General features: G+C 44.1%; 4 protein-coding genes across 9 annotated transcripts in view; 1 reads left to right on the plus strand and 3 right to left on the minus strand.

Moving 5' to 3' along the window:
* Positions 1-212: 212 nt before the first annotated feature.
* On the minus strand, positions 213-25,095 carry SPICE1 (spindle and centriole associated protein 1). Of its 2 annotated transcripts, none has more exons than XM_038147651.1 (17): positions 24,925-25,018; positions 24,428-24,475; positions 23,190-23,284; positions 19,178-19,280; positions 18,294-18,415; positions 16,646-16,731; positions 16,204-16,346; positions 15,814-15,954; positions 14,785-15,050; positions 11,425-11,556; positions 10,675-10,822; positions 8,998-9,222; positions 6,601-6,986; positions 5,069-5,240; positions 3,597-3,699; positions 3,187-3,265; positions 213-2,387 (listed from the first exon to the last, which is right to left on the minus strand). In XM_038147651.1, exons 3-17 carry the CDS (start codon positions 23,202-23,204, stop codon positions 2,334-2,336), a joined length of 2,175 nt encoding a protein of 724 aa, XP_038003579.1. In that variant the 5' UTR covers positions 23,205-23,284; positions 24,428-24,475; positions 24,925-25,018; the 3' UTR covers positions 213-2,333. The 2 variants fall into 2 exon arrangements, with proteins under 2 accessions (XP_038003579.1, XP_038003588.1); XM_038147660.1 differs by having other exon boundaries at positions 215-2,387; positions 23,138-23,284; positions 24,925-25,095.
* Positions 25,096-29,883: 4,788 nt separating this feature from the next.
* SIDT1 (SID1 transmembrane family member 1) lies at positions 29,884-80,488 on the plus strand. 3 transcript variants are annotated; one of them, XM_038133735.1, is made up of 27 exons: positions 30,333-30,518; positions 44,090-44,211; positions 45,169-45,339; positions 45,545-45,590; positions 48,109-48,210; positions 48,961-49,044; positions 49,171-49,264; positions 50,477-50,548; positions 50,914-51,007; positions 52,158-52,201; positions 56,025-56,096; positions 57,323-57,471; positions 58,082-58,155; positions 58,679-58,745; positions 59,386-59,459; positions 60,034-60,157; positions 61,178-61,295; positions 61,682-61,818; positions 63,444-63,552; positions 63,914-63,928; positions 64,696-64,772; positions 65,887-65,933; positions 66,731-66,836; positions 67,140-67,250; positions 68,000-68,113; positions 68,522-68,601; positions 80,454-80,488. In XM_038133735.1, the coding sequence occupies exons 1-26, from the start codon at positions 30,333-30,335 to the stop codon at positions 68,582-68,584; spliced, it is 2,472 nt and encodes an 823-aa protein (XP_037989663.1). In that variant the 3' UTR covers positions 68,585-68,601; positions 80,454-80,488. The 3 variants fall into 3 exon arrangements, with proteins under 3 accessions (XP_037989671.1, XP_037989681.1, XP_037989663.1); XM_038133743.1 differs by lacking the exon at positions 80,454-80,488 and having other exon boundaries at positions 29,884-30,518; positions 68,522-69,796; XM_038133753.1 differs by lacking the exons at positions 63,914-63,928; positions 80,454-80,488 and having other exon boundaries at positions 29,884-30,518; positions 68,522-69,796.
* Positions 79,568-104,861, minus strand: USF3 (upstream transcription factor family member 3). 2 transcript variants are annotated; one of them, XM_038133712.1, is made up of 6 exons: positions 104,730-104,861; positions 92,753-92,817; positions 90,760-90,788; positions 88,340-88,422; positions 87,204-87,300; positions 79,568-86,122 (listed from the first exon to the last, which is right to left on the minus strand). In XM_038133712.1, the coding sequence occupies exons 1-6, from the start codon at positions 104,772-104,774 to the stop codon at positions 79,653-79,655; spliced, it is 6,789 nt and encodes a 2,262-aa protein (XP_037989640.1). In that variant the 5' UTR covers positions 104,775-104,861; the 3' UTR covers positions 79,568-79,652. The 2 variants fall into 2 exon arrangements, with proteins under 2 accessions (XP_037989640.1, XP_037989650.1); XM_038133722.1 differs by lacking the exon at positions 104,730-104,861 and adding an exon at positions 103,004-104,707.
* A 3,665-nt stretch (positions 104,862-108,526) lies between these two features.
* Positions 108,527-109,118, minus strand: part of NAA50 (N-alpha-acetyltransferase 50, NatE catalytic subunit) — a 20,908-nt gene continuing 20,316 nt past the window's right edge. For both annotated transcript variants that reach the window (XM_038142431.1, XM_038142422.1), the window contains exon 5: positions 108,527-109,118. This exon is cut by the window's right edge and continues 3,392 nt beyond it. The gene's annotated coding sequence lies outside the window, so the exon portion shown is untranslated.

Below are 109,118 nucleotides of genomic sequence, written 5' to 3' on the forward strand. Positions count from 1 at the left end.
GCCATATTTGAGAGAGGGAAGTGATCTGAAAGGCTGTAAGTTTCTACAAGCAAAAGATCACAGAATCATTGAATACTTAGAGTTGGAAGTGACCCACAATGATCACCAAATTCCAACTCCTGGCCCTGCACAGGACAGCCCTAAGAACCACACCATGTACCCAACAATATTGTCCAATCACTTCTTGGACTCTGCCAGGCTTGGTGCTGTGCCCACTTAATACTGATGCTGAGAAGACAAATGGAGTTGCTTTTTTTTTCCTTTTCCTTCACTGCTGGGACCACGAGACAGAAGGATATTACAGCAGGGTATTTCACTGAGATAGAGCTAGGAACAAAAACCTTGCCTTGCTGCGGGGCAGTGAGAGCAGGGAAGTCACTTAGATGAGACTTGAGGTCAGTATGAGGCCTGACCAAGCATACTTTTATGTATATATGTACACACAAAGAAATATAAAATCTGATTGCCTGCAACAGGTGTGCAGGAACACTAGTTCCCTGCAGGAGCAGATGTCAATCTCATGAGAGTCAGCATTTCCTTTCACACAGGTACAGGCCAGCCTGCTTATTAAGCAGCAAATCTTGAGTTGGTGAGTTGAATTCTAGCAACAGCTGCAGTTTGTTTCTTAGTCTAGAACAGACAAAAAAACAACCCCCGCATTAAACTCCCTGAACTAGCAGTTTCTCAGACACTGCCTCGAGCTTTACTAGCCTTCAGCATTCCAGAAAACACACTTCCATGACATCCCAGGGGCAGCTCATTTCTAACCACAGAACACTGTGTGACCCCAGCCTGAACCTCAGCAAGGCACAGGCTGTGGAGGAGATGGTGGGAGGTGACTGGAGACATCTGGAGTGGAAGTGTCCCTCCCACCTAGAGACTTCCAAGTTAAAGAAAATAGATGACTCAAACGATTAATTCCAATCCTGCATTCTAAAAGGAATTCTCATTGATTCCAGAGTATTTGTAGCAAACATGAGTAAAGGCAACAGCATTAACTTGTGGCACTATGGTTATGTAGTCCCATCCCAACTGTGGCATTGCTGTCTCTTGATGAGTTGAGGGATTTCTTCCAAGCAATTTTAACTGTTATTTCACAAAATACAGAAATATAAACTTTCTTCACTTCCCATTGGAAAAATAAATCATTGAAGTGTCAGTGAGTATTTGAACAGATCCTCTTTTGAATCCCACTTTTTTTTTTTATTTTCTAGATCTGTTTAGAAGAACCCTTCCTTTACAAAAAACAAAACAGAACAGAAAAAAAAAGCAGCATGTTTTCTTCATTCTCCTATAACTGAACTGACTGAAAGGACAGAGGCTGGCTCCACCCTATCATTACCTTTAGGAGGAAATTTCACAGTTAAAAAAAAAAAATCTAGTTTTGAAACTTGCAGCTATTTTCTTTCCCAGACTTGCAAATTATTTTCATTTTATAGATCTCCATCATAAATGTTTTTGGCAATGTTTACTACAAGGTAAGGAACAGATAATGAAGCATTTCCTCATAGTCTTAAATTTTATAGGTAATCATTGCTAATAAAATAATTACTACTTTAAAAAGTCAAATAAAACCAATATAAGAACCATGGCCAAAAACACACAGCAAACCAGCTTAATACAATTATATGTATCAGTTTTCTGTTATATCAAAGACCACATACTTTAGTACATAGCAAATAAAGATTCTGATTTTAACTTCAAATAGTCACTTTATATTTACTATAAAAATATTAAATGATATTTTTGAAAAGCAATCCTCCAGTCCAGATGCAATCTTTAACATGTTAACTGCACAGAAAACACAATTTTTGGGAGCAACTGTAAACCACAGAAGGAATAAATTCTTTCTGATGCAAATCCTTATCCACCAGAAACAGACTGGCTTCCTAATCTCCTGGTTCCTTTTCAATGCAGGTACCTTCCCTCATCTCAGTTCTTCCTGACATTTTATTCCCACATCTTGTGCAAATAAACACTCCAGAAAAGTTTCACAGGTGATTTCTAAAACCTCCTGCCTTCAGCGTACCTAACAGAGGTACCAAGGTGGCTCACTTGTAAAGCTCCAGCAGCCTGAGTTTACAACCTCCAGAAAGATTTTTTTGGTGAAAAGGTGTAAGGTTACAGCAGTGTCCAGCTCAGAAATTCATTCCCAGGGCTTCCCAGAGTACTCTGTAGGGCACAAATATAGTAAGCACACAGACCTTTCCACACTAATGGCACTGACATGAAAACACTTCAGAGTTAAACTGCATATCTGTAGAGAGAGACTGTGATTTATTTGTAGTTCATTAAAAAATAATTTAAAAATACAAGACTTGAGCTCAGCTCCTTTACATAACATGCATTGACAATGCAAACCATCCTTCTTCTTTTTGCTTTTCTACCTGTAAAAGAAGAAACCAGTTGAGATTCATATATAGTAAATTTCCCATAGTGTGTTAGGACTTTTGTCTGCCATTAGCACCATGGAGGGAGTCACACCACCTACTTCAAGCCACACCTACCTTAATAATTTCACATTTCCCTTCTAGGGATGTACAGTTTCCTGTCAGGATAGCAAATCCTGGACCCTAACTCTGTTCTCCTTATCATGCCTAATTTAGGTTATTTTGGACACCAGGAAATAGGTTATTGATGAGTCGTCATGGTTGCTTTCAAGCCTATAAACAGCTCTTATGACTGGTTTATCAGTCTGTACCACTGCAGATCTCCCTGTGAAAGCATCTCACCACAGGCTATCCTTTTCTTTGCACATTAGGAGTCAAAAATATAGATTGTGGCTCTCTTTACATTTGGATTTACTCATCCTTCAGCAACTGACTTGTGCAACAGCTAGGTAAGAGCTTGCTTGCCTCTTGACTGTGGCTTTACCAGTACATCAGAATCATGGCTTGAGATTCTCTGGAGCCTCGAGGGAAAGACTTCCAGAGGTTTCCAGTTCCAACACACAAAGATGCCACAGCAGAAAAGGGTTACTTATAAACAACTATGTGGCAGAAAGGAATGCATGTCACTAGTTCTCTTCTTACCAATTGTTTGTAATCCAACCTGCCACTAACTGATTAATAATAGCCTTGAGATATTTAAAACAGGACAGACCTCTCCTTCATTCATCTTACGATTATCTTTCCCATTTTATGACAACATATTAAAATTTTCTGGCTGAAGATTTTTCAGTCTCACCTTTGGTCTTTGGCTGACTGAAGTTAATTTGGCACTTTCTGACGCTGCACTTAAAGGTCTGCTGGAGTCTCCTACAGTCCTGGAAATATTCAAAATAAGATGTAAAAAGTTAAAAATTGAAGCAACTACTAGAATATTACCTCTGATCCTGAGTTAGGACCCCTCATCAGCAGTCTTCAACAACCCATGTCATCTGTCTTGTGTCAGATTGCACATATTTTAAATACAAACATAGGAAGTTGTGAAAAAGCTATTAGACCTTTGTCCCACTTGCAGAATTTAATGTGAAAAAGTATGGGAAAATCCACAAAGCCAAAAAACCAAATGGCAGTTTCTCCATTGTGCTCAATTTCTGCCGCACAGGTAATAAGGATACTAAAAACATGAAATAGTAAAGGGTGAAGTTTTACCTTCTTATACTGGTCATACTGGCATGGGGAAGACTGTCATCCTTGGAGCTGTCCGCAGCCACTGCCATGGGAACGGGCACTTCAACTGGCCTCCTTGCATTTTCTAGGTGATAAATAATTGCTTGATTCTGATGAGAACACAGCAACATTGCACAACATTCATTTTGTTTTACTGTTTTTTCCAGAGGCATCACAACCTCTTCCCAATTGCAGAGATATGCAGACCAGAAATAAAACATCAGGTTAAACATCAACCTGACACTCACTTTCTGAAAATGACTGACAATGAAAGCAGAGACTCAGAACAACTACAGACAATGCTCACATATATGGTTAAATTTTCTGTGGTTTTTGGCAATTACATGCTTACAGACTTCTGATCTCTTATCTTTGTTGCTTTAAGATTTTACTTACCATGCTGAATTTACAACAGCCAAACAAGCATTGAAAGTGTTATGAACCGACCCAAGAGTCACTGCGTAGGCACCTGCATGCAAATGCCCACACCCTGCTCCACCCTCCCCCTTCTTCCTCTCTCTAAGTCCTTCCCCCTGTATACATCCTCTGTGGTTTCACAAGGGGAAAGGACAGGTGTCTCACACAGAGCATGTGTACATTGTCACATGCAGTTCTGCTTGTAATGACAGTAACTTCATGAAAAGATAAACAGCCCTGACCTCCTGCAAAGTAATCTTTTTTTATAGTTACATATGGCAGCTAATCTATGAATCTTGAACCAGCAAGTATATTCCCTAAGCTAATCTACCTCTTTATATGACTGGAAGCTCCAGTTATTCCTTTCTATTAGCACAGGCAGTAACTCAGCAAGACAGTCTGATAGAAAGAGTACCAAGAAGACAGAAACTAAAATGGGGTTGAGAATAGGACGACCACTCTGCCGTAAGTTTTAGAAGCCTGATGTAAATGGTTTAGTCTTTTTCACCCAAGATTCTGCACAACAGAAGACTGATTAAAAAACCCAGTGCTGACCACCAGAGATTATCCCAGAATCAATTAAGTTGAAAAATACATCACAGATCATCAACTCCAACCTTTGAACACCACCTTGTCAAACAGACCAAGGCACAGTGTGTCACATCCAGTCTTTCCTTAAGCACTTCCAGGGATGGTGACTCTACCACCTCCCTGTGCAGTCCATTCCAATGCCTGACAACCCTTTCTGTGAAGAAGTTCCTACTAATGTCCAAATGTAGCACTTGCTCTTCAGACACAGCAAAGATCAGGTTTAACATGAAGCACAGTCCTTGCAGCACACTAATTACTAAGATAACTCTAGCAGAGGTTTAGCTGATACGTTTTTAGCTCTCTGAAGTAAGAGGTGTTTGTACCATACAGGCATTAACAGCAAGTGTAGTTCTGACCACAACCACTGATCCACTAAGATAAGGACTCGCCAAAGGAGAAACACACTCTCTGACTAGTCTTTGTTTCTCCTGAAGCTGGGTACTTACCAGTGTAATTCAGGGATGGGGTTGAAACACCAGACAGCATTGGAGGGACCATGTCAGCTGCAGCTGATTTCTGCTGGTCTATCAACTGCAACAGTTTATCCCGTGCTTCTGTACTCTGGCGATTCAGCTCTGCTATTCTTTCCTCCAAGCTCCTTGATAACATGAGATGACTCTACTTGGATAATGGGATAATTACTTCCAATGAAATATTTACAATTTTCACCCTAACAGAGGGCATACAATATTTCAAGTACTTCTATGCATTTCGTTTTCAAACTGAAAGTGAATATAATTATGTAGCACTTCTGTGAAAAATCTGATTTTGGCCCTTTACTGTCCTGTATCTAAGTCTTCAACTGATTAAACATTACAATAATTTATACTGGTCTTCCCTCAAGTAGGAAAAATACAGCTGTTGTCCATATAATTTGAGAAAGAAAAAAAACCCAAGCCCCCACCCCAAAAAACCGCCCCTAAGCCAAAAAAATCCCAAAAAAAACCAACAACTGCTTCCCCCCGAAAAAAAAAACAAAACCAAACAAATCCAAACAAACCACCAAACCAAACCAAATAAACACCCAGCAATTAACTACAATTAAGAATATACATAATCAGAGAGACCCATTCAGGAAGGTGTGGAGAAGCAAAAGCAGGTGTCTAGCAGAAGTGTCCTGGAACTCATCTTTAAGCCAGGTTTTGATTTCTTTGACCTCTTCCCCTCCCTGTAACTAATTGCTTCCACAAAACAACACTTACTAAGAGTTTGCAGCACCTTGTACAACCAAATGACTAAATACTACACAGCATAACCCAAAGTAGAAAGTGACAACACTCTCAGCCTACATTTAAAATGAAGAAATTAAAAATCTTCAGGATCCTTAATTTAACAGTCAACCAGCTACTGTGATCGAAAAAAAGACAATAGCAAGGGCAGGGATGTTTTTGTGATGTGAACTTCACTCACTGGGATCCTACTGAGTGACTCCTTAGTTGCAGGGTAATTTTTTTTCAATTAAACTGAAGCCTTCAAGGTCTCTCCCAAAATCTCTGATATTCTCACAGAAGAGGACTGACAAGACAGACCCAACAGCCACATACACTATGATCAAACATTTGCAAAAGATGTACTTGCACTAACTTCAATCTCATCTGCTTTTGGATCAGAGTAGCAGAGGAGATGTATGACATGGCTTTAAATATGCGTTTTACAAGCTTGTCAAGAAGCTGTGGGTTGGTGCAGTGCTTTCACTGCTAATAGTATCCAAACTGCAGCAGCTTGGATCACATTGCAACACCACCTCTTTCACCTCTTTTTGCAGCATAACCTTATAACCTTCTTCAGAACCCATGTACAACGTAGGCCCAATATGAGAAACTACTGCTGATTTGCTTATGGAATAATAATAAAAATAACAAGTCTCCAAGCAAACAAATAGTAAGTGACAACATGAAAGACCAAAAAGCACCAGTAAACTATGGGAAAGCAGAGCAGCAGAAAGGAGATCAGCCTTCCTTTTCTGTTAAATTCTAACCTGTCCTTGTGAAGAGTCTGGACTAGGATCTGCATTTTGTGTCAGGTCTGGCTGATGCAGACAATCACTTCTGTCTCCAGGGACACCTCTGAATTTGCTCAGTTGAGCTTTAATGAGAGCATTCTGCCGTGTGAGCTCAGCTATCTGTCCCAGCAGATCACCATTTTGAAGGAACTCTTCAGCTGTACTGTTTTTTCCAGTGTCACCTGGGCAGGACAGATTGGTTTTCTCACGGGAACTCTCCAAGTCTTTGTCTGCAGGAGGAACTGGTTGCCTTCGAGAGGTGGGGCAGTTCTCCTCAGCTGTGCTCTGTGTCCTCAGGGAGGAAGGTAAACTCCTTTCCTTGCACGGCTCTCTTTCAGTAGACTGGGAAACGGCTGCAAACACTACAAACACGAAATAAAGGAACAGTAAGGACAGTGACACGAGATCCGCATTGAGGAGACTAAGAGTGACTTTATTGTATCAGGTTACGAATAATCAAGCAGGAATTTGAATTGTAACATCTGGCCTGAATGGTGTTACGGTACTGATCAAAACCACTCTATGAAATATCCTGCTGTAAGAACTCACTAGGTGAGTATTTCCTATTGCAAACAGTCTTACATTTAAATGATTTAATTTGAGATTGACAGAGAAGTCACTAAGAAGATACATTGTTTTGAATTTCTTAGCTGACAGATCAAATACTATTTCTTAGTTAGTCCTCCATTTTTGAAAATTCAGTTACATTACCTGATAAACTAAGTTTTTGTTTCAGTTATCATATTTATATTGGGTTATTAACAAAACTTTCATGATACTGAAACAAAAAAATACAAGACTTTTGGCATGATAATAAACTAACTACTTAGCCCCTAAAGAGGAAGCACTGTGGCCAACAAAAGCAGTCACATATTTTTTTGTGGTCATCATCAGCAAAGAGATAACACACCACAGAGACACAACTACAGTTACAGCACTGTCTGCTGCTACATGCTAAGTTCAACTTGACTTTTGTGACCAAAACCAGATTTTCTATGCTTCATACACCACATTGCTCAAGAAGCAAAAGCTAAAGCTTGTGAAGGAATGGGCTGAGATGAACACTTAAAAATTTACACTCAAGTGTGTTTTATGAAGCTATGAGCATAAAAAAACCCATTAATTAAGTTTAACATTTGTTGGGCCATTTAGCATCAGTCTTAAGAGAGGAACAATATATTTTAGAGAAATCTTGGAATACAATTCTGCATTGCTGTTTCAAATGACAGAAGACATCTGACAGTTCGCAATGGGACTGAAACCAGACATTGCTCTTTGTAGAACAAGACCTTTCGTTCATTTCCTCCAGATTGTTTATGTACCTCCTCACAACACAGCAGCCTACCAAGTGGCTGAATTAGATATAAACTTTTAATTGCCCAGACAACTCCTTAAAAATCAAAAGGACTTTTGGTTATTTTTCTGACTTGGAAAAGGCCTACAAAACACAGCTGAAAATGAGGAAAAAGGAGGAAAACCCCAAAACCCACTCCCATACCCCCCTTCTTGTCAGCCACCATCAATCTGGCCATGGATGTAATTATCTGCCTCTCTACAAGGGTGTTATCCAGGGCCCTGGCATGGCCAGTGGGACGCATGTACTTCCAGTGACAACTGCAGCAGGAAACAGCTCAGTTTTAGAACCACAGAGTACTTCCTTCTGCTCACTTCAGTAAGGAAAAATGAGAAAAACCTTTCCTAATCACCTTGATGAACTTTCTTCCTCCCATGAACAAGAACTGAGCTATGGATACTGAGACAAGACTGAGCTACCTGGTTGTCTGGAAACACAATTTCACTCAAAATTTCCTCAACCATTCCCTGTGTATTGAATGAAACCCTGTGGGAACCTGGCTCCCACAGCGTCCAAAAACCCCTCTGCTGGGAAGACTGGCTCAAAGCAGGAGCACACAGCCTACAGACATCCTGTTGTGTCTGCAACATTGCAGAAACAGAAGTTCCAGGCTTCAGTGGTCTCACCACTAAAGGTGATGGAGGCTGGATTACACCATAAGCAGATGGAAATCTGAAATTATGTGCTGTAGGTCATAGACAAAGAGTTTTAGCAATCACACAGATCTGATAATCAAAATGAGTACAGAATAAAAATGTCAATCTGGATTGCCACTGGCAGGACTGCTGCCAGCAGATGGAAAACAGGAAGTGTAAAGGCTGTCTAACAACAGACACAGCAACAAAGGAAATGCATATCTGGGTGCAGCAGTAGGATATTCCAGCTATAGGGCAAATATGTCTAGGCTTACAGATAAAAAATTTTCCATGGAAAATGCATCTTCAGAGGTAGTGTGAAATTGAAACAGTAACACACAACGTAGACTCCTAAGTCTACTGCAGTCCACAGAGAGATCTCACCATTCTGGAGGGACGACAATTCCTGACTGCTTTTCTGCTGTGGTGGGGACAACAGCACAGCTGGCTGGAAGATGTGAGCTGGGAAGCTTCTACCAGGTCTCATATCACTTGAGGCACCTGGCCCTGGGTGAAACGTGAAAGGAAGTTCTTCCTGTGGAAATTTCAGCATATTTTCCCTATTGCCTGCTTCAGTCCTGGGCTCAGAATAGGTCAAATTAGGTTTTTCTAAAGAAAAAGACAAAACAGGGATAAAAGTTAAGCAAATGAACAAAACAAACCAACCAAACAAAAAAAGGAACAAAAACTACTTATAGTGAAATAGTAGTGTAGGAAAAATATCAGTAACAACTCCTATGTCCAGACTCCTGAAAAGACAGACAATGGTAGAGTATGTTCTACACCTTTCTTCTGATGTGCAGGTACAGAAGTCTTTCACTCAAGCAAATTATAAATCTTTACTGGCCATAAGAGCAAGAAGAACTCTTACACGTAGCCTCACAATTTCAGAACAGTAGCATGAGATCTGTTTGTAACTCATGCACAAGACTTACCGATACATGACTTGAACTATCTGAGCTGCATTTGGCAACATTCTCTTGAGAAAATCAACTTATGCACTAGTCCTAATCCCCCATATTATAAATTTGATGACAACAATGCTATTAGAAAACAATTCAAGGCTTTTTGAGCTCTGCTGATCTTACTATCATTTAATTCAAATGAGATGTCTCTTCAGTTTCAAAAAAATATTCTTCCTTTAACTAAGGAAAATAAGGAAAAGATTTGAAAATTCTAGTGCTGCAGAATAAATGAATGTGAAGTTTGGGTGTTAGGTTGGGGGTTTTTTGAGGGGTACTTTACTTTTCTGACTGTCTGGATTTTATATTTTGGGGGTGGTTTCCTTTGGTTTGCTTTTACAAGGCATGGGTCAATCACATATAAAAGGATCTGGTATGTGGCTTCTTCTGAAGAAGAAAATCGTTCCAGGAAGAAAGCTTTTAGCTACAGAAAGATTCATAAAACCAACATTTAACTATGGAATACAAGTAACTCTGAGAAATATTGGGATTCACAAGAAGTTACTGACCTTGGGAGCAAAAGCAATGCATTTAAACAACTGACCAGGAAAGACAGCTGGGAGGAAACTCAGTGGTGAAAGGTGGTTAACAGTCCAAGGTGAATCCTGTTTGGTTAGTTTGGCCACCCATCTACTGGCTCAGCTTCGCCTGTCTCCATGTCACACATCACTCAGCTGGTCACTGCCCTCTCACACAATCACAAACACAAGTGACACCTCTCTGACTGGCTGGTTCCCGGCCTCAGCTGCTGCTGTGCTGGCCAGCAGCGACCTCCAGTGTCTTATGGAAGAACCAATCTCAGACTGTCAGGCTGCTCAGCAACAGGAAGCTGAGATCCTGATTCTGTTGGGTTTGACTTCTTTGGCTTTCTGGGGTTCTTTTAGGAGCCTCAGAAAGAAACTGATTCTGGAAGCCACCTTAATGGGGGAAAGCTACTCTCCTTGGCTCGTGAACCTATGGCCTGTGAATTTACAGAAGTGACATTCACGCTCTTGCAAGAGGTACTTGTACAAGCAGACATCTAATAAGTACCAGATTTTCCACTACAGGGGTAAACTAACAACTCCTCTTTCATCCTTCACACATTCATTGTACACACCTTGGCTGTCTGCTGGGCCTCTGCTTGCAATTCCAAAATGTTTTGGACTTTGTTCTTTTTCAGGTTTTACCAAAGGGAGGTCTTTAAATGCTTGTGTGAGACACATCAGCTTTTGATCTGTTACTGTCATGTATTGCTGAAGTTTCTTCTAAAGGAGGAAAAAAAAACGTATACAGAATTACAGGAATTTGTATTCTACCAAAATAAATTAGAAAACTATATACTACAAGAAGTCCTGAGAAGAAATTTGGCCTCTTAATATTACTGCATGATTCTGTAGGATTCCAGTGAGGATTAAATATTATTTCTCCATGTTTCTCATTTATAAATAATTTGTTTTGCCTTTTCTTACTCAGGACATTACTTCCTCTCTAAGGTTCCTTAATTGCATCATTCCCAAATGTAGCCACTGATCAAAGCTACCTCCACTGGAAACTAAAAAAAGGAAAATGCAGTATTAGATCTACTCATTGTGCCAGTAGTGTTAACAGTATAGAAGTGTGAAAGAAGATACCTAAATTTTTAGATGGATAAAGGTCAGTTTCACAGAACCAGCACTTTCTCAGGGTTTGAAGTTAAATAAAGATAAACAAACAACTTTCCAAACATTTCATACTCATACCTGCTACTGTAAATCTCAGGCTCCTCACTCACTTTTATCCCTTTCTGTTTATGGTTAAAATCTCCAGAACAGAGCTCAGAATTCTAACACGTAATCCTGATGGGTAAGAAGCAAGGGCGGCTCAGTACCTGCATAGTAATGTTTTCTTCCCTTACTTGAAGAACCTCAGCAGTCAAAGCATCAATCAGTTCTCTGTGTTCTTTCAACATCTCCTTCTGCTGCTGCCTAATCATATCTTTCTCATGCAGCTGCATTTCAGCCTAAAGATGGAGAAAAAAAAGGAAAACTTACTATAAACCAATACAGACTCATCTGAAAATAGGTATGAGTCATGATAACATCATAATGTAATAGCTCTTCCCACTATTGCTAAACTTCATTACTTTTTATGACAGAATCAAATTGTCCGGCCTTGAGAACTGTCAGAGAGCTTACTGTTTGTCTTTGATCCCCCAGGACACTGTAGGGAATCCTAGACATCCTTGTTCTTCTGCCTTTACAGCTTTTACAGGATGTAACTAAAAGCATTTTCTCTCTGCACAGATACAGCTTCTTAAGTCACTGAATCTTCATGCAGAAATCAAATAATTCCAGGTGTGCTGATGCCTGTCAGTTTCCCAGGTTACTTGTGCCTAATCTTTAGTTTCCCTAATTCATGAATGAAGACAAATTTGACTAAAGGAGAACATACTTGCTTTCTAATGTTTTCCATCAGAGAGAAAAAGTTCTAGAGGGTTTCAAAAATATGATAACTAAACAGCTCTGCATACACATGATGAGAATGAATAAATATTTTTGAGAATAACTCACAGATACTGCCACTAGACAGGCAGATACACCTCCCTTAAGTATATGAAAGGCAAACCAGCAATTTTCTGTTTCCCTTCCACCTGGAGAGAACAGGTTTTTTTGTATTGATCCAAGTGAAGGATGCTGGCTCACAAAATGGATAAAAAATCCTGTACCTGCTGCTCTCTTTTCAGAAATCAGACAGCACAAAAGAAGCACTTCTACCCTGATAGCAGTGATGAAGCTTCTGATGCCTTAGATCATTTGGCATCAGAAGCTTCATCACTGCTTAGGTGTATCTACTAATACAACACAGCACTAACCTAGTCCTGGAGGAAAAGCTTCCAAGCAGCTCTGTCTTACATTTATGCATAGGGAAACCATCAGGGTAACATATATTCCTATCCCCAGATAGGATTTAAGTCTGGTATACCCTGAAAAAAGTGTTTTCATCCCAGCCCACTGCCAGGTGTGGCTCTAATCATGGGAGCTTTAACACTGCACCAGAACATGCAGCAGACAAGGAGAACAGAGCAGCACAGATACAGGGAATATTCCCATACTCTTTTTGTCTTATGGGTTTGGCAAACAAACAGCTTCCTTAGCAGAATGAGGTTGAGGAGGGAATGATTAACATTTGGAAGGTGATCTAAAAATTAGTTTAGAAACCAATTAGGATTTATCCATTTCCCTTTAAGAATTTCATATGGTTTTGCAAACACTTCAGAAGTTTCTTTTTCTCTAGCCTCTTCCATAGTCACTATTTTCTTCTTATAGGTGTTGGTTTGTTAATCACTTAATAAAAACACTTTCATGGAAGATTCCTGAATTCAAGTTTCTCTTCCTACTTTTTCAATACAATTTTGAGAATAAATTAGGCAACATCCTTTACTGCAATCCTTCTGATTTTCTGCAGCAGAACTGGAAGGAGAGGAAGGGAATCTCTAAAAGCTTTGAAACCTCATGAAGACTGACTGTCTAACTGACTGTTTAACTAAAATCAGGGGCTTTCTAAATATCCCCTGCAAAGTCATGTTCTTAAAAAGCACTGCCAGTTACAATTCAGGCATTGGAATTCTGCTAACTCTGTTGGCTAGGCAAGACAGATGGTGCACACAAGTGCTTGATCAATGTCTGGCATCACAGGGACCAGGTTTTATGAAACACTCAAGACAAGCTGGGCTTCTTCCCAGCAAATTCTCAAATTATAACTGTGATTAAACCTTCCTGAAAAGAAGAAAAGTCACTTTAAAATATGAATGCAGTATCTATCTCAAGCAAGCCTCAATACAATTAACCACATTCTGCAGCTTGAGTGACTTTGTAATATTGCTTATTTAAGAATTTAGATAGTAAATTTGTGTGTGTGGAAGACAATTATGCAAGCAATCAACTTCAGGAAGGATGGAATGGTAACAAGAAAAATTATGAGAGTAGCTGTGAAAGGCATCTGAGGCTCAGAAATAACTTATTTCTGTAGAAAAATTAAAGACAATCTAAATAGGATTATAACTACAATTACATTTATAACACAAACTTGATGCTATTAAATTGATGTATTCCTAATAAACAGAAGACATTCTACTGAAATTCTAAGATCCTTCCTTGTAACTGCAAAAGAACCAAATTTAATTCCCTGCTTTGGTATTACAATTTTTAAAAAATGAAGCGTTATTAACTGGTTTTAAAACACAAGACTTTCTCAGCTGAAGTCTGTCTTCTGATGGCAGCTGATTTTCACTCTTGGATTGATTATTTACTATTTGCTTCCAGGACTTAATCAAAGTAAATTCTTCCATAGAGATTAAATAGAGAGTAATACAAGGATTAAGTTATTATACATCTGGTAAGAAAAAAAATAGAATTTTAAAATAACATGGATTTCCCCCTTTCAATTATTATACCCTCTGAAAAGGAACAAAAATTAGAGAGTTCCACATTCATTAGAGATCTATTACCTTTGCTATGAAATAGAGCATTAGCATTTAGATAATATACTCTGCTGCCCCTATTATGAGTGCAGGAACTGTCACAAACTGGTTTAAAATGCCATATAGACCAAATGAATCTGTGAGGCACTGCTGCCTCTGGGATACAAATGAATTGGAACACTTTTTGTTTTTCCTTTTCTTTAAAATAAAACCAAACAAAAACCTTCCACATGGCACACAGGTGATCTTCTTTATGGAATTCCATTAATTCCCAGCTATGCATTGTTACAGTGAGCACTTCAGGTCATTCTTGCTTAAGGTAAAGTTTCTGCTCTGGATAGTAAAAGAGGACTAAGGAATCCCTAAGGGAAAATAGGGGATTTGGGTCCACTGCTGTGGTGACAACAGCATCACCTTTGGGAGCCAAAGGAAGAAAATGAATTTGCAAACAATGCTGTAATTATCACCCTGCTACAACTCTGAGTATATGTAAATAAGAATTTAAAATTATTTCCATTCGTATTTTCTGCCCTTAGGCACAGAGACTTTCACTGCAGTCAACTCCTCCATTTTCACTAGGGATACCAATTCCTAACCAACCAGTTCCTGACAAACCAAAAGTCTTAACTCCTAATTGCATGCATAAGCAATGATAATCAGAGTTCTATGTAAAATGCTTGGAAGCCAGAAAAGACCAAAGTTCACATCTGTAAAATAACTTCACACCCTTCTTCATTCAGTCTCCAGGAGCAGTTCTAAGTCTCTCACCTCTTTGAGGTAGCGCATCAAGCGACAGAGAGCATTCACCAGTGACAGAGTAAACCCTGACAAGCCTTCACTTCTCTCTTTTTTTGGGACCTCACGACCTGTACATCGCTCATATTCCTCCAGCTCATGCTCTACTTCCTGGATCATGTGGTTGAGAACATCTAGGCTGGATTTGTTGTCCCTCTGAAGGTCAGTCTGGATTAAATCAGCTGGAGAATCACCTCTCTTCTGTCTTGCAGAGCTCTGTGCAGCTTGCTTTCTTTTCACTGAAGGAGAAGAAAAAGGGGTCGTTGGAATTTCAGCTTGTATAGAGATCTTCACAGTACCAATGAAATTGCATTGTTTACTGAAGTAAATCAAAGGAAATGCCCTCTCTTGCCATAAGATGAAACAGACCATCAAAGAATGTCTCCCAGTTATTCCAGCTATTTTCAGATCCTAAAAACCACATTTTTTTGCTGCCACAGTAGTATCTCTCAAGCACAACTGTTTGGTGCTTTTATCTTGGATATACTTGTTTGTACTTTTCTCCTTTCCAGCTAAATGCATGGAAATAGTTTGCTAATGAAAAACATCAGCTGCTTTCTCATACTCAGTAAGCAACTCTCCTTTCATGTTACAGCTTGCAACTGATGCCAGTCCCCTCATAGAAACACATAGAATATGGGGACTGAAATGCATCCTTAATCTGTGCAGCGCAGAACACAAATTGTATCAGAACCAGAGAAATCCTGTACAGGAGAGGACTCCATGGGCAGCAAGGTAATGGGCAGCCTCAAAGGGCCGTTTTTATGGTTCCCAAATTCCCATGGACTCAGCTTTGCCAATGAACGTGCAAAACACAGGGGAAATACACTAGACAAGGAGCTGTGGAACACCCAGCCTGAAATATGCTCAAGACTCAAGGACCCCCTCACCAAACTTTGGTATTAGCCCTGCAGTGACTTCCAAAAATCCCTTCCAACCCACATTTTCTTACGACATTAAGGACCTTGGACAAAGGGTATTTTATTTTTAAAAGTACTTAACTCTTTGCTGCAATTTGCTTTTGTTTCCTTGAGTTTGGGTTCAGCACTTGTCTCACAGTGTCAATGGAGTCTACAGACTCTTCTTCATCTTCATTCTGAAGTCTTGAATGGGTTCTCTTGATTATACTGGTAGCATTGAGGGCTGATGTAAACACAAAACAAAGAAAAAAAAGTACATGTGAAATATTTCAGGCATGTCCTTAATGTATTTCAGGCATGTCCTTAGTAGTATGTTCTAGAGTAATTTTATTATAAGAGATGGCTTTTTAGTCTGAAAATACATCTGAGCCAAATTAGCATACATTTCTGTCTGACGCCCACCCAGGAAAGGAACTCCAGATAGGATCCTATGAACAACTCAACAACCTTGCTGTGATTTGGCAAACCCAACCTGACTGGTCCAATGAAGGGGAAACAGTTGTTGGAGTCCGAGGCACATTTGATTCCTCTGGTAAGGTGGTTTTTCTCACATCCTTTTCAGCCCACAATGGAGAATTCACCAAGGAATTTTCTTTTCTCAACAACCGAAGTAGCCTACATTCAAAACAAGAATAACAGTGAATTGTAACAGGACAATGGCATGATTCCAGATTATCTGTCTTGACAGAGCTCCTAAAATTATCTGCAATTGCTCAGGTGAGTTCCCTGCTCACTTTTATTCCCAGTAACGTTCAATGTTACAACAAGGCCCTCCCCTGGAATTCTGAGATCAGGAAAGGAGGGCAAAGGAAAACAGAAGAACTAACTCAACTATACCCATTCAGCACCCTTTTGACTCCACCTGTTTCCAGCATCAAACAGGTGGAAACCTGAATGGATGTATTTGTCCTGACCTGTCAGAATTGATCCTGGATTTGAAACCCAAAACATCATGGTGTCCATCTTCTGATGATGCTTCCTCTTCCTCTTCATTAAGAGGCTTCTCAAGAGACAACAAAGAAAACAGAATTCAGAAGTTAGAGACCAATTTTATGGAATTGTTTCAAGGAAAAAAACAAAAAAAAAAATGTTTTCCTCTTCCTCCTGTAAACATGCTTAAAATAAAAATACCACACAGAAAAAAATAAAATCAAATCCACACCCCTTTGTAGGAAGTTCTGGGGGATTTTAGTACCTAAGAAACACCGATACCAACAATTGCCTCTGAAAATAACACAGCAAGTGACTAATTCAATAACCAATTATAAATATATATAGAAATATATAGAAATCTGTATGATTTATATTAAATATGAAAACCCATGCCAACTAGAAGATAAAACAGAAGCTGGTAAGGCTGTACCAAAACAGAAATATAGCAGGCAAAATATGGAAAAGCAACTCGAATCCATACCATTTGCAACATTTCAGTCATTTGACATTACAAGCTAAACAATTTCATAATGAGACCTGCAAAACTACGTTTATAGTCTGTGTGTAAAATGCAACCAAAACAAAATACAATCCTATGTACTACCATTTATAGCTAAATGCAAATAACCAGATTTGGAATTAGGGTTCCTCAAACTACCAGGTTTCTGAGCTGCTGGGTAGGTTTCACCAGATAGCCTATACCTGTGATTTTCGTAGGCACATAAGAACTCACAGAAGCTTGGCACACAATCAGTACATGTTTCTTTTAAAAATTTCAGCTTATCCAGTGACAGCTTGCATCCAGTGACACGGCTTACAAAGGTGCTGCAGTTCACTCCTCATATTAAAAAAAAATTGAGAAACAAATGCCACACTAAAAAACCTAACACAGAAGTACCACAACTCAGATTACAAATATTTTTGCAAGATAGTAGGAAATGGAAGTAGAGAACTGTGGGAATATGACACCATCACTTTTGCTCCCAACAGCCTGTTTGGTCTTCTTCAGAGGGAAGTCTTCTGGGAGCATCATTTGCCTGTTCTCAAATCCCAGTGAGCATTCCTGGTACAATATGTTATTAAAAGAAAACAGAGCACAAAGGCAAACTAAATTCAATTTTAAACAATTTAAAAATTGCTTACAACAAATCTGAATAAATGTAAAATAATGAGAAATATTAAAAGTTAAATTTGTAGGAGTCATCAAGGCTGTGAACTGGGATACAAATGGCTGTGTCCCCATATATGCAGACATAATTGGTAAATCAGAGACATATTCTGAAGTCTGGCAATTAGTTAAGTGACACAGAAGTTCTTCTCTTAAACTGTAATCACATTGTACTCTTTCTGAGAATTCCAGAATTTAAAAGGAGGGCATGCTAATATGAGAGAGCTTCTACGAGACAGAATGATATTTGTTTCTCATATCTGAGAGTTAAATTAAAAAAAAAAATCACAATTTCCAGAGTCTCACAAAATAAACTCACCTCTGTTTAATCTGGTCTTCTATTAATGTTATCAACAAAAAACAATTTCGTTCTGCTTGGAAATTCTTATCTTTGAATAGTCTTATTTTGTGCAAACAAAAAAGCCACGGGATGTGTATGCATGGAACAAAATATACATTACCTGGGAATCCATGACAGATTCATTAAGGATGGAAGGCTGACTGGGAGGATGATTTTTTTGTACAATGGGTCCTTGAGATGATTCTAGGTCACAGTTAGGAGCCATTGTTACATTAGGAAAACCTAGGGGAATTAAACAACACAGGGAAGAACACAGAGGGCTTGGTCTGTACTTCTGTTGCAGGACTTTGTACTGAAAATCAAGCTCCCCTACTTCACAAGAAAAGGGTCACAGGGATGTCACTTTAAACAACAACCAAAGACTGACCATAGGGTTAATTTAATACACTGGGCCACAAACCCAGCTTTTCTCCTTCCCCCCTGCATAAATTCACTCATGCAGAAGCAGCTTGCAGGATCAAAGTCACCAGAAACAAAAGAAAATGGCAGCCTACAGAGAAAAACCCCTAGGTTTAAGATTTCATACACAGACAGCCAATCCTGCCTTCCAGCAGCACAAGGATCCTCAAGCCAAATCAAGAAAAGGAAAAGCTGATATTGCTGATAAATCTTCCACCACATCCAAGAGCAAAGAGTCACCTCATGCAGCAATGAGAATCAGAACTATTGCAGCAGCTCAAACAAGTGCTCTGCACAGGCCAGTAGCCTGGCTATGAAATTGTGAGCATGGAGGTGTTTCAGAGCACATGATGTGAAATTCCACAGTGGACCCATACAGTGGAATAACCAGCCATCAGTCACTCTCCCCTGCCGTGGGAGGTGATAGCCTCACCTGTGTTTCATCCAACAGGAACAGGATCAATCACACCGTGTTAGACAAAGAGATGAAAGCAGTTAAAAAGAACGCTTTGCAAAGCAAGACTATTCATGGAAAGCAAGGAGATCATCTTAAATGTGCTACCACATACAGATGAGATGTGCTACCTGTTCGTGTGCGAGGAGCATCCTCAAGCAAGTCTTTTGCCACGGCCATAACCTGACCAGATCGTTCAAATACATCTTGCAAATGGTACTGATCAGACAGAATCTGAAAGTACAGTGCATAAGGAAACTTTACAGTGAGCAGACCGATCCTTTCCTTTTTTTTTCCCTCTGGTATTGTTCCTCTAAACAGTTACCAAGAGAACAGCCAACAAGAGAATGTTTGCAAAGTTGGTATTGTGCAATTAGATCCTAAATAAGGTAGATCAGAACACCATACTTCATTCAGAGTAACTAGAATTTATACTGTTTTTCTGAAAAATTTAACAATTATTACTTCTGAGGCCCCCATCAGCACTGACTCTCCTTAGAACAAATCCTTTCTCTCTCTTCTCCTCCCAGCCTGACAGAAGAAGCTGTGTATTTATGACATGCTCATCAAAAAAAAAGACATATATATAGCAATTTATAAAAAAAGAAAGCATTCCTCAAATAATTTGATCTCAATGTTAAGTCATAGAACACTTACCCACATCTGACACCCAAAACATGTACTATTTGATATTTAAACCAATTCAAGCAGACTTGTTTCACTCAGTCTTGCCTCCTGAAAATCCTACCTCAAACTTAAGCCACATACCACCAAAAGTTCCAACACAGGTAAACACAGCTGACTACATATGGCATCAGAAGATATTTTGGGAATCTCCAGAAAATACAGCTTCTGTATTCAAATTCTCTCTCCCAGAGTCTCTCCCTAGTATTTGAAGTCCATCAAAACAGGTGCCTCCTAAGGAAGGATGTCTTGGGAGTGCAAAGCAAGAGGCATCCAGTTATCTGGAGCCAAATGGAGCTGACTGGGGATGGGGCTTTGTGAGCAGAACACAACTTAGAGCTCCTCACTGATGCCTGGTTTTATTCAAAAGCTGGAAATTGAAAACTAGTAAAATTATATCCCACAACCTGGGGAGAAGGTAGATATTCTTAAACACCTGAGAGGAGATATGTAAGTGACCTCCTTCATCATAGTTCATCAAATTGATCCAGAGACTGTGAGTACTTCCAAAGACCTCACAGAAAAGGCTCATGTATGCACTCCTACTCAAAATTTGAAAACTGACTGGCAGTTTTTGCTCCTCCAGGAATCATAAGAAACTGTTCTGAAATGGTTTCACAGTACTCTATGCTGTTATCTCCACAGAGCTCTTTTCAATGTCTATCGGTAAGTTTGCTGGCTTACATTTAGCCTCATACAAAAAATTCTAGGCAATGACATTCCACTTGTTTCTCCTCAATCCCCTATTTTACTACATGCTTTGTTATGTCAAAGTATTCCTACATATCTGAGTGTCACGTTTTTCTAGTCTTTTGAGCTTGCACTGCAGTAAATTAGACTTCTCATAATAATTCTCATAGAAAGTCAGTGAATATTCATCTTTCAAGCACTTGACAGATCTCATTTTTCAGACCACTGTTCCATTTTCACATCTGATACAAACTAAATCTAGTCTTTCCATCTGACATCAAAACAATGCAGGTTTTTAGATAAAGTTATTATACCAGATGGGCAGAAGAAAAAAAAAATGTAGAAAGAAAAAAAGGAAAAAGTTAATATGAGTAATTTCCTGAAGATAATTAAAATTAGAGTGATATATGTAATCAGACAAAAATTATCCTAAGTAGTTTGTTTTTACCCTCTTCACTAGATCTTTTTTGGCATCAGCAGGTTCCTAAGCTCTACCCTTTTGCTGAATACGTCATGAACATTTTTAGAGCATTGCTCCCAAGGTAGATTAGCTCACATTTGCTTGTGATGAAAAGAAAAAGTGGTATCGTCTTGTAACCCATTTAGGCCCATTTACATGCCCTGAACAAAATCACTGAGCAGTGTGCTGTGTATCAGTTTAGTATCACCTACAAATGTCATTAAAAATCACCTTCCCTCCTGTTTTAGACTGTTATCAAAGCAAATAAAGTGGACTCATCCTAAAATCTCTCCATTACAGTAATCCATTTACCTCTACTCTTTGGTGCAATGCACTAACATTTTTTCAAAAATAAGTTGCTACAGGACCAATCTGCGTGGCTTCTTCAAATTCACAGTCCTAAGTTTCAGAGTAAACTCGTTATCTTTTCATTCAGATTTTTATGCAGACGAATCCCCAAAATATTAAAATTTTGCTTATCTATTTTGTAACTCTTTTGTAATATCTGTCTGTTCAACACATATCTACATGAGAAACAACACTAATAGCAGCACCTTCTTAGCTTCTGTCTCTGAGTCTTTTGCAGTTCAGCAGGATTCAAGAGGCTTAGAAAGTTACACTCACAGCACTAAAATAAAAAGATCACCAAGGTAACAGAGACAAGGAAACCATTCTCAGTAGTTGTGCTCTACTGGGAGACACAGAGTCTCCACAGTTACTCTGAACAGGACCTGGCAATTAACAAGATTTAAGTTAGGGAGAGGTGAAAATGGTAACTCTTTCTATTTTGTTATTCTGTTTTGGTTTTGTCTCTGTGTTTCTATCTCTTTCAACTTGCTTGGCATCATTTCCTTTTGTCTTCTTTTCACTGATTCAGAAGTAAACACAGAGTAAACTGAATAAAGTAATCTCGTAACTATAAAGGGGAAAACCACCCAGGAGGATGTGATATTTGCACATTTGCATTAGAAACAGCAACAAATATAGAAGACCATTTCCTAAACAAGAGTTTCACATCTGCAAAAGAACGAAGTCACATAATAGGCAGCCCAGACAAATATTAGAAAATATGGTCTAATCTACCTTTTGTGACATAACTTATTTCTACATGGAAGCATTATTGAAACTAGGCTGCATTAGGGAAAGTCATGTAGAGGTTCACAGTGTTTCTGAATACGCTGCGGAAATAAGCTTGGCAGAAAAGTACCAAAGTAAAAAAAGTTCAAGTCTGAGGCTTAATTAGCAAAATATCCATAATACAAAAATTCTACTGTGATTGCAGAGAAACAGGGGTCAAATAGAAAACTAGGTGGTGATCTTCAGTTCTAAGTACTTCCATTTGTCTACGCTTGAATGTTCTCAAGAGATCAGAAAGCGACTTCCAAAAAATTACAAAAGACAAAACAATGAAGATTGTGATGGTTAGTACACTGCACTTTTACAGAACTAGCAGATCATGTTTATTTTGACTGCTAAGTGAACACTGTTCATCATCACTCTTTACCAGCATGAACAATTCTCAGTGAGTACAGAGGTGTGAAAGCCAATTTTCAGATTAGTTTTTGTAACACATGGCAAGGAGCGACCTGCCATGTCAAAAAGGAGATCTACCACCACTTTTCAGTGACAACTGTTCTCTCTGTTAACTAGGCTTAGGTTTACTGCTACAGTTCAATATTCAAAAGCAAATTCAATAATATATTTACAGTCAGAGTGCTTTAGACTGCAGAGAACAAGCTTTTCAATCCTCAGATGATAAGCTTGTCAGCCATAGCTCATCAATCTTTGTTGTGTCAATTTTCCTCCCTTAACAACTTCTTGCCCCACCCTTTCAGCCCCCTTTCTCTGTTTAAATAAACAATGTCCCTCCCTGACAGAAAAATGTTCGTGTTTGCATCAAAGAAAAATGCCAGACACGAGGAAGAAAAGGCAAGCTGGCAACAAGAACCCAAAGAATACACATACTTTTTACAACAGCTGAACTCTGCTAACAGTTCCTGTTCAGATGAAAAGAGGCCTGCAGAATTACAGAGGGCACAGCCAGGCAACCCGGGTCAAATGTGCAATTCTGTGTAACAGCTGGATTGTCAGACAGTCCACTCCAGCCACTGCAGGCATGCAGTACACACAGCATGTGCACGTATGAAATCAAGTTATCCAACAAGAGGAGCAACTGTGGCTTCCATGTGCACAAGCAGATTTCCAGGAGTGCTGCAGATCACCTGCAGCAGGCTGCAAGCGCAAATTTAGCTCTCACCTCACGCATCAGAGCCAATTTCCTTTTCTCCAAGGAATCCACATCCAGTTGCCTTTGCTTCTTCCATTTTCTGTTCAGTGCTTTCTCCTGGAGCTCCAGATGTGCCAATGCTTTGTTTTTTGATTTGTGTATTTCACGACGACGGAGCTACAGAAACATAAAAGAAATCATTTCAAAAATCAATCTTAAGCAAAATTTGCAGAGCAAAGCTAACAAGCTCTTCTTGATATTTTCATTCATGCACTGAACATTATTTATGTTAACTTCACAGTAGTGCCAATGACAACCTCATAAACATCCCCAAGTGTAAAATGCCATCGGTATTGCCATCTCAATCCCATCCAAATTTAAAGCAGTTCCAAAGGTGAATGGGAAAATTCTCAATTTCTGTCTGCCTTACACCACTAACTTGGCAAGAGTTTTCTCAGCTGTAAAGGGAGGCAAAGCCCAAATACTAGCACCTGTAAGGTGCATAAAAAGACATAATGCGTTTTCCTGATTTAACACTTTCAGTCACTAGACATAGTGTCTCCCTTCTTATAACAACTGGATTATATACAAATTATATTGTTTAAATACAAATTAAAGAAATTAAATGTGTGAGGTGCTTACTAGAGTCTCTAGAAGCTATCAAGGCAAACACTTACAGAATCAGGTCTTTCTCTGCTACTGTGACCATCTGTCCTGACAAACCTGTCAAAACTTTATTATAATAGCTCATACTGCCTCTTCCATCCTGGTAATTAGTAAAGAAAATGTAAATACACATCTAAATACATGTAAATCCAATGCAATTAAATAAATATAAATACAAATGATCTGTTTATTGCAAAGAATTCATGTACTTTGCAATCAACAGATCACTCAGTAGATAAAGAAATTGTGTCAAACTGTTTAAATGAAAATTGAGGATTTTCAGAATTAGAGAGGCTCTTCAGACAAAGCACATCTTTCAGTCCTTCCCAGCAAGACCTTCAAGTAATCCACTGACCTTTCATGTATTTATGTTTTTATGCTTTTATAATGGCACGCAAATTGTTGAAATAAAAACCACAGCTAGTGCTTCCCAGTGGGAATACGAAACTGAAGAACACCAACTGCTGGACCTAGGAATGCTCAGTATCATAAACAAAAAGCTAGCACTAAAGAGACACCATGTTCAGAAGCTTGAAAAAGAGATTAAACATTGGCAGAAAACATCCCCGTAGGCATGGTGAGCACTTTTTATGTTAGAAAACCAGCTAAATGTCCTTGCCACAGGGACAGAGCAGTGACTGCCATGAAACTTACAATATCCTCAGGAGTTGCACGGTGCACTGTCAAATCATGGACGGTACTCTGCAAACAGGAACCAGGGAACACGTCAGGGGTTGTAACTAAGGGCAAACTTTTTTTTTTAAGTTTTATTAAAAAAAAACAAAAAACCAAACCACAAACAACTTTTAAATCGCAGTATAATTAGCCTGACACTATCATGCTGTGCACTTTCATGGCGCTGCAGAGCGTTCCACCCTCGGCGAGGCAGCCGCCAGAAACGAGACCTCCACCAAACCTGAGCTTGTTCTTTCCCCAGAAGAAGCAGGAGGCTTGGCCTCTACCAGGGCCAAGGAAACCAGAGGGGCCGTGTGCCCCTCGCACACGCCGCATCTGCCCGCCCGAACCCACACGCAACCCGGGCGTCTCCAGGGCGCAGCCCCTGCGGAGGGCGGTGGCTCCCCCAGCCGCGGGCACTGAGGCTCCCGAGCCTTTTTCCCAGCGGAAGCCGCCCGGCAGCGGGGAGCACTTACATCCCAGTCCCGCTTGGCCGCCACCGCCCTTCTGGGGCCCTTCCTGCCGGCGGTGCGGGGCCGCGGCCCGCGGAGCAGCGACATCGCGGCCGCGGGAAGGGGCGGGAGCGGCGCCCCGACGGTACCGGCTTTGCTCGGCCCGCCCTGAGGGGAGGGGCGGAGCGCGGCCTCCTCCGCCCGCCTCTTCCTCCTCTCTCTCCACCCTTTCCCCCTCCCGGGCCGCGGTGCCGCCGTAGGAATGGCAACGCGGCTCCTGCTCCCCTCAGGCTTTCTGTGAGGGAGCAGCCTCTGCCCCCGCCTCCCTCAGGGCTGCAGGGGACACCCCCTATTACCGCCTCCCTTAAGCAGAGCAGTGCCCTGGCCGCTCCGGCCCACTCCACGGGAGCTGCTCCTGGCGTTGTCACTCGTCTTCCGTCTCGCCTCGCCTTTATTTTTCAACTCGTTCACTTCGCTGTTATCTCTCCTCCGTGCAAACACCCTCCAAAGATATCTCTCAGTGTCCTTTTGAGGAAGCCTTGGAATTTTCCCCGTGTGAAAATGTATCTCAGATGCTGTTACAGGTGGTTCAGAGCAGACTGTCACACAAGCCATGCAATTAAGGTGATACGAATTTAAAGAGGGGCCCTTCTTTAAATTTAACAAACAGATCTCACTAGCTGTGCCACCGAGGAAAGGTGTACCTCGGTAGCCACAAGGAATTCCTGGTTTCCGTAAAGCAACGGAAACCTGGTGGTTCTGAAATGAGTCATTGAGCTTACAGATGGGTGCAACTTGCTCCCTACAGATTTACCCCATTACATGCAACAGACCCTCCACTTCCCTCCACACAGGTGAAGACATGATGTAATTACTCCAAAATGCTACAGTTAACATTTTTTATTACAGTGTGAACATAATATTTTGTCTGTGGAAGCTGGAAAGTGAAGGCATAAGGTTTATCAGCTTTTCATTCAAAACTTTTTCCACTTCACCAAGATTTCCTGGTGCTTAGGGTTCCCATCAATGCAATTCTGGCTTTACCAGCATCAATGTAAAAAGATTAATGCGAAGGTGGAGATGGTAGTGGTTAGTGTGTTGAGGGAAGGACTTGTTTTGCATGTGATACAAGGAGAAGATGGAAATCACAAGGGGAGTAAAAAGCATTTGAGAAATACTTTCAGCAATTGCCTCTAATGAAGAGCTGCAAATGTGGAGGTTGCACCTTGAAACCTTCAGTTTCCATCTAGACACTCAACATAGGTACCATATGCACCTGAATGTGATCATCATAGTTCACCCTGTGGGAAGAGAGATCCATGCGAGGCAGTTCATTAATATGTGTTGGTCTGAAAATTTGGAAGCCAATAGCATAAATCAAGGGCACATCTGGATTTCTCTCTTAACATGGCTTTAAATTGTCTTGAAGAACAAGACCTACTGAAGAAAAAAAACAATAAAAGCATAATTGCGTCATTACATCATCTGTTTTGAAACCTCTTTAACCTCTCTGCTATTATTAATTACAATCAAATACAAATGTTAAATTCCTAATACAAACAAATATGATACAAGCCAGAGACAATTCTCATTCAAGTAGCGCATTCTCAGACACTTTGCCCACGTATAAGAAAGGTTGGAGCATGTTCTATCAGACATCTTTAAAGCCTGTCTACATTTCACTTCTCGTTATTCTTCACGCTGCATTTTCAGCAGAGTCTGAAAATGTAGCATTATCTCTGCAGAAGCCAGCTGAGCATCTACAGCATCTATTAACTTGCAGAGGAGCTTACATAAGACAGAGACTAGATATGCAAACAGTAATTTTAAATCTTCAGGTTTCCAAACAATTTGGTTTGTTATACATTTATGCTATTTCCCTTTCTTGGTTAGTATGATTTAGGGAATTCCTGTGTAATATATCCTCTATCACGGATATTTTTGCAGCCATGGTTACCAGGGGGAATGTAGTTTCTTTACTGGTTTGGGATTTTTTTGTTATTTTGTTCCCAACAGCAATGAGATTTTCTGCTTTTGTGCTATAGAGAAAAAAAAATCAACAAAAAACTCAAAACCACACTCTTGTGAGCCTCATCCAGCACAGTTCCTCCTTCTCTTGAGACACCCTCAACCCTGGGCTTTATTTATACTGGAAAAATGAGTCCTTTTACTAAATACACACCCTCCTCACAGCCAGAGACAAGGGCCCCAAGATCATCATCCCCTTTTTTTGAGGTTTGGCACCCTGGGCTCATAGGCAGCCTAGAAACAGCCCAGCTGAGGGCTACCCCTCTTCCCTCCAGTGACTTTGGCATCAGAGCTGTGGGGAGGCTCCAGCGAGGGCTCTCTTCGCCCTCACAAGGCAGCTGCCTTTCAGGTGAGGCTCTGGTCCTTGGCTCTGCTTGAGCTGGAGCTACAGCCATGTGACAGCCCTGTCTGTATCCCTTTGGCCCGGACCTGCTGACCAGCTTCCAGTCCTCAGGTCTGCCTCACTGTTGGGGACTTGCCTGCTGTTGATGGGACTGTGTCTGTCCCTGACTGCCATCACCAGACCTGAGTCACTAACTATGTTGACCTTAGACCTGTCCCATCGCTATTGACTTGTCCACCAATCTGGACTCTGCTGATTCCATATCCAGGCCCGTCCTGCTTGTTTTGCTCAGATCCTGTGAGATGGAGCCCTGGCTGGTGAGGTCCCTCCTCTGCCCCTCTCTCCCCACTCTGTGTTGTGGCACTCAGATCCCCGTCCCTTACGGAGCATCTGGCCCTTGCTGGCTCCTGATGCCAGACAACTGTGGCATACAAAAGAAAAGATCACTTCCACTGACTCTGACCCATGGTGTATCTGGATGAGAATACTGTCTCTTAGAGGGATTGGTTCTTTCTTCCAAAGTACATGCTGCCCTTCAAGAACAAGATCCAGCTGTAATGAAAAGGAAAAATGGGCTACTCATCTTTATCAAAGGGTCTGAGTGAAGTGTTATAAGTCAGCCAACCTCCATTTGTTATCTGGAAAAGTAATGAAACAAGCTGTTCAGCAATCAGTGTGCGAGCAACTAAATAACAGTAAAGTGATGAGCAGCAGGCACTCTGCATTTGTCCAAAACAAATAACGTCAAACTAACCTAATTTATTTCTTTGCCGAGATAGCTGACTTATTAAGTGCTGAAAGGAATAGGTGAAATATGTTTTGACTCCTTAGGGCTTTTGACATTATCTTGACCACCACTCTCATAAAGGCAAATCGGCCTCAGATGGTATTAACATGAGAAGAGTGTGTGATTAAAAAGCAATTCCCAAACTGGTGCAGTGGATATTTTCCTATCGATGGGAAGGTATATCATACGAAGAGATCTGATCTGTCTGCTAGGATTGTTTGCTTTCATTAGCAAATTGAATGGTGGAGTTGACCTTTGACTTCAAACTTCTACAAGTAACACCAAGTCAGTACCGCACCTTGGAGGCAAAGATTTGAACAAAGGTTTACCATTGCTAAATCACAGAAAGAGCCTCAAAACAGTGAGATGAAATTAGGATAAGAACAATGTATGACACTTAGAAAACTTGAACTCTCAAATTAAAAATGAGGGAAAATGTGTAGTCTTTGGTAAGATACCATAATGTACATCTAATCAGGGAAAGCACTTGAAGAATAACGTAACTCCGCATTGGAAAATGTGGACTATATGAAGAGCCATTTTTTTCCCACAAAACCAACACAACTAGAGAGGGACAATGCAGTGATATCCCAATCTGAAATATGCGTGACACCAAATGACGCAAAAATTATTTGGTTTGCAGAACACCATCTTTGTGCCATCGGTCACATTGCTCTGAAGAACCAGGCATGGCCCTTAGGTACCTTACCTCTTCTTCTTGCCTGAAGTCTCCTGTCTGGGAGAAGATGACTCTCCTGGTGTCCTCCCTCCAGCACATGCAAGAGGGCTGCTGGCCCTGGCAGAGGGACCTGTGCGTCTGCAGACAGCAGTGGTGAGGAAGGAGCTGTAGGGCTCAGGAGCCTTGGACTCTGCAGGGTGGGGAGGGGAAGCCACAGGTCTCCCAGTGCCACCACTGTTTGAAGTCCGCAGGACAGGTCACTCCATGTCCTGTTAAGAGGCACGACTGAGTCATGAAGTCTCTGTCTGCAGAGCATGATATTCCAGGCTGAAAGACAAAATCTTTCTCTTGGGTTCTCCATCTTCCAGCAGACCACAAATGGTTTATTTTACCCTTAATGATTCTTCTTGGGACTCTGACAAAAGGCAGGGTGACTTGAACCCTGCTTCGAGACGAACAGAACTGACTGACAATTGTATCCTTTTTTCTCTTGGCAGAAATCACACAAGGGCCCAGAGATCAAAATGGCAGCACAAGGCATGCTGGCTTGTTTTGCTGAGCTTTGCAACTTTTCCTCCAAAGACAACAAGTGACTCCCCAGGAAATCTCTCAGCCTTGAAAACAAAACGTACAACTTGTGTAAAGCTTCTGGGACTAGAGTCGCTGCAGTTGGAGACTGCAGGCTGACTTTATAAAACTGTGGCTCCTGAAAGTTTATCCTCAGCCTGAAAAACCCTTCTGATTGCTTTTTAAGTAACACTCAATTTTCTCTGACTTTAAAGTGCATCCCTATACCACGGGATTTGATGCATTTCCTAGGTGTGTTTTCAACAGAAGACCATAGGAGCATTAAGCTGTGAGAGAGAGATCCCTTCCCTTTCCATAGCCCAACAGTATCGCTCTCATCTTGCTGAAAAGGTCAAGAGCATCACAGCATTATTTGTAGCCAGGTCCATGGATTACACAAAAAAAACATGCAGCAAGCCATTTTCAGATTAATGAAATTACATTTGCTGCTGCCTTCCACACCTTTAGGCTTTAGGACGAGAGCATTTATCCCAAAGTTATGAAAAGCCAAAAATAAAGGTTAGGGAGCGCCCCATACAGGACTGCAAGTGAGACCTGCAGCTCCAGCAAGCCGGCAGAATATGGAGCGAGGACGCCCCTAATGGGGTGGGCAGGGAATGTTGAAGCCCTGCAGACGCTGATCCCCACGTGCCTGACGATGCCAGCGTGTCCCTACGCTCACGGCACGGCTCCCCAAGGGAAAAAACTCCCTGACAATCGGCTGCCAAGCCGGCCTCAGAATTTGGGGCCGGTCACAGAGAGGAGACCCTCCTCCCCTGGGCTGGCCAGCCCGCCGGCCGGCCTCCCTTCCCCTCCCCTCCCCGCCCCGCCGGCCGGCGGAGGGTCCTTCCCCGGGGAAAGTTGCTCGGCGTCCCCCGGGCGAGGGGCGGGGGTGTGCGGCGCTGCTCCCGCCGCCTCTCGCCCGTGTCGCCGAGCTATTTATTTAAATCGCAGATAAAGCGCCTCGCCGCCCGCCCTGCCGGGGACACGCAGTCCGAGCGCCCGGCGGGGTGGGCAGGAAGGAGTCCATGGCCGGGAGGGCAGCCCCGGCCCCCGGGGCTCTGCTTTGCGCCCTGCTCTGCGCGGCGGCGGCGGCGGGGGGCGGCCCCGGGGACAACCCCGCTCCCGGCGCCTTCGGCCACGTCTACCGGGGCGCCGTGAACATCAGCTCGGAGCGGGTCTACGCCTTCGCCTACCGCAGCGAGCCCGGGCAGGTAGGAGCGACCCGCGGCGCGCCAGGGTCCCCGCGGCGGGGCGAGCACCGCGCCCCCCTCACCCTCTCGGCTGGGGGGTGTGTGCCCGGGAGGGACCGGCGCCGCTGCGGCTCCGCCGCTGTGCGGGAGCGGGCCGGGCTCTCCCTCTGTCCTGCCCGCATCCTCCCGCCGCCGCGGTGGTCGGGAGCCGCAGTGCACCTGCGGGCTCCTTTCACCTTCCCCGGCGCGGACAGGGCTCCCCGGGGCTGCCGGCTCGGAGAGTGGCGGTGTCCCAGGGGCTGCGGGGTGGGCAGGTGGAATGGTGCCCCCCACCGCCAAAGGGGGGTTTGATACCCAGCAGTTCTAGCAGCAGAATGCGTTTGGAATCCAGAAGAGAGTTGTGAGGATAATAGTAGTACATTAAAAATTATGTTTAAAAAACAACACAAAACCTACAAAAAGCCAAACTACCAAAAAAAGAAAAGAAAAAGTGTATTCGTGTGTACACTTAATAAGCCTTCTTAAATGCCGTTTTCCCCACTGTGCATTATTTCCTTAGGATCAGGGTGCTCTTCCCTGATAGCCCGGGAGGTGAGGCAGGGCTGTGCAGGAGAGGTGTGTCGTGAGTAGGCTGCAGGGCAGGGTGGCCAGGGCACCACATGGCTGTTTGATGGTGGAAAGAAACCTGTCCTTAATATGTACCCAGCTATTGCGGATTTCCCCCCTCCCCACTTTTTGTGTCGTGTTTATCTCAAGTAGCTAAGTGGTGCTTTGGAAACTCTGCCTGTCCCCCCCCCCCATTGTTGGATTGGGTGTTAATTTTGGGTGTTAATTGCTGAGTGAGATGCTCTGATGTACCAAAAGATGGTGAACTAGGTAGATGACTCTTCCCTCCTGTCCTCAGTTGCACAGAACAATAGAGAATGGAAACCATGGCTTTTTCCCACACTGTATACTATGTAATAAAATGCACCTGGTATTTATGGGCCAGCAGTTGGGTGTCTGGGCTATGATGCAACTGAGCCCAGCCTTACTTAACTGTTGGGTGTCACTAATGATCTCAGGAGGTCTCACCCAAAAGCACACTTTGGGCTTCAGCCTCCTTTTGGAAGGTGGATGAGGTGTAAGTTAGGTTTCTTCAGGTGTTACAAGTATTGGGTATTACGATGAGGGCCTATTGGCAGTCCAGATGTTTGTGGCTTGTTAGCAGAGACAGCACGAATACTGACTTTAGTTAAAATTAATCTGGTTCCTTCAATTTAATGTGCTCTTTGAAGCCATGTGTTTTTTTGCTGGACACCTCTGGAAAAAAAGCTTTCTCTCCTGGGAAGCTACAGTGAAAGCACAGTGGGAGGAAGCACATGGGTGCTCAGGGGTGTTTGCAGGTACCGAAATGCAGCTTCTAGGCTACTTCTAGACACTAAACTCTTCCTGTGGCTATGAAGTACAGAATGCTCAGTACAGACTACTTACTGCCTTACTTAAGCCGGAGCTTTAGTGCACTAATCTCCGTGGTCTTCTATGCTGGAACATAGAAGTCTCTGCAGAGATAGGGTCAAGAGCATATCTAAGAAGAGAAAATTCAGGTTTGAGATTTAATATTTTTTTCAATGCAGAACTCACCAAGGACTGCCATGAGTATGCTTAGAGGGCCATGCAACCAGCTCCTGCTAGGAAAAGTGTTTGGAAGATAAAAACTCTTTAAATAAAGATGGAATTTCATAGGAAATTTTCTGATGAGGGATGCCTGGAACAGGTTCTGATGGTAGAGGAGGCTCCAGAGAGACTTTATTATGGCCTTTCAGTACAAAAAAGCTTATATAATGATCAAGAAAAGCTTTCTACAGCATAATGACAGGACAAGGAGCACCAGTTTTGAACTGGTGAAAGTGTTGATTTGGGTAGGACATAAGGAAGAATTTTTTTTGTGGTGAGGCACTGGAACAGGTTGTCCAGAGAAGTTGTGGATACACATCACTGGGAGTGTTCATAGTCAGATTGGATGGGGCTTTGAGCAACCTGATCTAGTGAAGATATCTCCCTGCCCATGGCAGGATGTTTGCACTAGATGATCTCTGAAGATGATCTTCCAATTCTGTGATTTGTCACTGAGCTCCTCAGGTGCCATTTCTGAGATGAACCGGTGGCAGCTGGCAAGAAGGTGGCTGACCTAGTTGGGGTGATGGCTGTGGCTGTGTGCAGCCCTGCTGTGTTTCCTAGCTGCAGCCCTGAACCCATGAGAAGCAAACATGACTGGATCTCCCCTTGCTGGCGTGGTCAAAGGTTGAGCTGTCTTGGTGTTCCTGTGTCTCCCTGTTGTTGAGAATTGCTCAAGATTTAGAAACTTGGTAGTGGAAACGTTGGCTTTAATCACCAAGTTCTTGTGGGTAGGGTTTTCTTATGCAAAAGTTGGGAAGATGTTTGGGGAGATGCTGTCTTTTTGGTGTTGGGTCTTACGAAGGAGTGCAAGTCCTGCAAAAACTCAGTGTATTCGTCATTGCCTTTTGCTACAGTCTTGAGCTCCTAGTGAGGGAATACCAGCCAGTGTTTGCCAGTTGCCTGCCACTTGTGAGCTCTCTGCTCTTCCTGGTCTTTTTTGGTCTCTTCCTGTCTCTGTGCTGATGGCAGTTTAGCCAGAAGCCTCTGATAACTCAAGGCAGATACCACATAGGCAATTAACCTGAGTTACAGAAAAGTTAATTGAATAAAAAGAGCATTCCCCATATGGAAGGGCTGCAGTGGATGAGTTTAATTGCTTCCCCCTCTGAAACAAAGTCAGGTCTGGAGTGATCTGGCTCTGAAAACAGGAATTTGTTTTCACGATGCTGTAAATTCTGCTGTTTTCCCCTCTGCTGCTCTCTCTCACGAGGCCAGATCTACAAAGCAAGGGAAAACCTGGGAACAAGGACAAAATGTGAGGGTTGGCTTGTGATCCATCAACCCTCTGTAAATTTTCTGGTTACTGATGTGCTATGGGTGCACAGGCACATCTGAAAATGCAGCTGAATAGAGCAGTGCTTGAATGATGGATGTGAGAAAGGAGGGAACAAGACCTTTTCTCCTGTTTGGTGCTTTAGAGATTTGCTGCTTTCTGAAAAGTGTTGTGCTTGCCTGATCTCAGAGGATGTTCTTCATCCACATGATCATCCTCTCTCCTTGAGACATGGAAATGCATGTGAGACGGGAGGGCAAAAAAGAGTGCCATGAGAGTATTCACATGCAGATAGATACAAGGTGAAGAAATTACAACTCAGGGCTCTGCAGCAGAGCTGCTTTGAGACATGTGGCTTCCTTTCTGTACAACTTGTGGGTAAAATGAAAATGATGATACATATGTGAATCAAACCACCTAGCTGAAACTTCTGTGTGTAAAACATCTCTGTCTGTGGAGGGGGAAATGCCTTCCTATGTGCTGTGCAGAAACACTTGTCTTGAGGCAGAAGAGCTGACAGTATTTTATGTACTAGGATTTAGGCTTTAATTGTGAGGTGGAAATGCGAAGGCAAAGCTGTGCTGCGGAGAAGCACAGCCACCTCTGCTTAGTCTTACTGCTAAGATTACAGGAGTACTCTTACTGCTTTTTGAATTCTCTCTTTTTCCTTCTAGCTGCCCTTTGAAATTTCCCCCCTGTACAGGTGTTTGTTTAATTTTTAACTCCAAGTGTAAAAAAAATAGTAATAAACCAAACTGTGTCACTTGCTGCTATGCCCTCATGATCTAACACCAAAGGTAGATGTGCACTGTTAGAAGTCTGGTGAACAATTAGTTGAGCAAACAGGGTTGTTTTATTTTAGGATTATTTACACTCAGACATCCAGGATGGGGGTAAAAAACAAGCACACTCAATCCACATGTTCATCATGTCCCTGCTTGGGAGGGAGAAAGATAGGAGACCTTTGCTGATTTGCTGGAACTGCATGTGCAGTGCGTTCCTGCTCAGAAGACTGAAAAAGTGCTGTAGAATGTTTCTGCTGGATTTACCACTGACTGGAGAAGGCTTTATGTGACTAGTAAGAGAACCTGCTTAGTTCTATGTTTGCAGTAATACCAGAGTTTTCAAAAAGAATACTCTGTGTGTGTGTGTGAGTACTGATGGAATTCAAATTGAATGAGACTTTCCACCACTGTAGGATCTGGCAGTTGCTAATGGTTAATTTGCTGAAAACACAAATTGTACTAATATTGTGCAGGTTGGTATGTCCTGTACCAAATTGTAAGCAGTCCAGGAGAATATCATGAGAAAGAAGACATCCGAAGTTCTTTTTCCTCATTGGAGCTCAGGTCAGCTGAATATATGATTTGGGAAATACTTGCACTATATTTAGAAAACCAAGTATCTCTGAAGAGATCAAGTTTCCAACTTTCCATTTGTAGGCAAAGCTGCTGCAATCCAGACACAGTTCTTGGACGTTCATGCAGTACATGTTGGTTGCGAGGAGCGCCGAAGCTGAGCAGTGGGCTGCACCTATTTTAAGAGAAAAGTGGGTGCTATTTCCCTCCTCCTCCTTTGCCAGGACTAGGAACAGAGAGCCCCAGTCCCAGTTCCCATATGGCCCAACTTACCATAAATTGTGATTGACAGTTGATTAATCTGTGGCTTCTCTGCTGAGCAATTGTGCAGTGTGAGGATGTGTAGCCCTGTAGTGAGTGTCTTGTCTGTGAAGTGTGTCTGAGGAGTGATGGGTAAAAAATTACCTTCAGTCAATGAGAGGCTGTGTGCTACCAGGGAGGATTGCTACCATCACTACCCTTCGTTTTTTCAGAGTTGCAGATGGGAAAAAGTTGATTGCCCTAAAGGAAGAGCGGTTTCAACACTAGCAAGAAGATCAGAAGTCCTCCAATTACATGCGTTAAATTTTGGGACCAAGTGCCTTTTCCAGCCAAAGAGCACAATGCATTTGTGTTCCTCTGACCTCTAGTGAATCGATCTCATTTCCAAGGTGTGGATGGTAGTTGCACTTGCTTTCCTTTAGGCAAGGAGCCAGAACCCGTATGTTCCTCTGGAATTGTGTGATGACTCACACAATTGCTCAGACTAAAGCCATATGTCCTAGGTGCAGGAAGACTCCTTGATCTGCTACACAGGGCAGCCTGGTTTAATAAGTGGCAGTGATCAAATCTGTGTTTGCTGTTCTCTGCTGTTTGACATACTAGTGTAGGTTTCACTCCAGCAGCATCCATGTCTATTATAACAACTTTAAGAGCAATTTTTTCACCTCTTGCTTCTGAGCTGGCTTTGGGTTACCCATGTAGGAACCTTCAGGCTAAACTACCTTGAAGTATTCCCGTGGTGTCCTGCACACATTCTCCATAATGTTAGTCTTGGCTCCAGCCCAGTAGTCCATGGCTACACCATGCACGCAATAAAACTTTTGGAGAAGGCTGAGCCTGAGCTATACTGAGGACAACAGACTGAGTTCTGTCTTTCCTTAATGCTGAATGGAAGCCCACCAGTTTAGCCACAAAGATGCGGGTAAAAATCAAAGAAATTGGGAAGATTGCAAATGCTTGCATGATAAGATCATCTGATGTCGGTAGAGCTGCTGTTATTACAGGGTCTCCGGGGCTGAACACTATTGCTCTTTGGTTGCTGGCTCTAGTCTGTTCACCACAGGACCCTGGAAGAACTTCAGCACACCATTTCTGGAACCTAATAGTAAATGTCTTATGTGACAGGAATGTAGGCACGATGTCAAATAAAAAAAAAAAAAATCAAAGCAAATTATAGTATATGATGTCTGAAGCCAAGCAAGGTTCAACAGAATCCCTTTGGAGTAACTTTTGTGTATATAATTTATATTTCTTAAAGAAAACAGCCAACCCTAGGAGGTGACAGTGTAGGCAGTGTAGAGCACACAGCACTTGGAATGTGCTTGCTGCTTCTCAGTGGGTTCTCTTGAACACTCCTCACCCTGCCTAGGGTCACACAAAAAGCTTTTGCTTACAGGGGAAAACAAAAGTAAACTATGAGAGAAATTGCATGGGGATCTACTAAAAACTCAAACTTGACTGTTGTTTTTTGCATCAGAAAATACAGTCTTGAAAACTCTGACAAAAGTGGGATATCTTAGGTGAAAGAACAGTGTGGGACATGGCTTCGCTTTGGGATAGAAGCAGCTGAGATCCCCTCAAATTATTCTTTATCTTTCTAGGATTTTGCACTCTGCAGGTTTCCCTACCTCAGAGGCAAAAAGAGGCTATCTTGACAGAGGCTATCAGTTTGCAGGCTTTAGGGGAAAAAACTGAAAGCTGCTCTGGTTTCTTGCAGGGTAGCTGGCAGACCTTCAGATGATGACTGTGGTGCTGGCAAGAATTTTATTTTTATTTCTAATGTGTAAGCTAATGCTGTCAAGCTTGATAGCTTGTCCTTGAACTAAAGAATCTCTTTTGAATTTGAATGTTTTTCTAAATCTTAGTCATTCTGTTCTTGTTAGGCTGTCATGTTTAAAATCAAAGCTGATCAGGTTTTGTTGTTCCCTCCTCAGCCTCAAGATGTTTAGATTAAAAAAGAAAACAAATTCTGCATGAGAGGAACTTCATCAAAATGCCTCTCCTCCTTGGAAAGAGTTTGAACTCTTTCCAAGAACAGTGCAGCAATTTATTATACATTTGCATTGTAAGTAGAGGCTGAAATGTCCTCAAATAACTTGTGCAGAAGTTGTTGGTAGGGAGGTAGGCTTTTTCTGTACAGACCTCATCTGCTATTTCAGGGGATATTTAAGGAATCGAAGTGCTGACTGTACAAGGTGTGTTGCAAGGGTGTGCCATCTGCTCAGTTTGAAAATATAGTTTAGTACATTTGCATAAGCAAACATAATTTTGTGCTGTGTGCACTTGGAGAACCACAGAGGGTCTCAGAAACAGTCTTCCTTACTTTTTACACTGATGTTTTTCTTTGAGCATAGAAATAGCTACTTCAGAGTAGTTTAAAATAAATGGAAAATGGTTTTAAAAAAAGACATCGTGCATTACAAGACATAATTCAATCCACATCCAAAGTGTTGAACTTGTTCACATACTGAAGTGAAGAACTTGGGAGCCAAGAAAGAACCAGGTATCTAAGTTCTGACAGCAATCCCTGGAGTTACTGCCAGGAGCTTGGAGTTACACAGTTAGAATTTGGAAAGGTTATATACCGTTTTGTTTCAAGGGTTGGCCTGGCCCAGAGTTCCAGCTGCTGTGGTTTAGGAAGATGCAATTATTGCAGAGTAGTTTGTTCCTTAACTGACTGTTCAAAATAGGATTTTTTATTTTCAATGTCTTTCCTGAAGTCTGAGGGTGTTCAGAAACAACAACCTACTTCATCCAGCATAGCAACTCCCAGTTTCTCCTTCTGGCTGTCCTGGAGACTCCCTGACGACTTTGGTTAGAGGACAAAATTTCAATAATGGAAAAAGATAAATATTATCATGTTTTATATTTGTCTTACTTCCATTTATGCTTCACAGATACTGTTGCAAACAAGTGAACTCATGGGAAAGTCCATGGCAGACTGTAAATCCACACAGCACATTTGCACAGAGTGAAACATTTAAACGAAAAATAATAATCCCGGAGCAGTTACGTTAATGTGTCCGAGGCTGTGTGCTTGATACACCCAGAGTCTGTCTCTTCATTTATGCTGCTTCAGGTATTTAATACTTCTGGCAGAAATGCTGGAAGAAAACTCTGGGCCAAGGTTATTTGACAGATTGCTTTTGGCAATTAAGTCTTATTGACATTGGAGCGCCGAGACAGAGAAAGGCTGAAAGGGAATGATCCTCTGAGCTCCACTTATTTAGTTGTCAGCCAGGAGTGGTGCTCACATCTCCTGAGATGGCAGAAAAGAGATCCTCTAAAATCTGTCACTGTCTCAACTATTTTCCTTCTGGTTCTCAGCTTCCCCTATTGCCTCGTCAGTGGGAAGATCAGCAGAGCTGGGTGCTGATGGGGTATTCATTCACTGCCTCGGTTGCTCTGGTTCATCTGTCTCAATCCTTACTTCACTTAATTTCAGGGTTTATATAAAAATGAAGCACCTATTTCTCGTGCAACAGCCAGCAGCAGCAGTTCAGTGCCTTTTGCACACGTGTCCTGTGCTGAGACCTTTCGTTGTGAGCAGCAGTCTGTGTTTGCCTGCCGGATGTGTTCCCTGCCCATGGGCTTGGCCCGGTGCCTTGGCAGGCCCACGACCAAGCGCTTCGCAACACGGGCTGGTAATCCCAACAGGCTGGCAAGGAGTGGCTGGCGTGTGGGTGCGGCGGAGAGCACGGTGGAGCCCTGGTGTGACTCAAAGGCTTTGCTTAGCAAGAGCTTTTGGAAAGGAATCTATGGTAAAGCCCTTGAAAACCTTTGCTTACAGCACAAAGTGTTGTTGCAACCTCCTGCCTTCCCCTTAAATTCACATCCCCGCAGTCTTAAGATGATGTGTAATCTCTGTGGCAAGTGCAGATTTAATAATCAGTCCAAGGATTCTTTCATGTCAAGAAGAGCCTGGTTTATTTTGCTTAATGTTTGCAGCCATGTTGGTTCTGTTCAGCTGTGCAAATATGGGGCCAGCTCCTTCTGCCTGTTACCATCTAGAGAATGGAATTCAGTTGTACTTTTTTTCCTTTCTTTTCTTCCCTCCCCCTATCTCCATGGTGGGGGTGAAACTGAAGTACAAATATTTGTCTTTCCTGGTCTAACACGTTTTTATGCAGAGCTGAGAGCTCTCTCTTTATTCAGCTGTCTTACTGCTCTGTCCACCTTGAAACACAGGAGAAACTTCAAGGTCAGTCATCTGAGAAACAAGACTGTCATGAGCCTGGCTGGTGAATCGCCCCTGCTCATGGCAGAGCCTTGGCGCTGGGAAGGAATGTGAGGAGCAGAAGTCTCTGGGGCAGTCCTGGCCCTGCCTCAGCCCCGCAGCACAAAAGACAGCAGTATGGTTATTGCTGACAAATATTTGTGCAGGGCCTGCCTTGTCTGAGTGAGCATTTGATACACAAGTTTGGTTCTCAAGGTGAGGGTTTCAGCTTGGAAAGGTGCAGATGAAGTCTAGCACTGTATTATAATCCCAATAGAGCCAGCCTCCTACTGGGAGTGTACAAGGAAAGGGAAGGTGCAACTAGTGGGGTTGGCAATGATCTGCTACAAAATGAAGTCCCTCAGCCGTGCTGGCAATACAGGAGTGACAACAGCCTGGTTGACCCTGTTTCTGCCCAGGCAAAACTTCCTCCTCATCTCACCAGTGCTAGGTGAGTGGGGATGGATGCAGAGGAGGCTCAGAGTCTTTGTGATGATTATAATTTTAAATTAAAACACTGCTTTTTCATTGGATTTCCTCTTGTCTCCACATAAAGTTTTTTGTTGGAAGGGGGAGGTATGTGTGATGGGAGCAGTGGTTCTGTAGCAGGGAAGGGTTCTTGGGTTAGAACTGCTTGTTTTTAAAATTAAATAACCTTTGGAAAGGTGTAAAGGGGGAGGCATGTTTGAAGTAAATAAATCACTTCTTTTTCTTCACCTCCTGCTTTTTTTCACTCTTCTAAAAATATTTTGCTGAAGGCAAATGCCAAATGACTTTCAAAGGGAAAGATGGGATTACTAGCACTGGCTCAATAGTGAATTCATTAAATCTGTAACATGAAACTGTATATGTTGTCTATATCTAGGCAAGAGAATCTAGGAGCAAAGCATGGATTACAAGTTCAAGGCAGGTCAAATAGAAGAAGGCCTAAAAAAATCATAAACATCCATTCATAAGTGTTACTTTTTTATGCCTGTCCCTTGTGATGCTCCTGCTAGACAGTTCATCCTGCCAGGGAAAATGTCTTTCTCCAAGACACTAATTAGGGTTCCTTCTCATCTGTAGCACTAAATTGGAGAGTGAGTGACAACAGATGAAGAGAAGCCCTGGTTGCACTTAAATGGTAATTCTTTCTGCAGTTTCCCAAGCTTCCTCATAATTGCACCTACGTTTTGCTGGACTTATGCCCAAGCTTATTTCCAAGTCATCGACCATTAATTGGGAACTTCTTGTGCAGGTTTGGCCAGAAGGAAAATCCCTCCTGTTTTATTGCAGTGTTTGGCAGAAATAGCTGTTGTATAAGAAAGATGCCCATCAACCAAAGCTGTTGGGAGCTGCTGCTGTATCCCTGTGATCCTGTGAGGGGAGAGCAAAACTGCACCCTGGGATGGGGATCTGGCCCCTCACTGGAAGTGCAAGATCTGCCCACAAGAGGCCCTGTGTTGCTGTGGTGATGGCAGCAGGATATGTAACTAGATGGACTGGAACCTCAATTGCCGTCTGTCCAGCTTCTTAATCACCCTGTTTGTTTCCTGAACTTTATAATAAGGATATTGATGGGGTTAGACTCAGTGTGGTGCTCCAGATTGATCTGGGTATCTGCAAATGTGGGAGGAGCAGAGGTTTTCATTGCAATTGAATTGTTGGTGTATTGAGGTGAAATTTAAATTACATTGGGATCTTCTTAACGAGCTGCTCTGTAAGTGTTGCTTCTGACTTTCTGATGTTCCTCTCCGTTTGAGGCACCCTGTTTGGATGTGGCCTGGGAAGCAGCTTTGCCTGTGTAGAGTGCAGAGAGAAAGATGAGAGGGAGAAAGAAGTGTAGTGGGATCCCATCTGTGAGCCCATACTTAGGCCATAGCTGATCCTGCCTTGATGCATCTTGGTGTTGCTCCAGATATTATCAGACCAAAAAGAGCTCATGGCACCTGAATATGGACTTTTAGGGGAGCAGGGCAAAGAGGCTATAACCAGCTGTAACAGAGAGCAAATACAGAGTGCTGAGCACAGTAAGGATGTAGAGAAGTCATTATGGTAGTAATAAGGCATATACCAGTTTTCTTTGGGTAATTACTTAGATTTAAAAGAGTATTGAGTCTTGAGACTCTTATCTCCCTCTCCTGATATTCCTGTTTCCTACACATACTATAAGATAATGGAATCAGCAGGAAAGCTGAATAAATGTTGTAGGTGGTGTATAATCAGCTTAGTTTTGTGGAGAGAGAAAAACCAAATGAGGGGTCTGTCTGCTGGATCACAGCAGAGGGAAGGGACTTTCTCCCACTTCTTGGGCTTTCCTCTGTCAGAAAATTAATTACCAATGCTTTTGTTTCCCTTCCCTTGCGCTTCTCTAGAATAGATGGGAAACTTTCTTTTCTTACTGAGGATGATAAATCACTGTAACAGGTCTCCCAGAGAGGTTATGGAGTCTCCATCCATGGTTAGCTGGCTCTGGGTGATCCTGCTTGTGCCCAGTTCTGGTCTCCCCAGTATAAGGAAGGTATGGACTTGCTGGAGTGAGTCCAATGCAGAGCCACAAAGCTGATGAAGGCACTGGAATACTTCTCCCATAAGGAGAGGGCTGGGAGGGAATTGTACTCATTTAATGTACACATACTTGTGTACAAATAAAAAAACCTGACTATCTGCAATATATGCATAACTCATGTCCTGGGTTATGGTCTGTATTTGTGAAGTCAATGGAGAAGATAATTTCCCAATTTCTGGCTTGTATTTATGGATAGTTAAGGATGCATAAGCCAGTAGTGATATTTGCTGTGAATTTGATGTGAGCTCCCCATTGCATTGAGCTGATGTGCTGAGCCCTGGAGGGTTCACAGAGTCATGTCCAGCCTGAGGCAAGCGAGAATCACTTCACCTGTGGAGATGGGCTTGCTTGAACTGTTTCACGGGCAAAAAGCTGCTGGACAAACAGCTGGTAGCTGAAATGTGTCCTTTCTGCAGTGATAGTTGTTTTCCCCATGGGTGGAGAATTGTTCCATGTCCTTGCAGGAGACTGGCTTGACCGTTGTGTGTTCGTGCTCCTCACATTTGTTTTCTTGTTCAGTTCCAGTTGCTTCATTCATGTCCTCATTCCCTGTCACAGCAAACACCAGGAAACAAGCAGCAGCTTCTTTAGCCCAGTCCCTGTGTTTCAAGTCAATGTATGCTGGCTCGGCTCTCTCAGGGCAGCTGCAGGGACTAAGGAAGCCACCAAGTTGTCTTCCAATGGTGCTGTGGTGACACCCTTCAGGTGTTCCTTGTGTGTTTTGCTTTGTGGTGCTGTTTTTCTTAACTTTGTTTTAGCACTTTTTGGTGAAATATACTTGGAAACAAAATTGCATATGTAGTTCTTGTGACTGGAATGAAGAACAGGAAAGCAGGCCAAAAGAGCTTTGCAAAGGTTTAGAAGCCAGAAGGCAATGAGAAAAGATTCTAATGTCTGCCCTTCTGTTTCAAGGGAGTTTTAATTAAATTATTTGGCTTTTTTTTTTTGTTGAAGACCTAATTCTTTTAGGAATTGCTGGCTGTCACCTCTGTATTATGATGATAATGTCAGGAAAACTGATGATTATGGCTTTCAGGAAGGTGTTTTGTTCTACTAGATTCAGCTCCCATGTGAGCCTATAATCACCAAACAAGAATAAAGAGGAAATTTTCTTTGACTTGGAATTGCATATGTAAGTAATTTCTCTGAAACTGGTGTCCTCAGGGTAAGAATGAGTTGCTGTCTCTGATAATGCTCCTTCTTCTATCTTGCTAATTCTGTATGTTCTTCTCAGAAGGTGCTACCTCCTTGTACCTTTACTCTTCTTGGAGGGTGTAAAATCAGAATATCTGTGAGAAGTCTTTTACTGATCTAGTAAGAGTCCATTATAATCTTTCAGGATGTGGCAGATTTAAAATGTTATTAATTAATTAAAATATTATCTACTTAATATGTTTTCATTATTTCAAGGCCTCTAGTTGAGATGGACTGTTTCTTATCATATGATGAGTTATGCACTCTTGTATTTTTTATTCTTCGTCAATTCTGGAGAGGGAGCTGAAGGGATGCTGTTTTCAAATGGAAATTGTGTTATTTCCATGTGGTACAGACAAACTTCTTGCTTCTCAACTATTGAACTGAGGGTGTGTTACACCACAGCTGTCCTACCTCTGCAACCATGTGGTGGCAAGTGATAATGTAAGGAGAAATTTCAATTGCTGGTGCAGTGGGCTGCATTAAAACACTTCTCACAAGCAGCCTTTCTTGTCCACTTGAGGGCAGTCAGCAGTGTATTCCTTTCTTGTTAGATGGGATTATGGGGGGGGTCATATTGGAATTGTTTATATGAGAGCCAGCTGCTAATCTGATTTTTCATCCTTGGCTCTTGATATCATCTTTGCGACTTTCCCAGTAATGTTGATTGAGTTGGGCACATTAAGAGTCTGGCAAAAAAAATTGTTAGTTGCAGCTTTGAGTCTTTGTCTTGTGTGTCCACGTCTGCTTGCTTAATTTTTGTAAGATAAATTATGTAGGTTGTTCCCAACAGAAGCTACTGAACTCTCTTATGTAGTCTGCATTTGTATCCACTTGTATCTTGTCTGACAGTCACCTCTGACCTGGGCACAGGGCTGTGATTCTGGACCTCAGCATGAGCAGAGAGGCACTTCTGTAAAGGACTTCTGGATCTGAATAGTTGGTCTAGTGATAAACACTGCTGATCTCCCTGTGCATATTGTCAGTACCTAGGTCAGACTGAGGAAGGGGGAAATGCTTCTTCCACCTAGATTTGGAGCTGCCTTGTTCTCTACCTTCAGCTTATGCTCTCTTTTCCCACAGGTAGATGCAGTGCGGGTGTACGTGAACAGCAGCTCCGAGAACCTCCAGTACCCCGTCCTGTTTGTAGTCCGCCAGCAGAAGGGAGTGCTCTCATGGCAGGTCCCACTGATTTTTCGAGGCCTGTAAGTACTGGAGGCTCATCTTTGTGACACACTCCTCTACCAGCCTCCCTCACCTGCTACGTCTTGTAACCTGTGTACACTGCAGGGCTTGGTTGGTCCTTGCTCACTGCCAGCTGGGTGTAGGAAGAGCAGGATTTGATAGATAACTTCTCATTTGGCAGCCTGCTCTTGGCTCTTAGCTTCTCAGATATGGGCACTGAGTACCAGGAGGCTTGTCTGCAGGGATTGATTTGCCTGTGGCACCAGTCACTGAATCTACCACACATCGTTGCTGTCATTCCACAGTTGCCTGCCGTGTGTGCAGGTAGTTGGCTGGGGATAGGGTTTGAACAGACTCTTGAAAGAGCACCATAGCTTCTGTGTAACAGTGCATTTGGGGAAAAAGAGCTTCTGTTTCTCACCTCAGGAACATCTAAGTTAAGTTTATTCTAAGGGGTGGTTGTTTTGGGGCTGCTTCTTTATGAAAGCAATACTGCTTTGTATCTTCATTAACCCCAGTGCTCGGTGGGCTGCAAATAGAGAGTTTTCAGGCACCTTAGACCGTTTCACATGTGAAGCTTCATCCTGTGACTGATTCCTGGTGCCAGCAGCAGATATCCTGCAGTATTTTGCCTGATGCAGGTGATGGGTACAGCAGTGGCTCTCAGTGCTCCCTTTGCCTCCACTAAATGGCAGATGTTAGAAATCCACAGCTGTCGTGGGCATCCCCGAGGGAAGTGAAATGTTGAGGATGACCAATCCCTTGGGCAGATTGCAAGAGGCAACAGAGGTGGAGCTTGAATGCTGAATAAAAGAGTAAATGCTTTTGGCCTTTTAGATGAGAATTTCAGTTATGCAAACAGAGGCAAAATGATGCCGTTCTTAGTAGTGCTGAAAAGCTTTTTAACTGTTCTGTCTTTCTCTCTCTCTCTCTTTCCTATCCAACTTTCTCTTCCCTCCTATCCCTGGCTGTTGTAGCTATCAGAGGACCTACAATTACCAAGAAGTGAGTCGAACCCTCTGTCCGTCTGAGCCAACACCTGAAACAAGACCCTCTGACCAAATTATATTTGTAGATGTCGCTTCCATGGCACCGTTCAATATTGCATATGAGCTGCTAGTCACCAGGCTGGAGAACTTCCAACTTGAGTAAGCTGGGATGTGAGAATACAAATGCAATTTCTTCTTGTATAAGTTGAACATCACTTAAGGGACTTGGTCCAGCTGCCTACTCTTCCTTTATTTTTCTTTCCAAGGGGGGGAAAAGAAATTCTTTTGTTTAATCTGAGGGTGCTTTGGGTGTGTTCCAGCTCTAAAAGTTTTAGACTTCAACATTCTGGCATTTGTTTTTTAGGACCAACAAAGCCTTTAACTTCACTGCCAGTCCTTCCCAGCCCCAGGTAAGGAGGAATCCTGTGTAGACTGTTTGTATGTCTTACCACATCCAAGTGGTTGATGTGATCTTAGATCTTTCTATATGAAGTTCAGAGTTATATATACATACAGAGCTATCTATCTATCTATCTATCTATATATATACATACTATATATATATACACACAGTACAGAATCTAGAAAATATGAAAGCTAAAAAACTTAAGGCATCAATGTGTCTTTTAGTTCAGAAGGAGGCACATATGACCAGTACCTCCAGCTGAACAGCTTTGCTTAGAGCCCTGCAGATAAAAATCCCCTCTTGAATGAAAATGCTGTTGGCAGTAACTGTAGAGATACAGGAACTTGTAGAGCTCGGAGGGTGTGTGATTTACCCAGGCTTCCGGGACTCTGTTTTTGTTGTTGCTTTCACTGTTAATAACACCATTTAATTTTAGGTTTTGTATTACCAGGCATCCTAGCTAATCCTTTTTGCTGACAAATGTCTTAATCTGGTTTGCAGATTCATGCAGTGTTCTATAGTATAGAAGCGTAGGGAATGATGGTGACTCTTTGTAAGCACTCATTACTTAGGGTTTTGTGATTTGAATATAGAGTGTTTAGGATATGAAATTAACTTTGTGACTGTGGTCTGATTTTTTTTTTGTCACAATTCATAATGTGAGATTTATGACTTTTAATTAATAACCAGGTATAGTAGTAGAAGACTCTTTAATTGGTATAATGCTGAGGTTTTTGTAAATCAAAGTATTAAGCAGTCTATAGGGGGAAGAAAAAAAAGATGATTTAAAACCTAGATGGGTGTTGTAAAAAGACATAACAACTGAAGGAGATGTTGTCTGGAGCCCAGCTTGTGCCTGAGGGCAGAAGCAGAAATTGGATATGCTTGTATAGGTGAGAAGTGTTGGCTGGACATGTTTTTAACACTTGCAATGTGTGCACCAGAGAACTGATGGCCTCAATGCCCTTGTGTTCATTCTGTACCTTGGTGCAAGCATGGCTTAGAGGAAATTATAGAAGAGCCCTTCTAAAGGTGGTCTTCCACCTAAAAAGTGGTCCTCATCCCCTTAAAACTTTCCAAGGGGAAAAAGTGCCCCTGGGAAACCAAGGACCTCAGTCTGCCCGTGTCCTTGCTTGGTGCAAATAAAACATGCTCTACTAAGGAAACTGGCTTGGTGAGTTTGCACTTCTTAGGGACTTGTGGTTGGAGCCAGACTCCTTCAGCAGGGAAGGGACTCTGCTTGGGGAGGGGTGGTGAGGTTAAATGCTTTAGTAGAAATGGACAACTTGGAAAAGGCCTGGGTGGTTTCCTGCTTGTCCCTGCCCTCCCACTTTGGGGCTGTAATTTCTGGGATTGGCATGGGGGAAGAGAAACAAGAAGCAGCTAGCCCTTGCTCAGCACTAAAATTTATGTGACAGAAAGGGAGCTCTACACTTGAGAAAGTCTCAGGTGATGGTTTTGAGCAGGGGTAGTGGTAGCTTCCAGTGTGGCAGCAATGGCTGCTGGTGACCAGCAGGCCGTATGGAAGGGAGGAAGGTGGCAGGTGGCACTCCTCAGCCTTGTGTCCCTCTGAGGGGGTGTGAGGTGCCCATCAGCCCCTCATGGTAGCTGTGGCTTGGAGCCTGAGCTCTCCGGGTCTGGCATCCAAGCGGGATGATGGGAGCCTTTGCAACAAGCATCCTGCTGGGGCAGGCACAGGAGCCCCACTTCTCCAGCAGCTGGCTGGGGTAGTGCATCAAACATTTTACTGGACAAATATACAAATAGTGATATTGCCTGGGACATCTTTTGCCCAGATCTGAATAAACAGCTTTTTCTAACCCCACAGACTGCCCTGTGGGCCTGCTCAATGCAGGAGATGCCATTCCTCCCCCCCCCCACCACAGGAAAAGTAGGAATATTGCCAGATATTAGTGTCTCACAAATTTTTTTAGAGTTACAGCTGAATTATTTTCAAAGCTGAAGTGCAAAAAGAAACCCCCATTATGCTTTGCCGTCAAAGCAAACAAAGAACCCCAAATCCCTCAACTAATACCAATCATTTATTTATGAAACTCTTGACAGAGTTTCAGTCATTAGACCTGATACTGTTCATGCTCTGTCTTTGAGGCATCCCATTTGAGAAAGCTCCGTGATGTTTTCCATATATAAAAGTACAGCCAGTATGGAAACATCTGGAAATTGCTCATATCAATGTAAAATGGAATGGGGTGTAAAATGAAGTCACATTAGCTTCATCAGGTGGGAAGAAGCTTAAGGGAGCAGAAGCTATGCTGTATTTTGCATGTTGAAGATGTTTGTGTCTAATAGCATACTGTGCAAGGGGGACAGTTGCCTGTATATATTTAATCTGCTCTTCTGTAGTGTAAGGTCCTAATATTTGAAATCTGATTTTTTAGGAAAGCCATCCACATCCAACCCCAAAGCCCACCTAGGACTGTTCAGGTAGCTTAGGAAGGTGTTGAAGATACTGCCAAGGGTGATTTCTGGATCATGTATCTTGTACTCTGCTTTCTCCGCAGTATTTTCTGTACAAATTTCCTCAGGATGTCGATTCAGTCATTATTAATGTGGTGTCTGATGCAGCCTACCCATGCTCAGTTGTCTCTGTCCAGGATATTGTGGTAAGTCTGAGCAGAGAAGGGTAAGGAGCTGTGTGCTGGAGCTGTGTCCAGCTGTGAGGGGTCTGGGCCCTGCAGAGGGAAAAGCCCAAGGCAGGGCTTTGCCCTGGTGGTGGTGGTGAAGGGAGCCCCTGAAAGAGGAATGAAAATTCTGTGGGAAGGAGGACAAGACAGAGATGCTGAGTTCAAGCAGCTCATACAGAGACTTTTGTTGTAAATAGGTGAACAAGCTGTTCCTTTCTAGCCTATCCATAGGGAACACATTCCACAGAGGGAATTTATGTCTCCCTTGTGAGGTTCCCTGCTGCCCTGAGATATGGGTCTGTCTCTCCATGGAGGGTGTTGGGTGGAATGTTGGTTGCTCAGGGAGGGAACAGTGCTGTTCCCTTGACTCTCCCCTGGCTCAAGGCAGCTTGGGGGAACTTCCGATTTTCAGACACGCAATGTCTTTCTTCCTTTCCAGTTTGAGTTCCTTTCTGTGTATTTCACCACCTTTCCTGGGGTGTTCCCTGTCATGGAGGTTGGCTGTTGCTTGCAGCTGGGAAGTAGCCCCATACTTGTTCTCTTTTGCCACCTCCCTGAATAATGCAGGGGGCTGCAGTATAGGAGCAGACAGAGATGCAAGATCTTCTGTTCCCTTGGATACCCCAGATGGGGCCTTTTCTTTCTGTTCTGTGCTGTGTTTTCCAGCTGGCTTCATTTGAAAATAGTTTGTATGTTGTCCCTGGTTTAACCCTTAGTTGTCTGTTTTAGTGCCCAGTGTATGACCTGGACCATAACGTGGAGTTCAATGGAGTTTATCAGTCTATGACAAAGCAGGCAGCCATAACAGTGCAGGTGAGACGCTGATTTTTGTCCCAGTGCTGTTGCCTGTGTAGCAATTAAAACCTGATCTCTGGCCTGTTGGAGGGGAGAGGCTTTGTGTCTCATGGATTTTCTGTCTTCTTCCATCCTTCTGTGCAGAGAAAAGATTTCCCAGGCGAGCAGTTCTTCGTTGTGTTCGTCATCAAGCCAGAGGATTATGCCTGTGGGGGTTCTGTGCCTTCTTCAATTCATGGTAAGTTGTTCTGGGAGGTGGATTTGATTGCTGCATCGGAGTGATGGAGCAGTGGGTGTCTTTTGGGACCTTCCTGTGGGATGCCACTGGGTGATTATGTAGATCTGTCTTATCCAGGTAGTTGTGAGGAAGAGTGAAGTATCAATTTGATATTGTTGGGCAGGTTAAAAGTCTTGATAAATGCAGGAGGTGGTTGGCTAGTACAGTGCCTGGCATTCTGGGGTAATGTGCTTTTCAGCAGCACCACTGGGACCTTAGGAGACACTGGAGTCATCCAGGCAATGCTGCTTACAGCTTTTTGTTTGGTTCTCACCTCTGCTCCCTGCTGCTGTATTATCTTCCTGGCTCCATGGAGTCTCAGTTCCTGCAGAGAGCATCTTCTCCTACTGCTATCTTGGGATCTGTGACAGCTCTGAATTTGGGGGAACAAGAAAAATTGGTAATTCTGGGAGAATAATTTTACAAAATAGTTGTTCTAGTGTCTTTTCCAACCAGAAAACACTGTATCCACTTGCTGGGCAATGGTAAAAGCAAAGTTTCCACCACTCATGTAGTGGCTGTAACTAGAGTGGGAACATTGCTATTCTCTAAGCCTCAAAGCTTCCTCCCTGTAGAAGAAGCAAGACTGCAACCAACAGATATATTGGGCTCCCTCAACAGCTTTTTACTACTCCCCTGCTACCTTTCTGCCCCAATTTTCCCACAAAAAAAAAATAACTGTGCCCTTTGGAGTGGCATTCTCTCATCCTAGTGCTGTCAGCAGAGCTGTACTGACCAGGTGTGCTAAGCCCTGCAGAAATAGATGGAGTTTCTGGAGTAGCATCCTGCGCAGAAGTGTTTTACTCACAGAGATTTGGCCAAAGGCAAAAATGGACTCCCACTACCTGTAATAAGAGAAGCTCTCCTTTGGGGATTAAATGAATAGGAGATGAGATGCCTTTGGGATTCAGACATCCAGATTTAAGCAATGTATGGAAGACTCAAGCAGGGATTTCTAGTCTGAAAAAAAGTTTGTGACCAGGGAGGAAGGGGGAAACATTTGGGAAAGGCTGTATATTGATAGATCAGAGAACATTTTAAAGCAAAGCCACCCACACATTTTAGTGAAAAGCCAGACCCTGTTGGTTTTGCAAGTTCAGAGAACCAAGATTAGTGCCAGAAATCATTGATGATGATTGTTTTTATATTTTCTGTGCACTGTGCATCTCACAGGGAATGTCAACCGTACCTGGAACCTGCAGAGGACAAAGAACCTTCAAGTGACGATTGTGCCCTCCATTAAAAGTCAGTGTCTTTGGGCAGAGCAGTGCAACTTTACAGGGGAACTTGGCAGTTCTGAGTACAGGGGTATGACTGGGCCAGCAGCCTCTGAAGGAATGCTGCAAACAGCACCAGCAAAGGAGACAAAACCACTTGGAGCCTGCTCCCTTCCAGGAAGGGCTGTGTGGCACACCAGCTAGCACTGGAGGTGAAGAAATGGGGGGAGATTGTGCTGAACAGGTTCTGTCAATTCCTTTTGAAGAAAGCAAATAGGTTTGGAAGGGCTGTTTGGGGCTGGGCATTTTTACAAGGCGGTATTGGGAAGAGTGCTGACCCTGAGAGGTGCTCTTCCTGCTCTGTGAGTTGACTGATCCCTTCTCTTTCCTCAGAGTCTGTTTATGTCCAGGCCATGTTCTTCAGCTTCCTGAGTTTCCTCTCCTTTTACCTGGGCTCAGTGGTTGTTGCTTTTGTGCACTACATTAGGTGAGTCGAGGGGTTATAAAAGAACAGCCTTTCTGTTTCTTATCATCAGAAACACCACACTTGCCAGAAAATTTGAGATGAGTGGGGTGGCAAGCATCTAAGCAGTGCAGTTGAAGAAGTCCATGGCTGCTCAGTGGGCTCCTACTGACCGTCAGCCAGAAAATACTTCTTCCTCTTCTATGGGGACCTGGGAAGGATGAAAATCTAAGGGTCTGCCCTCCCAATCTTGTGCCCCAACCCTGTGTTTTCTTATGTAAAGACACTGGACAGCAGGTGGGAATTGTGAAGGGACCAGTCTGAGATATGGAGTGTGAGAACTACAATAAGTGGCAGTAACACAAATTGGGCCTTGAAGTCCCAAGAATGCTGGTTTCCTTCCTTACCTGCCTCCCCTGCCCCAAGCTTTGGTGTCTGGGCTTGTGTGAGAAGAATGTCTGCATGGGCATGGCTTAACTTCAAGACACGTCAATAAAAATACATTTCATTGGAACAATTCAATTAAATTACTTAAGTGTGTGTGCTCTTATTTGCTGGTATTTTTCTGTGTTGTGGGAATGTGTTGGTAGGGGTTTTTTTGTTGGTTTGCTTTTTTTACCATCTTCTTTCTGCTTGACATCTGCATTGACAGGGGTGATATGGGCTTCTTAAGCATCATGCTAATGAGTGCCTCTGAATCTTGCTGCCACTTCAGTAGATTCGTATGTGCTTGGTCCCCTGAGCAGGGAAGATGTGTTTGGAAAGATGGTGTGAAGGTCTCTCCCAACATACCATGCAGTGTAGGATGGGATAAGTCATGGAAATGGTTGCCCTGCCTCTGGTAGATAGTTGAGGGGGTGAATAAGCCCTCTGTTGCTTTGGAAGTTAGAGAGTTGGACAGCAAGCACTCATGTCTGAATTGTGTCTAGTCTAAACAGTGTATATATATATATATATATATATGTGTGTATATATATATATATATATATATGTTTGGTTTGGTTTTTTTTGTTGTGTGTGTTTGTTTCTTTTGTGCCTTTTTTTTTTTTTGGTTTTATTTGTTTTTTCAGAGCTTGCACCATATTTACCTTTTGGTGTCCTAGATAATGCTGCCATGGCTGGCAGGTGATGAGATTTGTTGGCTGTCTCATGAATGCTGTCTGTTGCTTTGCAGGGTTCAGAGGAAGGCTTCAGCTGGGAGATTGAGCCCCGAGCATGGTAAGGTCTCTTCTCTGTTGTGTGACAGCTTTGAGTGAACAGCACAGGCCCCAGGCCAGGCAGAGAACAGGCTGTCAGTCAAGTACCTTCTGTCCTGGAGCTATCTTCCCTGGTAGCTCACACAGTCTCTGGTGCTGAGGAAAGATGTTACAGCTTCCTCCCTGCCCTCACAAGAGAGTCCTTTGAAGCCAGCTGCCCTGAACCTGGTCCTGACTCCTACCCCTAGGAGCTGCCTTTAAAGGGATGGAGGAAGGCCAAGCCTTGCCTGGACCTGGCTACAGGCTTATGTACCTGATCCCAGGTCTGCTGATTTTTAAGCAAGGCGCTTTTAAGTATGTCAGCTCTTACACTTTAAGAATTCCTCTGCCTGGTTTAAGCATGGGGTCTTTTAATTGAATTTAAATGTTAAATTGCTTTTCACTGGACATTGCAGACAGCCAGGTGAATGAATGACTAACAGAGTTAGGTAGTGGTGTTTATGATATTTGTGTTGGCATTGGATTCAGTTTACTTTGTGCTGCACCCACATTTCCACAAGCTGCAGCCTTCTGCCTTAGAAAAACAGAGCTGCATCTAAGAAGCTGCCAGTGAAAGATGGAAGTTTTTGTCATGTGGATGGGGGGCACTGGGAGTTCTTTTTTTCTAGTGAGGCATGGGAGTCTTTTCATTTTCATTAAATATATAGTGTCTGCAAAGTAGTTCAAAGCACTGGTGCTGAGGTCATTTGTACCTCTCTCCTGGAGGAAGGGAGGACATAGTCTTGGCAGCATTGAGAGGTTCTTGATGTTATTCCTTTTTTGATGTGAGCATTTTCAGCCTCTTCGGTCTGCTACATCCCATCAGATAAGCATGGTAGTATAACTGAGCTGTGTTTAAAGGATCAGCAGTGGAACTTCACTCTGGCATTAATTGGCTTACTGTTTCTGCTGAGGACCTGGGGACATTTGAATTCTTAGACTTGTTTCGTCAGCCACTGAGATCCACATGTATCCCTGTATTTGGAATACGTGTGAAAGATTTTTTTTTTTTCACAGCATGTACAGAGAATTGTAAAAGTGTCTATAAATATAATCTAATTTTATATCATTTGGGATGGATCCTGCTGTAAAACAAGAGCAGGTCTTGAGGCACTGAGGCAGTGGGAAAGGCCTGTGTGTTGGGGAGTTTGAGTAAGCTGAAGGGACCTGTCCAAGGCTGTGGAAGAGCTCCAGGGTGCTGACAAGGAATCACTGTGTAAGACAAGGAGGCACAGTCTCAGCCAGGTGAGACCAGAAGTCACAGGGAGTGCTGCTGATGCTGCAGCCAAGGTTTAATGTGCTGAAGCCAACTTAGAAGCTGCCTTCTAAACTGCCCTGCTGAGAGGTGGAAGTTCAATTCTGGTGTTTGGAAAGTTCCCAAAAAGCTGCAGAGTGCAGATGCTGGACTTAGTATGGACCTGGAGAGTAGAAAACTGGGTTGCTGAGCAGGGAGAACTGCTGAACAGCATCCCTGTGGAGGGAGAGAGGAGCACACAGTTCCTTCATAGTTTACAGCTTTCTTCCCAGAGGCACCTACTGCTTCTGTGACCTGTCCTCTCCCTTGTAATCCATTGCTACTTTCACATACCTGGCACTGCATGTTGCAGCCACATCCTTTCCTCTGGGGAGGAATCGTGTCCTACCCACATGCTGTTTCTTCATCTATTGTCTCTTCAGGGTGTGTCTGACTGATGCTTATAAAATGGTAATTAGCAGCTTCCCTGTCTTCCTGATCAGTGGACACACTGGCTTTCTCTGTTTGTTTTTTTTCTCTCCCCTTCCCACCCTTTGGAATTTCTTTCCCTCCCAAGTACCCCTGGATCTTGCCTTCTTCATTGCTCCCTATTCCTTTCCCCCACCAAGGAACTGGATGGAAGTGCTCAGCAATGTGTCTTTGCCATTGTCTTAGAATGTCCGCCTCCTTGCTCTTGTTATCCATCTTATGTCTGGCTTCTGAGGTTCACTTTTTTTTTTTTTTTTTTGGTTAAATCCCATGGCATAGCTTCCCTTCCACATCCTCACTATCTAGTGGAGGCAATAGCTGGAGGAACCACGCCTGGTGTGGTACATTTACTTTGCTGACTCACTCTCACAGTGGGAAGTGGGATGGAAATTAGTGGGTGAGCTGGGTCCAAAGTGGCTCTTAGAGACAGGGCAGAGTGCCTTTTCTCCTTGGCTTGCCTGCTTTGTCCAGATTAAATCTTTGGTAACTTGGGAGAGAAGGTTGATTGGTCATTTGGAAGAATAAAGCCTGATCTAAAATTAGGAGGGAGTATCCCTGTGGAACAGGACTGACAGGCCTAGGAATTGTGCTTGTGCCTTGCTGCTGTGAACATAGGGAAATGCTTTTGCCCTCTTCCCAGTGATCTGGATTTCCAAATGACTTTTAAAGCAACATGAAAAGCTTCCATGAGAGAGGGAGATTGGATTGGAGGTGATGAGTAGAAGCTGCATCTTGCTCCTGCCGCAACCTACAACATCCTGCCAGTCTCAGCCCAGGGCTCAAGGGCTGTCAGCCGGGGGCTGCAGTGTGCCAGAGCCCTCCCTCTGGCTCTCAGTCCGTGCCATGTTCACTTCTGATGCTCCTCTGAGCTGTTTGATTTCTCTGATAGAGGGATGGGGCAGGAGCGTAAAGGAGCCAAAATTTGAGACCAAGTCTTAGCCCCCAGCCCAACAAGCACAGCAGATATGCCAAAGAGAAGCAGTAATCAAGACTTGAAATATCAAATATCATTGGTGGATGGGTGCTTCCCTGGCTTGGGATCAGTCAGGGACAAGTTTTAGATCTCTCTACATTTGTGGCTAATGAAAATGGTATAAAAACCTACGCAAGGCGTTACAGAAATGCCCAGAATTTCCAGTTAGAAAGCGCTCTGCCTGTGCCTGTCAGTTTGAGACCAGTCAGGTACTGGGAAGCCAGAGATGCAGCTTGGGAAGCCAAGCCATTGCCAGGCTGCAGTAAGGCTTTAAATACTGTGCCATGGTCTGCATTGCTTTGCCGCTGACTGACCACAAGATACTGTTGCAGGGATGAAGCTTTAAAGCAACTTAACCTGTCTCACTGTTTGTCACTACTGGAAAACATGGTCCTGTTCCCGCTGCCTTGCTTCCCTCCCTTTTGTGACTGACCTCTCAGCGAAGGGATTCAGCTGGCTTTGTTTCCTGCCATGTAGGTCAGCTGCTGAGCTCCACCATTGGAAGCAAAAAGAAGGATTGTGGAGGCAGGAGAGCACTCCTCCTTGCTTCTTATATATGGGCAGGAGGCAGGATGTTCCTAGCCCTCAAAGGCTTGCCCTTCTTCTCATCATTACGAGATCATTACCACTTTTTGCATAAAGCATTTTTTTCTTTCTCCTTGATTGGTTAAAATTATGTAGCAGCTGTCCTGCCAAAGTCTCTATTCAGAGATAGCTGAAGGCAGCAGGATTTGAAGAGTTGCATGAGATGGGGAAAGAGAAGAATTAGAAATTCAGAAGGCTGTTAAGAACATCATGAGACTTGCTCTAAAATTTACCAAGTCTTGCAGCCCCACAGTGTGATCCGCACAGGGTGCTGGAGGGGGGCTCCTGCTGCCAGTCTCACTGGCACCCTGCGTGGGGAGGCTGAAGGGAATGGGTTTCCTTCACACTGCAAAATGAGGGTTTCCCTTTTGCACAGGATGCTCTAGAGGGAGACTGCCATCTGTCTAGAGAAATGTTCCTTTTCCCAAGCCCCTCCAGCTTTTCAAGCTGTTTGTGTTCACCTCAGAGATGTTTTGAAGCACTGACATGAAACGAACTATCCCTCCTGGGTCTGTTCCGTTGCAGGATCTGGGATGATGACTTCTTCACACCCCATCTCAGCCAGCACTCCTGAGGGAAGCAGCTACGGTGCTATTGGTACAGTATATTCCAGAACTGGGGCACAGGGAGGCTTCTCCCTGGGGTGGAGGAAGGCACTTTTAGGGTAATTTAACACCAGAGGAGAATAAAACTGCAAGCTACTTTAGGAGCATCTTGCAACTATTAAAAAAACCCCAAAACCCAAACAAGCAAATTGCAGGTTCAGGTTACACTTTAGGGAAAAGCATCTACATAATAAAAGTGGCAAATCTGAAAGAGGTGCCCTAAGAGACTGTCATTGGAAATGTGTCTTAGACAAAGCTACAGTCACCTGAGAGCTGTGGGTGACAATGCTGCTTCAGACAGGACATTTACTAGTGACTGAAAAGGTCCCTTGCAAGCAAGCTTCTAGGAGCCTGTTATTAGCTCACAGCCTGCCTTTAAACCAAAGGTGCCTGTCCCTGGGAGGCTGAAGGGTTGTGTGCCTTAAAGCAAGACACAATCAGAGTTTCTTGCCCCCAGGGGTTTCACTAGGGAAGAAATAATGTCATACTGCCAACAGGTGAATCATGCCCTGGAGGCAGAGGAGAAAAAACCTTTCTGAGGGCTTAATGACCACTTTACCCCTCCTTCCCCTTTTTTCAAAGAAATCTTTTAAAAGCATTTTGGAAATGAGAAGAAATCTATTTTCTGCCCATGTCGGTGTGGGCAATGAGGTGGGAGTTGCCCAGCCTGTGGGAAGTGCAGGCAGGTCCTGCTAACCTGTATGTGACCAGTACCAGGGATGCCATGGGAATAAAGCTGGTACTCTGCTTGCTTTGAAAAATCGACTTTCTTCTTTGTCTTTTGTTCTACAGTATTTTTAGAAAAGCTTAGATATATATAAAGCTTACATAAAATCTGGAGGTTATCTAGATGAGTGTGGTTTTGATCCCTCACAGTCTGCTTCTTTCTCTCGGGGTATTTGTCTTGTCTCAGAATTCCAGATTTCAGAGCCCAGGCTAGCAGAGAGTAGAAAATGTTAAGAGATGAAAAGTAATAGAATAAAAGCAGAGTGAAAACTAAAATGCTGCGGGGAGGGAAAGATAATGGTCCTTCAAACTCTTCAAACTGCTCTTAGCTGAGCACCTAAAACTTCTGGAAGGTTTGGGATCATGGGAAATTTTTTTTCCCTGAACTGACCCTATCAGCTTATCAAAGCATCTGGGACAGCTGGATTCTTGCTGTGCACAGAGGGATTTAGCCTTTACCCTGCCTGTCTCCTTCTCCCCGCTGTGGCCCAGACGAGTCCAGCTCCAGCGGTGCACGTCAGCTGTCTTCCCCGGAGCGCAGGGCCCCGGCTGGCTCGGACACAGACAGCTCCGTGGAGGAGGAGAGTGACTTTGACACCATGCCAGAAATTGAGAGTGACAAGAACATCATCCGCACTAAGGTACGGCTGGAGCTGCACCCGTGGCCCTCGTGCTGGGCCGTGGGCACGTCTGGGCCCTGACCAGAACTGGTCACTAAAGTGAAATCTCAAAAGTCCTGTTCCCTTTCAGGGTGGATTTCATCTAATACAGCTGAGTGTGCTTCTTAGTCTTTTTTCAGTCACTGGAAGTTTTCCCACTGTGATAAGAGTGCTGCTGAAGTGAGTGCTTTAATATAGAAAATCAAAATGTATTGGACTATTGAGAAAGAAAGAAAATGCCCAGAAAAGTTCAAGGAGGTGTGAAGATAGGGAGAAGATATTCTCCAACAGTAGGTGGTATTTAGTACAAGTAGTGTGACTGCAGTGGATGTACAGAGGGGCTTTAAACCAGCAGCTCTCAAACTGCCTTCTTTTATCATCCTGCACTCCTCTGTGTGGTTGGAGCCATTCCTGGAGGTCAGAGGATTTTGCAGAACTCACTCATATAGAATCAAGGGACACAGTGAGTTTGCTGCATAAAACCAGTTCAAATACCAAGCTGCAAATATGTCAAGATCTTCTACTAGCATCTGTAATCTACATTGGTTCTTTTGTGTTTTCTTCCCTCTTTCCCCACCCGCTAATGTTTTAGGTGTTCCTCTATCTATCAGATTTGTCCAGGAAAGACCGAAGGATTGTCAGCAAAAAATACAAAATCTATTTCTGGTAAGGAGAACACAAACTGGTTAGACCCAAACTCTGGACTCAGAGTCTCTGGTTGTGGAGTCTGTCCGCATGCCTTTCTTCTGAACCACTTCTGAACTGCCCCGTTGCCCATTCTGACCCTGTTCCAATCAGTAACTGCAGATCCCACATACCTGAAGTAAGGATATTTGTGGACCAGTGCACACATGATCCTGGCGACGGATTCTGTTTTGCATCATTTGCTTTTAAGCATGGTAACAACCAGTGCACTGAAACATAATGGGAAGGGGGAGAAACTGGCACTCAAACACATGAGCTTGTGGCCAACATCCTGGCTTTTCCTGTGCCCTTAGCATTTGCCTCTGGTTTGCCTCCCATGTGCATGAGCACACGTGCTCCCCTGCTTCAGGGGCTCACAATGAGATCGTAACCCCAGAGCAGTGAGGTGTGCACATTCCTCCATGAGCACTGTGGGGCTTTCTTCTGGGTGTGCAGCCCTGGTTTTGGTGTGTGTGTAACTGCTGCCGCTGTCTCCCCTCTGCAGGAACATCATCACCATTGCGGTGTTCTATGCCCTGCCGGTCATCCAGCTGGTTATCACTTACCAGACGGTGCGTTTGGCTCCATGGCTGCCCCCTTTTGCTTTAAACTTGCCCCGTGGCTGTGTTGTGCAAGGGTGACAGTCACAGTGGAACTGGGATCACCCACGAGTTCTGGTCTGTGTGAGGAGCAGTTTACTTTAGCTGCTCTCGCTGCACTGTGTTGATGTTACAGTGAGCTTGGCTCATTGGGCTTGCACTTCTGCTATTTCTGCTTGGGAAGTGGGAGTGCTGCTGTTTTCCTGATCAACTGATGTCTCATTTGGGTCCTGTTTCATTTTAGAGACAGGAGGAATTTGATGTTATCTCTAAGAGACAGCTGAAAGCAAGTAGTGTTTGCTGTGATTTCTCCTGCCTTCTCCCAACCTTTGCTATCCTGCTGTTATGCAGATATCTGCAAGCAGGTCTATTAGGGGGAGGGTTGAGAGCACACAGTGTTTCCTCTGAAGACTGTTATCAGGTTTGTGACCCTTGACAACATCTTGTCCCACCCTAAAAGCTTTGCTTGCAGATGTCAGTACTCCCCTGTGCCAGTGCTAGAGCTAGGCTGTGTCCTGGTACACCTTGTGTTTGTGCCGTGTTTGTATGGGGCAAACCCCCCAGAGCAGGGAGGATTTGCTAATGACAGACCTCCCACCTGCTCTCTGTCCAGGTGGTGAATGTGACGGGCAATCAGGACATCTGCTACTACAACTTCCTGTGTGCTCATCCCCTTGGGGTGTTGAGGTGAGTGAGCCCTTTCCTCTCTGCATATTTGTCTCATGCCTCCTGAGTGTTTGTGCTGTGCCCAGGTCAGGATTTTATGCTTGCCAGGCTCACAGTAGCAGTGTTGAGAAGACCACTGGGAGTTTAGGACTCTGATCTTTGTGTTTTGCTCAGCAGTGCTGCTCTGTTGCAGTGAGACACACTCACCCTAGAACTTGTGGCACCTGGGCGCCCCTTACAAATCATTGGCGCAGCAATGAGGGGCTTCCATGCTCTGTTGGACATTTGTATCCAAGGAGCAGCAGCTCTGCAAAGAAGTTCAGATCAGTCCTTCCAGTGTAGCATTTCTGTAAATTAATGTGTGAGTGCAAAGAAAGCCCAGAGTTGGGAATCTCAACTGAAGAAGCGTTGAATTAACTGGGACGGGTGAACTATTCAAATTAAATTGTCATCTAGAGGGTTAGACTGCAATTCGGCAGCTGCTGGGGTGGAAGGTGGTGGAGGGGGGAGCAAAATGGATTCAGCTTATCACAACCCAGGGTTCAGCTTCCTGCTGCTGTGCTGCCTTTGTCTTAAACCTTCTTCTTTCCTGTAGTGCCTTCAACAACATCCTCAGCAACGTGGGCCACATGATGCTGGGCTTTCTCTTCCTCCTCATCGTGTTGCGCAGGGACATCCTCCACCGTAGGGCCATGGAGATGAAAGATATCTACACCCTGGTAGGAGGCATGATGGCCTGGGGCTGAGTGGAGGCAGGGAACATGGAGTGAACTCAAAAACCAGAGTGATACACAATGGGTTTCCACTTGTCTTCCTCGCTGGAGGGTTGAATCCTCCTCTTTTTTTCCTCCTGTGCAGAAGGGTCTTGGTGGGATGCTTATGTTCCTGCACACCCCAGTGCTTTACTGCTTACAGTATGTCCATTCTTCTGTGGTGGTGACCCAGCCTGGGCCTGTGAAGACAAGGAGATTAATAGAGGAAGGATTCCCATGGCTCTGGGTTTTCCTGCAGTGCTTGCTGTGAGGGAAGTGGGACAGCAGGAGTGTCCCAAAATGGTGCTCTTTATAGTGAAGTTTGATTTGTCTTACACAAGAGCTGCTTATGATAACTCAGAGGAATTTGGCTGCCTCAGTCTCTGAAGCAGAGATTCTTGTAGCCAGAGCTTCTGTAGTCTCTCGTGGGAGAGGATGGAGAAATCTGCAGCCCTGTGGACAGAGGTGCTGGTGGTTTCTGGAGACAAACAGCTCTGTTCTCATGGGCTTGGTAGCAAGTAAAGGCACTAGCAGTTGTAAGGGTCTGCTGCTTGTTATTTTCAGGTGAAATCTTGGCCAAATTGTGATGGAAATGCCTTCTCACATTGGCTGATGGGCTCTGCTCAAGAGCTTCTTAGACCCTCCTGACCACAAGAGCAATTCTGGTCAGTCCTCTCAGTTTTGGGCAAGATGTAGCATAACATGAGGTACAGGAAAGACATTTTCAGTTTCATGATGTCAGTACCAAGATACTGAGGTCTTCAGATCAGAACTTCCAGCGTGATTAGCTTAGGTTTGTGACCTGTGGATTCACCTGGCTATGCCATGTATCTAAATCCAGAGCCTGTGTTGCACACAGGACACTGTACTGCACTAGTGACTGGAGGACTTGTGTAGGAGTTAGGAGGGGTGAAGTGATGGAGAATGGAAGCTTGCCTATGATCAGGACTCTGAGGGCACTTATTATACAGCTCTGCTCTCTTCCAGGACTATGGGATCCCAAAGCATTTTGGTCTCTTTTATGCTATGGGCATTGCTCTGATGATGGAAGGGGTGCTCAGTGCCTGTTACCACGTCTGCCCTAATTACTCCAATTTCCAGTTTGGTAAGCTGTGTTTCCTTTCTCCTTTTGAGCTGGAACTAGGATTTGCCAGGTTCTGTCTCTTGTTGAGTTGCTGATGTTTCCCATCTCTCTTTACCCTTGCAAGTCTTCCTGGAGCATGCCTGTTTCAAAGCTCAGTCAGGAGGTTGTGATGCCCTGTGGGCACTTATATTCTGATCCCCTTTAGTTTTTGTTGTCCCAGAGCATGGAAGATGTGCTGCTGCAAGGTGGCAAAGCACAAGGTGCTGTACAGTATAGTGCAGCAGCAGGGCCAAACCCGAGGCTTGGCACAGAGGCACAGATCCCTGATGCTTTGTGTGCCCTTGGAGCAGCTTTCTGGGGCCACTGGCAGTAGGTGTTCACACTGTTTCTGTTGTGTCCCCCCACAGACACCTCCTTCATGTACATGATCGCAGGATTGTGCATGCTCAAGCTCTACCAGACCCGGCACCCAGACATCAATGCCAGCGCCTACTCCGCCTATGCCTCGTTTGCTGTGGTGATCTCCCTGGCTGTCCTTGGAGTGGTATGGCTCCCTCTTACTCCACTGCTTCTCTGGGAAGGAGGTGGCATGGCTGGGAACGTGGCTTAGGTGTGAAAATGACTGGGGAAAGCAGCAGAGTAGGATAAGAGTGTGTTAAGCAGCTGTCAGCATTTGAATTCTCAGTTCTGCTGGGCTTTCCTCCTTCCTTGAGCTTTCAGATAAGAGAAAAGCAGAACAGTTTCCTCTGGGTGGGCTCTTGTTTTGGGCTTTGCCCACCACATGCCATCCTTCTCAAGAGGAGAAATTCATGCACCCAGATGTTCATGTCCAAGTGCACAGTTGCTCTTCCTGGGGCATGATTCTCATTGGAAGAAAGAGTGGTGAGGCTAGCTGGGTTTCCAAGACAGGTATCTTATACCTAGTTGCTTGTGCCTATTTCTTCCCTTTGGAATATTCCATGTTTGTCACAGCTCCTGCAGTTGATTTTCCTATCTCTGGAGAGGAGCAGGGTTGGGGTGATAAATGGGGGGCTCTCAGGCAATTACCTGGAGTACCTGCCTATGGAAGGGCACTGGAGCAGAAACTACAAGACTTTGCCTGTTTGCTCGTAGCATTGCGAGTACGGAGCTGGGCTCATCAGGATCCTCAAGCTGGGCTTTTCCTTGGAGGTCTCTGCTTCTCTTCTTTTGAAGGACTCATTTTCATTCATCAGTAACCAGGCAAAATCCATGGAATTCTTGCTCTGAACTAGCAGCTAGATGCCAGTGGGCTGTGAGCTCCTCACTACCAAATAATGCAGAGGTCTCTGTTTACAAGACTGTCTGTGGGATAAGGCATACAGGAGGAGCTGGTGACCCTGGGACTTCCCAAGAATCTCTTGATAGGTGTGGTAGATCTTGACATGGTTCAAAACACTGAGACTTTATTATGGATTGCTCTGTCTTCTTTTGTGGGATGCTTTGAAGCTGTTCAGTGGAGCTTGAAAGCAGCATGTCTCTCTTGTTCCATTCACGGAGAGGTGGCTTTTCTGCTTGCTTTTTGGTGTGTGGGTTTTTTATCTCTGCCCACACAAAGTGAAAATTTCAGGCGAGTGCTTTGCCCCAGGGTAGGGAAGTGGTCACAGCCTGATGGCAGATCAGAGTTTTTCGACTCCCTAATTTTTCATTCATACAATAAGATTTTAATGTAGTATTAACCTGTGCTTGCAGGTTACTTCCAGTCCTTAAATAAAATGAAAATGCACCATAGGAGCAATTGCCTGCAGAGCAGTTCTGTCCTTTTTGGTCTACTTCAGCACAGTTGTTAAAGTAATGGTTGGTTCCCTGTCTGCCTTTGTAAAAATCCACCTCCTGGCCAGAGAGCTGCTGCCCAGCTCAGCAGAGAGAGCTTGCTTGGTCTTGTATTTCTGCTCCCTGGGCCAGCTGCTGTCCATCCAGTCTTGTCTAAAGAGGCGTGCAGAAAGAATGGTCTCCTCTCCAGGATGCTGAGCTGATCTTGCTTCTCTAAACTCTGTTTTGAATTTATAGATCTGTTTTCTGCTTGGAAGATTTAGGGGTTTTTTTCTGTGTTTGGTGAGATTGTTTAATGTCCCATGGTGATACAGCACAGGAAAGGATTGTCCTGCTGAAAGAGCACTTAGTTTACTTTTAAAATGTCTTTGCTTTCAGGTGTTTGGGAAAAATGACATGTGGTTCTGGGTTATTTTCTCACTGATCCACGTTTTGGCCTCACTGGCTCTCAGCACCCAGATCTACTACATGGGTCGCTTCAAGATCGGTGAGTGCTGTGGCTGTACCATCTCCTCCTGGGTGTGCGGTGCCTCCTGTCCTCACCTGCCTGTGCAGCAGTCCTGTGGCCTCTTTTCTGGGCTACCCTGTCCTCTCATCTATCTGATGCTTTCCTGGCCTCTGGAGTCCTCGTGCTCCTGATTCCCAGTGGGAATGAGCAGGAGCTGTGTGCTCTGTGGTGGCAGGACTGCTGGGCTCTGAGGGAGCTGCAGTTCTCCCTAGTGCTTTGCTCAGAGGGTGACCTACACCCTGTCATGGGGTGGGTGGGGGAGAGGGTCTGCTGGGGAGCCTGGCTCTTGTGCTCTGCTTAAACCTATTTCTTCTTCCTCTTCTGCTCCTGTCTGCCTCAGATGACCCTGACTCAGGTAACCACAGCTTTCCTTTTTCCCTGTTGAACTGATTGTGCTGAGCTGTAGCAGCCAGGGATTGCATGGATGTGTGTGGGGAGGCAGGATCGTGTGCCACCTGGGGTCAGCTCTTGGGAACAGAAACCAGTTTGCCAGCAGCACTGCCAGTCCTGTTTCTTGGCAGGAGGGGAGTGATCCAGCACAGGAGAGCTCAGATCTTGGTGCAGGAGCCTTTTCAAGCTCTGTGTTGTGGCTAAAGGGGAACATGTGTATTCATATATTTGTCCATCCACGCTGCCACTGATGGCTCTGCAGTGAAGCTTCTGCAATGATTTTGAGAGCAGGAGTGTCTTGAATGTGCTCTGCCCCTCTAGGACCCTCTAAAGCCTGTGGGACTTGTTTCTACTGTTTCCCTGCTTTGGCAGCTTGTTCCATGGAAGGAGCTTTCCCCCCTTCCTACATACACACACCTCTCTTCCAGAGATGGGGTTGCAAAGCCAGCCTCTTGACACGTACAGGTAGGGCCTGTGACTTCTGGGCAGTGCTAGTGTAGAGGAGGGTTTTAAATTTATTTTTGTTGTAACCCGTTGTTCTGGCCAACTACCATCTACACCCTGTGGTGGATGTCCTCTTGCACAGCCCAGAGTGCTTCCAAAGGGCAAGACATGAATCTACTGACACCTTGGGCTTTCTGTTGTCAGCTGGTGGGTGTCAGCTTCTTCCTCATAGGCATTTTAGAGCTCAGTGTGCTGACTGTTCTGGCTTTCTATCCTTTCCTTTGACAGACACGGGCATATTTCGGCGAGCAGTGATGGTGCTGTACACGGACTGTATCCAGCAGTGCAGCCGACCAATGTACATGGTAGGTGACTTCTCTATCCCAGCACCTCTCTGCAATTCCTCACTTCTTTAGGCAATGTGCAGAGGAAAGGGGTGGGACTGTTTGAAAAAGTCATGGTCCTTGCTCCCCTTGTTCTCCTTCCCCCAAAATGGTTGGGTAAGTGTAGGTCTCTGCTGGAGTGGTTTACCCCCAGCCTCCAGGCCCCCCCTGATCTCAGGCTTGGTGAATAAAACATCAGAGCAAAGGTGATACAAGTGTGACAGAATTTGCCTTTGCCCCTGCCCTCTGGGAGCATCCATTCAGAGGAACAGGTATGAGGCTCTGTGCAGTGCAGCCTCTCTGGGGAAGGCTGCAGCTATTTTGGGTCTGTGGCTTAAGCAGAAGCAATTGCCATTTCTGCAGCACCTCAGGGCAGGTAGCAAAAGTTAAGAAAAGGTGGCTGTTACCTTGTGTCCCACTGATTGCTTTCTGCTTAGCAAAGAGTGCTAATTAGGGCTTGAAGCCACATGGAGTTTTTATCCATAAGCCTTCTTCATTTTTTTATTTATTATCCCATCTCTGAATAAGCAAACTTGGTCCACTCAGGCATGAAGTAAGCCTGGCCAGCCTGAAACAGCTACATCATGAAAGCAGCTGTAAGCATAAGTGCACACGCCCCACAGATATAATCCTTCTGCCTTCTATTGTTACAGTGCTTCCCCAGCTAATGGTGAGATGGCAAGGAAAAAAAGTCTCCCTGAATATGTTCAGGATGCTGTCCAAAGCTTCCCCTGCTACCTCTTTCAAGCGCGTCCTTGCTCTCTGCAGTAATTCTTTTGTAAAACAGTGGGAGGGAAGGAATCCAACTAGAAAAACAGTAGAAGCAGTCAAAGGATTCACAGAACCTCCTGAGGCTGATCTCTTAAGTGCTGAGCTTGTCCTTTTTTAGATGTTTAGTCTCCTTACAACACTTTCTTAAAGTTTTTGAGGGTCAGAGCAGTTTCCATCTGATAAAAGCTCCCACAGAGCCAGGTGGATGTGTGTTTGCAGAAACTGGACTCCAAATCTTCACATAAATGCTCTCCTGAATTTCTGAGGCAAAGGCCTTTTTGCATACTCTTTTCACTTTATATGATCATCAGTGTCTTTTCTCCAGGACAGGATGGTGCTGCTCATTGTTGGGAACCTGGTGAACTGGTCCTTGTAAGTACTGGCGTGTTGGTGCTTTGTGTATTTGTGCATGTGGGCAGCAGGATTTGGTACAGGGACGCAGCTGGCCTGGAGTGATGGGGAGATGCAGCAGTGTCTGTGCAATAACCCTGTGCTGGGGCCCTTCTGACATGTTTTGGCAGGCAGGCTGATCTGAGGGTGGTTGGCAGATCCATGGGATGCAGTGCAGCACTAGAGCAACATGGAGCATCCCCTGAGCATTTCAGCTAGGGGTGTCCCGTGGCTCGTGTTTCAGTGAGCTTGTGCAGGGCTGGCCTGGTACTGTGCTGCTGTGTTGTGCTTCCCACAGAGCTGGGAGATCTCTGGCACAGCCACGGTGCAGGAGACCTGGCAGACACTCAGTCACAGAGCCTGGCTGAGCAGTAACTGCATGGGAGGGATCAGCTCTCGGATGAGACCTAAAATTGTTGCCCCAGGCTCTTGCTTTTCAGTGAAGCTGCTTCTCAGGGACATGCCTTCTACCAAATGTACAAGTCTAGGACCAGATCCTACCGAGGGAGATGTGTTTGGCAATGGGTTGGAAGCAATCCAGGGTCCTTGCCTGTCCTCTGGGGTCTCCAGTTGCTTCAGCAGCTGACCATGGCTTAATTTCCTTGGCTGGGAGCAGAGGCAAACAGTGCATTTCCCCCAGGGAATTGGGAAGCTGTGGCACTGGTGTTGTGTCCTGCACTCCTGGTGGGGGGTAGAACAGTGTGTGGCTGTCAGCTTGGGGATGTGCCCTGTCCCCAGTGAAAGAAGCTGCCTGATGTCCCTTCTATCCTCTCCATCAGTGCTATCTTTGGGCTGGTGTATCGGCCCAGAGACTTTGCCTCCTACATACTGGGAATCTTCATCTGTAACCTGCTGCTGTATCTGGCCTTCTACATCATCATGAAGGTAATGGGTGGCAGCTGTAGCTGTCCCTGGGGCTCCTGGCTCCAAAGGGGAAGGGATGGGCCTTTTTTCTGGCTGTAATTTGGGTTCCTGTGGTGCTGCAGAGGGATGTGGAGGGACCTTTGTGGGGCTCTGGCTGGGACAGGGTGTTGGGGAGGGATGGTGTGGAGCCATTTCAGGGGCGGCTGGGCTGTGTCTTTGTGGGGCAGGCAGCCCTTCCCAGGTGCAGATAGTACAGACTGGTGTGTGAGCCCTGTGCATGGCTCTGTGCCTTGGCAAGAACTCAGGGTGTGTCCCTGTCTGCAGCTCCGCAGCTCTGAGAAGCTCCTGCCCATCCCCATGTTCTGCATCGTGGCCACAGCAGTGGTGTGGGCAGCTGCCCTCTACTTCTTCTTCCAGACCCTTAGCAGCTGGGAGGTAAATTTCCCTTTTACTGTTCTTCTGTCCATCTCTTTCTCATCATCTTTCCTTCCTGGTGCTTGTTTTGCACAAAAATGACTCTGGAGGAGAGTCTTGGGCTGCTCATGGGGAGCTGAAAGGGTTTAACTCATGTAGCAGACTTGTGAAGGGAGCATGGGAAGCTGTGCTGAGCCAAAAATGACTGTAGCTGTGTAGAGGCTGTTTATAACCAGGTGATGTGGAGGTGACTGGTCCTTCCTAGGGGACAAAGGAGGAGCTAGGGATCTGAAGGAAAACCGGGAGAATCCTAACCAGTGCTGATGAAAGACATCCCTGGAGCAGATGGCCACCTGGAGTCAACCAGGTCAACCTGCTTGGGGTTGTTAGGGCCCTTGGTGACCTGGGAGGCCATTAAATCCTGACTGAGTGCCTTCTAACAGGATGTCACATCCATCTCCATGGAAATGAGGGACTTGCTGCAGGGTGGTCTGGTGGAGGCTGTGCAACTTGTGCTATGCAGGACCTCAGAAGTGGAGACCAGAGGGTTCCCCTTGCATGTGGGTTGTGGTCCCAGATCCATTTGGAGGTCCAAGTATAACATTGTGTTGTTTCTGGCCTGCCTGTTCCACATTTCTGGCCAGCACAGCAACTTTTCCTGGATCCTGCTTGGAGGGTTAAGACAGGGTGATCCCTGTAGGGTCTAGTGTGGCCAGCAAGGGCTCAGTAGGGGTGGATATCAGGTCCTGACCCTCTGCCTGCCCTCCTAGGAGACTCCAGCAGAGTCCCGGGAAAAGAACCGGCCGTGCATCCTGCTGGGATTCTTTGATGACCACGATGTCTGGCACTTCCTCTCTGCAGCTGCCTTGTTCTTCTCCTTTCTGGTGAGTCCTGCTGAGCCTCCTGCTCTGCTGGATGTCCTCTCTCTCTCTCCTTTCATTTTGTTCCCCTTTATCCAGATGGAGCTGTGTCTGCTCCAGAACTCCACAGAAGTTGGAGTGGAGTTGGCTCCTCTGCTTGGCTCTACCTCCTGACATCCTTCAAAGTGGGATGCTCCTTGTCAGTGGGATCAGGCTTTCTCCTTTATATTATTTCTCTCCCAGTGCCCTCTGGCCTCAAATTTCCTCTGGGGCTGTGGGTCACCCAGCTGTTGTGGGGAAGCTGAGGGGCTGCTGCTGTGACCAATGACTCGTGGATTTGTGAATACCTCCCAAAAAGGCAAGCCTGAAGATCTGAAAGGAAGACCTCCCTGGCCAGCAAGACCTGAATCTGGCTTGCACTTTCCTCCTCAGGTCCTGCTGACCCTGGACGATGACCTGGATACGGTGCGCAGGGACAAGATCCCAGTGTTCTGAGTCCTCAGGGCGCAGAGGTGTCCCAAACCACTCAGCCAAAGGCATTGGGCCCTTGGTGTCTGTGGAGAATGAGCCTGCTTCCATGGCAAACAGCACAGTGAGAGCGGGGAACTGGATCCCCCAGCAGGCAAGGAGGGGTGCTGTGGCAGTCAGGTGGGACCAGGGGGGAAGATGATGTTTCTCCTTTCCCGCCACATCCTCTGAGGCAGGCTTGATCCAGAGGCCAAGGCCCGTGCACAGTCCTCTGGCTTGTGGGTGCTGGAGCCAGTGAGGGGGGAGGAAACAGGAGGGAGGCGTGTCAGAGACCTTTGCTTCCCTTCCTCCCTGCTGATGTGCTCCACTCCTCTCTGGTGAGCAGGCTTGAGAAGTGCCATGCAAACCTTCCTGCTCAGGGAGCTAATGTCTGCACCCTGCAGTCTGCTGCCCTCAGAGGGTCCCTTCAGCAGCACAGGGGGAGCATTTGGTTCCTGTACTGCAGCAGCCGAGGGAGAAAAGGACTCCAAACTGAGGTGGCAGTGGGGGACTGTGTTTTCTTTTTTCCTCTTTTTCTTGGAGACACTCCTGTAGCTGGTGGGGAGCCAGGGTACCAAGGCTGCAGCGTCGGTAGGAGGTGGTGAACTAGAGCTGCCTGTGAGAGCTCTGCCAGACTCAGAGCTTCCTACCTTGCTCTCGTGCAGCCTCTCTGTTGCTCCTGTTGAACAGCCACACTCCTCTGGCAGCTCCTGCTGGCACTGGGCAGTGCTCTGCTCTCTGTCACGGCACCACAAGTGCTCTCCTCAAGCGACCCTGAAAGAGAGAGCACATGGCAAAGCCACAGCCTTGTGTGGCAGCCCTTGGCTCCTGCTGGGTGCATTGCCAAAGGGACAGGGTGGGACAGGGAGGTTTGCCAGCAGCCTCAGACTTTCTCCTCTCATGAGCTTGCCTTGGACGACCTTGGCAAAGTAGGTTCTCTTATGGGCTGGGAGGATGAAGGAGATTATGGGTTAATTGGTGTTGAGCTCTCTAGCTAAAGATGTGGACCAAATTTTCTTCCCCAACTTGTCCAAATCGGAAACGAGTTTTTAATGGCTTCTGCATTCTTTCCAGTTTCTTAGTTATTTTAAAAAACAAGAATAAGAATAAGGTGTTAATTATTTCAGGCCTTGCATCTAAAATGGGACCTGTTTTGGTAATTTGCAATTAAAAAGTGTTCTTTGGGGCCTGCTGTCCTTATTCTTGTCTGCCTGAGCATTTTTATTTTGGTGTATGTGCATGTAGCCAGTGATGCAAAGGTTTCATTCCACTTCTGCTTACTAAATCTGGTGATGTTTTACTCCAAGAGTCTGTATCTCCTTGAAGAGTTGTGCACCAGCTGGTTTTTATTTTTTCCTACATTGGAGTTTGTCGAGATGGTCAGTAAAATGGATGTTCCTGTTTCCCTGCTCTGCAGGTTGATCTGAATTCTTCTTGCTCCTGCTCTCAGCAGCAGCAGAGACAACAGTCAGGGCAGAGGGGTGCCCAGTGGTGTCACATGGCTGCTCCCACCCTTGGGACTGTCACAGGTGTTTCTGGAGCATAGGTGTGGATGATCTGCTTGTTCTCTCAACCAAATTGCCTTTGTGAGGCTACACAGAGTAAAGAACAGACACTCTTGTTTGTCACTGTAGTCCCTTGGGCAGGGTGAGGAGAGGGCTGGAGGAGGAATGACACAAGAGGCTGCCAGCCTTTATCTTCCCAAGCAGAGCTGTGCTGCTCTGGAGGGTCTCGGCATAGCTGTGCCAGACTGGAGAAGGACCTCTGTGCCCCCAAATTTGTCCAGTTCTGGGGACATATTTTTATAAAACATATTTTCTTCCTGTGTTTTCATAATCTGTAGTCTCAGACTGTGTTCCAAGCTTGTATTTGTTCCTAGACAGGAAGCTGGTTGACTTCTCTAAATTGAAATGTGAGGAAAAAATAATGTTGAACAGCAGTTGGAAGGCTCGACGTAGGAGGTAGAACAACATATGGGCTTGCTGTGCTGAGCAGAGATGAGCACAGCATGGAATGGTAAGGTGGTAGCAGGGAGGGAGAGGGAGGCTGGGGAACAGCACAGAACAAACAGAAAACCATGACAGAATTCAATTAAAATACCAGGAAAGGCACCTCAAGCCTGAGATGGGAGGAACAGTTGGAATAGTCTTCCTGCTGCTTCTGTGCTTCCAGCTTGCTGCATCAATTTTTAAAATTCTCTCTTAGCTTTGCCCTGCCTGCTGGGCTCTGTTGGTGCTTCAGCTCTCCCACCTGGTGGCCACCTGATAGCTGTGGCTGCTGGGGGGTCTGGCTGGGCACTTGGGCACTGTGCTCCCAGCTGTCCTAGGCACGCTTGGCTCTGGCGCTCCTTGCCCCAGAAATGCAGCTTTTCTCAGGTGCTGCTGTCCTTCTTGGGCCCTGCCCTCGGGCAGGAAGAGCAGCTTGCTGCCTACATGGGGGAGCCCCGTTCCCTCACTGGCAGGGCTCATGCTGTTGTTCCCTCACCTTCCTCTGCTCACGGAGGGAGACAGATGTGTAGGGGTAAAAGCAGAGCAGCACCATGGAATTGTGTTGGGAGGTGAAGGGGCCTTTTTGCTGCCCATGGGCTGGTAGTGGAGTCCCTGTTTCCCTCTGCTGTGCCCATGCTTGGAATAAGCTGCTGTCACAACTCCTGAAAGGGAAATAACCGTGCCATGGGCAGGGACACCTCCTACTTAGAACAAGCTGCTCAAACACCCATCCAGCCAGGCCTTTTTAAAGATGGTGCATCCACCACCTCTCTGCACAATCTGTTCCAGTATTTTACCACTCTCATTGTAAAAAAACTTCTTCCTTACATTCCATATATTCCCTGTTTTCTCAGGAAGTGTAGGTAAAACTGTTCAGCCCAGTACAACTGAAAGGAGAAGGAAACAGCATCTGTACAGTACTGACATCCCCTCACAGGTTAGGAAAGCTACCAGGGTCATGTGAGCTGTTACAACTCCCCCTCGAGCTTCTGGACTGGCAGAAGAGCAGCCAAGGCAGGGGGAATGCACTGCAGTGTGAAAAAGGAAGGCAGCTCCCTCGTGTCCTGTTTCCCTTCCCCTCTGTGACTGAACCATACACTGGCTGTCGCTGAAGGAACAAAAGCCCCTCTGTCTTAATACTAAACTTCAGCCTTTTTTAAAATTCAGACCTTCCCTAAAGGCAACTGCCACGCCTGCAAGAGGTTTTTTTGAGGTTTTTGAGATTTACAAGCCAGGTTTTCTGGAGCCCCTGAAAAGAACTCTTTCCTAGTAATTCTGTCAACTTCAGTATTGTGCAGTCTCCCAAAAAAGCCTTTACTTACCTTGCAGGGTCTCTGTGCTGCTCTCATCCAAACTGCATCCTTTAGCTTCAAACTGTGACAAAACAACTGTCTTAGACTACTTCCAAAGCAATGCAAGGGGACTGTGATGAGAAGCGTTTTATAAAATGAAGTTCTGTCTCAACAGTGAACACTGTCACTGGGGCAGGGACAGCACCTGCCATATATTTTTTAGATACTACACAATCAGTATTTATTTATTCTGAATTCCATAATTTTATATCTCCAACTCATATGGTGCATTACTCTGGTCTATGCAGAGAATGTGCATCAGTGGAAAACTCTGACTGTAAATTCCCAGTCTCAAAACAAAGCTTTATTTTTACCTCTACTTAAGAGTGAATGGCATAGCTTTCTGTGGGGAAAGAAAGAACACAATATTCAAAGACTGTTTTTCTCTTTTTTTTAATAAAATACTATCATGTTCATATCTATACAAATAATTATTACAACTATTAAACAAATTATTACATTTAACAATAGAAATCTCAGAACTCTGAACAAGATCATGGTTTGGGATATTTACACCTGAATGCAACACATTTGTAAAAAGATGTCAAAATAAACAGAGCAAGATCTTATTTACAATTGGAAGATGATGTTCCTGTTCATTCATTATAGATTTCTACTGCAGAGTTCCTATTTTCCATTACAAAATAGTAAGGACTTTCCACTGGGACCGTATCCAAGTCATTTACAGCTGTATAAAACAGAAGCACAGCAGAATACTCTGGACTGAATATAAATAATTTACATTGTGGAGGGCAGAAGCATCTTTGATTAATCTCCTGTGGCAAAATCCATACTTGCTTCCCTTCTCACAGTGAGCAGGCAGGAACAGGGTCCAATCCCCCGCAAGCTCCATTGTTTCACACTTGTGATTGCCAGAACAGCAGCACATATTGCAAGCTTGGAAACCTCCTCATAAAGATACTTCTGGTGAGGCAGAAAAAAAAGCCTTTTTTAAAAAAAATTATCTCAGAAAAACTGGTATCAGCAAATAATAAATGGTCTCTGCGTTACTAAGCAGGGCTTGCTCGCACAGAGTATGAATTTGTACTGTCAGGTTCAAAAACCTCTGTTAAATCTTTCACCAGTTCACAGAGGAACCTTCTCCCAGTGGGAATAAAGCCTTGTGCTCTGAGGTTTCCAATTTACAGATTGCAGAGGCAGTAGGAAATTGAAAACACCCTCACACAATCCTGTGTCTGCTACCCATGCTGGATCATGGCAGTGGGAGAAGGGAACAGCAGGAGGTGGTAACAGGTCAGGTGACAGCAAAGAATGGATCTCCTTATAGCACTGTATCAGAAAACAAAACAAATATGACTGATCTGGCACAAACAGATTCAATGCTACTCTGTCTTGCCAGGGGAAGTAGGATCATTATTAAAGTGATGAGCATGAAACTTACTAGGGGAACAACAAGAGATGACAGCTTTTAGCACACTAAGTCATCCAGAAGCAGTGGGAGTCTGACTGAGTCCTTGAGCCAGGACTGCACAAGTACCTCAGAAAAGGTGAAAAGACAACAGGAGACCAAAAATAATTAAATGGCCCCTCTTTTCCAGCCATGGCCTCTGCAAGTTGCCCTGCCACATGACTTGTTTCCTGCAACAGCACTGCAGACACCAACCACAGTAGCAGCAGCAGCAGTAGCACAGCTTTAAAGTGCAGTAGGAAATCTGTGCAAAGTTCTGGAGGCTCGGGACTAGCACCTACTTTTACTTTTTTTTCAGAGAGGTGCTCTTCCACATGGACAGCAGCACAGTGACAAGCTGGAAGTCTGAGCTGGAAAACCCATTCAGCCCCCAGCTCAAATCACTTCAGTTCTCGTTTTCTTTAACTGTTCCTAAATGAGGTCCTTTCTCTCTAAAAAAGGGTATTTAAATATTAACACATTACTATTTTATTGCCTGCTTTCAAATTAGTCTATCTTTGCCCTTACTCTCCTAGGCTGTTTAAGGGATTAATATGGACATACATGCAATCCAGCCCAATATTATTTACTATTGTTTGTTAAAGTCATTTAGGCCAAGCTGAAACCCACAGCCACACAATGCCTATCAGCTATGGCAGTCCCACCCCAGAGTTAGTGCCCAGCCTTTCCCTTCTGCTGCTGATTTTTCTAAATTAAGCAGTACTGGGTATTTTTCCTTCCTTCAAAGCTAAAACAAACCCTGTATAAGTAACCTTGAAAAAAGTACTGTGGAAGAGAAAATGCCATTCTCAGGCTAACAAATCGCAGCTAAACTCACAAAATCTTTTCCAAGTATCTCTTGAAAAACAAAGGAACTGTTAATTGCTGGGTAGTCCTCAGGAGAAAAAGAAAATTGATGTCATTGATGCTTGCTGAAGATGTGTTTGCATGTCAAATGGTTTTCATAACAAGTAAACCAGAATCATTCCATCTGCAGAAGCTCCTTTTTCAAACTGCCCTCTCCAAGCACAGACCAAGGTAAGGTGAGCCTCATCAACCTGACAGCTAAGCACAACAGGTTCATTGGGAGGGGAAAGGAAAACTGAAGAAAAGAAGGACTCGGAAGATGTTGCATTTGCTCCTCTTCCTGAGAGCAGAGCCTGATGCCCTGGGGAAGGACTGAGACACCAACGTGTCAGTGCCACAAACTGACCTACAAAACTAAAAGTGCAAGAAGCCTGGTGGATGTGGAATGGCAGGCGGGATTCATTTACAGTGACAAGGAAAACACCACACAATTTAATAATTAAAAACGAACAGAAATTTAACATCTGATTTCTTCTCTCTTGATGTGAAATATCCAGTCCCCCACTGTCCCTCCTAAAGACAAAAGAGCATGAACATGAGAAAAGCTGAAACCCACAAGCTGCTCTCAAACCAGAGGACCAGGCCAGGTTCAACATTCAAAGCCCATCTTGAGCAGTCAATTACACCAAAAGGCTACACAACAGGTCCAATTTTTCTTTAATTAAAGTTAGAGGCCAGTCAGCAGTGTAAATATCAGAGTTTGGATGAGTGTGTTGATACAAGGCTCTCACAGAGAGGTCTGCCTACCTTTCTTGTCACAGCAGTCTCCTGATCCCACACCACAGGACCATTTAGCGTCACTTACAGAATGAAAAGAGACTCACACAGAACTTCAACAGAAATTGCCATGTTCAGGGAGGCGAATTAAATGATATTTCTCCATCCTGGTCTCATCAGGTTTCAGAAAAAGGCCTGAGGAGGACGACAAAGTGCCCTGTCACAACAAAATACAATCCTCCAGAGAAGACCAAGGGTCACACAGTAAGTACTTTCAGCCACTCACTGCAAAATTATGCAGTTCCTGCAAAATCCCAGCAGTGATTCCCTGCACTGCAAGCATCCTGTGAGCAAGGAGGAGCTGGTTTAGGTTGTCTTTGTAAACAGAAAGGGGGTCTGTGAAAGTTACTGACAGTTACTGTCTCTTCAGAAAATTATGTGCAGCATATGAAAAATAAAATCACAGCTGACATATTCTATCATGAATACTCAGGACTGCATTTAACCTTGGGACAATAGCAGTAAACATGAAGGAATAAGAAAATAGAACAGATATTTCAGTTGAAAGGGACCTATAGTGAATCATCCACTCCAACTGCCTGGAGTGCCTCCATCCACTTCAGGACTGAGCATGTTGTCCAAACACCTCTTAAACGTGCTTGAGGCCTCAACCACCTTTCCAGCAAGCCTGTTCCAGTGTCTGACCACCCTCCTGGTAAAGAAATGCTTCCTAATGTCCAGTGTGAACCTCTCTTAGTGCCCCTTTGAGCCATTCCCATGTGTCCTGTCAGTGGATCCTGGGGAGAAGAGATCAGCACCTCCCTCTGCACCTCCCCTGTCAGGGAGCTGCAGAGAGCAAGGAGGTTCACTGTCTATCCAGATCCCTAGCCAAAGCATCTGCCAACAACATCTCCAAGTTTGGTACCATCAGCAAACTTGCCAATGATGTGTTCAGCGCCTGTATCCAGATCAGTGGATGTTACATTGGATAGAACTGGCCCTGGAACTGAGCCCCAGGTAACACTGCTGGTGACCAGGTGCCAGCCAGACGTAGCCCCATTCACTGTAAGACCTTTGAGCTCTACCCTTCAGCTCTTCACCCAGCACACCATGAACCTGTTAATCCCACAGCTGAACAGCTTGTCCAGAATGATGCTGTGAGGGACAGTATCCATAGCATTACTAAAATGCAGAAAAACTACATCCACTGCCTTCTTTTCACCCACTACGTGGGTGACCTTATCACAGAAAAGTATCAAATCAGCTAGACAGGACTTCAGCTTTGTGAACCCATGTTGCCTGTGCCTGATGGCTGCATTATTCCTTAAAACTCCTTTTAACAGTACCCAGGATAATAGTCACAATTTATATTCATTAATTTATAATAGTCACAATTTTTCCAGGAACCCAGACTCTCACAGTCTGTAGTTCCCTGTGTTCTTCCCTCATGGCCTTTCTGTAGATTGGAATAACACTGGCTACCTTCCTGTCAGCAGGGACCTGTCCAGACTCCCAGATCTTTTGTAGATGATCAAGTGGGGTTGTGCTGTATGTCCTGCTTGCTCCTTCAGTACTCTGGGATGAATCCTAGCTGGCCAAGTGGATCTGTGGACATTCAAGCATTGCAACAGAGTTAAGTTTATATGATCTCTCCAGTTTTCATAGGCATCATAAAGTAGTGGTTTTCTGTGAATGTCTGGAATGATAAGCAGGATTAGCATCTTTATAAAGTTCTAGAAACCAGGGCCTAATTTTTCACTAGTTTGTCTGAAAGCCAAACCCATTGCTGCACGCACAATTCCATTTAAAGAGAGCAAGAATGGGCGCGTTTGCTTCTCTCCTCAAGGACCAGACACGTGTGTGTGACCACAGAGTGGCTGCTGCTCCAATCCCCATCCCTACCATCCAGAACCCATGGAACAGCCACTGTTACAGAGCTCACCTCCCCACCTGAGGCAGACCCCTTGAGACTTACTGCACCACAGACACCCCTTTGGTCAAGAGTCTCACCAAGGCACACCCAGACCTGCAGCTGGCTTAGCTGGTTTGAGGCTGAGAACTGACTCATTCCTAACCCCTGCCCCCTGCACAGGCCAGTGGCGCCACTTGGTGACTGCACTGTGGCAGAGAGAAACTGCCTTGCTGTGAACTGAAATGCTCAATTACTTATAAGAAACAGAGAACTGATGCACCACTTAGATTTAGTGTCTTAAGATAAGCTCAACCTGAATTAAATAATGATTCCAGGCAGAAAGGGACCTGGGGGTGCTGGTTGACACCCGACTGAACATGAGCCAGCAGGGTGTCCAGGTGGCCAAGAAGGCCAATGGCATCCTCGCCTGCATCAGGAATAGTGTGGCCAGCAGGAGCAGAGAGGTCATTCTGCCCCTGTACCCAGCACTGGTGAGGCCACACCTTGAGTGCTGTGTCCAGTTCTGCTCCCTCAGTTTGGGAAGGACGTTGAGACGCTTGAACACGTCCAGAGGAGGGCAACGAGGCTGGTGAGGGGCTTGGAACACAAGCCCTGTGAGGAACGACTGAGGGAGCCGGGGTTGTTTAGCCTGGACAAAAGGAGACTCAGAGGTGACCTTATCAGTCTCTTCAACTTCCTGAAAGGAGGCTGTAGCCAGGTGGGGGTTGGTCTTTTTCTCTAGGCTGCAACTGACAGAATGAGAGGACACACTCTTAAGCTGCACTAGGGAAAGTTCAGGTTAGACATCAGAAAAAAAATATTCACTGAAAGATTGATGGGGCAATGGAATTGTCTGCCCAGAGAGGTGGTGGAGTCACCATCCCTGGACATGTTGAAAAAAGACTGGAGGTGGCACTTGGTGCCATGGTTTAGTTGATGAGGAGGTGTTAGGTTAGGTCATAGGTTGGGCTTGATGATCTCAAAGGTTTTTTCCAACCTTGTTCGTTCTGTGATTCCTAACAGGATCAGAACTGTTTTACTTCACCTTGCAGGAAAACACCAGACCGCAGATTACAAGAGCAAAGATGTTGTCAGGACAGACTACAGACACAGCCTAATTATTTTTTATGTTAAAGCCTCCTTACTTTTCCTGGATCAGTGTAAAAGGGCTTAGCAAAACCAAAGTCTGGGCAGCCAAGCTGTGGAAAACTGTTCTAGGTCCTTCTTTGTGGGTCCTGTTCTTTGACATGGAGGAATATCTTCCTTTCAACCTTTCAAAGAAAAAGAAACAAAAGAAAAAAATCCCAGGGAGCCTGCTCCTGCCCATGCTCTCACCAGGAGCTTCTGACAGGTCCCAGGAGCAACAAGATGATGCACTGGTGAGCAGCACACAAGCAGAGGATGACTGCATGCCAGGGAACCTCAAGTTACTATGTTGTTTGAAGAATCAAACCTAGAATGGTACTTTCAAACACAAAAAAGACAAGTATTTCTGCCCTGTTAGAAGAAAAAGCACACTGCAGAGACATTAAATAAATAAAATGTACCTAATTCTTCCCTTTCCTTTGAAAGAATTAGGACCAAAATTTTTGAAAGTACTGGAGACTCAGCTAGCACACACATTCACTCCATCTCTCATGCATCTACAAACACATCACTCTTCCTCAAACCCCAATGTCTTCCTGTGTGTTTCACTCTCAACACATCCATGTTCCTCCTCCAGCCACAATCACACAGGTTTACATAAAAGGTGCATTCAAGTGCAGAGTACTGATATTAACTCAGGCTCAATCCTATCAGCCATATCAAGGAAAAACTGTGCCCCAGGAATCTGCACTCATTTTGTGGGATGCGACAGGCTCAGTCCTTCTCCCATGTGCTGCCTGGTACAACAAAGGGCTGTCACTCGCTGAAAGCAGAAAGCTGGTGTTAGAACATGGGCCAAAGAAGAGAGGGAAAAAAAAAGACATTAAGAAGGTGCTAAACAAGGTAAAAAACCCACCCTGAGGTAACTTGCAGCAGTCAACAATGAAATGGCAACAAACACAGCTGCTGTCTCTGCTGACTGCACCGGGAGTCGTGAGCTACACTGAAACACCGAGTTCAGCAGTAACTGAAGCCACTGTTGAAACAGATCCAAACAAGATTCTTAGAAACAGAAAGTCATGGGTTAAAGAAATCTAAATTTTCTGAAACAGTATTTTTAATTGCTGACCGTGGGAGCACACAGCAATTTTCACCAGGTAAAGTCAGCCTTAAGTGTATGTGACAAGCTTGAGACAGACAAAAGCTGCACAACAAATGCCTTTTCCAATTAGCACTGGGTTAACAAAGACTTGACTTGTGTTGAAGCTCCTGAAGATATTTTACAAAGGAAAAAGAGAAACCCAAACCATTCCAAGCTCCTCTGCAGTTTCAGGTAAACACATCAGTAACAAACCGACACCTGTAGCACTCGTTTCCTATCTCCCATATGGATGCTCTCACTCCATGTATTACTGAGGGCGGCCCTTACCTTGGGACAACCGGACATCAAACCTGATTGTTGGAAAATCAACAACCAATACTCGCACAGCTCTCAATGTTGCATCCTTACCGTTTCCTAGTAAGTAAGCATTGCTATAGGCACTGGTGCTTTAGAGTCAGTAAGGTGGGTGGAAATACAACGGAATATGGAAAGTACCATACACATACATTGAGGCAAATAAACAGTGATGCTATGAATGGTCTCTCCAGGGGTGACACTAAGATCTGCTTCCTTCTTCTTAAATATATAAACAACAAATCAGACCAGAAGTCAGTCTGCCAGTTTTCATACAGCTGAGCTGCAGTCATGACCTAAAATATGGCTTATATTGTGGGCAGGGCGGTTTGAGGGCTGCTTGGAAGAGTCTGAAGCAGAGGTGTTTGCAATGGAAAGCAAAGGTGACATCGCTGAGCCATCTGGAGGAAGAGCTGTGGCTATTTCTGGAAACAAAGAAGTTAAATTAAAATTAGATAAGTGTGATGTGTTGGTCATGTGCATTGGTGGCATATCTGGAAGCAAAGGAAAACTCGGCTGAGCAAAACCAACAGGCCTGGGAGGAGACAAAATGGATCCAAATCGATTGTTTAAACCTCCACTGCTTGGCTTCTCCGTGCTTGGGTTCGGAAACATTTGATTGGGAAAGTAAGGGATAGAAATGTCATTGGAGAGGGTAGGGTGGGCAGGAGAGTAGGGTGGATAGAAGGATGGCAGTGTATTCTGAGGATCAACTGGGATTAGAGCTGGTGTCCGAGTGGCACTAGGCTGAGTGACCGGTGGGATGAAAGAAGCATTAGCATTTATTGGTGGATTCATGCCACCCTCCGGAATAAAAGGGAATCCAAAATTCTGGGAGAGCGTATGTTGGTCAGGGGCCGCGTTATCGTTGGACACTTGAGGGCCATCAGACATAAATCGGACAATGCTTCCTCTTTTTTCTATCGTGGACTGTTGGCGCCCAAGGATCATGCTGCCACTGGTGGAGAGAGGAAGATGGGGAAGACTAGGGTCAAAAACATTTCCATGTCTCTGATTTCCAGATCGATTCCTTTCAGGCTGACGTATTTTAGAACCTCCATTGTCTTGCAGAGGATGCCTCGAGCGCTGAGTGACCGAAGAATTTGGCTGATGAACAGAAGGCTGCCCTTGCTCGCCGTTTCCATGAGAAACTGCAGGGTGAGGGTGAGTTGGCCTCACAACTCCATGCATATTGCTGGAAACTGGTGTATTCATGTGGTTCTTAGTTCCGTGACTGTCCGTCATCCTCATGGGGTTGGACTTCTGCACAGAGATGTTCGGGCTTGTATTGCGACCCTGAATGTCCCCTGAGGAAGAAGAACTCGAAAAAGGAATAGTCAGTGAACTGTTCCTTGTGTTAATTGCCCCAATGGACATGTCACAGCTTTCCCTGCTCTGGCCATCGCCATCCCTTCGGATGTGGACGCTCTCCCGTGCTGGGGGACAGTTGTACTCGATTGTGGAGGAGGCACCACACTGCGTGTTCCTTTGATGTTCTGGGATTGATCTTTGGCTTCCACTGACTTGATCTCCAAGGTGAGGGGCGAGCAAACTCTGCATGAAACTTTGGTGGCACGTGTTTTCGTTTTCCCTCGATGGCAGGGAATTCCCTGTTGGAATGCCCTGTACTGGCTGGTAGGGCAGTCTCTTCTGCCTCTCTATGGATGGCGCAGCATTCTGACCTATTCTGAACGCTTGTGACTGCATGCCCCGGAGGGAGGACACAGAATTGCCAATTTCACTGTTTCTTGAAGCCTGTACGTCGAAATTGCCCGTCGGTTGTTGATTGGGTCCAGAGGGCTTAAATGTTTGGCAGTCAGAAAGACGCTGCACATCTGAGCCAACTGTGTGGTCAACTGACAAGCGGCCCTGCATATTGTGAATCGCCAACCCTTTACTTCTAGAAACATCAAGATAGCTTCTCATTTCAAGCTGGTCAGAAACCCTAGGGCCTTGAAGAGATATTCCTATTCTCTGCTCGGAATTAGAGGGCGTCTTCCCAATGAGAGCCTCAGCAGAGTAGCTGGAAACTCTGTTTCTTTCCTGCCTGTGAGGGGTACATGTCATATCTGATGGTCTGGAAACAATACTGGCCTGGGACACCATTTGCTGCTCTAAGCCTCTCGAGGTCATAAGCCTTTGCATCTGATTGTGCCCTGACACGTGTTCTGAAGTGGAACCTTGCTGTCTGCTGCCAACATCTTGTTGCTGTTGATGCATAATATCCTGATTGATATGGCTCTGAGGGTGGTTATGGTGGTTTCTGTTTGTTGCAGGATTTTCACAGTTCTTTTCAGGCTGGGATGCTCCAAAGTGCTGCTGCATCTGCTGCTGCATTTGTTGGTGGTGAGGATGGGGCTGACCACCCTTCTGCCGTGTTTGATCACTTCCGTGGTGTTTTTGCTGTAGAGAAAGCTGTGTGGCTTGTGTTCCTTGGATGAGATTCCGTTTCTTTTGCATCTGCACCTCCTGCTGTATCGTTCGCTGTTGGTGGACGCTGTGGGGCTGAGAGTGGACTGGGTTTTCCCCGTGAGTGACGTGGTGCTGCAGCTGGTACAAGTGGTGCCTCTCTCTTAACTGCCCAGCCTGCTGCTGCTTCAAGTACGGGTGATTACTGTGAAGGTGAGAGATGCCTTGGGCAGGGACATGTTGGATTGGCTGCAAGTGCTGCCCTGCCTGGCCTGGCTGCTCTGAAAGCGGTGGCTGAGAACCGCACTGAACTTCAGTTTGTCTCAAAGCCGGCGTTACGAAATTGCTGTTGGGTGGGAATAACCTATTGAGGCCATCAGCGTGCCCTTGATTGCTCACAGGTGCCACTGAATTGGATGTATTAGGAGGAATCTGACTAACCATCATTTGTGTTTGATCAGCAATACCCTCTGGTGTCCGGTTCATCAGCGCCATCCCCTCAAGCCTTATGGGTGCTGTCTGGCACTGCTTTTGCCTCTTTGCTGTAGAAAGCAGAAGGTCATCCTGAACGGCCCTCTTGGCAGAGTCTTTGCGACCTTCATGGTTTTGCTGCTTTAAGTGTGACTCCTGCAGCTGGGGAGCCTGCATGCTGCTTGCCCTGATAGCATTCAGTTGTTCCTGAGCATATTCACTCATCAGAGCAGGTCCCGGAGACGGACTGATGTATGTGCTAGATGGAAGGGGGAGGCTTACGGTTGCTGGGATGCTTGCAGGCTCTGAAGACTGGGATAAACCCGAGCAACTCACCAGGGGATGGACAATGCGGCTCTGGTGTATCAGATTATTCACGCTTAGACTGGTTATGCTGGGTGTCTGCGAAGTGGAAATCTGCAAAGGAGTGTTTGATGTTTCCACACCTCCTACAGAGCAGCTTGGCTTCTCAACCTGCCTGTCGACATTTGTCTGTACTGTTTCATGAGCACTGAATTTGTTTGCTGCCACTTCCAGTGGCCCTGCGTTGTTTTCTTTCACTGGCTGAGGTTTAAAAGGCGGTTGCTCTCTCTCCAAAGGTGCAACCTCAGACTTAGAGATGACATCCCTCGTGTTAACCTGTATTCCCCCTCCACCTTTCTCAAGGTTTTCCTGGTCAAAAATAGCTCTTGCTGCAAGAGCTACAATGTCAGTCTGTTCTGAAAATGTGCAGCTGTTACAGGTACTGGTAGAGGTGCTGCTTGTGACATCCTCTCTGGTCGTATCTGGCAACATAGATGCAACTGAGAAGCCTCGACTGCTGCCAGAGCTGGTTGACATGGGGGAGTCTGCCTGCCTGCTAGTAATAAGGGAAGCACTGACTACTTCCTGATCAGAGATGCAGGAGTGAGGCTGGGAGAGAGTGTCACTTTCTGTGTTCATCAGCAAGAGTTCCTGCTTCTCAGGCAAATCAACATTTGATTCTGCTGATTTAGAGTTTTCCATAGGAAAATTAGAATGCTCCCCCTGAACAGTAAATGATGAGGTTTTTTCCACAGCTGTTCTTTCTTTTGTGAGATCAGACAGCATTTTGGTTAGACCCTGTCCTTCTAACAAGTCCTCATCTTGCATTACCACTGAGGAATCCTGCGCAACATTGCAGGGCTCCGAAATCATTCCTGCCTTGGAAGTATGACCTGCTGTGTTGCTCTGTGCTGCTGAAGTCCCATTTGCAACCTGCAAGTGTGTCACCTGTGCTTCTTTACCAGAGGATGTTAAGGTGTTGGGGGGTTCGCAGGGTTTGAGAGACTCCGACGGGACAGACGCAGTTGGTGGGTGGCTCTGAGATCCCTGGGCCTGCTGGCGAGGAGCAGCATCTTTGGCTGGAGGGGGAGCGAGCAGCAGCTGCTCTGACACTACAGACTGCAGCGGTGAGGAAGCAGGCACCTCTGCCATGCTCGGCTCTGGAGCAGAGGGGGTTTTCACTGCCTGTTCGGAGCTCACAGCCTCTTTGGAGGGAGAGTCAGAAATGCTGACGCCGCTCGATGCAGCCGCGCTGCCGGCCTGCGGTGTGGTTACAGCCTGTGATGCTGCTGGGGCGTTTTCCGGCGGCCCTTTGCCACTTGAGGGCTTTGCCACCGTTTCCACAGGAGCACAGTCCACCTTCCCTGCATCTTTGCAAGGAACTGCTGGGCAGCCCACTTTATTATTGACTGTTAGGTGTTTCTTTGTGCTTGGCTTTTTGTTTGTCCTTTTTGATTTTGCACTGGATGGCAAGCCAGCAGCTGTTTTTTGCGGGGAAGCGTTTATGGAATTAGATGCACTGGTTAATACTGAAACCTCTGCAGGCACTGAAGATGCCACAGAATTTGGCAATGACACACAGTTGACTGTAGCAATCTGGTTATTGACAGTTGCAGGATTGGTGGGGTGGCTGAGAGACAAGTGCAAGCAGCTCTGTCCAGCCATTTGCGATATGCTTTGATTGAGGTTAGCTAAAGCACCAAATGTGTTGAGGGCAACGTTGGTATTTGGATCTTCGCTGGTGGTGGGCTGAATAATTTGCATAGGGGCTTGGTTTGAAGCTCCAGATGAAGACATCACAGGCTGCAATGCAAAAAGCTGCCCATTCAATGAGATAGTCTGAGGGTGCTGTTGGTTGGACATTGTCACTGAAAATGTCTGTGTAGAGCTAGAAGATGGCAAAGAAGATGGCCTTGGTAATATATGGACAAGGTGTTTCCCTCCGAAAGTCTGTGGAAGAGAAGCATTTTGCATGGTGCCACTGGAGTTGGCAACTGCAGTCGGCCCATTCACGGGAACTCTTACAGAAGCAGAAGGCTGAGCAGAGAGGAGGGGAAGAGAATTCTGATTTGCAGCTTGTATAATTACAATTTGCTGACTAACATTTTGGCTGGGAACTTCCGCTCTCACAATGGGTGGGCACGGAGCAGGGTTTGGAGGCTGGAGAATGATGACATTCTGGTTAGCTGGTGCTCCTGTCACAGCTGAGGCGACTGGCTGAGCCATCTGAATCACCTGCATGGCTGAGTTTAATGGAAGGATATTTCCTGCAGCCTGAGCTTTAACCTGTGGCTGGCTGATTAAAGGCTGTATAGGTACAGGTGGGCACGAGGGCAAGGTAACTACAATCTGTTCAGCTGCCTGGCCATCCCCAGGCAGAGAAGCATGCAAGCTGATACTTGTAGTCAAAGGCCTGCTGTGGGCAGAAGACACAGTCCCAGCACCATTGACTGGCTCGCTGAGGAGGGCAGTCATTATCCCGGATGGTGTCTGGCTCAGCGGCTGAACCGTGTTTCCTGCCAGCTGCAAGGTTGTCCACGTGGTCTGTGTGTTCCCAGCTGAAGGCATCCGGGTAAGGCTACTCATGTTTTTCAAGTCTGAAGTGCCAACACCTGAAGAGCCTGAAAAAGACCAGCAGTTCTCCAGGGGACTGGCAGCCAGAGTGCTTATTGCTGTCACAGCCTTAACTCCTTCTGCTGCAGACGTCGCAGGCGTGCCAGCACTGCTGACCACGTCCGTACTTTTGGGGACATTTGCAGAAGAGCAGCTCTCTGCAGCAGACAGTCTCACAGGTGGCACACAAGCTGTGTCCGTGGTTGAAACAGCGCAGCTCTCCTGGATGTCACTCCTGGAATTGTGTGTATTTGAGCAAGGTGCATTCACCTGCTGACCTTGGGAGGATTCCACAGAAGCACTGGAAGGAAGGCTGGTTCCCTGCGGGAGTGTTTTCTTTGTGGATTTAGTGCCCTCCTCATCACTTTTACTTTTGGGGGGATTTTGCTCATTCTGTGGTGCATTACTTGAAGAACACTGTAGTTCCTGTTCTGCTGCAGGCCGAGGTGTGCTCTGTGAGCTGGCAGGAGCAGCGGTGGGCACACCTCGCTCGTTCTCCGGGGTGGAGAGCTCAAGAACATTCCCTGCTGGAGCTGTCTGAGCAGAAGCCAGTGGAGAAACTGTAGGTTGTGACCATGGCTTATTTTCTGTGGGATAAATACCAGCAATCGTCACAGGGGTCACTAGGTTGCAAGTTCTCTGAACTGGCACAACGTTGGCTGTCTGCTTTTGTAAATTATGACCGACATTAAACGTTATTCCCTGCACAGATGCTCCCTGGTTATTTCCACTGGGCTGAGTCCCATTTGAATAGACAATGATGTTCTTTTGAACCTGATCACTGGGAATAACAACTGAGACCTTGGCATTTTTGAGGTTTCCTTTCCAGTGGATTGTAGGGTCATCATATAAGCAAATATCATTTGCTTTCAGTAGCTCAATGTATCTCCCGTTTTCCTTTTGCAGTTCGTCCAACTGTTTCCGGAGTTTTTTTATCTCTTCAGCTACAAAACAGTGAGAGCACTCCATTACATCAGCACCAGAGCAAATAATGAAATAATGTTACCACATGATTTAGAGAGTAAACACTGTGTAGTAATGAAATAATTTGTAGAAGTAAATATAATAAATTGTTAATAATGTATGTTCTTTTCAAATGGTTAGCACAACCTATGTGCTCTTATCCTGACAAGTCTCTCTACTGAATGGGACAGTGAATGAATTTCACAGACTATTCCATTACCAATAATAGGACAGAACAAATTACTTAGGAAAAAGCACTAGGACTAACCCACATGAAACTGAATGCTAATCAAAATTGTTTAATTTCTGAAGGAAAGACAAGCACTTTAATATTTTTTCCCTGCTCTTTTGCAAACACCAAAACTGTTATAATTAATAAGCTTACAGCTTTCCAGAAGAATTAAGTTTCATTACATCTAAAAATTACAGGCAAAATGAAATACAAAGCACTCACATAAAGCCACAAAAACTGGCAATGCACTTGGAGATAGCTCACCAAACCGGGAAAATCACAATAAAGCAAAAATAAAAATCACAAGCCACAACATTAGCCCTGAGATTATTTCTGTCACACCTCCATCACTGTACTTTTACACATCTATTCAAGTAAATTTTATACGATGCATTATATTTTTATAAAATGAGCTGTTATAACTTTTACAGCTTTTCATATTAAAAAAAAAAAAGCTTTATGAATGAAGAAAAGTTCATCTTTTCAATGAGAAAAAATCTAACTGAAGTTTGTCAGAAATCATTCTGGTCACTACAGTAGAATAAACTGGGGCAGAATTTACCAGATGATGCCACATCACCTATAAGCTCTGTAATTACTTTACATCACAATGCAATTGCTTCATTATCTGATAGCTATGTGCCAGAACACTCACTTGGGCATTCTGTTGGCTTTTCATTTTAAGATATTCTAAGCAGCTGTATTTTTCCTGTGTGTGCATAATTTCTTGGGGTTCCCGTTAGTGCCTCCAGGCTTTGTTGTTAGCCAGTAGAGACACAGCAGAAGTGAGGGACAGACATTCTAGGGCCCCCAGCAGCACCTGTACTTACCCTGCTCATTGTTCCCTCCATTTAACAGAAGTTCATCATTCTGTCTTTTCATTTCAGTTATGTACTTAAAGGCCTGATCCAGGATCATGTTCTTGCTCTGTAAAAGAAAACACACATATAAAATGAGAAGAAAGGTCTAGAATTTGTAAATCTATTAGTGATGAGGCTGCACTTACTCCAAGAGGTTTTTACTTTAAAAATATGCTCTGAATATCACTGGGTAGAGTTTGTTTTCTTCTGGTTTGGGTTGGGATTTTTAGAGGTTGTTTTTTGGTTTGGTTGCTTTTGTAAAATGAAACTACAGGTTTTGTGAGTGATGCTGACCCTAAAATGCCTTGAGATTTTACAGAATAACATTTCCAGTGCTGGAGCTGACACTTTCTGATGCCCAGAGGTACATACTAAGGCCACAGATCCTGAACAGCCAGCATCCTTTCTCGCTGATCAGCCTAAAATTAATGCTCACTAATAAACATACACATCACATGAGATTTCCAGGATACTGCCTTGTAAATATTTTATTAGAAAGGCAACAAACATGGAACAACTATCCAGGGAGATATATGCATAATTTTGAAAGTAGTATACTAGGGAACATGGGAAGAGAAAATGACCCATCCACAATCATCTTTTTATGGAGCTATGCTTATTCTGCCTGCAAAACCTTTGTTCACTTCTTAATTTCTTCTGCTGTTTAATAGGAACAGTCTCTGATGGGGATTCCTCTATCTTGAAAAAGATGCTTCTGTGAATCAACCTCAGAGCATTTGTCTTGCATCATCTTTTGCAAGGAGAGTACCTTAAGTTACTAGTATCATAATTTCAGTTTCTGAATTGCTTTCAAGCCATTATATGAAGGACGACAAAAATAAGCAGTCGTATGCAACTTTTTTTTTCAGATAAAATTCTCCAAATCTATGTAACTATATTCATGTAACCCTGCACTTTCAAGTAGGAATTCTATTACAAGTAGTTTAAAAATACTAATAACTAGTGATATTTTTGATAATATTAGTTCAGACAGTTTTGCCTTCTTGCTAATACAAATAGTAAAATAAGTATTTAGACTTCTACAGACAAAGAAACATTTGGACATTTGACAGGAAACTTGTATGCATCTCTGGATGGACACTCACCTGCTTAAGTGCTGGAGAGCAGGGAATGAGTTCTCCAATTCTGTTTATCCCAGCATTAATCTTCTTCTTTCGATGTCTCTCCACTAAGCAAAAACAATATGTACTGTGTCATCTGGTTGGGTAAGTCAGCACAACAGCAACACAACTAGGATAATGTAAGGGCTAATAAATACATTATTTCATTACACATTGGAACCTGGAGTAACTTGAGTGAGGAAAAATGTTCCTCTAAAGGAAACCTCAGTTATCAAATTAATACTCACTGGAATCAAAGAGCCATAATGTAAATAGCCTTTAAAAGGTGGGGATATTTTGGACCCCTTAATGAAAAAGTAAAGTTCCTACAACTCAAAATTCAGGTTTTGAAATTGCTTTTTAACAGAGTTTTATGACACTCTCTTCAAAAGGCAGATTCAATTTGAAATTGATTAAATTTATGCATACAAAAAGCAAATTAACAAAGATTATGGAAAGAATTAGTTTCAGATTTGGGAAGCAAACCCATGCCTCTTAAATTCTAATGTCAAATTTAGCACCAAAAGAGAAATAATGTATATTTTACCAGTCTTCAGATTAAATTTTAAATTTATATTAACAGAGGAGCCTGACAACATTGAACATAGCTGAAGCTCTAGGTATATGGACTATCAGTTACTCTTTTCTATGTCCAAAAGTTTAACTGTTCCATAAGGTCTAACTGGCTGGGAGTAAAGAAAATACTGAATGGATAGTAGTTCCAATGAATTACCTATTTTGGAGAAGGTTGGTCAGAAAATGCTTCATTTATAATCTTCTAGTGGTAGCATTTACCTCTTCAATAGGTCTGAATATTGCAGAAAGGGTCTACACTGTAAGTCTAGGAGTGGTTTTTACAGACAATATCTGTTTTCCATCCACCACAGTCAGCCTCTTTCAAATATAGTTATCTCTCATGTAGCTACATTTTTTTAATCAGATATATTTCCACGTTCTATGCAAACTTAAAGCTACTAGATGTCTTTTTTAAAAAAAAGTGGAAAAAGTTCTGTCATGGCTTGGTCAGGACTCAAACCATTGTGTTGTTCATTATGCTGAATGAACCTTTTGATTTGTGCAATTGCTCTGCTTTTGGTGGCACACAGAAACAAACTGTGACCTGCAGGTGAGTGTATTTCATTTTGCTCCGTTACAAAAGACTCATTAATTTAATTTAATTAGTCTTATTTCAGTAGCCTGCCACTTCAATTTACCTTTCTCAAACAATTTTTTTTTGTATTTCAGGAGAGATTGCTGGCATTGACAGAGACAGGCCTAAATGCACTAAACACAGCAAGACAAATTTTCTTATGCAAGAAATTTACCATATAAATTAGAGCACCTCTGTAAAAATTAAAACACAGGACACTTGGGATTTAATATTTATATATCTTACTAATACATACACATATCACAGTGTTTGTGAAGTGCTACTCTTTTGTTTTGGTAATATTTGCAACGCTCTCCTCAGCTTTTCCATATATTAATGACTAAGAAAGTCATTAATTAATTAGGCTTGGAAGGAGCTGGTCCCCACATACTGCAGAGTTCAGCCCAGGTGATAAAGATTTTGGAAAGTTATCAACAAGTGAAACAGGAACTAGAAATTCCAATGAGGCCAACCATCTTAGAAGTAAACTTGATAAGACTGTTTCCTGATTCTTCTTAATTCTTAGGAAATTGGCCACACCCTGAGCACACTCAACAAGCACAGCACTGCACAGGCTTCACATGGAAACTGCTCAGTGGTTTTTCCAGCTGAGTTTGTGAAGATCACGTGATACTGCTGTTCAGGTAAAAGAAAAGCTGTAATCAATTTCTTTGGATAAACCAGGCCAAAGCCTGCCAGACTCCTCCCCAGTCTATCTTTCTGCTCCTACTTGTAGAAGATGCCATTGGCACTAGACACTGACTGGGTGCTGCCCAAGGGATGTGACTTCTGCAACGTACAGCCAACATTTGCACAGAATTTCTGGGGTGTCAATATCTAGGTGGGTGCCTTAGGAATAGGTTAGAGGAATACTTCTAAGCCAGGGAGCCTCTAAAGCTCTCAGGTAGGACACCTGTCTCTGTTTTGACAGAGGTGGATACTGGTTGCATGTGAATGCCTGTGCAGTTGTTTTCCTTTTGAATTGGACACAGGTGAAATAGTTTACTTCCTAATTTACTAGCCTTGGAAAGGCAGGTGCTCCTTCATACTTTAACTTTGTACTGTGGCAACCAGCAAACTGGAAACAATCTGCTCAGTTATTTTATGCAAGGACACAGAAAGGTGTTTGGTAGGGTGAGGCTTTTTCAGTGTACTAAACTCCTATGGAGGAACCTTCTCCATGTAAAGAATGTTTTACTACTCCAAAGCGTCTGTGCTTATTTCCAGACCAAACAGCAAAGCATGATGTTCCCACCTGCATTATGTGTCTCCCGGTTTTTCTTTCTGTGAAACATAAAGGGAAAAGACTCATGTGAAACTGAAGGTTAAAGATCTGCATACAAACAAATATTTCTTTCATTATTTCTATTACAGCTAAAAATACTAAATATTATAGTCCACTCTGTGAACTAGAATAGCAGAAAACACAATCAGATGTTCTTAGACATTGGAATTAAACAGTTTCTAACAAAAATTTGTTCATGTTTAGTCTTAAATCAATTGCAATACAACAAGTCCCAGTGCAATATTCCACTTGATTATTGGTACATATTTATAATGGAGAGCTGGGTTTTTATGTTCCTGTTACACTGTGCAGTGTTCAAAAAGGCCAAAGATTTTTTAAAAATAGTTTTGTTTCTGAGGAACAAGACAGTTAAGTATTTGTCTGAAATGTTGCTTTTACATTCACTGGATCATTGAAACAGGAGAAAACTTTACCATGCAAGTTGATTTTCCAGCCACATTGCCTTCAAACATCATAATTTCTGGTGTCAAAGAGGCTTCCTTTGTGAGAGAAACCAAAAATACTGGTTTTCTGCAGCTACTGTTCCTGTGCAGCTGCTGTTCCTTAATGTCTCAAAATTCTAAATAGGTGTGATTTCAGCATGTGAGGGTTGTGTTTGGTTTCGTACGTTCACCTGGGACCAGTGGACTGATGGCAACAATCATTGTGCAATGCCCCAAACTGCTTTTCTGGCAGTCAATACATTTCAAATGTATACTCGACATATATAAATAAGATGTACTATACACACGCACTAAGACAAACACTTCCAGGAAGTACAGTAAAGCAAAGTACGTGTTTTCTGGAAAAAGCAAAATTCCAGAAAAAAACAATTTTAAAAAGCTTCTGTCCAGCATCACACTCTCAGTCTGGATGTCTCCTAGGGTATGCAAAAAGCAGAGTAACATCTTCTGCTGTTCTTTTTGACTGTTACAGAACAGTCCAGATGTAACAAGGAATCTGAGGTAAGAATGCATGATACATGTGGAAGACATGTGTGATTACCATGAGGCACAGTATATCCTTTGTCCTTTGAGTTGATGCTGATTTCTAGTAACTCACTAAAGATAGTGTGCACCTAGAGTAACTTAGACAAGGATTACAAGACTGTAATGTTACTGCTACAGGTCAGATCCAGAGACATCTGCTAAGAAATAATGCTTAAAGATCATCATTAATACTAAATATACACAAGACTATAAGGACTGGACAGACCCAGCTGTCCTTTGGTTGACATTACCATTACAGAACACAAAATACTCTATTAGTCAGGTAGGAAAGAGTCACGAAATCTGCTAAGACTGAAAAACCTGTAGGACAAATCAGTGTTCTCTCTGAGCTTTTCCTGATCATAAATCATATCCTACGTGGTTAACTAGTGTAAGATGAATGCTGCATTTCGCTAAGGACTGAAGAACTCCCTTACCAATCAGGTATTAGATCACCCATGTTAATACAAAGGAACAAAACTCTGGAAAAGTTCTAGTGAGTGCTGAGTCACTTTGTTACAAATTTTGGTCAGGGTGTTGCTGTACAACCTCAAGGCATAGTTTGAGTTCCTGCAGAGATTTGAGATGTAAGACCCAGATTCCACTGGGAGCTGAGGAAGAGATCTAAATGACCCTATCAAAATTAGTATAGTTATCCCCTGATATCTACAAGGAGCCTCCACAAAAATACAGACTGTGCTCTAACCAAGGCAGCGATGCAGTTTTACACACATCAGAATAGTCAGTGAAATAATTAAAGAATCTATTTTGCCCAAGTGACCCAGGTAGATACATCTTTAACAAATAGTTTGGCATAGACAGGGCAAGAGAGAAACTTTTGGATCAACCCTGATGAGCACACAGAACTTCTTGTCCATACCCTTATTGCCAAACTTTTAGCTAGAAACTTTGTAACTGCAACATGACTGCAGATTACAGACCTAGGAAATAGCCCTTCTCCCACAGGAACTCACCGGTGCTGTTTCTTAGTAGGTGTCTCATTCTCTGTCATCTCTGGCATGGTTTCAGAGAAGAGAGCCTGAGGAAAAATCATGGAAAGAATTAGCAACTCCTGTGCTTTTCTGAATCCTTAGCCCATGACATTTACATGCCTTTGCCTTGGACCACAGGGATGGGGCCCTATTACAATGTAGGCACAAGTCCATGCCCTTGACTCAGGTCAGTTAATTTTGTGATATTAATAATTAAGTACATTACCTATTGAGATGTTTTGCAAAACCTGTCTGTGATGAACTGGTTTCTATTTCCTCAATCCCTTTAAATTTAGAAACTATTATAATCCCAACCACTTTCAGCAAACAAGAAGGATAGTTAAGAATATGACTGCTTTTCAAATGGGAGGAGGAACAGCTGAACTCTCCCTTATCAGCCCTTCCTCACTGAATATGCATTCAATTCCCAGTTCAAAATAAGGTATGAATGCTAAGCAAAAAACAAGCTACAATGAGGACATTTCATTAACTACAAATTTAGAATGCTTTTAATGTAGCAGATTACAAAACTTACTTGCTATTAAATTACTCTACACCTTAAAACAGCCAAAAATGACACCTGTAAGCTCTCAGATATGTAAAATTCAGCTAAAATTAAAGTTATGAATTAAAGTTATGTATAACAGCCTAATGAATTGCATCTAACTTGTCCTCATCTTGAACAGATTGGTATCCTGTATTTAGACAAACAAAAACATTATAAAAATACACAAAAAATGAGATTAAGTTAATGATGGTTGAACACATATCTATCAGAACAATGAATTTTAGAGAGCAAGTGACATAAGTATACTGTAGATGGCAAGAGGAAAAAAAGTAGATCTGTTTTTTTGATATGTCTGAGCTCTGTATTTACTTTCACAGTTCCTTTCACTCTCTCACCAACCAACCTGTTACTGCAACTCTTCCCATGGGCCCTCAAACTCCTTGTGGCTTCACCTTTCCCTGGCTCCTCCCAAAAAGCTCATTGGCTTTTTTTAACAGACTTCATATCTTTAGGGTATTTTTTGTCTGTTTGTTTGGACTGCAAGGAAGTGGGGGTGGTTTTTAATATAACTTTAAACACCAAGCAGTTCTTAACGTAAACTGAGCCTGCCACTACTGGCACGGACATCAAAAACAAATCCCCCAAATAATATCCTTACAAACCAGAAAGACAGACATCTATGGAGCTCCCAAAGCACTGCAGCATACACTTCACAAAGTGCTGCCGTGTTGCACACACCTGTGTGTGTCAAACTAACAGAAATAGTCTGTATTGTACCAGAACTGAATTCAGATACTGCTTTTCAGCCTTTATACTCTAGAAGTTAATTGAATGCCGTGCATTCAGTAAAGATTAGAGGAGGAGAAACATTAGGGCTGATGCTGTTCACCACTCTAATCTTGAAGTACTTTATTTTTCTGTTCCAGGGAAGACTTGGGAGAAGTTGGCAAACCATAAAATAAAACAAACAGGAAACAACCTATGAACAGATCCAACTCAGGGAACTCAAAGTGCCTGGAGATTTCAGGAACATAATTCAACTCCACCTACACGACAGTGTTCACACCATCACAGATATCTACTGATAGATTTTACCATGAGAAATATGGTGAACTGAAGTTATTTCTTCCCATTCTTCCCATTCTGTACAGACAGAAACCTTTGCAGTTTATTTGATACTCCACAGAACAGCTGAAGCTGGCAATACCAGGGAGGAGGCTTTCTTAAGGGCTGCTGAAAATATGGGCTTTGTGAATTAAAAAGAAATTAAAAATACTGCCTAGGTGGAGATTTCTGAGGGCTGATGAATGTTTACACTGTCTCCATTTCTCCCCCTCAGCTGTTCTATGACCAAAGCTTTGACAGTGGGTTTTCCTTTACTTCTTCCACATCAAGTATTGCTTCTTCATCACGATCCCTTGATGGATTCTCTAAAGCAGAAGACATGTACTTGCCTCATAAGCTTAGAGACAAATGTATTTTAAGTTCACTCATGAAATATGCTCACTTAACTCAGCTGAATGTAGCCTGCAGAGAAAATGTAGCAAAATCCAAATTCTTAAAACAGATGAAAAAGAAGTAACTCATATTTTTTATTTATTTAGTACCATGTTTTCCTTAAGCTTTTTGTAGTTAACAGCTTTCATAACATCAGCCTAAAATATTGATTTTAATTTAAATGCAATGTCATCCTCAGAAATTAAAGGATACTTTGTGTTCTGAAAATTTAAATTTAACCTATTTTAATCTCTTCTATAGTTCTGAGACATAGGGCATAAAGCTTAAAACCAATTTATTGAAACATCTTCTTGTCTACCACCCATCTTTCCAGGTAGTATTTAGCAAATTTTATGAAATCTCTTCTTCAAAACATGCACTCAGCAAATACAAGAAAACGTTAATTTAGATTATTTTATTTGGCATTATTTTTTCACTCCTTATTTAAGATTTGTTTCCAAACTTAATATTAATTTTAAAAAAGAAAATAATTATTCCAATCTGTTATCTTTGGCTGTACAAAACAAGCTTCCTTAAATTAGTATAGCCATCCCATTCTTCTGCATCAGGCAGAAAGAATAGTTTTTATATGCAACTTCACATATTCTGCAAACCTACCAGCAGTCCAAATCTTTCTTCCTCTTAATCTCCTTCAGCAAGCTCATGCTGTGACACTGCTTCAGTCTCACAGTTCTTACTGGTTTTGTATACCTCGTGTAGTTAGTAATGTAATGTATACACCTCTTAATGTAAAGCTAAGATCAGTTCCAAGACATAGACAAGAACTACTCAAATGCTTTTTTCCTGAGATAGTGTCTTCTTCATCCAAGCAACTGCTGGACCTCACTTCTCCAGTCTTCCATGCACGTTTCAGAACAAGGCTAGCTTTAATCAGGGACTTAGTCCAAGCTTTTAATGACAAGCACGGTGCCCTTGAGATCAAGAGACAAAATTGACTGCCCTTTCTTTATTCCCCCTTGGAATGGTTCTATTCTAATTTTGTATTTACCTAATAGAATGACTGCAGGAAAGGTAACTCAAAGCTGACCGTTGTGATTGTTACCTGTGTGTATTAACTACTGTGGCCTACCAAAGCAACCTGCCAAGACTATCATATAGGAAAATGAAAAAGGCTATTTTTCCTGACAGGAGGAAAAGCATCTATCAGTTTGGTTTCAGAAGAAATCAAGATTTCCCTGTTGTGTGCCCCTTAATGCCCTCCCTCTCAACAGCTGGGCCCACTGACTGACCTAACTGCAACCTCTCAAAGAAATGAAGTTCCCAATGCTTACAAAAAACTGGGAGTGAGCAGAGGAGGAGGAGTGAGGTCAGGCGAGGCACTGGACACGGCTGGGTCTGTGACCAGCTCTGCAGCATGGGTGTGCTGGCTGACCAGCTCAGAGTGGGCACTGCCACCTTGTGCTGAGGAAGATATTCCTGATGCAAACCAGTTGAGAGTTTCCCAGGCCAACCAAACCCTTCCCAGAGTTTCTGCAGAAGCTAAGAAAAGAAAACCAAAGCCAATAAGCTAAAACTTGTTACACGAGACAACCTTTTTTTTAAAAGGTGCTTGCAAATATCAGATAGAAAGAAAACTTAACTGCTTTTAGGTAATTTTATTCTGCCTCTTTTGTTTGTATTATCTAAACTCAAATACATTAGTACTTTTCCTCCTGCTGACTTAAAGCAATAAAGTTTTAGTAAGGCTCTTATAAAAGAACATGCAAGAGAACTAGAAAGAAAATGTTTCGGGTTTTTTTTGTAATAGCATTGGAGGAAGAGAAAGGGTAATTACTCAAGTGATATTCCCTCATACCTACATTGGTTTTGTTTTCATTTGTAATTTTTAAAATATCAATGGCAATTGCACTGGCCATTTAGTAACAAGCAGTTTTAGGACAGCATAAGTGTAGGGTCATTCTGAGAAATCCTGACCTAAGAAAACTTCATAAGAAGAAAAAATAAGAATCTTCCTGATCTAATCACCTGAAGAAACTAACCACCTGAAGATCCACCTCTCATATTTATTCTTCTTTGTCTACTGTTGTTCCCTCCCAAGTCTTCCTAAGTAAAACGTAATTTCTTTTTAAACCTTAGAGGAGGAGCAGAGATAGAGCTCATGTTCCCAGAACCAAGTATCTTACTCACTGTTTATGGTCGGGAAAATATTTGAGGAGAAGTATCTCTGCACATTTTGCACCCAGATGAGAGCTGCTGCCACTCTCACATTGTGCAGATGATCTCGGCACTGCAAACAAACTGAAGTGCACACGTGCAAGTAAAGGAAGATGCCTATGGAAACCACCTCCTGTGGTCTGGAGGAATTGTTATAGGGAAGCAGGCATTTGGGAGCTAAAGAGCTGTAATTATGGACCCTTTGCACAAGCCACAATCACAAAGACCAGAGCTCTCACCTAAAGTCTTCGGTTACTTTAGATCAAAACAAGGGGAACATCACTCTTTTCTTTAGGAAATCAAAAAAGGAATGACCAGGGAAATCCTCCTGATCCCATGTATTGTGCTGAAATTCACAAGTTACCACACACCAATTCCACTAAGGAAGTGAGAAAGTGTGAGAAATGTCTCTATGTTGCAAGACAGTGCTCATCTCCCTGGCTTCCAATGATCCGTGGTACACCTCAAAACCAAACGATTTTCAAAGGGAAGACAGACATCTAATTATGCTGCGCCTGACAACGGAGCCACAAGTGTGTTTTGATGGTGAAAGCTAAGTGGATACAAAGTGAATTGCAGGCAAGTTCCTCCTAACACAGGTCATCACCTCTGTGTGGGTTAGGGTGAGGTTACCTGGATCAGATGGCAAAGATTGCCTGCACCAGGCTGAGGCCGAGTGCTCTCCCGCTCGCTCCTGTGCAAGAGCAGCTGGTGGTGAGCCCGACCTTGCAGCAGCATGCTGCCTCAAGAACAAGTAATTCTTTTCCTAAAAAAACCTGAAACATACAAGTCATCATGGTCTCCAGATACTGTGACCAAGATGGTTATTTATAACTCGGGAATCCATCCATATATGAAAATTGTATTTGAAATACTGAAGACCGACTGGAAAAATGTAGAAGCTGTAAGTCATAGAATCACAAAATGGTTTGGGTTGGAAGGAACCTTAAAAATTGTCTCATTCCAACCCCCCTGCTATGGGCAGGGACACCTCCCACTAGACTAGGTTGCTGAGAACCTCATCCAGCATGGCCTTGAACACTTCCAGGGATAGGGCATGTGCAGCTTCCCTGGGCAACCTGTTCCAGTGAGAGCCAGCCCAATTCTGCTTTCTCATGTGACCTTGTCTCCAAATGAAATCTCTACCCAAAGAGCAGTACCTCGTCACAGAGTCTGACAACCAATTTAGAATTACAACATAAAAACATTCATTTTGGCTACAATGATTTAGCCAGAGCAGTATTCTTTGCTTAACTGCTTTGGTTTTAAGCTGAGCTCTTTTTGTTCTGCAGCTACAAGGATCCTCACAGAATCTGTTTATAAAGCCACACACGGTCCTGAGGAGGTATCAAGGCATTTTCTGACACGTGCCAAACTGCCTTGCTGCTCTCTCCTGAGGACCCTAACTAACAGTGCAAATATATCCTAGAACCGAAATGTTCAGGGCATCCAGAGAGTTTATGTGTCAAAATTTTTAATTCATCTTTTCAGATATGAGTCATTCAACACAAAGGATTACACAGTCAAGTTCTTAAATATTTTATAGGCTTGAGGTTTGAGAAATCTGACACAAACTAAGAACACATCAAGGGTTCATGATATAGGAAGCAATATTCTATGGGCCTGCACTACAAAGTTCCACGACATTATATAGAACAGATCAATCCTGAGATTCTGCTACAAACACTGCCCTTCCAGAGTTAAGGGATTTCCCTGTGAATCTCAATGGGGCCAAAGGCAAAAATGGCTGAGGTAGTAGGTACCAAAAAACAGAATTTCAGTTTTAATGTATAAGCTTATCAAAGAAGCTCACTAATTCCACTTTAATGAGCTTTCAAAGACAAGCACACACACACTCTGCCCCCAAACCCAAAAAAAACAAACACAATCTCCACAACTTTGCAATGCACATTTTATAGGCAAACTACTCACAAAAGGTTTTAGTGGACAGAAGGCTCATTCTCCTTCACAACCTCAGCACAATTACACCTCTGCTTTTCAGAGGTTTTTTTTCTTGGACCCATTAAGTGGGTGCACTGGGCAATTACTTCAGTTCCAGGAATGAAGGACTCATCTTGTAATCTGGATGTTTGACAGTTTTGAATAATACTGGCAGGGATAAAGCTGCACATTATTTTAATTACATTTAACAGAGAGGTCCAAACTAAAGTTATCTGAGCCCAGATGACCAGAGAAAGCAAGCACACTTTCATAACACTTTCAAAGAGGAAATTTAAAATCAAAATCAATGCACATTAGACATAAGAAAATACAACTACTTGCTGCAAATCCACAGAAGACCTGAATTCAAATAATTCCACCACTTTAGGAACTACTTATTTAGCTTATGAGAATTACTGTACATGAGCTATCCAGGGTGAATAAGTAGTTCTGAAAGCACTAGAAAAAGCAAATAAGACTACAGTAGAAATTTAGCACAGACAATGGAGAAGAAACTAAAACCAGATTTCCAAGTTACTACTTTGCATAGGTCTGAAAGGAATGGATAAAGGGGACTGATACCACAATCCTGCAAGTTTTACTTCATTAAAAAATCATTCCATAAAATTAAAATGTCTTACCTCTACTCCATCTTCTTCTTCTATAACTGCATGGAATCACCTCCCTATTGCCACCTAAGATTGACTTGGCAAAAATACCTTAAAGTGAAACTAGGAAGAACTCCATTGGGAGAACTCCAGTGGGAGAACTCCAGTGGGAGAACTCCAGTGGGAGAACTCCAGTGGGAGAACTCCAGTGGGAGAACTCCAGTGGGAGAACTCCAGTGCATTCCTTAGCAAAGGATAGCTCACACACTTAAAATTCCCAAGCTTAGGAAACACAAGGTCTTCCCATTCCCACCCAGAATAAAACAGAAAAACCACAAAGTAAGATGGACTGTAAAGCCTCTTGAGATAATCCACAGGTGGGATTCTCCCTGAGCCTTCTCTGCTCTAGGCTGAACAATCACAGCTCCCTCTCAAGACAAGAGATGCTCTTGTACCTTAATTGTCCTTGTGGCCTTTCAATGGACTCTCTACGGTACATCCATGTCTTTCTTATGCTGGGGAACCTAAAACTCAACACAAGATGCCAGGTGTGGCCCCACCAGTGCCAAGTGCAGCGGAAGGATGACCTCCCTCAGCTCACTGACACTCCTGTATCAAATGGGGCCCATTAGCTTCCTGTGCCACAAGGACACTTTGTTGGTTCGTGTTCAACTCGGTGTCCACCAGGTCCTTTTCTGCCAAGGTGCTTTCCAGCTACATGGCCCCCACCATATATTGGTATGTTATATATTTGTTCTTCCATATATATTTGTTCTTCCCCAAGTACAGGGTTTTGCCCTTGCTGAACTGCATGAAATTCCTATCAGCCCATTTCTCCTAGTGATGATTATCTTCCCCTACTCCTCCAAAACAATGCTGAGAGATGCAGCCTCTCCCTGGTTCACTGGCACTCCTCACCAGGAGGCCAGATGAGAACACTACTTCAACTTAAAATTGACTCCGCAAAAGGATCACAGAGACACCCCACACTCCCAAATAAGTACACTGAAACAACAAGATTGCTTCTCATGGTGACAGTGCTGGCTTAATATGTGTGAAACTATGACCCAAGATGATGCCAAAACTAGTTAAGCTTATCCAATTACACAAGAAAAATTTCCAGCAGGTGAGAGACTTATGTGGAAGAAGGAGGGATTTAAGCTATAGATGCACAGTATTTAAACACTCCTGAATTAAAGCATCTCTGAATATTAGGGATACTCCAATAGTGGAAAAATTATGTTGCTGATTTGGAGTAAATGAGCAAGCAGAGCTGCAGGATGAAGCTTTGTAGAAGAATTGTGTTCAATTTCTAGCTAACAGCTTCACTGATGCATGAAAGCAAAGCAGAGTCCAACTTCAAAGGTTGAAGGCTGGCATGAACTAAGTGTCCCTGAAGCCAACCACATTACAGACTACAGATGCAGACAGACACCCCGAAAGGACAGTATTATTTTCACTTGAACTTTAGTTACTTGAAGAATAAACAAATCTTTAAGCTCTCCTTTCCCCATAAAACCCTTACACTTTATTAACTGTGTCAGCAGGCTAACGGACCATGTTTTCTATAATCTTTTCATGGCATTGCCCACCACACCAAAAGCTGGAAAAATGGATTGTAGGTTCTGAGGAACCTGGATTTAGACCTAAAAGCTAATAGCTCCATACTTGGATCATTCCAGCCTCACTAGAGTTGGACCACAAAGAACCCATTCAGGTGTCAGAATACCAGCATGACTGAGATGCGCTTTCAGATGGAGCCGATTTCAATTCATGGTTTTCATGCTGGTCAGTTAACCTGACAGAATTTCAGGGAACTGAGTGGGAAAGGCATTTGCTACCAGGAAGCATGAAACATTTTTGGCAGCCCAGTACTTTCTTCTTATCTGAGCCACAATGGCACCCAGCGGGGCTGATGTAAGAGATTGCTATCGTAAGCCATGGCTGCAAAAGTAACTCATTCACCTTAGAGGACTAAAGCCATGGCTTTTCATACAGGAAACAAGCCCAGTTTACACACAATTTGTCAATCTTGTGCACACAGCAGAACCTCTTTTGTGCTTACTCTAAGCATGACAACAGCACTACACTGGTAAGGTAGCAAACCAAAGTACACTTTGGACACATTATGTCCACACGTAAAAGCTGGAATTGCATTTTAAACATCAAGTTAGGTCAGCATTACATAAACAGGGCACTGCACAACATTTCCTAATCAAGGAGTTGAAACCTTTACATGTTTTACTGTAATCTGAAATAACTCAAACACTGCTTGAACACTACCCCCCATTAAAACTGAATACATATCACGGCCCAGAGTTTCAGATGAGACACTTTTCAATTAAATAGCGCTACTGAGCCATGTCCCTGATGAAAATGTCAAAGAAGCTGTGCATACAACCCAGGTTTTTAAATGAAAATGGATGTGTAAATGTGTGCATGCATACAATCTAACAGCTTTAATGTTCCTGATCTTTTTGTAACAATTCCAGTTATAAATCTCAGGGCTCTGAAGAAGTGTACTTGCCTCCAGCCTGACAGACTGTCCATCCACAGTACCGCCACTCATTTTATAATTCTTCATCTCAGTTGTGTTTGTGATTCTTTCAATCAAATTAAATCCCTCAGGAACATGTTTTCCTATTTTGAAAGGTGTCCTTCAAAGTGGCACAGACTCTGTGGTACTTTTCATAAGTTCTTGTGGCACAACCAACCATGATTCATTGGGAATCAATGAATTGGTATCAAATGCTATGCTTCTTATACCTCCCCCTAGCCAGGTGTCACTTACAAAGTTATTTTTAAGACCTTAAAAAGCACTATTGTACAAAAATTAAACCACAGAATGGCTCTTGTCAAATCCAGCCCGTCCCAGCCCTTGAGTTCCTCGCACGTGAATTTCTTTCTACAGCATCCAGCTTTAACTCATACATTGTATTAATTCATATACAAGCGCGACACGCTTGGTTACAATGCCACACACTTTGTATCAAGGCACTTTGCAAATTAAAATTGTGCTTAAATACTTGGAATGCACCATCTCCAATCTCTCTGCAGCCTAATTCATTATACTTCAGTACGTGGAAGCCAGATGCGTTCTTATAACTTCAGCACATGGGGAGAAACCATCAACAACCAAACAGTGCTCAAAAAAGTTGCTCTGTAAGTCCTCCGCCTAAAAAGAGTCAGGACCATCCCCCACATTCACCCTAAGAAGAGCTGAGGTGAAGAACAGGTGGAGTAGCTCAGCCATCAGTGCCAGCAGAACACATTCACAAAATCTCTGCCTTCTTGTTCCCGAGATGTCTTTGACATTGCAGAGTACAGCTGAACTTCAGCTACAAACGGGAGGCCACAATGCACACAGCAGGTGTGGGCCAGGCACATGTCACAGCGTCACATGCCACCCAGTGACCGTCCCTTCAGTGCGTCCCTGGCCAGCTCCTCAGAACACTACTTCAAACACCAGGAATCAAAGCAGCAAAGCCACTATCAAAAACTTACATCCTAATTATCTCTTTGCAGCTGTCAGACTCCTCCAGGATCCACCACCACTTTTCATCTACTCCTTTAAAATCTTCCCATGTATCCATAACCTAAGGGAATATGTAAGTCTCTAAGGGAATAAGTAATTTCCAAACACTTCAAAATTTGCAATGCTCTTGTACCGTTTCACATACCTGACATGATATTTTGAATACAAGCACCTTAAAAATCATGCTCACAACACAAGCATTTTTCTAAGCTTATTTCCCATTCAGTGGCAAACAGATTTTCAGTTGTCAAATGTACTTCATCCCAAAATGTACCTATGAGTTACTGTTATGGCACTAATTGAAAATCAAAAATTGAAGGTTCTAAATCTTTCTAAAAATAAGCATTTACTCATAGGAAGTTTCTTCTTTCCCATTTGTCTGATTACTGCACACAATTTGTGAGCAACAAACGAGGCTCTGCAGTTGGTTGAAGTGCTACATAACACAGTCATATAAATAGATGGTCCCAACGACTTGTATATGAAAAGTAAAGCTCAAATCATGCCTCTAAAACAAGCTGTTACATCAACTGACTTCTGGATGCTTAACTGTGCCATCATTATCTCTGCTAGAAGTGCTTAATAACTGCATGTCTAGGTGAAATCTAATAGAAGTCCAAGCTATTATGTGAAAAGCAAATATACAGTTTTGTGATTTTTGTACTTAAGGGCAGAAACTCAACACACCACTACTCCCTTTTTCTTTGCCTTGCTTCCAATTTTTCCCCACAGACTTTCCTGGACAATGGGCATCATGCGCCAGAGCTGTACCTAACTATAGCTATGTCAATGGACTCAGCTCACTTGCGCTGTCACAGCGAGCTGCATTTTAGGTGTCCTGCCCTTAATGCGAGCAGTACCTGTGAGTTACAAACACTTCCGTGCCTGCCAATGTTGATTCCCATGAAACCGAAGCCTTCCAACTCTTTAAAGCCTCTGCTGCTGGCAAATTTGCCCGAAACCGGCCTGAGGGCTAAAATTAGCAGGCAGAGAAGGAACAGACAGACACATCCATCAGACTTCCTTCCTTCGGAGACCAAGCTCACTGTACGTCCAACGAGAAACGCTAGCTACGAGTGTCCGAATTCCAAGCAAAAAAGCTGTCCCTGGAGGCACACCATGCCCTGAGGGGGGCTGACCTGCCGTGGGGGTGTCACTGGACACGAGCACACCGCCGCGATGCACAGAGCACCCCGCGTCCCGCACCGCGCCGGGCAGATGCCAGGCTGCGGCGCGGCGCCCGCCTCTCGCTGCCTCCCAAGCGAACTCCCCGACTCACGCTCAATTGTCTGCAGCACCGAGACCGCAAAGCGATAAAGCCACGCCGCTCTCCAAGCCTTCGCCGCCGTTCCCCCGACTTTCCCTCAGCCCAGCCCTGGCACGGCAGCCCCCGCAGCCGCACAACTCCGGGGAGCACAGCCCGGGCAGCGCCACCGCGCCGCGGCCGCCCGGGGGCCGCACCGCCACGGGCCGCCCGCGCTCTGCAGCTGCGCCCCGGCCCGTCCCGGCCCCACAGCCCCTGCCCGGGACGGGCCGGGCACACCGGGGCCGGACAAAGGGGCACCGGCCCCACCGGCATCCCGGGGCGAGCGCGGCCCCGGCCCAGCGCGACGCCGCGGCCCCGCTGCCGCGGCCGCTCCGGGTCCGTCTCCTCCCGCTGCCGCTCCCGTCCCCGCTCCCGACACCGGCACTCACGGTCGGGCCGGGCGCGCTGCGCAGCGGCCCCAGCGCCGGGACCATCCTCCGCCGGGCGGACACCCCGCGCCAGCCCCGCCGCCGCCTCCGCGCCACTGCCCGCCCGCGCAGCCCACCCTGCTGCTCGCAACCCGGCCAATCGCCGCGCGCGGGGCCAGCCCTCGCGGCCAATCAACAAGGGCCGGGCCCTAGAGGGCGGTGCTCGCCCTCAACTGGGCGGGGCGGAGCGGGAGCGGGCCAATGGCCGTCACAAACATTGACGGCGCGGGCCAATCAGAGGGCAGGGAGGCAGAGACTGGCGTCAACAAGGTAAGGTGGCCGAAACAGGAACTGGCGGGGAGCGGCGTCCCGCGCGGCCAATGAGCGCAGCGGGAAGAGGCGCGCGGAGGGGCGGGCGGCAGCGCTTAAAGGGGCAGCGGCCGCCCCGGACGGGAGACGCTGCGGCGGCGTGCGGTCGGTTCTGAGCGGCGCCACCGGCAGCGGGGAAAGGACCACGCGTTATTCTGTGTGTGCTGCTGTCAGATGAAACAATCCCGTCCGGCCTGGGCGAGAATGACCCGAGCGCTGCCCTTCGCCGACCTCAGCCGCGGGGCGTGTGAGCCCTGAGCAGTGCAGAACAGCGTTCGTGCGCCGAACCGCTGCCCTGCCCCGCGGCAGTCAGCGCTCTGGGACGGCGTGGAGAGCAAAGACAGATAAAGGCTGGCTAAAGATTTGCTACGTGGAGCTGTCCATGAGGAGCCAGCCACGTCCTGTGACTGTTCTGTGCCACGACTGATGCTTTAATAGACATTTTTCCTTTAACTTTGTCACACGCTATGCTCACGCTTAGTTCTAGGGAAGAAGGCACTCCATCCATCTTCCTCATGAGTTAAATCAGAGTTTAGGAAAAGTGTTGTTTTATCCACGAAATGAAGGACTGTGGATCATTAACAACTCTCCGCTACCGCACTTTTTGCTTCCTCCTAATGCCTGCCAGTTATCATCCATGATAAGGCAGCTTCCCAGTTCCAGCCTGAGAGAGCATCTTTCTTCCCTGAGAAAGCATCTTGTATCCATATGCCTTCTTACAACATAATAGAGCAGGGACAAGTTTCTGGAGCAGTGTCCAAGAACTCTGCTGCTGCTGAAATGAGTCATAGCAGCAATCAGATGCTAAATAACCCTAAGCATTTTGTTTTGAATAGCTGCCACTTGCAAAATAACCTTGCAGCTGACATTAAGTGAAAAGCCCGTTTGCGAGCTGTGAAGAAAATTGAGGCCCAAGCTTTTTGCAGAGGAATTCTATCGTTACTATAAATACCAGCTTGAAAGTGTAAAGTAGCAATGTAAATGCAATTTTTCGCTTTTCATCATCTTTGGTTCTGATAGGACACAACCAAACTGGAAGACAAGCAAAATCTGAAATGCCACTGCTCCATCAATTTATTCCAATATAAACTGAGGGGGAGGTTTCTCTTCTAAAGGGTAGCGTGCTTTTTTTTGGTGAAGATTTTCACTAAATAGGCATCCCCCATCCAAGGCAGCAAAACTGAGTTTTCCTTCTGACACTCTTGTTGTGATCTGTAGTGTTTGAGTTCACAAGTGGTTAATACCAGTACAGGGTTAAATATCTGAAATACTGTGGCAAAAATCCAGCAGCAGGCAAAAATCCACAGGTGAATATCACATACAACAGGAACCTACCCGTTTCTCTTGGAGAATATAGATCTACAGTTATATGGCAAGATGGTTAAAAAAATGAAGAGCTTTTGTACAAAGACTTGCAAGGAAAGCTTTACATTGGATAGATAATTTGCTATTCTTCTGACAAATCAAGAAGTTTTGCAGCTTTATTTCAGATAGTCTTAATCAAGAACTTGAGTGCAATTTTTTAAAACTTTTTTTTTTAAATATTATTTAAATTCTTGGCGGCAGTGCAGGTTTGGGTTCAATAATTAGCGAGCAGTACTGGCCTAAGTCTGTATGATGTGATACAGCAGCTGACAGGCAATCAGAACACAGGTCAGTGCATCTTTCCCAGCGCAGGAGTTTCTTGGGCTATGGGTCATGTACATTCAAGGGAGTGAAAGAAAGCTGGCAACTCAGCAGTTTGGAGAGCTTCAGCTGGTGGTGCCACAATGCCTTCAGGCAGAATGGTAGCAAAGCTGAATGCTTTTACACTGTTGAAGCATTAAGGAGGAGGGAAGAAGGCAGAATGAAAAAGAGAGGGATAGAGTAACCATTCCATAATCTGTTTGAATTGATGCCTTGTTAGGGGCAAGAGAAAAGAACATAAGGCAGGACATTTGCCCCTTACAAAGCATCTGGATTAGATGGGCTGAATAGATTTAGAGAACTCCTATGGAAAGGAAACTAATACTGCCAGAAGCAGATGACAATGCTCATCTGACAAGACTGGTTTGGTAGATTCTCAAAAGGACTTCACATAAGAGCTTTTGCACAGTAATCTAAGATACTGCAGGATCAGAGGATAATGTCCTCACAGGGACAGAGAACTGATGAAGACAGAACAATCCCACTGTTCCACATGAAGTGAATTCCTGACCAATCACTCATTTGAGGTAACGGTTCTTGAAGTAGTTGTACCAGTAACAAATTAGAGATAACAGCAGACCCTGAGTGATTACAGAGTCACCACGTCTCTGTAAATACCCACGTTTTGAATGCAGTGAGGGGAATGGGAGTGGCTGTAGAATCAGCACAGCTTTGGGAAAGCACAACATAAATGATCAGGAGTACCTGTTAGTTTCCCTGTAAAGGACGACTCAGTCGTCTAGTATTGCATAGGTTGTTCTAAGAGGCAACTGGAATGAGGAAGGAGAAGGGAAGAAACACAAAACAAACAAGCCAAATGGTCTGGGGAACAGCTGCAGCAGTTTAAGTACAGCGAAGGTTTTCCAGCCTCTGCAGCTGGTGGTGAGGCTGGAGCGATGAAGGCTGCACTTCTGGTAGCAGTTCACTTCCAGCTGTGCCTTCCAGGCCCTCCAGCAGAGGTCGGGGAAGACAGCTGAAAGCAGCTACTCAAGACTACAGACGAGTGTTAGAGCCTGAGCTTTGCTTTTGCACGGTTATTCTAATGAATGCAGCAACTCCATCTGTTGATAAAGCAGTTTCCAGAGGAACTTAAATAAGTGAATAGATTACAGAATATTTAGGGAAACTCTTAATTTTCCTCCAGAACCTGGGCCAGAGTGTAACTTCATCACTTCATAAATGGCACTTCAAAGCAGAAGAGCAGCACAGTGAAATTACAGACAAATAATGGCTTTAATAGAAGAGACTGAAGTCGTTAAGAAGAGAGATGGGTTTTACTTAAATACCTTTCTGAGGTATTCACTGTGGAAGACTATGTGCTGTATGTTAAGACCAGTCACTTTTACAAATATGGACCATAGTTTTTCAAAGTCTGCGGTCAAGATTTGCAACGACTAGCAGCTAAGTTGAATGCTTTAAACTTTTTAACCTATAAAGCCCAAACCAGAGTTCTTGACACCTGGTCTGTTTGTTTCCAAACTGCTCACTAATCAATCAAAAATATTCCAGAACAGCTCCTCTTCCTCTCTTCCGTCCTACCCCACAAGACAGGACTTCTGAGGAAAGGCTCCTAACTTCAGGGAAAACAAACAAACAGACCTCACTCTGCACAGTTGTCAGACACCCTGCATTCATCCCAGAGCCCAACACACAGTTCATGTCAGAAATCTTCTGAGTTACACAGTTTATGAAACATCTGAGGAATAGTCTATATCTGATTTCAGAAGGAAACAGCTGGACAGCAAAAAAATGCACACGACAAGTTGTAAATGACATAACTCAAATAGTGCACGTTTATTCTGAACGGTATTTCTAAAGAGTTTGAGAAAAACAAAAACATGCTCCTGATGTACAACAAGGGCAATGATATAGATTAAAAATGGACCATCTTATTGTAAAGAATTTGCTCCCCCTGCAACTTAACTTGTAACATTGAGAATGCATCTGTAAACTGCATACAGCATACCTTTCACTAAATCTTAACTCAAGAGACCAGGGGTGGTCTTAGCCAAATTAATCAGGAAGCAGTTGCAGATTCAAAAGAAACATCCAAGTCAGCAAACACTTTACAAAACACAGACATTGTGCATAGCAGCTGACCCTGGATTACAACATGGGGGAGAATAAAACAATTTGGGGGATCAAATTTTTACTAGACACAGGGCACCATCAAGATTTAACTAAATAGCATGTAAGTTTGTTTCAATTGTAACAGTATGTCATATTTAGTTGGCAGGTGTAACCATTAGCTGCATCATGTAAACTCAGGCAGTTTCTGTATACACTAAATACATTCTTCCCCCTTACCCCTCCCAAAAAATGAGGGATCTCTCTTCTGGATGATTCTTTTCTCCT

This window comes from Motacilla alba, chromosome 1 (genome assembly GCF_015832195.1).
Source record: "Motacilla alba alba isolate MOTALB_02 chromosome 1, Motacilla_alba_V1.0_pri, whole genome shotgun sequence".
In the NCBI taxonomy this organism is placed as follows: domain Eukaryota; kingdom Metazoa; phylum Chordata; class Aves; order Passeriformes; family Motacillidae; genus Motacilla; species Motacilla alba.

Coding starts and splice junctions, on each gene's coding strand:
- SPICE1 (XM_038147660.1), bottom strand. CDS start 25,008: ATGTCGCTGCTCCGCGGGCCGCGGCCCCGCACCGCCGGCAGGAAGGGC. Junction 11,557..14,784: donor TGATGCGCTACCTCAAAGAG/GTGAGAGACTTA, acceptor CTCCATCTTTAG/GCTGAAATGCAGCTGCATGA. Junction 9,223..10,674: donor AGGCCCAGCAGACAGCCAAG/GTGTGTACAATG, acceptor CTTTTTCTTTAG/AAAAACCTAATTTGACCTAT.
- SIDT1 (XM_038133743.1), top strand. CDS start 30,333: ATGGCCGGGAGGGCAGCCCCGGCCCCCGGGGCTCTGCTTTGCGCCCTG. Junction 45,591..48,108: donor CCAGTCCTTCCCAGCCCCAG/GTAAGGAGGAAT, acceptor CTTTCTCCGCAG/TATTTTCTGTACAAATTTCC. Junction 68,114..68,521: donor CCTTGTTCTTCTCCTTTCTG/GTGAGTCCTGCT, acceptor TTTCCTCCTCAG/GTCCTGCTGACCCTGGACGA.
- USF3 (XM_038133712.1), bottom strand. CDS start 104,774: ATGGTCCCGGCGCTGGGGCCGCTGCGCAGCGCGCCCGGCCCGACC. Junction 92,818..104,729: donor GCAGCGCGCCCGGCCCGACC/GTGAGTGCCGGT, acceptor ATTTTTCCTCAG/GCTCTCTTCTCTGAAACCAT. Junction 87,301..88,339: donor GCTCTCCAGCACTTAAGCAG/GTGAGTGTCCAT, acceptor TTTCTTTTACAG/AGCAAGAACATGATCCTGGA.